The sequence below is a fragment of the Carassius auratus genome, chromosome 2, assembly GCF_003368295.1.
Source record: "Carassius auratus strain Wakin chromosome 2, ASM336829v1, whole genome shotgun sequence".
NCBI lineage: Eukaryota > Metazoa > Chordata > Actinopteri > Cypriniformes > Cyprinidae > Carassius > Carassius auratus.
The window spans coordinates 21,307,298-21,451,476 of record NC_039244.1 but is presented as its reverse complement, the minus strand read 5'-3'; the positions used below and the strand labels follow the sequence as shown (position 1 = coordinate 21,451,476).

Here is a 144,179-nt window from a genome sequence, read left to right as displayed (position 1 = left end):
CCATAACAAACTTCATATTTGCAGCTGTGCTCATTTCTACAGTCCTTGATATCTACTCTCCCTTGAACCTGAACTGAGACACTTGTTCATGAGATCATCTGCGAAGCCCCATCCCCCAATGCTTTGCATAAAGTAAACTTTATTTAACCTTTGGCTAACATTAACAATGATGCATACATTTGGTACAGTATTAATGAATCTTTGTTGACATTAATTAATACAATTTCAACTTTTTGTTAGCTCAGGTACGGTTAACATACAAAACTGTTAATTTTAATAATTTATTAGTAAATGTTGAAATTAAAATTAATTTATTCAATGCTTTAGTAGTATTGTGTATTGAATCTTTGTGCTGTATTTTCTGTTGTCAACTTTTTATGCATTTTTCATATGCTACACTTTGCCCACCCAATTTTATGTAGGCCCACCCACTTAAACATTTCTGGCCTCACCCCTGCTCTGCACGTTCAGGAGAATATGTCCTACAGGGCTTAACAAACAATCAGCTGCTTTGTTGAAATAATAAATGACTGAATGAGAACAGAGATGCCCTGCAGGATCTGACACACGTGAAAGAGAAATGGCTTTTTTTTTTTCTTTTTTTTTTACATGAATCACACAACTTATTAGATATCATCGCACAACTTATTAGATATCATAGCCATCCATTTCCCTGGCACCAGACAGACTCTGCACACACCGAGACCACGGCCATGGCAATGGATGAAGCAGGGAGTGTGATTTAGTCATTCCCTCAGCTCTGTAGGCCTGCCATGCCATGTGTGGCTGGCACTTTGTGCCCATGCTGCAATCTCCCAGTGGTCTATTGAGAGGAGGTGGTGGAGATAAGTGCAGTCACCGCTGCTGTGAGAGCAGCCAGGCCCTCAGAGCTCGGGGCACAGCTTGAGGTAAGATGGCACCAACCTGGTTCGATTCATCATGTGCTCCAATAATGGAGGCAAAACTAGGATTGTGGTGAAATTGAGGCTCTGACTGATGTCAGTGCAAATGAGAGAGCTAACTTATGTTCCCTTGATTGGATCTTGTTTAGGAGATATAACACTACTGCCTGATGATGATGTAAATCTCCCTGCTGTCTCACACTATAAAGTAGCAAATGACAGTTCTTAGTGATGTAGTGTTTAGATTTTTCCAATGTTTATCAGATATTTACATATACTGTGTGCATATATACACTTACTTTCAAAGGTTTGGTGTTAGTCATTTTTGTAAAAATCATAGCTTTTACATTTACATTAAAAAAACTTGATTAAAAGTTTTAAATAAGAAGTGTTCCAAATAAGCATATAAGAATGATTTCTAAAGGATCATGTGACACTGAAAACTTTACTAATGGCTGCTTAAAATTCAGCTTTGCCATCACAGGAGTAAATGAAAATAAAAAATAAAATAAAAAAGTCATTTAGTGGATTATCTTCGATTGCGTTGATCTGTTCCTGTAATCTCACATAGATTTGTTGATAATGAGATCGGATCTCTGGGTGGTCCATACATTCTGATATGACTACTTGTTCACATCTTGCTATATTTTTACTATCTGTACAGAATGAATGTTTGGAATTCTAAACTGCAAACACACTAAACCAAAAGATATGAACAATGATTTTGAAAACAAATGTTTTTGGGAAGTGTCTATTATGCATCTGAAACCTTTTGCACAAATGAACTATATACACAAAATACTGTTATATCCAGTTATATTCAAACTATTTCCAGAATGACCTTGAAAATACTGTAAGCCCGGTCACAATATATGTGCAAGGACACCAGAAACCGTTTGCATGTAGATAATACACATACAACATTTAAAGTGGTTATGCAGTTAGAAATTCATCCACCTAGTAGTCCCTCTGCTGCAGACACATTTAATATAAAATAACATTCATTTATGTTCTAAATAATTTATTTTAGCATTAGCACAAAATACAAGTTGCACATTTTTCTTTTTAAAGCCTGTGTAATCACTTTACTTCTTAGACCTCTATTGTAAGCGTTAATATACAGTATGCAGTTTGTTCTCTTTTTGTCTCAAACTGAGCAATGAAGTGAATTTGTCTGTGGCAATCCAACAGCACACCATATATACTGCCAGCAGTGCTTAAGTTTTGAACCGAGTACATTAAGGATGTCAGTTGGAGGCCATGCTGTATTTTTCAAATTAGTTTGCAACACACATTCAGTCCATTAGCATGGGAAACCCTAAAGCGATTCAAAGAAGGTTACCCATGATTGCTTCACTCATCTCATTAGCAAGCCAAATTATGTTTCTGGCAATGGCAAATATACGTCTGGTATCATTTCAGTGGACTTAATTTATTAGACCACTGTATCACATTTTATGTGGTAAGAACAGACATAAAATAAATAAATAAATGTAGTGTCTTTGAGGGATTATTATCTTAAGTGTGTTTTGGAAATATATGTATTGAAATTGAGCTGGCATTACTTTTCATGAAGAAAAGTGGTGGGAATCATGGAGTCACACTTAGCTGTAATCAGTTCGTTTAATCCTGAAAAAGTGAAGTCTGTTTTGTGTTATGCATAAAGGGTTGTGCAATTAACATCATTTAAGAACCCATCACCTCCTTACAGACCCTTTTTAATGTATTTTTTACAAACACTGGTTTAAGCAATTAATGTTACATAAGCAGGCATGTTTTCTTTCTTGAAGAAAGGTAGTAAGCTGTCAGTTCATATGGCAACTCACTTTTTATAGTAAATTCAATTTACTTCCATGCATTTGTTTGCTGAACCATAAATACATTATTCTTCCCACTCACTAGACGTTACATATGGAATCAAAATGGAGTTATAATGTGGCTTTTAGTCCGTGTTTGTTAGGGCTGAGTCTAATCTGTGTGCTAGTGTACTCCTAAACATTTTACTTTTAGTAGAGACGCGTCTAAAGTGCAAAGTGTTTTTCAATGAAAAGCGAGCAAAAATAGTGATGATTACTGTTTGGGGTACAATGAATTGGAGCCCCTTCCACTTAAAAACCAACTTTTTAGACAAACTAAAGTCTGTTGTCAATTCCAGATGTAACAGGAAATATGTAAACACAGGAAAGAAAACTGCATGTCAATTTCATAGGGTTATAGGCAACAATTTAATCGATGTTAGAGTATATGCTTTTTTACGTTTTGTATCGGTGATACCCTCTTCTCTCACCTTTGACGTCTTGTGCAGATCTTTTGAGTGACATTGTCATTGTTGGTTTCGCAAAAAAAAAAAAAAATTGCTTGTTAATTCATCACCCCAAAAAAACTGCTCTGATTGCATTCTGAAGGCAAGGATCATAAGGTTATATTTGTAAAAGAACAACCTGTCCTCCAGCATTTCGGCCAGTCAGTCGTGACCATTATTGTTTTTAATGAAATCTTCCCTCCACCAGTGCCTGACTTTTTATTGCATTATTGCCTCTCTCAATTCTTTTCCCTCCCAGGCTGAGCTGGCATTTTCCTCTCTCTTCAATATGCACTATTATTTCAACATTAGATGAGACGTTACTTTGTGCTGTCTCAACAGACCATCCATCTTTGCATCTGCTTCCTTTGTTTTGTTTTGGAAGAGCAACAGAACCTTCCAGAGAAGTAAAGAGGAAAATAATATTTCCCCTCTCCAAGCTGAAGTGTAGAGAGTGCACAACACATAGGAGAGGTAGTTCTGTAACACATTTTCCTCTGAATGATTAAGGGCAAAATTCAGAATATAAGAATTAGTTTCCTTTTGATTTAATGAGTTGAATTGAACATTACTCAAATAAATTGGAATATTATTAATAATAATAATAAAGTTACAGTTCAGATAAATTTAATAAGTAGCATTCTTTGTTCATTTTAATTGTTTTTCCACTCTGGTCTATGAATGTATTTAATATAAATAGATATTAGATGTATGAAGTGTTATTTTCTGTATGTTAAACTTTTTAAAGTTCTTCAAAAGGAAAGTTCATAAAAAAAAAAAAAAAAATATTGTTCTTTTAGTATTATTTCTATACTATTAAAATATTCATTGATATTTTGAATTATCTGCTATTTTTACATTCATAGATTTCATTTTAGTTATAGTTTTAAGTTTGTCATTTTGTTATGTGCTTTTTCCTTTTTTATGTTTACAAATTGTCAGATAGTAAAGGCAACATTCTAATAAATAAAATTTTTTAGTTTTCATCTAGTAGTTATATTTCATTTTATTTCAGCTTTATTTCAATTAACGAAAATTACTTTTAACACTAACAGCACTCATGTTGTATCAAACCTAGGGGTGTGACGGTTAGTATATAACCGTGAGACCGGCGGTTATAGTTGAACACCGTCATTAGAACTCTATAACCGCGAAAACCGTGTCATTAAAATATTTTTTACAAACATTTTTTATCAAAAATTATTTTCATTTTTTAGATGGGATCATAAGATGCGCAATATATCGGAAGACATGGTTTTTACCACTTAATGAAGTTTTGTAAATCGTCAGACATGATATTCACCACTTCATTAAATTTTGCTTTGTAGAAAACCTTTCTTAAAAACGAATTTCATTTTGAACAAATTTTATCTTAATTTTAATAAATGTTTAATCAACCAATTGAATGTATTTTAATAAATAAAAAGCAAATATAGCAGACAATGATAACCGTGACATGGAAGCACCAGCGCGCCGCATTCACTTGCACTGCACTGTGAACTAGAGCGCATCTCATTTTTTTTGCGGCTCGCATCAGCAAAGCATTGCATCGTCTATAGACCGCAAAACAGTCAGTCAGCTAATCAGCGGATGGCGGGCGGGTGCTGCTTTGAAATTTGCTCAAAAAACTTTGGCGGGGCTGATGAGTTTTGTGACAGATCTCCTAAACGGAGGTCTGAAATCTCTGCCCCTTTACCGATCAGAACGCGCGCTGACACTGAGTTAACCCACTATCTCCAAGATCCACCAATTGACTCTACGGCAGATCCACTAGCATGGTGGCGAGACAATATGAAACAAAATGAAACACGCTATCCGCTCCTCCAACCCCCCCCCCCCCCCCCCCCCCTGGTTATGTTATGAACCGTCACATTTGACTTGCATCATAACCGTCATCACCAATTCTGAAACCAGCACACCCCTAATCAAACCTGTATGGTTTTCTTTCCCAAGTGCAACACAAAATATATTTTTGTCAATATAATGAAAGCCAGTGGGATTCAGTGTTGTTTTGTACTCTGCTGACATTCATTTTATGAATAAAAACTGTAAAAATATAATCTTGCACAGAAGAAAGTAAGTACAAGTTTGGAACAACTTTGTGAGTAAATAATAACAGCATTTAAATTTTTGGGTGCGCTATCCCTTTAAGACTTTGTTCAGGCATCATTCAGGCCTTTTTAAGAAAGTTACACTTACTGTACTTCAGTTATAACACTTTCAGATATAATAATTAAAAAAGCTACCTATGAATGGCAGTGATTGAATAAAGATGCTGGAAACGGTGCAGTCAAAGCATGTACAGTACCAGCTAACTCTTGAAAAGTTGACCCCTTGCCCTTTTGAGAGCACCAGGTAACCTGGTTAGCTTAACTAATTAGTGTTAAGATTAAATGTCATCCCATATATTTTTATGTGACGTTAAATCAACCTGCATATTCAGTCTGATATTTGCCTGAATCAAAACACCAACTACTTTTTCTTACGGTTGATTTTGCTTCTCTCTGCTTTGTGTATGTCTGCTCTCATACCTTCATGCTCCCACACATGCCATTCACCATGAACAATAATATAATAAAATGTAGCTCATGGCTATGGAGATGGACAGCTCACATGAGCCTCAGTGCTGAAGGCTATTCACTTCATCAGAGAGTGTAAACACTCATTGGCTGTTGACATGTGAGAGCCCCAGAGATTATACTCTGTAATCTTTATCTAAAGATTCACACTCAGACAGAACAATACCTGGGGCGATTTCCTGGCTTTATAAAGTTCCTTCACCTTTTAAAACCCAGAATTGAGAATTGACTGCCCCTTTTATAAGCAAATACACACTTTCTTTATCTTTCTGAGATTTCCTTTAATAAACAAGCACACATTATTGTTCAAATTATCCTTGGATATTCTCTTTCCTGCTTTTATTGTTTTTCGTGCTCTGAGCAAACCTAAAACTCAATGTCTGCTCTTTTTCCAAATTCTGTGTGGCCTGCCTGTCAGTGATGCCAATCCAGGAAGCGGCGTTGATCGTGTTCCAACGCCTTCACGCTCCTAAATCAGTCAGTCCATTTCCACACCCCTCCCCATATTAGCCTCATTAACCACATTAGCATTCCTTTAGCTACAGTTGAGAGTGTGGTATAAGGCAAACTTGTTTATGAAACACCAGCTACAGTGTGAATGATCTTAATGACATGGTTTTCTTCTAGAAGAAGTGTGGGTGCTTCTTTGATGCCCGCGGCCCTGTCATATCGCTTGCTCTCCACACGTTGTTTTTGGCACCAATTTCTCCGCTCAGTGCTCATCATCTGTTTGCCACTCAGATTGGCATTGAGGCTTTTAAAAAGGCAGCGGAAAGGAAGGACTGCAGATGGTCGGGACACATGGTAAACGAGGCTACAGAGAGCTACAGAGAGCTGCAGCGAACGATTAATGAGAAAACATACCCATACTCTCTAGCCAGACTCTTTCATGTCTCTCTCTTTCTTTTGGTCCCTCTAACTTCTTTCCTTTTGGCTGTGCACTTTCAATGCAAAAAAGTGTCTGCTGACAAGAGAAGGGCAGATTTCCTCTTGCGTTTGCGATCCTAGTCTGACTTTCAGTATTTCTCACCAACCTCTCCTTGATCAGCACTTTTCATCTTTATTCACTTCATTAGAGGCGTCTTTTCCCCCAGGACACTGTCTCTCTCCTTTTGAGAAGCTTTTCCGATAGCTCTACGTTCCTTAATTAACCAGGCAATTAATACAGAGTAGAGAGGCCTTGATGGGAGAAAAACAGTGACAGTGATTGGGAAATGGGCCAAGAAAACCGCCTGTTATGCGGTCCGTGTAGGATTGTAATTGTGTGCACACTTTGCTTTTTTGCACCATGTGTGCATTGTCTTAGCCTAACTACGTCAGACTTCATACTTCCGCTCAATTTCAATAAACTTTTGTACTTAGTCTGAGATAGCAAACTATCTCCCAGTTTTACTCCGGCTCCAAAACAGATGACCAATCAATGAACAGAGGGCGGCCTGAGAGCCTTGATGTAGACGCTAAGAGCCCTGGAGCCCAAGACCGGTTGCCCACTGAAGCTAAGCAGGGCTGAGCCTGGTCAGTATCTGGATGGGAGACCTCCTGAGAAAACTAGGTTGCTGCTGGAAGAGGTGCTAGTGAGGCCAGCAGGGGGTGCTCACCCTGTGGTCTGTGTGGGTCCTAGCGCCCCAGTGTAGTGATGGGGACACTATACTGTCAACAAGCACCGTCCTTCGGATGAGACGTTAAACCGAGGTCCTGACTCTCTGTGGTCATTAAAAATCTCAGGATGTCTTTTGAAAAGAGTAGAGGTGTGACCTCGGCATCCTGGCTCAATTCGCCCATTGGCCTCTGGCCATCATGGCCGCCTAATAATCCCCATATCTCCTGATTGGCTTCATCACTCTGTCTCCTCTCTACCAGTAAGCTGTTGTGTGGTGGGTGTTCTGGCGCACTATGGCTGCCATCGCATCATCCAGGTGGATGCTGCACACTGGTGGTGGATGAGGAGATACCCCCTGACTATGTAAGCGCTTTGAGTGCCTAGAAAAGCGCTATATAAATGTAATGAATTATTATTATTATTATTATTATTATTATTCAGTGCCGAATTTAGGATTGTAGTTTAGATTAGGGAAATATAAAATGACAGCGGACATGGAGACACAGGATGCTATTCGCTCTGTTGTGGAGATTATTCCCGGCATTTGCCAACTGAAGCCAGAACAGGAAGAGTGTTTGTTTCACATTTTGAATAGAGGTGATGTTAAAGTTAAATGTAATGATGATTTAGTAACAAGATTCAGGAGGAGCTCGTCAGATACTTCAACACAGATGGACCACAATCAAGTAATCAATACCATAGTATAAATATCGCTGACTTACCTCTATCCATTGATGGTTTATCAGCATCCCTCCTCCACCCCATCTCCTCACTTCGAGTTCACAATATAAATAGATGGGGAAGAGGGGGTACTCTAGGTTCGGGCCATTCCCAAGCTTGGAGCCCTTCCCTGGACAGCACACCAAATATGCATACCATACCTCAACGAATTATTTTTAAGCGTGAACTCGTGAATCAACTGTTACTGATCGTTAGCGAGAAACTGGGGAGGCCAAAGTCCGGCAAGGCGATAATTGTGATTGTGAACTGCCATGTTCCCTCCGGTATTTTGCTCAATGGTTTTGTTTTCGCAGCATACCTGTGTTCACAGTGGAAGTTCGAGGCGGTTGAGCCGGCAAATAACACGCATCATAACCAAACGTTATGTGTTTGGCTTATGGGTAACATGATTTTAAACTTCAGAAAAGTGGGGAACAGGACTGTAAAATAAAGTGCTACCACTAATTTTGTATACTTGTACTTGTATAAGTACTTGTAAATGTACTTATAATACTTGTATAAGTAACTACTTACTTAAATGGGTACCTTCTACTTTAAATTATGAGCAGCAGTCCTTTAAATTCAAGACTGCCACAAAAACACTATTATTGCACTGTATTGCATTGCTTCGCTCCAGTAATTACAAAACACGTATATATATATATATATATATATATATATATATATATATAGATCACCTGAGGCAATATGAATGATCGTAAGTATAAAATACATTTCATAAATAGATAAGTCATTAGATGAGTTGATCTGAATAATGTGCCCATGGCAACAGAATTGCAACCCATGTTCATTGTTTTTTTTCATAATGGGAACATTAAGGCTCAAATGTCTTCTCTAGTGAAAAACTCTTTAAACCCCCGTTGATGTGAGCATCATTCCGTGGCAAATACGAATATGGTGACAACAAATGCTCTGAAGCTGGACTAGGAAAAGAGCTGTTATTAAAGCTTGGTGTTGTCAAAGCTGGTTGTGCTTAAAGATTTAAAAGGTCTTTGAAAGTGAAAAACCTCTCCTCCTCCAACCCGTAAAATGGGTCATTGCAATGCAGCTCTCACTTGTCGCGTTGACGCATTTGTGCGTTCCGACAACAACCCAAGATTGATATCTCTCGACCTTGCCGTGTTAGTGCTGTGCCAGGAGCTAGTTGCTGTTTTTAGTATTTTTTCAAATGAATGAGGGTGGGGGACGGAGGGGTATGGCAATGCTTGCCGCCCAGTTCCCCGGCCTCCTAATTAGGGAGTGGAGTTCTGATAACCCTGATGGATTAGTGTGGATTGAGGGGAGAGAGAGAGCAGTTGGAAAGAGCCAGATTCACATTCAGCACAAGGTCACCTCATAACACAGCACATGAATGGACAGAGCTGGAGCTGACACACTGAACAAAAGTGTGCGTGTGTGTGTGTGCGCGTGTTTTGATGATGTCAATGTCAAATTGCACCCATAAATGAAGTGTAATAGACGTTAATATATTTAAGCAAACAGTATAGACAAGAAAACTACTCACTGCAATAATTAAATTCATATTCGTTGTGCATTATTAAATATTTATTTGAATGATTACTTGGAGGGAAAAGTTAAATGAGGCTACATAGTTTTAATTACATTGTTTATATTGTTTTACATTGTGAGTTATGGTTTTAATTTAATTTGTTAGTTTTATTTCAAAGACGATGTTTAATAGTGTAGTAATAGAAGTTATTGCTAATATTGCTAAGCTTCGGTAATCAACACCGAATATTCGAAGCTTCGGAGGGAGGGGGCTGAACATACAGTATTCTTCTCTGCAATAAAGGCAGGAACCTGTGACCGTTTGCATTTATAATATGTTGAGGAGCCTTCATCCAATCGACTTCATGCGTGGTGGGTGTCTTGCTGTGGACCCAAGGGAGTGCAGTGTTGTATTTTGGTGCAATATGGACATGTTCAGAATTAATAAACGTTCAATAAACTGCAGAACAGCGCGAGCCGGAAGGGATGCGCTTCAAGCTTGCATATGCTCCGAGAACAGACACTGCACTAGTAATACAAAACGCACAGATAACGCACACAAAACACAACGATATTCAAGCACAGATGAAGATTGTTTCGCGGGGGATGCCAGGTTTTTAAAAATTAAAAATTATTACAATTTCAAAATTGAAAATTTAATGCCAACCAATCGAACGAATATTTAAATAATTGAATATTCTGGCCCAGCCCTAGGTTATACTGAACAATGGGTCTTTTGTTCTCTCCCTGTATTTTTTCTTTATCTCTTCTTTTTATTCTCCTGTTTTTTGCCTTGCAGTTGAAAATGACATACTTATCAATAAGGATTTGCATCTAAATAGGCTACAGCCGTGTGGTCCCTCTGGACTTTACTGTAAACCAATCTTGCTTGGGTCTAGGCAGAAATGGGCTCTATCATCACAATCTGTCCTGAGTGAAATGTCCCAAGAGCAGAAAGCTGAACAACACAAGTGGTCAGTTTGCATTTGATAAAGGACAAGATGTTCTCTCAAATGCTTATAATAATTCCTACCTGATTTCAACTCAAAGAAGCAGAAGTAAACAAAAAAGCTGAAATTTGTCAAAATCTTGCTTATAATTCACAGATCTCATGTCATTAATGGTAGTTTGTATATATGCCCAGATGTCTTCTTTAGAAACTATAACCTCCAGTTTTATTGGCTTCTACTAACTGGTTTCCCTCAGCTCCTACAGAGCAGGTGTAAGGGAAAGTGGGTGACAGTCTTGCAAATATTTTGCACAGAAAATGGCACAAAATTTATCATCATTCTGAACTCTAATCTGATTGGCTGGTTTCTGCTTGGCTGGCAATCACAGATTCTTGGTAACAAAAAAGTTGTTTATAGTAGCAGGTTGATGCAGTGAACGCTTTTAGAAGAGCTTGTTTCTAAATTTGCTAAAGCTTCATGCAGGGTTAGTAAGGGTTTTACTTTTTAGTCTCATTGTTAGCTTTTGTCTAGTTTTTGTATTTTGTATTTTTAGTAGTTTTTACTCTGGAGTTGTATATTTTAAGGCTGTCAAAGTAACAACACCCAACAATGCCTCATTAAAGTCTAGTATTATTGCAATTTAGTAGCATTTCCATGTTAAATGCAGGCAGGTCATTTATAGTACACAAGGTATCATAAACCAAAACTCAGATTAATTATTTTTAAGCTTTTTGTTTTTCCCTTCTGGGGCCTGAAATAGAGGAATTTGTGTCAATACTGATAATTCATATTTTGCTGAATGTGTTTTTGGGCTGGCACCTTGGCTGGTTTAGAACTGTCATGGATAAATAAAGATGACAATAAAACCACCCGTAGGTGGTGGCAAATCCCTGTTTTAATGAATGATTTATTGAATCATTTAAATCAAATGATTTATTCAAAACAGCTGATTCAATTAGAAACTATACAAGTGAATGGACCGTTGAATCACTGGCTCACATGATTCGTTCAAAAACAGATTCATTCAAGCAATGAAACACTGCGTTGCTCTGCACTGTTGTATAAAACTTGCATATTTATGTGCTGATATTCAGAAAAGTACAATGCTTGTTCAATGAATATAAAAAATAAAAACTCATACATGGGTATTTTTTATTTCATTGCTTGAATTATAAGGGCATTCTAACTGCATTCTAATGGGATTCATTGCACAGTGAACCAGCTTATTGACCCACCAACTTGCTTGTGCTTCACGCACTGTAGGGCTGTTACTGACACTCGCATACATCAGTGCTTATGAAATAGCCTGGTCGAAAAGACACATTTGTTAGGAGGTGTTCTCATTAATCAGAGTGTCCACTGCAAAATCGGCATGCTGGATCAAAGGTAATTACCAGTTATGCTAAAATTTACGAGCTCACAAATGCTCATCTATATTGAAGAGAAATTTAATTGATAAAAAAACAACAACTGAAGGGCTGTTAATAACTTAGTTTTTAATTAAACGTGGTCATCTCTTCATGGCTCCACGCTGCGCCAATGCCCAAGTAAGCATTGCATCACTTAGCCCTCTGGAGTCGATTAACACGTATACGCGTTATTAGGCATTTTCTCCTGATAACCCCAAAAATAACTTAAATTACACTTTCAGTTTTGATCGTACAGAAGAGAACAAGAGCAAAAGGCTGTTTTCACTTCTGTTTTGATGCTGAACCTCTGTGCTGGGCCATTTATGACATCGCCACGCTGCTGTCCCACAGAGGTGAATGATCCATGCCTAATTACCACTGCCACCATGACTCTGTGGTAGTGCTCCAAGGGGAGGAAAAACTAGCAGTCAGAGCAGTGCAAGAACAATTACACGCGTAGCCCAAGGGTCCTTGCAATTCTCTTTTGAAGTAAATTCAAATTTTCACTCAATTACAGGACTTGAAATGGAGAATTTGAGCATGAATGTTTGTAAGCTTGCATGTTTTTGTGCAGAAACAGACTTGATGAAGAGGCCAAACTGGATGAAAGCTTATTGGAGAACTCGCTTCCAAATAGGCCACACATGATAACTTCTGCTGTTTCGCAGAAGGCTGAGAGAATAGAAAGCAGAAATTAACTGAAAAAGGGATTTGAGACTGAAAACAGGCAAATCCAATTTGATGGCAATCATAATGCAGAATTTCTGCAAAATTAGATTTTGATTTATCTTCGAGGCATCCGTGTGGACACCAGATGACAAAAAGCGTTTGTTTCTAATTAGCGGATCATTCTGGGCGGGTTTGTTTTTGGCCTCTTACTAATAAGAGCTTAGAACATCAAATGAAAAGATGTGGCATTTTTGGTCCTTGAAGTTAATATCTTCATGGTATGATCTTATTTATTTATTTGTTTTATATTTTTGAACACTGTATGGTCATATGAATTTATTCTTGTAACCACATCTTATAATTAATCCTTAGGCAGACAGACCACATTTAGAATGAACTGCTCATCTCGAAATACCATCTGAACGGAAATGAGTCTTGTTTGCTAAACTCTGACATGTCACAGCACAACGCGTGTTTAATGCTGTATGTCCTGTTTCTGTTAGCCAGTTTATCATTTTTCCATAGCGGCGATTAGGCGGTGTGAGGGAAGGCATCCTTTTTGCTCTGATTCTGCATGTAGTGTTGTCAGTAGCGAGTGGTACAGGGGCCTGTGAGCAAGCTGATACTTTCAGCAAGTAGACACACGTCTGAACCTTTTGCAGCATGAGCAGTTCATCCTCATACACAAAACACTCCGCACTGGCTCCCTCCAGCTCACTTCTCATTAACTGGGAATCACTTCTACTCTTTTTGCATGCTGCCTGTTTTCTCCTTACATCTTTTGGGGCTGTAAGAATACATGTGGAAATCTGGGCTCAGATATTTTATTATACATTAAATTTACTTTTAAATTACATTCCCTACCAAGACCCTCACACCTGGTTCAGGGGTTACATATTCATTGTTTCCAGTTCACTAGTCCCTTTTGCAGAACTTTCCATTAAAGCTTTGTAGCTGTGGTTTATATCAGTGTTATGACTGCAAGGTGTGGATCTGAGCGTGTTTTCTCTTCACCTTGGATCGGAAGGTAGTGGGACAAATCACCTGCTGAAAGTGCTATTCCCTGAAAGCTCCAAATCTGTTCCTGCCAACGGCCTGAGATGCTGGGATAGCCTGCAGCATCCCTGCAGGACAAGAATTTTGGAAAATGGAAAGCTGGATGAATGGACCGCATCTGTATTACTACAATACTCAGTTCTGCAGTGTTTCATAACTCACAAACAAAAAAGATGAAAATCAATGAAAAGTGATGAAAAGTTTTTTAATCATTAGTAAATGCAATCTAGGATTATTTTGTTTGATTTCACACTGCTTGGGTCCGTTCACACCAGGGGCGATAACTGTAATGATAACAATAAAGATGTAGTTTTTAAAGTCATTCTAAATTTAAAAGAACAGTCCACACCACAGTTATATAATGACCCAGAGGAACAATATACAGTAGTTATCACTTTCTAACCTTTTTTTCCAGCTGGTGAATGATAGGAGCATTAGCAGCCGATCAGAATACATCTTGCTTTAAAGAGGTTCAGCATTTAAAGTGACAGACAACATAACTGCAGCATGCTTCTAATAAACAGAGCATAATCGTGAATTGGTGTGAATGCTAATATGGTTCTAGGTATCTTTATTGCTGTTGATCTTGGTGTGAACAGGCCTTTTAGTGATTCATCTTAGCGGTATTTAAGTTTTGTGAACCCTGAATTAACAATTAAACATCCTAATTATTTTTTCAATAAATGATTAAAATGTTAATATTGTATTAAACATTTAATTTATTATTCAGTAATTCATAATTAATAAGGTAAGCAGTGAGGCAGTTTATAATTAGTTGTTTTATCACATTTATATGTTTTTTAATCCCTTTTATAGTCACTGTTTTAATCACAACCGAGTAGTCTGGTCTCAGTCACTCAAAGGGTTGATCAATCGATGTAAGGATTGATGGACAGGCAGACTAATCGAAGAACAGTTCTGTAGTGCTGCTCAAAACCTGGTTCTCTGCAGTCTGATTAGTATTCTTCAGTCCCACTGTTATGAAACCGCAAAGCCTGTGAAGCTGGGCAGACTCATGCCTTGCAGGACCTCAGTTGTGACCCTGTGAATGCAGAAAGTTTGTCCTGTAGCTTTGTCTAAGAGGACGGCTGCAGAGCTCTGCGGGACTCCTGCTTCCAAATAATGGCCACATCAACACATGAAAAAAAAAAAGTGAAAATGGCAAGTCCACATTGTGCACTGCTGACTGGAGTCAGGATTTTAGTTTAAACTTTGAAGAGATGAAGAAGGTCATTACTCCAGTCTGCATGTCATGTGATCATGTGTCATGTGATCCTTCAGAAATCATTCTGATATGCTGATTTGGTGCTTAAGAAACATTTCTTATTATCAATATTGAAGTTAATTGTTTTTTTTTGGGGGGGGGGGGGGGGGGGCAATGATATAATAATAGATTTCTGAGATTCTTAATAGATTGGATTAATAATAGATTTCTTAACAGAGGAGATTAAATGCTGTTTTTTTTTTTTACTTTCTGTTTATCAAAGAATGTTCAGTATAACATCAAAAAGAGAATTACAGTTTCAACAAAAATATTAAGCAGCACAATTGTTTCCAAAATTGATAAGAAGAAGAACCGATAATCGATAGTTGAGTACCAAATCAGCATATTAAAATAACTTCTGAATGATCATGTAACACTGAAGACTGAAGTAATGGTGTAATTTCAGAACATTTTAAAATTGAAAGCAGTTATTTTAAATTGTAATAATATTTTACAATATTGCTGTTTTATTGTATTATATTTATGTATGTAAAATATGAATGGTGAGTATACAGTAAAACTGTATAAGAAAAATTTTGACTGCATTTTTATCTTTTTTTTTATCTTGCCACAATCTTATCCTCGTTGCATTTGCCCATTGTATTAAAATGTCTTTCTTTTTGCTGACATACTATTTCATAATGGGTTTTGAACATGTTATGTGCAGAGTATCGGAGAATGCTGACTGTCCAACTTGCAAGAAAAAAAAATCCTTCTTGCTCCATGCAAATTCCTGCAGATCCTTTCCACTCACATACTCTGATGTCATTGCATTCTCTGACTCTGTGTCTGTAGGTGTCATAATAGAGAAAAAATATTCCTCTGACAAGTAGATGAACAATGGCCTCAGCTGTACCGGTGTAACTTTTTCACATCTATGATCTAAACATAGCATGAACAGACACTGCAGATATGCTTATTTTAGCACGTCTCGATATATCAGATGTTGCTGATGCCTTCCAACCCTCAAATAGCAGGTCTAAGTATGGTAGCATGATCTCTTCTGTTTTTTTGTCTGTCTTTCTCAGACTTATTGACCCCGGGGTCATTGTGTTGGTGAGTGTATGAGTGTTTGATCAGATGGATAGAGAGGACTGATGTTCTGTCAAGATTCAGGATGTCTCTCTATCCCTCCAGACACTTACTTCATCGGCATCACAATTCATACCGTTTCTCTCTCCTTTATGCTGGACTGCCGGGGGCTGCAGCTTTGGTCAGCTCCTATACCATTCTTTCAGTTCTCGTTTTGGAAATAATTCTCTGATTTCTAAAAATCTCTTGTTGAGCGTAATCCAAAACTACAATTTTGTGAAGTGAAAAGCAAGCGGGAAAATGCTGAGAGAGAATAAGAAAATTAGAATATATGTGATCCATAGTATGGAGTATTTGTTCTTGAGACACTTTCTATGCCTGAATGTGAACTACAGTAATTATTCAGGATACGTCAGTAGTCTTTGATTTCTTTCATTTTTAATAGGGAATCATGGGGAGTGACTCGAATGAGAGCATTAGTCTGGTTCTATAGATATTGGGTCAATAGTTAGACAATACCTCTCTCTTAAATGTACCCTGCCAGTTTTGAAGCATGTAGATAGCTTGAGTGCCTGAATATAATGACTAGCATAATGTGCTTGCATAAAAGAACATTTCAGTATTTGTTCTCCCTCGCTCCCATTCTCTTTGTACCCTCACACATGCATACTGATTTAAATGTGTGTTTTCGAATGTGGTTTCTTTATTGGAAGCCCTTTTATGTCTTTCTGATGCATGGTTCTTTCTCAGTGTAGAGGACAAGAGAAAAAGCATGAGTCATGGAGGCCTCAGCACTCAACACACTTCTTGTGTCGTGGGATTGGTCGCATTGTGACTATATACATTTCACAATAACATCCATTGTAGAAACATACTATTTTCTTATTTGAAAATAAATAATCAGTGCCATCTTAAAACAGTTATTGATGTTGTAAACATTGCCCCTGGCTTTATATATATATATATATATATATATATATATATATTAGGGGTGTAACGGTTCACAAAATTCACGGTTCGGTTCGATACGATACACTGATGTCACGGTTCAGTTCGGTTCGGTTCGATACGTTTTAGATACAGCAAAATGTAAAAACATCTCAACTTTTCAGAATGCCGCTAGCGCACCGCGGGTCATGTGACAAGAACCAACCAATCAGCTTCATCCTTTCCCGTAACAACGTTGAGAGCTCAGCCAAGATGAAGGATCAGCTGATCATAGTTGTATATGGATTGCAATTTTGAAATAAATTTAGTAGCAGAGCTACTGCAAGCGATTTTTAGAGCTGCAAATCCATTTATCCTTCGCTGAAATTTCCGCGTCTCATGGAGAGAGCACGTCATTGTTGCTTAGCAAAGACAGACGCCTCATGAGCGCTTCTGCCCGAGCGCTTTGGAAAGGAGGAGAAAGACGCGCTTAGCGTTTTCCATGCGTTTTTAGGCACGATATGTGAACGGCCCCTAAGGCGCTCGCTCACTCAGCACGCGCTGAAGGCTCGTTGCAAAATGTCGAATGCATTTAACAGACCAGAAATATAAGATCCTAAAATAACCAACAGGTCTGGTGTTTGGGTTGGATTCCCTGTAAGCTATAGTGTCTAAATGCTGCAGGGATAGTTTGCTGCGTGCATGTTTCTCCTTTTTTTTCGTCTTTTCCCAGATAGTACTGACGCATATATCCCAGATATTCCCGCTGGTGTTTTTTATTTTTTTTATTTTTTTTTTTTATTCCCGCTGGTGTACCCTGTCATGTTGCAGATGCGACATACCGTTGTTTTTTTATCCACCACTCTCTTGCCATCACCATTATAGCTTAAAGGGAATCCAAAGTGCACCCAAACACCAGACCTGTTGGTTATTGGAGGATCTTCTCATTTCTAGTCTGTTAAACGCATTGGCTATTTTGCAACGAGCCTTCAGCGCGTACTGAGTGAGCGAGCGCCTGCTGAGTATCCTAACATAAACATATAAGTTGGTGTTTTTTTCTTCTTCGGGAGTGTCAGGGGCGTTGCCTGTTACAGTTGTTTGGGTTATTGGGCTACCTTGTTGAACGCATATCATTATATTTCTCTCTCTCTTTTTTTTTTTTTTTTCAAATATAATTAATTACTCCAACGAACCGTTCGGTATACATAATGCGTACCGCGTACCGAACCGAAAGCGTCGTACCGAACGGTTCAATACGAATACGCGTATCGTTACACCCCTAATATATATATATATATATATATATATATATATATATATATATATATATATATATATATATATAATATATAATATATAATATATTAGTGCTGGACAATGGTTACAATTTTTAATCATGATTAATCGCATTATTGTCTGCGATTAATTGCATTGTTATGCAAAAAACTAATAATGCATTCAAAAGTAGTGCATTGAGCACAAAAGTAGGGCTTTTGGGCACTTAGGCTGTTATATGAACTATATGAACAAAAGTGTAATAACATTTGGTTTGTAAGTACTTTAAACAAATAAGGTGCTTTTTACAGCAGTGTTCCTTTTGCATAATATGAGTTACAATATTTATTGTAGCCTAAATCTCAATTTATGAAATTAATGTAATTAAATAATGTATAAAACAAGCTGTTTGTCACTGCCAGGACACAACTGTTTGTTTCATCTTTACAATAATGATGCAACTTTAAATATGTGTATCTGTGATAATTCTTTGAAAGTTGCACTTAAAAAAAACACTTGACCCCAAAATCTGAGTGGGCATGTCTGGGAGTGAAATGAGAGAAATAAAGAGGATTAGATGTCTGATAGTAAATGATTAAGAATGTGCAGAGACAAAATGTAATAAAAAGGATTAAGAAAAAAAAAGAGAGCGAGAGAATGATAGAATGAAGCACCAGGCGGACTGCTTATAGCCTAAAGCTACACTCCTCTGCATCCTGCTAACCAGCCCTCTTCCAGCTCAGGACTCCGAGGTATCCGCGATACGTGCCACATCCAAACATACTCTGGCCTGGGTTGCAGCTTTCCGTTTTTCTCTGGGTGGATTAGCGTGGGAGACTAGTAATGTGTTTAAGTGTATGTGTGTTTGAGTGTGATATTGTGCGAGAGAGTAAGTGTGATTCAAGCACATAATAAGTTTCATATTGCCAAAACTCGCACGAGGAGATTTCGAAGCTTTGTGAATGCATTGCATCTGAGGAGCGGAGAAGAGGAACATCTTATCTCAGCCTGATAATACTCACTTGAGCACAGAGGGAAACTGTCAGAGAAGCAGTTACAAAGACCACGCTGGTTCTGCTTGAGTCACAGATACAGAAATATAATCAGGTGCAGGAGAGCACAGGAGGACATGTGACACATAGGAATATTCACTGAGATTCACAAATAGCAGGCCATTTGAGGACTTGTGAAGTGAGGAAATGTATTCATTTTCGCCCTTTTGCCAACTTTGTGGAGCAGTGTAGACTTATTTATAGTCAACAATAGTGATTTTACTGTAGAAACAACGTTTAATTGTGATTTTATTTATCTTCTTCTTGACACAATAACTAATAAACATAATATGCATTGTGAAATAAATTATACAGTATTAGGGCTTTGAAACATTTTTGTATTTTTTTATATTTGTATTAATCTAATTAATGACATGATGTGCTGAATAATCAATCACACATCAAATTTGGGCTTAAAATAATTACACCCCAAAAGATAAAGTCAGTGTGTTAAATGAGAAAAGCATTCAATCAACATTATAAAGTAGCTTTAGAAAGAAATATGTTAACACGATGTGGTCAGAAGCTCCATCTGAAGTGGAATTTATGTATATTTACATTTCAGAGGTGGCCTTAATTATTAAATATTAATAACTTAACATTAACCTTCATAATCCCTAATTAAAATTCATTCGTAAAAAAGAATAATTTGCACCTCCTCTGAGCTTCCTATTGGCTTACATCTCCTAGTTGTCAGATTTTTAAACTCCTCCCCTATTGTCTGTGAGTACATTACAGACAATTGCTTGTTTGAAGTCTGTAATTGTATCATCATGACAGGATTTAAAATAATTATATTCCTTAGACTGTTCAATGTGTTTCTTTTTTCTCACTATTTCTGAGGTGTTTATTTCAGCACAGCTTGCAACCCTCACAAACACCTGGTCTCCTCAGAATTTCCTGCCAGTGGGATGCAGTCATGACCTTTGAACCCAGAGAGATCTTGCACTCTAGTTCTCCCTTTGAGCGCCTGTGTGTGTCTCTGCATGTGCTCACAGTGTTAACAAGCATTTTGCCAGGTGTTTGGAAGCAGTGTGTGCTGTGAGCCTGTGTGATTTTTGCCAGGTAATTAGGGAATGATTTTTTAAACAATCATTTTTTTTTTATTCGGTTGAACAAGGATGTTTGTGCTGTTCATTTATTTCTTTGGAGGTGTTTGCATGAACAATTGTGTATGTGAGTATGTGCACAAATCAGCTTGTTAATTAAAGGATCCAAATCGTTCCTCTGCTAAATCGAATCAGCCCAGAGGTACAGAGCGAGACAGTGAATTCCTCCCATTTGGAGTTCATTTTGAGGTTGATGAGATCGTTTTTATTCCATTTTCCTACTACAGCCCCTCTGAGGGTGAAAATGTTCTCTGGTTTTCATTATTTGTTTACTGTTTTTTTCTTCTTCTCTCAATCAGTCAATTATTCATTGATTTCTAGAAAAAAAAGTATGTACTGTAAATACTAGGGGTGTAACGGTACACAAAAATCATGGTTCGGTACGTACCTCAGTTTTAAAGCCACGGTTCGGTTCATTTTCGGTACAGTAAGGGAAAGAAATGCAAACATTAAACTGCAGGTTGTTTATTACTATAAACTTTTTTTTTTAACAATTTGTTTACAATTTTTTAAACACAAACACAACATAATAAAATATAATAAAATATATAACGTTATATAATAAAAATAAAGAATAGGAAATAAAATACTGCTGCAAAGTTCTCCACTAAATAATTCTCCACTAAGTCTCAAACCAATATCACATAATAAAATATAATGAAAAATATAAATAAATAACTATGATTACAGTGCAGCATTACCAATCCCAGCTTGTAGGCCTGCTCATATTTAAAATATATACATAACTTTTCCAAAGTGTAAAGTGCAGCAACAACAGTTTCAGTTTTTAGACCTGCTCAGATTTCGTTATAGCGTTGGCCCGATCGGAATTAAGAGCAAATATCTGTTTAAATTCCGAAGGCAGCAGCGTTTGAATTACGGTCATTTTTTTTCGTAGTTGTAGTGATGTTCACACTCGCGTGAAGTTTTTTTGAAAACTTTAGAATCAGCTGCAGGGTGGGATTTGCGCTGAACGCGGAGACTTCTGCCACTTAATATGTTCGTGTAGAAACACGAAAATGTACCTTTGTTCCGCACACAAAATATTGCATTCGGTCATTCGGTGCACACGTGAACCGTACCGAAAGCCCTGTACCGAAACGGTCCAGTACGAATACACGTACCGTTACACTCCTAGTAAATACAGTAACATAATATAAACTATTGACTTCTATATTGCACTCTAACAAGACTGATATTTGCTCGTTTAAAATATATTTTTCAAAATTAGATTAGTTTATTGAGGTAGTACAATTTTTGTCTCATGCAAACCTTTTCTGCATTTTTACTTTTTTATTTATTTATTTATTATTGCTTCACACCTTCTCATTGTTAATAACAATCCTGCACTCATCCGATGTCCTTGTCCTGAAACACAGAGCAAAAGGGAAGACAAGTAGTTTTTTCAAGGCCCTGCTGGTGAAAAAGGCAAGAATAAAAGAGAAAGAAATGCAAACAACGAGAGCTTGATGCTCAACAGATCATCAGATATTAAAGGCAAAACAAGAATCTCAGCCAAGTCCCTGTCTCTCATATTAAAGACCTTGGAAACAATATTGTGTTATGTTATGATTTTATTTGTGCACAAATATGTAAAATCATAAACAGATTTACATGGAAATTATTCTCATATTCTTGGGAAGCATATGGCTGTATGCATTTAGCATATGTTATTAGCAAACACCTTTCCTGTGCTCTAACATGACACCTACAACTGTAATTATAAACATATTTTACTATATAAAGTACCAGGGCTATTCAAATAGCTTCATTTGAGGGTAGGAGCATCGGAATTTAAAGGGGGCCAAGGGGGTGGGGGGCCGGCCCAATCTCTTTCTTATAAAATGGGTTGTTGTTATTGCGTCTCTTCCTTTTCTTATTTGGCTGTGAAATAGTGTCCCCAGACAAAACAATTCAAGGCATATGTGTGACCTGCACATACTCATTCTTTGGGCTGAAAAAGATGATTGGTTGGCTAGATTAGGCCTGCGGGCAACCAATTGAATAGCTCGGCTGTATACTGTAGTTCACTGTATGCTGTGTGTGAAGTAGTATTGTAAGTCTACACAAAATATACATTGGTTTATTCACAAACAAGGGTTTTTCTTAGGGCATGTCTTAAAGTGCCCCGATTATGAATTTTTGAAAATGACTTTCATGCAGTAACAGCTTTATGTGAATGTAAACAGTCTGCAAAGTTGTAAAGCTGAAAGTGCATCATAAAGTTATTGTTTCTCAAACGGAGGTTTTAATTCTTAATCTGTTAAACGAGACATTTAAAATTCACATCCCATTTCCCCGAAGTTCACGTCATAAGTTAAATTTGCATAATTCCTGCCTACATTCTGCATGGACATCCCGCAGAAACTAGAACCTCCGTTCGTGTGGATAACGTATCGAGAAGACGATGTGGTCTGTACTGTAAAAAGTAAATATGGTTTATTTTTACATCTATAGGATGAGGCTGTGAGGAATCAGTGAATAAGAATCGTCTACGATACCATAGCAGTATAATCCCAAACTTTTGCTGTTCCCGTCATTTCACTGACGACTGCTTCTATAATGTACATGACTTTTATAATAGGCATAATAGGGGCACTTTAAAGTCACCATGAAATCAAAATGGACAGTTCTTATTTGTTTATGGAATATTGAAGTGTTGTTTATAAATGATTTATCTCTGCACACCATAATTGTGTTTTTCATGTTCTCTCGTAACCTTTGTTCAAAACCTTTAGCTTCCCCTCACAACGACATCTTTTAAAGTGGGACAATAATCCCTGTGTGACCTGCCACTCTTATGACATTGCAGAAATAGTAAATGGCAATTAGACGCTTCACTTGGATATACATTACAATAGCGAAGAATAGATGATCACAACTTCTGTTTCATGGTTTACGACTTCTGTTTCATGACAATTTCAGTAGTAAAGAAAGGCAGATTTTGTTCCTTTTGAATGTCCATAGTCTGACACATGTTGCATCAAAATTGCCTACTTCCCTACTATAAAGTTTTCTATGTGTACACAGTGGAATGTTCAAATTCACATTATTCATAAAACAGCAGGCAAAAAGTAACCAGATCCCATTTCCTGCTATTACCTGCAATTTCTGATAAGATTCTGCAGTGTGCATCCAATGGACACTTTAATATCCCTTGAGGCCACGGGAAAGGATTCGTAAATGGAAGTGAAGAGATGCAAGTCATGCTGTACCTTCTCTATTATGCGAAGTGTTGTTTAGAAGTTAGGAGACTTATAAGAAGAAAAAAAAAGCTGATGGATTTGGCATCAAGTTTATGGCATCAAGCCTTAATGAAAGAGTTTTGCAAAACTTGCAAAAAACTTGTGTTTGTGCTTTACTGCTTTAGTTTGGTGCATCTAGATGCAAGTCCTGGAAGAAAGAGTTTCTTTTATCATCTTCTGTGTTATTGCAGAACAGAACACTGTGCAATAATTTTTAAATGACTTTTTTAGTAGAGTAAACAACATGAACTAGATTTTATACAAAATAGATGAAATGTGCTTTGTGAGACTACATCTAATTTACTGAGCAGAACTGGCATGTGGTAAAAACAGTAAGAAGCCCACTCCTGTTGTTTTCACCATAACATGTTTAAAAATGAAATGTTTGTCTGTGTGAAGAAATATTTCATCTGTCCGAGACCTGTGTTTACAGCAACCTACAGCTCATCCTTCCGTTTTTCTCAAGTTCTCAGCGGTTATTGTATTGTTGACTCCAGGCATCAGGTCCAAACTAGTGGCAGTGATTCTGTGATTAATATGGCGCTACTGGGCTATGATTAGTGGCTCTGACAGCCCATGCATCTTGGCTGTGACCATCCCTCCCTCTTTCTCTCTCTCTCTCTTCTGTGTAACCTTTCCCTCTCTGCCTCTCGTCCTCAGCAGGGACCATTCCCTACAATTTATAGTCCATCAGGGCTGCTCTATCTCCAGCTTGCTTCCATGAGAGAGAGAGAGGTGCTAATGGAGCCTCGCTTTTATCACAGCCCTTGAGAGGGATGAAGTGGAGGGGGAAGGCGAAAGATGAGCATGAGAGAAAGGCGGATAGTGCCATGGCTTGCTGCAACTTTGCCGATATGAGCGTTCGAATGGAAAAGGCCCTCCAGATGCAGCGGGGGCGGCTCATCGAGTCTCATTTTGGCTCGTGCGCCGAACCGCATGCTTTCAGTCATTCACTCATGGGCTCTCACGGACCGGTGCACTCATTCACACACGTGTGCACCCGGTACCCCCCCACTGGTAAAGTTTTGTCACGCACTTCCACGGTTATCAGCTTTGAACCTTGTGGCTTTAGTATCAGTGTAATTCAGGAGTTGGGAGTTCACACCTGTCACCTGTTTCAAAGCTGATCTTTTAGACTGAGGGAATCTCTATGTAAATAATGCTCTGTTTACGCAGTGTCCAAGCCTTTTCCTTTGAAATCACCTCTGTGAAGCAGGCAGGCTGTTTTGGAAATGCAGTCAAAACAGCGAGAGGCCCTTCATAATTCTCCCCAACCCCCTCCTCCTCCTTGTTTTCTTCCGTCATGCCCATTTCCATGCAGCGCCGCAGCTGTGTGACTAACACAGTCTTTTTAAATCAAAATCAAAATAAACTCTCCTCAAAAGAGGGTGAGTGGCCTTTGCCTGTCTGGTTTTATTAGTTAGGCGAAAAATGAAGGCGAGCTTGACTGTGGTTTCCTGCGTGTGCAGGCTGCGGAGAGATTCTGCTGCTTTATTCACGCGCTGTATCAAGAAAGATGTCATGAAGTGTGAGGTTATCTAATCCCTATTGTGTGCGTGGACGCACGTGTCTGCATGTTAATGAACTCCGCTATAAGAGCAATAAAAAAGATATTAAACTGTATCAAAGAAATGCTCAAGGGAAGAAAAGAAGCCGGCATGGCAGATATCACATCCACTGATGGTTGAACTTTTATAGGTTTGGAGATCTATGTGTTCTGTGTTCTCTTTACTCAGGATAATTTGTCAAAAGCACTGATGCACAAAAATGTTTAATAATTTTTAATGTTTGTATTGTAATGTTTGTATCCAATATTAATGATTTTTATAGAATCTGTTAACTATTTTCATTTCAAATTAATTATTAATTACTTTTTTTTTTTTGAAAAAGCATATGTTGTATGAAACATTCCAAATGAGTACTAAAATCTGCAATGCTAAAATAAAATAGTATGTGAGCATATTTAACATATGCAGTCACTTTCATTTTAAGCTAGAGAATTTTACTTATTGCTGTCAAATATAGATTTAATACACAAATACATACATTTAATACATAAATATGACATTTATTATATAAATAAACAAATATTTAAAATAAAAAAATTATATTTTAAAATAAAGATTTCATATTTCATATTTTATTTTTTTATTTCAATTTGTAATTGCATCGTGAGTCCCTGAATCAAAATCCAATTCGAGTTGGTAACCATTGGTAACAATAACTAACAATGTGGTAAATAAACATTCCCACCTGAGTGGGATGTGATCTGATTAGACACCACATAAAATCATCTTTCTCATCCAGCACTGCCACTGTCCGGCAGTAGATTTTGTGTTGTACCGCTGGGCATATAAGCGAGCTGTCAGACTCATGTTGGAAAAATCCCCTCTTCATTTTCTCACAGGAAGGGCTTGTGATTTTGTGATTTCAGCTGATAGAGCTTCAGGATATGACTGTGCTCTGTTCATTTGCTATTATAACATTGCTCAATGGGTTCCAAAATTCCTAAAATGTGATTTTTTTATTTTATTTTAGTAAACAAGGATTCATTGAATTCATCAAAAGTGACCAAAAAGACATTTGTAATATTTCAAACGATTAAATGTAATAAATAAATAAATAAATAAATAAATAAATAAATAAATAAATAAATAAATAAATGTTAGTTCTGTCTGTTCATCAAAGAACCCTGAAAAAATGTTTCACGGTTTTAGCACCACAACCATTTTGAACACTGATATTTATTATATTAGAATAATTTATGAAGGATCATGTGAAGACAATGAAGAGGAACAGGAGTAATATTCATTTGTTCGTTCGTTCATTGGTTCTTCATTCAAAACCCAGATGTTCAATATGGTCTTTTGGCTTTTGGACCCCAATGTACATATCTGTATATCAACAGCCAAACTTCTTTCTATATGCCTACCAGCATTAGCTACCAGCCATTTAAAAATCCTAATTCAAACCTGCTTACCCATGAATCAACAGCTTTAGTGCATCATAAGTATGCATACTACCCACAGGTTTTTTTTTTTTTTTTTTTTTGGAAGTATTTTATGGTATAGACAGACATTTAGAGAATGAGTTGCTTTAAAGTGCCCTCGTAGTTCTCTGTGTTATGGTCTCAGCGAGGGGCTCTTTGCGAGTGATTTATTGGTCTAAAGTGCTCCTTCCTTATTCCATCCCCGTTCTTTTAAGTCAACCCATCTTCCTCTGTGCTGCACTTTGGCTTTGTTTAGCTCGGTTCCTTCACTCTATCTCCCTCACTTCTTTTAACTCCTTTAATGGCTTCCATCCATCTTCACAATATATTTCAGAAATCCCCTTTTCCCCCCTATTCTTCTCTGCCAGTCTCTTCAACGCTGTCACTCTGTGTGTGTGTTTGTATGTGTCTCACTACTGATTTGATTTGGTTGCGTGACGGTGTGTTTTGAAGCCCCTCAGGGTCGGCAGTTTTGGGTCAGGAGCCTGTGTGGGTTTCATTCCTCTCGCAATCGTGTCCAGAGTCACTCTCCCTTAAGCAGACAAACCAGATTAGAGCTGGCTTCCCTTTTCTGCCAACGCTGTAAACTGACAGTGAATTATCCTGGTTAGTTTACACGCAGAACAGTCTTACTGGATTCCAGGAGCTGGAGATGTATTTTGTTTAGACAAGTTCTCATTTCCGTGGCATAATCCCATCTACAATGCAGATGAAGTGTGTGGAAAGAAGAGGAGTGTTAGAGGGAAAGCGGGCATGACTGGACATGAGGCGAGAGGATAACTCCGGACAGCTGCTTTTAGGATTAACGCCACACTTTGAACTGACACTGGGGTGAGATGCCACATATCTGTGGGCTTCAGCTCATAGGCTGCTCTGCTGAAAAGACAAGCTTAAACCAGCCTGAGTCCAGGTCAGTTTGTGCCGGAAAAACTGTTCATCATAAAAAGAGGTTTAATTAATGGGGTTAATAAAAGCTGAGGTGAGAAAAAAAAACTGTCATATGGAGTAGAATCCCCCCCCACCCCTGTATTTTCATTTATTTTAAAGGTATTAAACAAACCTCATTGAACTCATTCAAGTATGGGTAACAAACTGGTTTTATATAAATTAAGTACCACCACCGAAATGAATTACATTTAGTTCCAAGTCGACAAGTCCTCTCTTTCTGAGAAAACCTTAGAGATTGCTGTCCATGCGCTCATTACATCACAGTTGGATTATTGCAACTCTCTCTACTATAGCATTGCCAAACACTCTATTGCTCATCTCCAATTAGTACAGAATGCTGCTGGAAAGTTCTTCTAAAGAAAACGTAAATTCGATCATGGGCTACCTGTGCATTTTAGGATTGAGTTACAAATTCTTCTCTTTGTTTTTAAATTCGTAAGCAATCTGGCACCGAGTTATTTGTCCAACCTTCTCTGTCCACACAATCCCACACAAAACCTGAGGTCTGGTGATCAGAGACTTTTGACTGTCCCCAGATCACGGCTAAAGAAAAGAGGAGACGGAGCCTTTGCGATTGCCGGGCCTAGTTTTGAATAGTAACTGTTTTGGTTTTGTTTTGCACTATTAACTTTAATAACATTTTGATCACATCAAGTTTCAAGTTTGTATTTATTTATATAGCACATTTAAAAACAGCAAGCAGTGCTGACCAACGTTTACATCCGAACGGCTCAATCTCTTTACTGTTTTTAAATCTTCTCTTAAATCCTAATTTTTTTCTTTAGCTTTTAAGTCATTGTGATATCATGTCATAAACGTTGGTCAGCCCTGCTTGCTGTTTTTAAATGTGCTATATAAATAAATACAAACTTGAAACTTGATGTGATCAAAATGTTATTAAAGTTAATAGTGCAAAACAAAACCAAAACAATTACTATTCAAAACTAGGCCAACACTAGCCCAATGGTTTTTAAATTGCATGGTTTTCCCCTCCATCATGGGTCTGCTCCTTCAAACTAACATTCCAGGGGGATGGGGGGCGAGAAAACAACCTGCGGTAACAGTGTAAAAGTAGATTTGACATCCCTTATCAGAACGGACAGTCAAATGATCAATTGCTTTACCCAAAAAGTGATGCTTAATATGATTTCCCACCTTCTAAATATTTAACAGTCATAATCAAGAGGTAACCATTCAAACCAATAGCATTTGAGTATCACATTATTGCATCATCAAACCTGCTTGCAGCGAGGGCAACAGCAGTGAGGAAATAGAGAGAGAGATTCTCAATTGTCAGTAATTATATAGACAATTGTAAGAATATAATTTGAGTACTTGAGGCAATATTAGCAATCTATAACAATCTTGTGTAATTTTTGTATTGGTTGTATTAATTTAATCAACACTGATATACCCCCCCCCCCCCCCCCCCCAAAAAAAAGCTCCATCTTAACACAATTGCAAAATCTACAGAACGTGTCCAATGCATGTAAGAATGACACGTTTGAGTCAGTTCATTGTATAGTGGATCAAGACCATATACTTGTGTCCTGTGTAGTTCTGATTATGTTATTATTATTATAAGATTATCATCATTGGCAATGGAATTGCATTACTTTCTTCCAAATATTTCTGCCTCAAAGGTACTAAAAATCAACCATTGGAACCATTGAGGAACCGGAATGGATACATTCATGATGATTCCCGGACCTAGTCTCTCGGGCACACTAGCATCCCATGCAGAAAATCAGCATCCAGAAGAGAACATATGCTCTTCTTTTCAACTGTGTGCTACTAGAAAACATGCTCACAAGAAAACACAGGCGGTGTGATGATAAACACACGACCACGACCGAAAACAATCTACTCTTTATTATCTTCCCTTCTGCCATAAACGATGTGCTATTAAGCAAATAAAAAGCTACATATTGTGAAATGTGGGATGTTTACACCTGCCCACATGCATGACTCAGTAACATAAAACAAAGCTCTGTTTTACAGCCTCTGTATTTGGCTGAGGATGTTATGTCATTTTTGTGCCTTGTTTAAATGTCCAGCATGCATAATTTGTCAAACGTCATTTGTCAGGGAAATGTTGAAAGCTAAGTGGTAGTAAATCTGTCCTTGTGTGAAGGAATCATGTCTTCAGGACATGAGACAACACCTATCTCAAGGTTCCCCGTCAAGCTTTCTTTTTTTTCCACCACCTCTTGTGAGCTGTTAAGTTTTCAAGTGGTACTGCCACTGTCAACTTGCACTGTAAAGAGGATTTTTTGTGTGCCTCTGAGTGGACCAGTGCCTCTTTCCTTCTCTCAGCTGAGAAAATCCCCCCTGTATGCCAGCCCCTCTTGGAGGACACAAAAGGAAATCCCTACCATTGTGCCCATACCAGAAACCTCCTTCTGTAAGAGCTTAGGTCTGTTCCAATCCTACCAGGCAACAGCGTTTGTCTAACAGAGATGGCTTGGGCTTGAATTCAGATGGGATATGTGGGAGAACTCAATGCAATCAAGAAATGTAGCTACTCAAGTGGCAGTTTGCTAGAGGAACATATAATTTATTGTGTTTTATGAGTCTTAAGTACACATGACACATTCAGAATGTGTTGGTAGTTGATTATAAGGCAGATATCCACTGTAAATTTGAATCAAAGGTTGTACCTTCGCTGGCAGGTGGTGCAAATTGCCCTCAATAGATAATAATAGTTTATGGCATAGCCCTTCTCACTTTTAAGTTGCTCTGCATAAAATGTCTGATAAATGAGTAGATGTACTGCAAATATAGATAACACTCCATTTGATTTGAGCATATGGAATCAAGCACACACACATACTTGCTCTTCTCACATGCAATGTTGTCATCAGATATACACTGACAATTAAATATCCTTCTTATAACTTTACACAAATTTTGTTTAGTGTTTGTTTTAAAAATGTTTATTATTAAATCACAATTACAGTATATAACACTATGAAAGCATGTTTCCACCTGAATGTTTTAACCCTAATTCCAACTTTATTGGTCCTTATCTGAAATTTATACCTCACAGTTGCAAATTTATTTCTCACAATTGCAACTTTTTTTCAGCTAATTAGATTTTATATCGTACATGTGTTTTTTACTGTGAAGTAGAGACAATCTGCATTTCAGATGGACTCTCACTGCTCCTCTTTGACGCTCTGAGAGTTTCTCTTTGTCTTTGTCTGTTTAGCTGTAGCTCACTGGTAATAGAGATGTTCAAGATGGTCAACTAGTCATCTGTCTTTTAGGTCGACTAGAGTAGATGTTTTTTTTTGCAGCAGTTCTTTAAAGAGGATTGATTTAGAAATGCAACCTCTTAGAGAGGGTTTTAGTGTGTTGTCAACATGGTCAACTTTACCTGAGGAGTTACATTTCTTTTACAGCCAAAACACAATTTGTGTAACAAATTCAACACCATCAATTATAAATTTGAGAATTACGACTTCAGATTGCCTAGTATGAGTAATGTTACCATTACTATGCATGATCCACAGGTTAATTTTTTATGAGGACTGTTATGACAGTGTTTGCAAACCCTGTTCCTCTACACATATTTTGGATGTCTCGCTTATCTGACTTACTGCGTTTGAAATAGCATACCGTCTAGTAGGTACTACTTTTGGTTTAAAAGTTACTTACGACTGTTAAAAGTGTTCTTTTTTGTATGAAAATGGATAGTATAAATAAAATCTGAACAAACGACTGTACATTGGCCGTGTTGTCACTGTCATTGGTTTTAAAACAGGTTTCACTCAGAAATGTTAGACTCATAAAAAGTATAAATTTTTCGTGATGACAAAGAACTGCAACATCATGTGAGCAAAACTATGATAAAAATGATAATCATAAACAAACTGATGTTTTGCTTGTTGTTGCCATAGTAACTTAGGCACATCACATCCCCCTTCTGGGGTGCGTTTCCCAAAACCATAGTTGCGAAATTACTCTTATTGGTTGCAATGCAATTTCCCATTGAGCTTTAGCTCATTTGCATTTAAAGAGACAGGAAAACAGCATTATTTTGCTTCTATCCAAAAAGAGGTATTTACAGCATGGAATAATAAATGTTCTGTGGTGTTTTTTGAGCTGAAACTTCAAAGACGACTTCTGTGGACACCTGATACATTTCTGTACAGGTTGTAAAACGGGACATAATACAGATAGTTCACCACTGTCGTCATTTACTACCCCCCATGAACTCCATGCATGAACTGTGTTCCAACTGACATGGTCTCTACACAGTATCATATACCTCTGTAAATAAATACAAGTTAAATTCACATGTCATACACTGTAAGGACCTTAAAATGAAACATACGCTCGCTTCGAACTGGAATCATGGTGGAATATCCTGTGATGCCCACTTTGCAGGGCACTTACAGTTGAATAGAACAAATGTCTGAAGTGATAAGAGAAACACACAAAATGTGCAGAGCGGGAGGTCTATAGGACTGGAATTGAGAGCTGCTGGTCTAAAAAACGAAAATCAGCGGTGTCCAAGACAACACTGACTTTCATCGTAAGAGCAAAAACACTCTTCAAAATGTCTTTGTGTTCAAAAGAAGAAAGAAGGTTATACAGGTTTGAAACAAGTAAATAATGACAAAATTTATTTTCCCTTTAAGACTAGTTGTTCAGACAACCCACCGACTACTCATTGAAAATATGTAGATTAAGCACATCCCTACTCGCTAAGGCAGATAAAAGGTGATGGGCATTTGGGCACAGCAGACGTCTTGTTAAGTGCAGGGAGGGAGGCAAGGAGCTGGAGCCCCAGCATCAATTTTCGTTTTCATCACCTCAAACCGCCCAGAGATTCTGAGAGCCACTGGAGCGTCCAGATCTCCCAAAGACAGAAGATGAACTAGCAGGCCCTTTTAATTTTAATCCGGAGAAGATGGAAAGTTGAGCCCTGCCCTCTCTCTTGCTCAGCCTCTGGCACCCGTGTCACTAAGGAGATCATTGTTCTCTTCACTCCTTGCTTTCATTCGAATCCCTCTCAAGTCCCCCTAAAATCCTTCATCTCTCCACCTCAATCAGTTCTCTGTGTTTCTAACAATGATTTGTAATTTAAGTGCCTTCACAAGGTTTGTAATCAAAATGGCTCTTTTCATAAGGGTTGATTGTGTCTCACACATATGGCTCATAAACAATATGGCTAATGAAAAGACCATAAGGACGCGGATTCCTTGACAAGGAAACTAAGCCCCATGAATGAATATGCCAGCTTTCTAATTACCGACAACTGACATTTCCGAGTCCCCTGGAGTGTCGAAGCCAGGCTGACAGTAGCAAATGCCAGCGCGGAGAACTTTTCGATTACAAAAGATATTCGCTTCAATGTTTGTCGAGAGTCTAATCAAACAAATTTATATTCTTGGCTGGTGACCTAAGTTGATTCACAGAATTTATTTACACAAGGGAATGAGTCATTTATATTGGCATGTGTGTAGTATTAATGACATTTATAAACCTCTGCTGTCTTTCAGTTGTTTGTGTCAGGGATTATTAATGCTAATTATGGAGAAATTTTGCTGTAAATTAGCCTGTACGCCTCCCACAGCGATGGCAGATTCAAGACAAGTCACCTGCGTATTGTCTTTGTGAATGTTTGCTCTTTGCCAGTTTGGGTTATAAAGATGTCCATGAAGGCCCGAGAGGATTTTTAAGTAATGCAGAGTAATGCAGGATGAAAAGAAGAGAGAGATGGAAATGGAATTTTTTTCAATCGTGTTTGAATGATTCAAAAATCTGAATTTGCAACCGCTATTATGTCAGTCTTCAATGTCAGATTGTTCTTATAAACTTACTGCTCAAGAAACATTTATTTTATATATTTTTTGTGGAAACCGTGATGCCCTTTTCTTTAATTTAGAAAGTTTAAAAGAGCGTTTATTTAAAAAAATAAATATTTCAAAATATTGTTAATATCTTAACTGTCACTTCTGATCAATTTAATGCATACTTACTTAATAAAGGTATTTATTTATGTTATTGACCGCAAACTTTTAAAAACATTATTACACTCTCACATTTTGGACCTGTATTATTTAGCGCCGCCAAGTTGCAAACAGATACCTTGAAATGGATGTCATAATCAGAGATAAATAGAAACTAAAACCCAGCTCACACAGTATCTTTGATATTATGCATTTTATGCACCAATTCCAATTAGATGCAATATTTGTACTTTAGCATGTCTATTTTTAGCAACAACATGGAATGACATCTGCTTAAGGAATGAGAACACCTATAGCATCCCAACTGTCAGAGACAAGCACATGCAGTTTTCAGCATGAACAGGGTTTAAGATACATTCCAAATCACACATTTTTTCGACATGTTTATCACTTTTGATAGGAAATGCTGTAATGTGAATAGAAAATGCTGTAATGAGGGGAGGCATGATTGACAAATGACACAAGCTGGTTGGTCTCAAACTCGTCACCTCTTGTTTCTTGGAGAATTTGCTGCACACCACCAGGCAACAGCAATGTATTTTTAACCACAGAAAATTGTATGAGGACTTGCTGCCACAGCCATTTTTACAATATATCGCTTTTAATGGAAACCGTGCAGGTTAGCCAAAGCAACTGAAACCACCACTGAACGTTCAAAACATTAAAACCAATTTCCCTCTTTCACCCCCTTTATTGAGGTCACCATTTTGCTCCCTCCGCACCGACTCAATACCCAGCACCCTTTTACGATGCTTTCCAGATGTCCAAGAATGACGGCACACAGTCCTAACGATCTGTTCATTCATTAATTAACTCAGGCAGTCCTCAATATGCAAACATTTTTTTAATGGCTGTGCTATTAAATAGCATGATAAAACGCTAATTTAGTCAACTGGGCCCCCTATATGAGAAGTCTCTGAAGACCTGCAAATCTCACTGCTTGCCATAGAAAAAGTTTGAGATTATGACCTCATTAATTAGCATTAAAGACGAGTGATGCAAGCATAAGAAGTGTGTCTCTGTGGACGTGTGGGATGCGGCTTGGTTGAGCTTAATGCATCTGAAAATTACCCTTCGGCCCTTACCAGAAAACTCCTTCCTGCTACTATTGGATTATGCTAGGTCATTGTGGCTAATTACTGCCTTCCTGATAGTCATTTCTGTTCCTTTTCCCAATACAGAGCCTATGTACTGGTCATTTGCACAGTGCAAGGGACATTAATTAACAATTTTCTACTAATACCCTCATTTGGCTCTAGCAGATTATTTTAGCCGGCCTGGGGTTGATCTTTGACTCTCTTGACTATGATTGAGTTGAAGTCCTTAGACTTTGTCTCAAGACAATGGCCATCACAGATCGTGTTTACCAGCCATTTGGCTAATGGGTTCTTTATTCTCTAGTGTAGTGGCCTTGAATGAGCCTTAAGAAGATTTGTTTTTCTGCTTAGATCCATTAGCTGGTCCAGCATCAGTTTTTGTTGTTTACACATGTAAACAATAACACTACGTGCTAAATCGGCACTGTAATACACGCTGCAGAATGTATTCCTGAATATTCCCGGTCTCCTCTCTCTCTTTAGTCATTCTCTGCTGGTCTCTTGGCTTTAGCACTTTCTTTTTTCTCTGGGTCCCACACGCGTGTTTCGATTATTGTTTAATTCCAATGTTATGAGCCGAATGTAATGTTACGGTGTCGACAGGTCAGAAATTAATAGCTTGTTGCGTGACACAGGGAGAGCAGTAAAATTCACCATCAATTCTGCAAGCTGTCCCCAAGTTTAATTACCGTTGGAATGCTGACTGGGATTTTCATTATAGCAGGTTGGAAAAGGGTCAAAGTAGATTTGCCAACGTTCACTTCCTCCCCCGGCAACATTTTATCAAGTGCTTGAAATGCTGGAATAATTATATATCAAGTTGAATAAATAATTGATTCTATAATAGCCCCTTTCTTGTCCTCTTGTGAGACCCGACCTGAATTTTCTACCTCCCTCACTCTGGGCTCACCTGCTTTAATTCAATTCAGGTTATTTGGATAGTGCTCACAGGCAAATGAATGAACCAAATGCAGGCTGATGCTATGATGTCTAAAATATTTTTTTTTTCTTCTAAAAAGTACTAAAAGTAAAAATATATATATATATATATTTTATAATTACATATTATTTTATATATTTGATATTTATTTTTATATATTTTTATAACACTAATTTAATTTTGTTCTTTGTTCATGATATTTTATTAATTCTTTGTTTTTAGTTTATGTGAAGCATTGTGTGAGTAAAGATACATCTTAGTACTACTACTACTAATAATTTTTATGGTATTTTAAAGCATTTTATAGTGTACATATATATATATATATGTATGTATATATATATATATATATATATATATATATATATATATATATATATATATATATATGTATATGTATATGTATATATATATGTATATGTATATGTGTGTCAGTGGTTGCATTCCTTAATGGTAAATGCATATACAATTTTGGTGTGTGTGTGTGCATTTATGCATCTGCCATTATGTTTTGTGTTTTGTTGGCTGAGCTCTTTAGTGCAGGGGAGCGGATGTAAGAAAAAAGTCCACATTGAATTAGCTTCCATCACGGAGCTCTAATGCTGTATAATGGCTGCAGACATCTCATGAGTAATAGCTCAGGGATTACAGAGTAGGGATATTGCTCTTAGTGACACCACTAACCTTATTAGAGAGAGAGGGAGTGAGAACGAGATAGTTCGATGTGAATTTGCAGTGACTGAAGCCTGGAGGGATGTATTATTATAATAGAAAGTACCTGATCCAAATTACAGTTATTTACTGTATCTTGTGTACACGATGACAGCCACATGTTTTTCCCAGCCTGTGACATTTCACACATGAAACACTCGAATAAATGTTTACCTAATGAATCAGGCCTTTATTACTTATATTAAGGGGTCATGCAAGCTGTGTAGCCTAAATGAAAGCCTTTTTGCAATCATTTTTATTCATTTTCTGCAAAATGAGAATATCAGACTGCATTAAATCAGACCTGTTTGTCCATACATCTGCATCACAAATTTGTTTGCCTTTCTGGAGCTTGAGGTAGGTGTCTTTGTATGAGTAACGCAGCTAGATAGATGCAACCTGGCTATTCATCTGTGTGTGTTCAAATAGCCACTTTCAAGTGAGAAAACAAGCTGAGATATTTGCAAGTAGTCAAAAACGTAGTTTTGTCCACGTAAGTGTGTCTGAGTTAAAGGGATAGTTCACCCAAAAATGAACATTTTATGTTTATCTGCTTACCCCAAGGCATTTAAGATGTAGTTGACTTTGTTTCTTCAGTAGAACACAAACTGAGATATTTTTAACTCTAACTGTTGCAGTTTATCCCTTTTTACCTTTGATTTTCACTACAGTGAGCGAACTGTCCTGAGCGCGTTCTCGACAGCCGGAGCCTAACACGTCTTCTTATTCTTGCTTTAGAATAAGATAAAAAGAGATAAATGGCACAAACTCATTGAAAACAAGATTGTAGTCTTTGAAAATGACACTGGCAGCTGGTTTAATCATCTGGCAATCTAAATCGGATGATTTGTTCCCTGTCTTATGCATTACGAGGACACTCTGAGCTTTTCAGGAGGACTTTTCTTTGAGACTTGACTGTGTAGATTGTCCTCCACAAGTGTGAAATGGTTTAATTTACTCTTTCATTAATTGCTTTGGTGGATCTCGAACTGAGCCACGTGAGGGGTTACTGAATAGCCAGTACTAATCTAAAACTCCATTAACTCTTGCTGAAGGAGGATTTCTGATTACATGAGGGGCAAATCGTATAAAGCTTTTCTTCTTCTTCTTCTTCTTCTTCTTCTTCTTCTGTTAATGAATTGCTTTTCATCACCCACATGAATCTTTTGTTTTTCCAACATTTCCACCATATGCCAAGGAAGTTATGCAACAATTTAGTGGATTTTTTTCATATACCATATAATAATAAATCCCCAAAATCTACTCCACTTTCATGCAACACTGCAAACGTGCAGCTGTTTTTTGTTTTCTTCTATCTGTGCTATTAGGTCATGCCTTCACATATCCTTATTCTTTATTCTTGTGATAGGATTTCACAGGTCAAACATTTTCGAATGCAGGAACTTATGTGAATAAACATACCTTACCTACCTTACCTACTGTAAACTTAATGTCCTCAGCAAGCCACACAGTTTAAGGTGTCATCGTATCATTACTTTTTTCAGTTGGTATTTTTTGTTTGTGTGTTTTTGTCCCCCTTCATTCTGCATGTATGAAAGTTTTAAAACTACATTACATCATTACATCTTAAGTGATTAGACTAAATGAATTGACTGAAAATCTGATTTTGAATTAACCTTACAGTTGTGATACTTACGAACATGGCATAGTTGTATACAGAGCGTTTAGTGAGCCAACAGCATGTAGATTTTTCTGAGAAATGTAAACACTGCTTAGGTACAAGCTGTTTAATGCACAAAGACTCTTGTGCGGATGTTTTCCTTTCACTGGCTAGGAGATTGCGTTTGTCATCCATTGATTAGCATCTTGTTTTGGTATCTGTTGTTATACAGCAGCAACTGAAAAAAAAAAACGCAGAAACAACAGAGCATGCCAGCACCAGATAAATGAGGGTGTTTCCCTGGATACGTGCCGTAGAAGACAGGGATGCTGCCATTTGAGGAATTGGACAAAAACCCATGCTTATTGGACTTGTATCGATTGCAATTATTAGCTATTCTTTGCATGAAAAGTAACTGAAAGAAAAGACTCTGACTCTGTGTTTTTATTCCTATTTAGGAGATGTTTGTTGAAACTTGGAAAAACATTTAGTTCAGAATTTAAATGATCTTTTTTTTCTGTTTCTTTTCTCTCTCTCCATTGTAGTGAATAAGCACAAACCATGGATCGAGACATCCTACCATGGTGTCATCATTGAGAACATGGACACTGTAATGCTCGACCCTCCTCTGGTCGCACTGGACAAAGACGCCCCTGTCCCTTATGCAGGTATACAACTTACCAAACTTATCACACAGTGCTATGGAATTACTCGATCCTGATTGGCCAGTCATGGCATTCAGGCATTCAGGCTGTTGTCCCTGATACCCAGTGTCTTGCACTGTGTTTGTTTCATGTCTTTCAACATCCTTTTTCTTCTCACAATCACATTATTTTAACTGGATCAATGTTTTGTGTCTATTTATCTATATATTTAAGTTATAATAAGCCCTTGTTTTGGGGTTTATTTGGTGATAATAACTGTAAATTTTCCATTCCTAATTAATGAATACTTTTTTCTGTGACTAAATGGATTATTTATGATTTTTTATTGTTTTTTTGTTGTTGTTTTTTTTACATAAGATCTTTGTCCAGTTTAGATGTAATTGAGTTATATAATAACAATTGCACTTTGCTATTTATTTTTGGAACACAGTCAATAGGAATATTAATTACTGCTATATAATATGGAATAATTATTCAGGATTGTTTTCTTAAAATTGATTTATAAATTGTATATATTATTAAAATGTGTTTTTATTAGCCGTTTTTCCAACAACTCCTTTTAAGACAATGCCTTCAATACATCCCATTAGAGAACAACCAATGGTTAATTTTGAAGCATGCAGCATGTACAGAATACAGACTTGGCAATTGAGATATTTTTAATTATATGGCAGCTTTTATGTACTTTAATCATGATTGTGATCATTTTGATTAACTTTGCAGCCTTCTTTTTCCATATCTAATCTATTCTTATGAAACTCACTAACTCACTCCAGAACATCCAGGTTTATTGTGGAATTTACAGCAGTGGATGGTAACAATGGCTTGGTTCTTCAGTAGTACTGGTTCTCTGTTCCTCTGTATGTAAGTGAGGGTGGTTGAGTGTGAGATTTTATGCGTATTGCACCATAGTGCTCATAAAAAAAGAGATTCAGTCAATGCTTTCCACTGTTATGGAGACAGATTCACCTGACCTTCAAGTTATTTTTAAGTGTGCTTCCTGCCTCTATCTCCATTGTTGTGATGACACAGAGCACTTGTATAAGTGGATCTTGTCACCCTTTCTATGAACAAGTGTTCAATAAACCGTCCGGCCTTAAAAAAATGACTCATACATTGTACGCTTTGGAGTCACGTTGGAGGAGTCAACACCTTAGACCGCCAATCACCTCTCATGGAGCAATGAATGACAGCACAGCTTTATGACTTGTGTGTTGTTTATGTAAGACAGATTCCGACCCGCTGGTTTTCAAGTGCAAGTTGTTAGGTGGAAGGATGTGGGGAGAGTGGTGGCTTGACAGATGCAAAGTAATTAAATAAAGTGATTTTGTTTACACAGAGGAATGTGTGGAAGCATTGTGACAGGTAACTCTCTACAACTCATTAAATGACAATGGCTTCAATTAATCTCCTTTCTGGCAGCCTTGGAAAAAAGCACTTTACTGGCTTTTATATATTTATTTTTGCAGCTTGCACCAGAAAGGCATGCTGTTTATTTTGCAGCTGATAAAGATTTGTTGTTCATACCTTGGGGAATCTTTCAGCCGACAATATTATATTAAATATAATGTAATTTTTTTTAAAAGTTGTCTTTGCAGCAAGTTTTTGTAATACCAAACTTTATAGTATTAGCATATTATTAATCTTGTCAGTGATTGACTGATTGATTGATTATTAACTAATTATTTTGGTGAAAGGACCGACTTTTCTCGATCCCTTTTATCCAAAATTTTGTCAATTTCTTACTGACCATGCAGTCATATTTTATATGAGATTTCAAATGCAAATAAATAAAATAATGTAAAATTATATTTTATAATAATTAAAGTGACAAAATTTGGACCTTTGGATAATGACATTATTTAGTGGGTTTTGTCCTCTTGTATTTTTGACTCTACAAATGTTTGCATCTTTCAAAGCATCATAACTGATGCCTTGTGATTTTTGTTTTCATGGCTAAATGTAAGGAATATTTCACATGTATATCAGCATATTGAGATCTGAAGGAAAATATTTTTAGGAATCCAGGATAACACTCTGATGGCTTATTTCCCTTACCACAATAAGTTGTTAGAAGACACAAAGTTCAAAAGAAATAGAAATATTTTGTAACATTATAAATGTCATATGAACAGTCACTTTTGATTTCTTTCTTTCAGAATAATGAGAAAACTATATATCCATTCTATACATAATCCACAATCTTTTTTTTTTTTTTTTTTTTTGTGGAAATTCCTGTGCACGTTACTTTGATTTATCAGTGACATATTAATGGTGGACTGCAGCTGTTGTTAAAGCATCACTGAGAAATGAGTGCTGCGCTCTGATTGGGTGACAGGTGATATTTCACTGCTTTTTCACTGGGAGCCAATGGGCACAAACGTAAAATTGCTGCCAGGGAGACTCGGAGAAAAACGGGCCCTCCGTCTCAATCCGTCATTCTCTGTAATTCTCCTCGCTCCCATTCTTTCTGTCTTTCTTTCTCTGTCCGACACACCTCTTCCACGTCAGACTGTGAGTTATGCGTGGGAGGCTTTGTCATCAATCCTGTTTTCGTCTGTTTAGAGAAAGGAATGCAGGCGTCCTTCTGGCACCACATTAATTGGGGTGTGGGAACACGACCCGGGATTGTTAAGTGCTTCGCCTCATTCTCCTTCGTCTTTTTCTCCTGCCTCGCTTACTGTCTCCCATGTATCAGCTTGCTTTGATGTAAAACAACGATGATGAGCCTCAAGTTGATGATATATGCTGAGGCAGGGATTTGTTATTTCTGGGAACAAGACTTTCCCCTGTTGAGCAGATAGCGTAGGTCTTGTAGTATGCATGGAGCATTCTCAATCAAATTACCATGAAGGATGAGCTGGAGTCAGTAGAGGAAGGCAAAAAAGAAACGCCAGCTTCATTTTGCTAATTCTTTATCTCACTCGTGGTTTCACCAGCCTCTTTCCCATTAATCTCTTCTCTCAGATGATGTACAATGCCACATTGTTCCACTGAACTTTGCCTTCCTCGCACCAGATTAGCTAACAAAACCCAAGCTAGGAAGCGGTCCAGGGAAACTATGGATGGATTGTAAATAGTGAGAATAGGAGGATGTAGTGAAAGAGAATCACAGTGCCTGCAGTTCAACTTTGCAGTTGTATTGTTTCTTTGATAGAAGGGCAACCTGCTGCAAATTGGTGGAGCACTTTGCATGTTTTGTGATTGTGTTTGGACTATTCTGTCTAAAAACAGAAATCTTATACGCGATTTTGCTATTAAATTATAATAAATAATTCCTCTCTTCTGTGTTAGAAACGGTAAAAAAGTATTTTGATCTTGTTAATGGAGTGTTGATTATGTGCTGGTCACAATCCCCTTTAAGGTGTTACAGGTTGTCATTTAAAATTAAGGGTGCTGTACATGATGCAAAAGATCACGCATGTATTTTCAGCTGAGTCTGTTTTCCACAGGGGTCACTGGCTTGATATGAATAAGAGCTGACTGGAGTGTCATGTATATCATATTTCATGACAGATAATTCAGGAGGTTCATAATAAGCATGGTAGGTTCAATTTACTTGAATGTGACCTACAGTACAATTCTACACACATTCGTAGGTAAATAAATAGCGAGGAAAGACGCTTCGTTTTTTTATGTGGGCTTTCTAAATGTTAAATGTAATTAGTTTCTACGCTTCATGTTAATTAATCTGAAATATAGATGCTTAGAAGATGCTTAATAAAGCAGATTAGGGGGTGGTTTAAGTAGGCAGCCTGAAAAAAAAAGGAAGGAAAGTGAACAGAGGAACATTTAACCAGATGCGTTTTATATAAACAACCTTGTTGGGTGATCGTATAATTGTCCTCAGACTTGAGTAATAAGAATTATTTGATGTTTTGCAGATCTAATTTGTTTTCGTTCCTGTTTGAAAGTGTTTTGTGACCTTTTTTCAAAAATATAGCTGATTTGCCCTGACAATGTAACCCTAGTAACTCAACAACCTACATTTTAGACCACAAAATGGTTCGTTTCGAGCCTGTTCACTCAAGGTTCAGCTGTTGATGAAAGTTTAAGAATTATTTTGGGTTTTGCTATGATGTGCGTGAATGAGATTGTGCCCTACATGAAGTAAATCAACAATGTGCTCTATCTCTTTCCTCCATTGGAATTACATATAGTGATCTCTAAGGGTCGAGAACCATACCTGAGGAATTTTACTAACTTATGGTTCTCTTACTAATATAGTTTCATCATAGTTTATACAGTTGTGGAGACAATTTCTGAAGTTAAATATCTGACTGCAAAAAAACATTACATTCTGAGTTTCTGTAGATACCGATCGGTTAAGGAAGCTTTTTTCCGCCGCAATGCTGTATATGCATTTTCATGTTGCTAATTTTTCCCTTTTGTTTTATTATTTTTAGTAAGGAACCAAACCGAAGCAGCTGAGCCAAGCATTGCTATGATTTCCCATGATGCTTTGTGAACACTGAAAATGCATTTTGTGTATGAGTGTAAACTATTGTTTTGCACGCATCATGTGGCCCAGTGGGATGCATCCAAAAGATGTCCCCAGGTGTTTTTCAAGACATTCACAAGCAATCTCTATTCTACCCAGGTTGTAAGCATTATATGTTGTGGAAAAGAAACCATAAGAATCATATGAACGGGTGATAATTGAAAGAATGAAAGCTGAGAGCGTTTTCATTTTGAATCCATCAATACTGTCAGGGAGGTGATGACTTCAGTTTTGCTGCCAAAATCTCTTGAAGAATGTTTGTGTTTGAAAACTGAGAAGTGTTACCAAAAACTCCAGGTGAAAGCCAAATTAGAATAACGAGAATGTGTTGGATCTGCGGGGAGCATCCCATTGTCGATTCTCTCTGCCTTTTCCCCATGCTTTCTCTTTCTAAAGTGTAGTTTACTGCATATATCTCTTGCATGGTGTGCCACCTTTGCCTCTGAGATATATTTTGAGATAGAGATATTGTTTCAATCTACCTTGGGTCTTTGTTTATGCTACCTACGAAGAATTTAAGAAGCCGACCTACCCAGAAGTAGCTAGCTTTCCCAAAGTTGACTGTTACTGTATGCTTATCAGTTTAGTTATTGAAATGTATATATATATATATATATATATATATATATATATTACATGCTAATTAAATGGTGAGTCTTTTAATAACTCAAGAATTTCATTACGGGGGTTCATATGCCACACTTAAAGTATTATCTTTGACTTGCACTTGAGAGGATTGAAATAAAGGCTTCAAAAGGTAATTAGTGATTATAACAACACATGCTTATAATACTGAATATTTAGAATTGAGATTGTAGCTAAATGCAGTATGATTTGACAGCGTTATCTGATTAGTGCCGACGGTGCCTAAAAGCAGTGGTGTCAAAAGTACTGACATTCATTACTTGAGTAGAAGTATAGATACTAGGGTTTAAAAAGACTTTTGTAGAAGTTGAAGTATCAACTCAAGCTTTTTACTCAAGTAAAAGTGTAAAAGTACTGGTTTAAAAAACTACTTAAAGTATAAAAGTAAAAGTAATGTAAATGCCATTAAGAACAAAAGCTTAGGCCGCACCACAGGGGCCTATTGTGCACTACCCCACCTCCTCAAAAAAACATTTTTCTAAAGGCCATAATGACTATAATGTTATATTAAAATGTTCATGTTGAAAAATTTGGGATGCACTAGGCTACCTGTTTCAGCCGCATATATGAAAATACAAAAATGGTGTGCACATCCCAAACATCCAATTAGGACGCAGGTGCAAGACAACTGAATGATACAGACAAATAAAGAACAAGTCTGAACACTGAAAACTACTGCTCCAGAGGAGTTTAATCAAGCAACGTTTTGACCTTCAGGTCTACATCAGCCGCATATATGCCCATTTAAAATGAACGCACTTTAGTACAATGCAAATACATTAAAGGACTAGAGATATGATGACTAGTTACCAATAACTATTGTTATGGTCCAAAAAGTCAAACTTTAGAGGCATGTCATCAATAACCTTTAATGGAATGTAAATGTACTGTACATCCAAGCTTAGCTCCAGGAATCTGCGAGGGCAATGGACAAGAACATTGGTGCAGGCTTAGTAACAATTACACTTGTATGGTTGTCTATTTACAATAAACATTATAGTGCTGTCAAAATGAATGATTAATCCAAGTGATTAATCAAAAACTAAAACTGAAAAATAAGTCATAATCCTGATACCTTCTTGATTGATAGCTTCTTGTATTCGGTACAGCTGCTATGCACCTAAACTGTGCCTGAACCGATACTTAAAAAAAAAAAAGAACCACAAAAAAAAAAAAACTATGGATAACTTTAACCTGTTAAATGTCACCCCCGTCCCGTATACGGGACGCCTACGTTGACTATACTATATTACAATCAAATCTAATCTAATCTTGACAAACTATATATCGTTGGAAAGGTCTAAGACTCCCAAATATATATTTTACCAATATTTTTTGTTAAAAATTATGTAGGAAAAGTAATAGATGAATTTATGACAAGAGTGCACCCTCAGAAATCTACATTACAAAAGGAGCTTTGACCTTTGTTTAAAAAAAAGACTTCCTCGTTGCCTTTTTCTCTATCACATTTTAGAAATCATCAGAAGTTATATATCACTTGAAAACATAAAATCTCAAAATTCATCCTTCAAAACCCATTTTAAAATCAGACATTGCATTACCATGTAAATGGTACATCAAAATCATGTTACAAAATGTTTTCAGTCATGAATTATAAAAATGTATGTTTGTATCATGCACATTCATGTCTATCTTCAAAAACGTGAGTGACAGTTAACAGGTTAAAGAACATTACAAATATTTAAAATAAATCCATAGCTTTCACCTTGGATGCTCTCATTTCCCAAGATGTGCCTCCCTTAATCTAAGGCTAATACATGTATTTCACAATCTGGGCCATTATTTAATACAAAACCACACATAATGTTTCTACTGTATCTCTGTCAATCACTCTGATATTTAAGATGAGTGCTGTCTGTTACTGTCTTTAATCCGTTCTGTGAATTACTGTATGCTCATTCTTTATAAAGTAGCAACAATTTCGTTTTTAAAATACAGTACTGTGCAAAAGTCTTATGGAAAAATTAGTATTTTCACCCCAAAAAAGGGTTTTAAGCCAGTTATTTATATCTTTTGTTGTAGTGTGTCAGTAGGAAATATCAGTTTGCCATTAATTTTAATAAAAATTTATTGCGATTTTGAATGCACAAGCAGTTTGACAACGGCAAAATGAATGTTTGGAAATGTAAACTGATATTTTATACTGACACACTACAGCAAAATATATAAATAACTGGCCGAACACCATTCTTTTAAGTGAAAATACTAACGTGTCTAAGACTTTTGAACAGTAGTGTATGTATAAAGTACGTATGATTAAATGAAGTATATTAAAAATAAGTGTAATTAAAGTATGTGTTCGTTCATATGTGTTAAGGGCTAGATTTTCGCTGGAGGAAACGGCTGTGGTGTGATGAGCGAAAACTTTACAGATGAGAAACCGACTGCTCCCTCGTTACCTTTTGTAAACTGTATTTATGACAAAGAACTGCACAGATATGGATATTCTAACAATCTATCGATAAACACATACCTTGTGTCCTCTGTTTGTTTAAGTGCGTAACGCATGCGCTGCTCCGCTCGCGGTCTGCGGATTGAAGAGCGCGCTGAAAGACGGGAGACCGGTCTGACGCCGGTTTCCAATGAAATTTAAGGGGACTGACTCTGAGGTGATCGGATACAGGTTCATACCCAACCCTACTTTAAAGAAATATATTTTTTGATAAACGAACCCAAAACTGGCTATGTCCTTGCTGGAGTGTGATTTGTGTCATGTGCAGGTGCGATGGATCGCGTACAAACCAATAGGGTGTCGGAATGGTATATGTTAATACTTCTCATCCAACCACAGTCAAATTCACTCCATCCGGATGGCGCGATTTATCTGGATAGGTTTTTTTTTTTTTTTTATGATGACAAGCCAGAATGAAAACAAGCCGAAATGAAATAGCAGTAACGAAGCTATTTTTAAAATGTAAGGAGTAGAAAGTACAGATACTTGCCTGAAAATGTAAGGAGTAGAAGTAAAAAGTCGGCTGAAAAATAATTACTCAAGTAAAGTATAGATACCCTAAATGTCTACTTAAGTACAGTAACGAAGTATTTGTACTTCGTTACTTGACACCTCTGCCTAAAAGCTTTCCTAACTCAAAAATGTCCAGCACTGTGGCCTTAGCACTGATTAAAATGACACTTCCACCTCCGTAAGAGACTGGGAATTCAGCCAGACATCATTTGCAAGCATAATTTAATAACATCTTAAGGTGTGCAGATGAGAAGGAACTAAACCATTGCTGGTTTGAGGTCTCTTTAGAGATCCCCCGGCTCTGTTTAATTAGTTCCTGACTGATGGCATGATGGTAAAGAACCTGGCATTACATTTCATTTAGCAATTTTTATAGTTTGATATTGTGGGTTTTCATTTTGGTCCCTGAAATGTGTAACTTGTTATTTGGCTGACCTGTTACTTTTGCAGAATTCATCTCACAGGAGCTCTTAGAAGCACATTAGCTGCAAACGTATTATGATGCCTTTCAAATAACAAAAGAGGTCTAGTACCTGGAGAAAGTGATCTGTTAGAATTCCCTTTCATCCCAATGGCAGTTGCTCAGCTGGTGCAGGGCTCCCTGTTATTACGCGACCTGCTTTCAGCCATCTGTGCTTATGAGGACTCTATTTTTGGCCAAAAAGGTTTTTGAGACAATCACCATTGTTTTCCCTTGCATATTTGTGCTACTTGCTGTATCATATGTCTCTTATTTGATCTTATACTTTTTCAACACATTTGTTTTGGTGGCTTGCTGTACTGCAGTGTATCACAACAACAACAAAAACTTAAGATTTTACTTTAGGTAAAACTTTAGATAATTTCTAATAGAAAATGTTCTACTCAGGTAGACATTGTCTGCTCACATTAAAGGCATGGTTAAGAACTGTGTGTGCTGTATGTAAAGAAGTATTTCTGTCATTATTAGGTGACCCTTTGAAAGACCTTTCGATTGTCTTTGATTTATTCAGATCTCTTACATCAGGTAAAAAAACATGAATGATCAGAATTTAGTTATTGCATTTTAAACCATGCAGAAATGTACTTGTCATAGCACAGTCTCTAGAAAATAAATGTGAATCTTGATTGTCATTACAATTAGTGACCTTTTTTCTGTCAGCTGTGCAGAACAGGGCTAAAAGAAATGTAGATTGATTAAAGAGCCATATAGGTCGTTTGTGCAAGCACCTTATTACGACCTATATTTATGTTTTACAGTTAAGCGTTTTAAAGTATATAAAAATAACGACAGTATCGCGTTGCATCTGTCATCATGAAATGGCGTATATCGTAGGGGTGTAACGGTACGCAAAAATCACGGTTTGTACGTACCTCGGTTTTAAAGTCACGTTCGGTTCATTTTCGGTACAGTAAGGGAAAGAAATTCAAACATTAGAACATGTTTATTACTTTAAACTTTTTTTACAATTTGTTTGTCTTTTTTTTAAACACTTTAATAAAATATAGTAATATATATATATATATATATATATATATATATATATATATATATATATATATATATATATAATAAAATATATTGACGGGAGCTACGTTTGAATTACGGTCGTTTTTTTTTCTAGTTGTAGTGATGTTCACACTCGCGTGATGCCTTTTGAAAACTTTAGAATCAGCTTTAGGGCGGGATTTGCGCTGAACGCGGAGACTTCCACCACTTAATATGTTCGTGTGGAAACGTTCGTTTTGTAAAACATAAAATGAGAATCATTTAAAAATTGCTTCTGCTTTGTTCCATTCTTTAAATAAATATATCGTGTGGCTTTAGAAGACTTGAAACACAGTGCTCAAGTCATATAGACAACTGTTTTGACATAGTGTGCATTTAGCCTGTTTGGAGCCTTGCAGTAAAAATCAACAACCATTATTGTTGCTTGGAAAAGAGCAACTCTGTCTGACACTTGATTTTATGTTTCACAGAAGAAAGAAAATAACACGAGGAAGGGAATGACATGAGAGTAAATGATGGTGTTCCTTTAATTAAAAATTGTACTCATAATTCCATTTCTGAGGACAGATTCAAGCTGCAAGCGGGAGCTTATATCATACAAGGAGCGATAACCTCCCAACTAAATGAATAAAGCAGATTTCTCTAGATTTTAAGCACCTCATACTGTGTAAAAGTTTGAATTACCAGTCCATATTCTGCAGACACTATGGAAATCCATGTTGGCTCTTCACCCTCCTTCCCCCAAAATTACATTTGCTAAAAGTGCCTGGTGCCAAGTTCTGTGATGAGAAAACTAATTTTCCTCCAGTGGAAAATGCTTTCCCTTGCACAGGGAATGATTTGAATGGAGGGGGTCTCTTGGAGAGCAAGCGTTGGGGCGTTGATCAAACCTCTCATGTTCTGGCATCACGTCTGGTTGCGATTTAGGTATGGCAGAATGGTAAAAAAAAAAAAACATTACCTTCCTCCCTTTCTTATGTGCTTCGTTTAATCTTTTTGGGCTTTCTCTTTTTGTGGAGTGAGATGGGTCTGGACATAAAGGAAGGTACTACACATCAAAGTCTGTTGTCTTCAGGGGCCACTAAGATCCAGACACTGATCCGTTCCCATGTGAGAGTCGATGAGTACAGCAGTACTTTCCACTTCCTTTCTTGTCTCAGGCCCTTTGGAGATGATTTGGCCTGAAAGGAGCTGAGATGAGGAAAGGAATGAGACTGCAGATTGGAGAGGGTCACTAGGGCTTTTTGATTGTTGGCAAAAAAGAAGAAATGATTTGGGTTTGCTGTTCAGACAGTGAGATTACACAGAACAGGAACCGAAAGTACGATTGCGCATTTCATTTGGCTTTCCTTTGGTACTTAAGGCAAACTCCTCTCTGAGGGGGGAATTCACTAAATAGCTGAACCAATTTTGCAAGCCGTATTTCAGCTCTAAATGTTATTCACTAACCACCCACAATCCAATATAACCAGACACTTTAAATCTGTACTGTTATAGAGCTCAGTTATGTGTGTTTAAATGAAATCATTGTCACTCTTTTCAGCTATTACTTCATGGGGAAACCAAGCTCATTGTGATTTTTGTAGAGTAAGGCATTCCTGAGTCAACATGTTTTGTTGTCCTGTAAAGAATTCTTACATAAACCCCAACCATTACCTAACCCTTACCACACAGATCCCTAAAATCAGATTTTGTTCCAAGACCAATATTTAAATCATATTTTTTTAAACTCTGTTCTCGATGTATCTTTCATTCTAAGCTTTCCATGCTAGTTTATGATTGCAAGCTAGTGTCTGGTAATGGTTTAGTTGGTGGAGCTTCATATAATTTTTTTTTCCAACACGGTACATTTTCTGTCAACCAGTAATTCATCAAATAATGATAAAATGGAGAAAGGAATTATAACGAGTCATATATCCATACACATTATATCGTCACACTTTTTTTATTTTCTTTCAGCATTCTCCAAAAACAAGCACTTAAAATTGGCTTGCATGAAAGCCAATGGCTTTTTATGCATGAAAGCTGATTTGCATAATTTATTTGGCGATTTCAAGTTTAGAACAATGTGCAAATAAACTGTGATATAAATATTCCCTTACAAATCTGCATGTTTCACATCACATTTTTACATTATCAGATATATTCAAGCATTTAAGCTATGAGTTTCAATCAGTATTTGAAAATGAAGAGTGGTTTACTAAAAAAGTATCTTTTGGGTCTATTTACATATATTGTTAGTCATGAGCTCTTCAAGCTTATTTGATACATAACACTGAAGTGTAAAATCCAACCATAAAAGTAAGTGGAAAGTTGTCTTTAGCAAGCGTGATGCAGATTGCACTGTGGTTCGTGTGGGAATCATGTAAAGCATATACTGTATATGACTGTCAGAGCTCAAGGTAAGCCGATTAGAAAGTCATAACCTCGAAACATCAGTAATACTTGTTAATGAGAGTAAGCTGTGTAACAATGTAAACTATAAAGGAATTTAAAAGGGATTTTATGCCTGGTAGATAATTTTAAGGCTATATGATAAAGTGGGCCTTTGGGGGTGTGGGGGGGTTATGGGGACAAGCTTATAATGAACAAGTAAAAGATGCGTATATAAAAGGTTTGCGTGGCAGATCTAATGAGACTGGAAGGCTCTGTAGTTCCTAGAAAGGTTTGGAGTTAAAAGCACACAAGGGTTGGTTGATGCAGGTAATCTGCTACCCACCGAGCTGATACCATTGTTACAAATCTTCAATCACAGTGCTCTGTGTTTGGATTGATTCAGAAAGCTTGACTTTCATCTCCTGTGGATGGAGAATAAAGAGGCAAAATCGTGTATATTTTTTCCTATGTACTTTTTTCTGTTGTCCATCATCTTTAGTGTTTGTAAAATTAGTGGGCTTTTTTTTTGTCTGTTTGTCTGTTTGCTTGCTTTTTTGTTATAGACTGACATCTGCAATCTTTTTAGGCAATAGATTGACATCTGCGTGACTCAGGAAGTCAAATGTTACGATCATGTTATGTTTTAGCTGATTTAGCTGGTTTACAAACACAAAAAATTATTTCTACTGCTTGCTTAGTTTGCTTAATTAAAATAAGCAAATTCGACACAGTTCTTCAACATATTGTCAACTAAATTTATTAAACACAAATAACTTGGCTAAAAATCTATATAAACTTATAAAACAGGGACAGAGTGAAGAAAAAGTACATACTTTGCGGCAGAAAAAATGTTGAAATCAAGTGTTGTTTGTGCTACTGTGGTAATTCTTCAGGCCTTGCGGTTTCTGCAAACAATATGCTTTACACGTCATAAGAAATTTGTTTTGCATGCTTAAATGCTATTGTTCTAATGATTTTTATTGGAAATATTGGCTTTACTGTGGCATGTCAAATGCCATTGTTGTACTTAATTTAGGTTTCTGCTACAAATTTTTTTGAAGTAGAGTTTACGTATGGCTCAATTTAATGATAAGAAAACTCATTTCAAAATGTGTTGAACCACTGTCCCCTTCTAAATCAAGTTAAGCTAAACCATTATCCAGGGTTTCTGCGGGTCTTTAAAAGGTCTTAAAAAGTCTATATTCGCCCTTTCGTAAATCTAAGCCTTAAAAAGGTCTTAAATCAGAGTAGAAGGTTTTCAGTTCATAAAGTTATGACATAAAATGTTGTGTGCACTACAAAAAAAGTGTCTTCTTCAGTAATTTTGTATTGATTTCCAATACAAATATCTAATAGAAATTAAGATACATTTTCTTGAAAAACGAAATGATGATAGTTTTCTGTATAATTGAACAAAATTAGGTTTATGCTTAAAACAAGAGCAAATATCTCTCAGTGAGGTATGCAAATGAGTTTTCCTTTTGAATTAAGTTGAATTAAGTTTTCTGAGCCTGCTGGCATACATTTCTTTCTTGTTTTAATAATAAATAATTACTTTATTTGCACTATAGACAAATTGTTTTGTTTGTATTTTTTGCAGTGTGATCAAAAGTTATTTGGAAAAAAATTAAAGTGAAAGCTATTCACGTTTTTATTTTCTTTCTTTTCTTTTTTTAAATAATGGAGATCTGTTCTGCTCCCTAGACATTTAGATTTAAAGTACATATTCAATTCAATTCAATTCAATTCAAGTTTATTTGTATAGCGCTTTTTACAATACAAATCGTTACAAAGCAACTTTACAGAAAATTATGTTTCTACAATATTTAGTAGTAGCTAGTAGTTTGTTCAAGTTTGACAGGATTTTAGAAAAAAAAAAAAAATAATAATAATACAAGACGTAGTCAGCTGGACGATGAACTATCAATATTATTAATTAATAGTTATTATATGATGCAGTCACACATGTAGCAATAATTGATGTGTTTACTGTGTCTTCTAAAGGTCTTAAAAATTCTTAAATGGACATCATAAAATCTGCAGAAGCCTTGTATTTATTTGAGTATTTCTCAAACGAAACAAAGGTTTCGGTTACAAATGAATTGTATTAATTAGTTTTAATGATTTAAAACCAGTTAAAATGCCATTTTTAATAATAAACCAGTTGTTGAAGTAAATATGTTTAATGCTAGGTTTATATAATTAAACCCTATAAATCAGTTTTCAGGATTCCAAAATTCTGCTTAAATTCCACAACATCCTGCCAGTCTTGTTGTCTTTGCTATGTGCGATTACAGAGCTGGGAGCTGATCACAGCAGAGGCTAATCACACTGTAACAGTCTGTCTGCCCGCGGCGGCATGACATGACATGCCACAGTTTCTTGCCAATATCTCTGGATGAAGTTTAGATGCATCGTTAAATTCAGCTCTGACTCGACGTTTGACTTCCAAGTTTGTAGACATGGAACATATGAGTGCAAAGCAAATAACAGCACAGGCATTCAGCCTTGAAATGGAATCCATGGTGCGTTGATGTGATGCACGAATGGAGAGTTGGCACTGTGAGAAAAGTCAAAAGAAAATTAATTGTACATACGGAAGAATACTGCTTAACCTTTCAGTCCGTAAGAATCCTCAAAGCCTCAAGTGCCACAATTCAACCAGGACGTTTTGTGTGGGCTTATGTGGATAATTCTGCCATTTTCAGCACCACAGGTGGTTCATTAACTGAATGCTGATGAGGCTACATTATAAATGCAGTATTGATTGTTGAATAACTTCTGTAGCTCCTTGTGAGCTGAATTTCTTCTGGATCAAAAGTATCTCCTTAATCAAATAATGTTCATTATCATTCTTATTGATCCTTCTCTTGAAAAGAACAGCCAATTTTGGGAAATTTACTGGCAGAAAGCAGTCCAGTTGATTTTGTTGTGTTTATTGCCAGTGTGGGCTGGAATAGGAATAAAAACTAGCAGCTCGAGGGCAGTTTGATATTGTTTTTTTATTGAGACAGTGGGTTAAGAGGTTGATAATGTATTAAGTTCCAGTTAACAACAGTGCTGCTATTGGATTGAATCCTGTCTTTTTGATCATAACTAATAATAACTTATAATCATTTCGTTTTTAGATTCAATGAATACCACTCTTTTCTGTATCTATACTCTTTGATGTGAGATATGGGTCATTTTGTTGTTTTGCAGCCATTTATCGAGAAGAAAGAGAATGTCTGTCTGTCTGTCACGTTGAATACTGGCTATTTTTTATTCGTTTTGTTAAAAGCCAGTTTACATCTGGTGAGTGTTAAATCTGTGTTAAAAAGATCTTAGCAATTCAGTACATATTGGATCACCTTTCAGTGCCGGTGATTGTTAATTTAATTGGCCAAAGCAGATACATATGTTCTATTTAAATTTAGCACATCACAAAGGTGAAGCCACAGTGGACACTTTTTGGAGAGGGGTTTTACTTATTACCAACTACTCGTATCTGACTTCAGTGCTAAGATACAGTGTTATCATGGCTCTGCAATGCTCTTAGGAGCGTGCCCTCTGATTTACTGTTCAATCTCTCTCGCTCTCTCTTCAAATAGTCTCCTTGTCTGCTTGATTCTCACTCCTAGAGCGATTATCATTCTAGCTTGCTAAATCATCACCATCGATTTCCCTCCCTCCCATTGTTGCATGGCCCCTTTGTGCAGGGAGTGATAATCCACCAGTGAAGGTTTTGCTAGATGCATCAAGTCTTCTGGAACATCTACGGTATGTCCAGTGCAGCCTCCTTGTTTCTAGCACATTAACCAAGCTACATGTTACAGATTTTCATTTAAAGACAATAGTCTGTCTCCGTCATTTGTGCAATCTCTGGAGTATCATACAGCTAAATACAGAATATTCTCTCTAGAGTATGCAAATTGATGATGATTTGTTCTTCCACTATGATAAAGTGGTACACTGACATAATCATAAGCACATCCATCCTATTTGTTGTTCAAAAGTGCTATGGATCACAATTAAAAGGCACTGAGCCCAGTAGCAATGGAATCTCTTTGTGGGATCTGGATTTGTGCATCTGTCCCAAAGAGACATAGAAACACACACAAAAAAAATAATAAAAAAATAGAGCATGTGGTGCTTTAAAAATGTGACAGAGAAACTCTGCAGTAGTAAAGGCTGAAAGACCTGTTCAAGGATAGTGCATTGACCCCAGGCATAATGCATGCAGAATGACTTAATGAAATGTGTAAGGGTGGCAGCTGAATTCAATCTGCTTGTGCTCTCCCCTTCACTGTCACCCCTTTGACTGGGTTACCATAGTCCTGACAGGCCAATTAGATTCATATTTGCATATCTCTTTCGCTCCGTTTGCCTTGTTCGCAGGAGTGTAAAATATGCTAATAAGGTGGTAGAACCTGTGTTCAGCAAGATTCAATCAGAATGCTTTTAAAGTGTGACATTCATGTGTTTCCCCTACACCTCTAACTTTGCCCGGGCACGGGCGGATTGCTGATGGAATCTGAATCCCACCAAAATAAATGGAAACACATCTCTTGTTTCATCCTTGGTTTCTTTTCTTTTTCTTTTTTCTTTGTGTGTGTGTGTTTGTGTGTGTTTGGTTGGTCTGGATGACAAAATTTGTCACAGAATTTTTCTCAAAGGCATGTCACATTCATTTAATTGTGTATAATTGAGTTGTGTACTTTTTTAAAATCATTAATTACACTGTAAAAATGTTCAAAGTTAATAAAATAAATATAATTGGAGAACCTCTTTATTATTGGAAAAATCTGTATTTCTGTTTTTTTTTAAATGTTTAATTAAATGTGTTCCATGTTACTTCGTTGTTATTAATTGTGAAATTTTGGACAGTTTTTACAGTTACTTTATAAATGACATTTTGTTTACATGACATTTACTCTTAGACAAATCAATTAACCACATTTTTTATTTCAAATTAGTGCAATAAATTCAGTTTTTTTTAGTTTGCATGCTGTCTGTAAGACTTTTTGTGTTCACTTTAAGAAAGGAAAAACTTTGAAATAAGAAAAACAATTTTTTTTAAATAAAAAAAAAATTTGATTAATGCATTCCATATGCAACACAAATTACAGATACAGTATGAATAGCCTTTATTGTCTAATGTTGATTGCAATAAATAAGGGTTGAACATAAAATAGTTATTTAGAAGAATGTTCAAGCTGATTTTCACATAGCAAAATGCTAAATTAATAAAATTTGTATTATATATTGTATAGTATTTGGGTTTGAAAATCTATACTAAGTGTCATTGATCACAGTTAACACCCACCATGGCCAATCACCATAGATCCGTGAAGATCTGGATTTGTGGAGAAAAAAAAAACTGAGCATGCTGTGGTTTAAAAGTGCCAGTGAACCTCAGCAGTTGTGCACAGTATTGTGTGACATTTAAGGAGCAGACAAGTATATTGGGAAGTCAATTTTGAGTGAAAGATTATACAGTGGTTTGGTGAGGGGAAAGACCATGGTTCAGAATTCAGGGTGGCATCCTGGATTGCTTTAATGGGAGCTGCGTTTTTTCCTTACCTCAGATGGCATTCAGGACAAATAATAATGGTAAATTGTCAAGGACTAGGTCAGAGAAACACTCTTCACAACTGTGAGTTATATGGGGGGAAGATACCAGCATGCTCTTCCATTCCCCAGGCTTTTCAAATATTCATGACCTTCTTGTAGCACTACAGAGGGCACGAAAGCAGTTCGTGGCCTCATACATAATGAAAGGGTAATGGACATTCATCATACCTTTTTTGAGACATAGTACTTTAACAGCTTTGAGTGAAATCGAAAAGCCTTGGGCGGCACGCACTGTGATTTCTTTCTTTTTTTTTTTTCACGCTTTTTTCTCCCTGTCATTTAAGCAATGTGATTTACTGATGAGCACTCGGGCCTGACATTTTTCAATAGCCGAGCTTAAAGAGTCACACGATGACTTATCAAACACTAGCAGCATGCTAAAACATCTGGTGGTAGATGACACAATGGCTGAGAACTATCATATGTAGTGTCATATTTAAGGTGCGATGAGTTTTCTGGTGATTCACACTGAATAATATCAAAGGCTATGACTGTTTGCATACAAAGCAAGATCAATTTTACCCACAACCAATCTTAGAATATTGGAAAAAATTGACACTTATGTGGGGCGAACTCTATTGGTTTTAATTCATTTGTTTCTCCTTCCTTGACAATTAGAAAGGCCAATAAGTGTCCATTCAGCTGGGAGAATTTAGACGAGGACAGGGAATAAGAATTTTCTATGTGGTTAAATCTAGTGGGCTAATTAATGCCTCTGTATATTCTTCCTCTAACGTTTGCACATGTGGACAGACAAGGTTTGGGGTCAATTACAGTGGTGTAATTATTGTAATTGGCTCATTTCTGGTCCATTAACCTTCTTTATATCACCCTTAACATTTTGTAATTTGATGTGCAGATGATCATGGGAACACACTGATGAATGATACAACAGGTCTGAGAGAGTGTATGGCCATTAATTCAGCAGGAAAACCGACTTGCTGCAAATGATGCAAGACTTCAGGTGATATAATGTCGAGATGCAAATTAAATGCATCTATAGTTCATCCAAAAATGAAGATTCTGTAATCATTTTCTCATTGCCGTGTTGTACCAAACCTATATGACTTTTTCATCTGCAGAACACAAAATGTATTTTACATTTTGTATTTTTTTATCATCTCCATAAATATCTCTTAAAATATCTCTAATGTTAATTCCATCAGATATGCATAATTGTTTTTAAGTCCTGTGTAATTTAAGCTTGTTTCAAGTTCAGCAGAGCTAAAGAGAAAATAGATGGTCTAATTAGTACTTGGATGTTCTGATTTTATCAAAATTGATACTTGGCCTTTCTGAGAACCTCCAGCATAGACAAAGTGTTCTGTTATTGTGTATAATGGAACATATCCAGAATCATAGCACTACATTCCCTGAAAACCACAAGATCAAGACTATATGTGAAATACTGCATAGTCAGAAATGTAACTTTTTAATATACTGTGGATATATTCTTCAGGGCACTGTAGTTTAGTGACGGATCTAGTACAGCAAGATCAGAGTTTATTGGTAAATGTTCCTCCTGCCCTCGAGAACACTGATTTATGAGAAAGGTTAGACCACACTATGATCTTCTAGATGTAAATATAGCAAATACTCTTCCATCACCCCAGGATCTGCCTATATAGAGTCATGTGGTTATTTTCCTCATTTGTAGCTTTGATTGAAATGATTTAATCAAGGGATGTTTCAACTGTTTCCAAAACACGTCCGTCAGCAAACTCAACTGCCAAAGTGGTCATCTCAGAAAAGGTCTTGTTTTTGTCACATGTTCTTGACTACTCCTCAGCAGTCTTCTTGTTTTTTGAGAAGGAGGTGAAAAGGCGAGGAGAGTGGATTTGACAAAGTGGTGCATTTGAAAGTCATTGTGAACGACTGACGGAGCAATGGATGAGGGTGTGGGGAGCCATCAATCAGAGTTCCACAAAATGAAGTTAGAATCAAAGCAAACGTATACTTACCGGCACTTTTTGCTTTTGAAACTCTAAATGGGTTGATTCTCTCTCAACAATACATTGTGACAAGAAAAGGCTCTTTTTTTTCCCCCAACGGGGTGAACAGCTTTTCTGGGAAAGACATTTGGTCTTTCTTCTGTGAGGACGTTGACATTTTATAGAGTGCTTTTTTCAATGGTGGTCCTTTGATGACTCTTATTGTTCCGCTCTCCCAGACGCTGGTAAAACGAAGAGCACCTTCCTCATGTCGCTCTGCAGGGTTGTTCAGTTTTTTTTTTTGCCCTGTTGTACCTCCTCACCCCCTGCACTGACTGTTATGAGTCACATGACCTTCCCCTGCCATCTTAGTAACAAGCTTCATGATTAAGAAAGGTCAAGCCATGCACGGATCAGACACTGTGCATTTCAGCTTTACTCAGTCCTAGTAATTTCGTCACCTGTGGCTCTTGGACCGACTGTGACAGCGCTGAAATGTCTTTATCATGGAGACCTTTGTAGAGTGCCGTACATCTCGCTTGTACCTCTGATATTCTTCAGAACAGCAAATTGCTTTCCAAAATTTAAAAGGGCAAATGAAAGTGAAGTACCAGCAAACTACTACTACTTTACCATGCTTGAACTTTTATTAGGGCAAACGACATTTCAGAGAACGTTTAAGATTCCATCATTTGAAAGCACCCAATGTGTCTGTCATAAAAATAGAAGGAACAATACTAAAGGCCTTCCAGCCTCATTTAAAATAATTTAAAACTTTACTTTTTTCCCAGGTTTGAAAGGTCCTGGAACAGTCAGCTTGCTGAGAGGCAACGTCCATTTATCTTGCTGGGCTGTTAAGTGTCCACGAAAGGAGACTTTGGCTGTGAGGGGGCTTGCAGAATTACTCTCCGGCCTCTCATTGCTATGCAGCGAAATGAAGCAATGCAAAGAGCGACAGCGTCATAACTCAAGACACTAGGTGTGATTATTTTCCTTGAGAATTGTAATTCAGGCTAATTCTGCTGTTTTGCCCGACGTACCATTGCATTGAAACAATCGTTGCCCCTGGAGAGAAAACAGTTGCCGTTGAGCCTCTGGAAGCCCAAGCTATATCTCTCAGACTCTCTCTCCCTCCAACTTTTATCTTGTCTTGGAGCCAGTTCTTTCACAGCTGGCACATTCTTGGCTTTTGCAATTCATGGGCTGAGCACAGAAGTGTTTAATGGTAATCAAGACAGACAGTTGCTCATTAGTAGTCGTTTCACCCAAGGCAAGTGTGGGATTCACGCCTTTAGACATAAACATCGCTGTGCACCACGGTAAAGAAAACCAACCTTCTAGCTGTTTGATGTAAGTCTATTTATACTTGTTATTGGTGTACATTTAAAAGGTCCAAATTTGGCACTTCTCACCAAATTCCCTGGATTCTAGTACAAAATCTAACACAGAACGTTGGTTACTGTAGATGTGATTTGTGTATAAAATATTTGATTAGTCTGTCATGCTGAGGGTCTGTCAGACCTTCCAGGAAAACAACATAATATTGTCCATGAGATTCGCCAGACCATATGCCTTATACAGTATGCTAATATGTAATATCATGGTGGTTAACATTTATTGTTACAGGATATACACATATTTATAATTAAATACATTTTAATAATTACTAAATTAATTGTAAAATTATTTACCCATGCGTATGTAACATTACATTGTTTCCATTTTGTTTGCCTGTTTTTAAAGTTTATCAGTGGAATGTCAGGCAGCATGTAAAGATGATAACACTTGTGTAAAGAATCTCAATGCTGGATTTACCAAAGCCACATAAACAGAAGTGCATTTCCAAGAATGCATCAACACTCTCACAAAAGTAGAGAAAATTGCTACCATGTAGGGCTGAGCGGTATATCGAGTTTGTACGATATATCAATATTTTATTAAGGACTACCGTTTATATCGATATACAGTTTGATATGAACATAATGGGGTATGAAATAAAACGTAAGGAAAAAGACGATTTTATATCTTACCTCATTAACAGACATTGTTTCTTGTTTAAAATGCAAATTGAAGAATTTTTACATATTTGTAATGGAAAACAAGACAAAAAAAAAACACATTTTATGAAGTTTGTATTTATAATACGTTATAAGGGTATTCTTGAATGCATAATGCTTTATACTTTATATATATATATATATATATATATTCATAAGAACAGTTTTCTGACACATTTGCTTTGAACGATTTTTATTATATTATCAGTTTGATTATAATTTTGATGGTACCTTTTAGACAGCTGTTGATAAATAACTCTGCAACTACATATCAACTAGTGGTCATTAGAGTATTAGTATGTCTGCTAATGTAAATACATGCTAACACTTTATTTTGATGGTCAACAAACAGATAAACTCACTATAAGTGTATTTGCAAGTATGTCAGCTTATTCTACCATGCTAGATCCTACCATTCTTGAGCATTCTAATACTCTAATGAGAGTTAGTTTGCATATAGTTGCAAAGTTGCTTATAGTTGATTGATTAATGAATTAACATTTGCTCCACAGGAAACACTCAAATAACACTCAACGTCTAATCACTCACAAGCTGTAGTAAGATACTGTGCAGATCTTAAATAAACAATGTCAAGATATGATACAGTCCATTATACTGTAAATGAAGTAGGTTTAATGTGGTGTTCAATGTGTGTTATAAATAATCATACTCTTAATAAACAACAAATATGTAAGTATTATGATGTATTATAATTGTTGTTATGATTATTCATGAGTTGATATAACATATTATATCTTTTTTATAATGCATTATGCATATAATACCTTAAGAATACCCTTATAATGTATTATAAATACGGCTTAATAGAAAGTGTTACCATATTTTTTTGCAGTGTGATCAGATGCTCTTCTGGATCAGAGTTCACTTTAAATTGTCATTTGTTTATTGACCTAGGTGCAGAATAGGAAAGATTTCAAGTTTTTCTTTTTTTTTTCTTTCTATAAGTGTAGAACTTTATTTCCAGATTTAAATTGCATTTTGAATCCCACATTTTCAGCGTGCCCTTGGATTCATGCTAGTGTGACTGAGGATGCAAAACAAGCTGCCAAGCTACTAGTATCAGCCTGTAGAAGTAAACACCATTGGCTTGAAAAAAGCAGTTATGTACAGAACAGTTTTCAAAACTAGACAGGGATGTCTTCCCAGCCCTCTTTCTTCCTGACCCCTCCTACTTCTTCCCTTGTGCTTCACTCAGCGCCGCATCCTCCTCAGGGGAGACAGGGAGTTCTATTTTAGGCCTTGATGTTTTGCTCTCTCACGTCCCCTCATGGCTCAATTTCCTTACTCTCTGCATTTTGAAAAGCACTAGTGCTCTATGAGTCCTTCTTTATTATTGATAAACAAGCAGGGGTTTGCTGTAAGAAGCCATCTTCACCAGACCTGTCACAGGGAGTTAGAATGTGTGTGTGTGTGTGTGTGTGTGTTTATGGGTGTTAGATAGTGTGAAAAACTATTTTCTGACTGACTAAATGTACCACTGGCATCATACAGCTACAGCCTGCAGAATAAATGTGTTAAAGCTAAACCAGAATACACATGCCCATGATAGACTATTGTGATTCTTTCATCAACTTTTAGTGCTGCATACAGAGCAGGAAATGAGAAAGTGTTCTTTTTTTATAACAATATCATTATGTATAATCCCACGCTTAATTAAAAAGTCTAACTGAAGACCACATTGATGTGGGAAATGTATGATGGTTTGCCATATAATTACTTTTTTCTCATTTGATTTTATGGACAGTGCAACTAGGAAAGATTAATAACTAGCAGATTTTTGTTCAGCAGTTCATCGAAACTGATGGGAAGAGAAGCAAAAATGGGGGCACAGAAAAAATACTTCGAAACTTGGCTTGTTCAGAAAGAGCCAGAGGGCTGAGACACTGCCTGGTTCCATGTTCAGTCAGATTTAGTATTTTAGTCTTGTAATCTTATCATTGTAGGAAACCCTGAGTAGATAGTGAGGGTGTGTGAGTGAGTGAGTGCGTGTTTGTGTGCGAAAAATGTCATATATCATTCCAAAATAATAATAAAAAAAAAAAAAAAAAAAAAAAAAATATATATATATATATATATATATATATATATATATATATATATATATATATATATATATATATATATATATATACTGTATAAATTCCAATTTGCTGATTTTGTGCTCAAGAGACATTTCTTATTATCGAAGAATCCTGAAAAAAATGTGTTTTATTATTATGATTTATAAATATTTTTGATTAAAGTATAATGTAAAAATTTAATTTTATTCAATTAAATACATATTTTCATTATACTTGGCGTTGATTTTTTTTTTTTACTGTAATTAAATGATATTATTATTTAAACCAGCATAAATAAATGGCAATCCAACTAGTCCAATCATTATTTATAATAACTAATAAATAATCTGCAAATTAAAACACATATGTTTTTTATTTTATTTGTTTGTTTGTTTGTTTCAATGAACAAACAAATTGTTTATTACATGAATTAATGAGATAAACATTTCATGACTTTAGTGAAAAGGCCCTCTTTTTGGTCATGTACGGAAAACAAACTAAAGGTCTCACCCTGTTCTCTCTCAATACGTGTTGTACTGACCGATCAGTCTTTCTCCCTCTGAAGAGAAGAGAGGAGAAGGTAGAGAAAAAGTTGATATTCCTACACAACTCCCTTAGGACTTGACATTAAAAGCTATTTGCTGGGCAAAACTAGATAAGAGAGACAAAAGAAAATCACAGCACCAATGCCGAGACTGAGAAAGAACACAGACCTGCTTTCGTCTTTCCATTTAATGCTGTCATTAATATGCTGCCAATTTGACGTGTCCTGATAATCCCCCATGGTTCTATTCTCAACACTGCGTGGGAAGGATGCTATTGTTCACAAGAGTCACCGGCCCAGGTGAGTTTTAGGTGCCTTTTACCAGCTCCACGTGTGCAATGATGAGAAGGCCACACAATGAAACCGCTATCTGTTTTCAAACAGGAAGCAGGCAGTCTACATGGTGATACATTTTACTAACTTGTACCACCTGCCAGATTACACAAAAGGCATGGAGGGGCCTTGCAATCTCAATATACACATCAAGAACTTGTGTAACATGTTGCTGCATGTTTAATACAGGAAAAAAAAGCAGTGATTAATATGCACAGGAACTTAATTATTCTCCTTTTGTTTTGCAATAAACACAAAGTCCTCTTAACATAACAAATTAATTGTGCCATTAAACAAGGTGCAGATAAGGCCTAGATTGAATAGCATTGGCGTGCACGTTTCTAGTGGATTAGTGTTAGTGTTATTGTTTTTGGTTATTTAAAAATGATGCTGTCCATTAGTAGAGCCTGGATCGAAACTATTGTTAAACACTGCAGAAGTGTTCACAAATTCTCTAATTAGTCATCTGTTTATTTAGATGGACTGTAATTGTGGACCATTGCACTGAGAAAGCAAATGTTATCCCATCACCAGGGCATCTGTTTGTTTATTGAATGTGACTTCCACTTCATTGTCTGTAATTGTGTTAAAATTCTCCCCAGCGGTGGTGGCTTATTTCTCACCAGCTGTATATCAACCCGACGGAGGAGAAATTATGCTGTTAATGATTTTGTAACTGTCAGGTTTTTGTGGTGGGCAGATCTGCTAAGTGGAAAGGGAAACAGTGGTCACGCTGTTGCCAGTGTGTCTCTTAGGTGAGGTTCTTCTCTTCCTGTGGGACACTGGGTTGCCATCTGCTTCCACCTCGGAACTTCATCCTCTATTCAATTCTTAAAAACAAGCCAATTTAAATATACAGCCATTGAATACTGGGTTTAAAAAAAATAAATCACTTTTAATAGAAAATAAATAAATATTGTAGTAGCTTAAATGTTTATTATTTGTTTTAACTACTTAAAAAAAAAAGATATACTAAGTGTATATACTACTATAGATATTTTAATAAATTAAATGTTCAATATTATGATGATGATGATTTAAATAATTATTTAAAAAATATCTGTAGATTATATATTTATATAGATAGATAGATATCCATCCATACATACATATATAATATATACATTTAAATGTTTGTTTATTTATTTAATGTTTTGGTACCTAGAAACAGATAAAAAAATTTTTACAGGCCAGGTCTTTAAACAAGTATAACATAATTCTGTTTTGGTATTTCTTTGTTTTTTAAACAACAATCTTTATGTAATTCTTAAGTGGAGGTCACATTAGACTATAAAATTATTTTGTAATACTATCCTTATTATGTACATGAGCATTAATATAATACACTCCAGAGCTTCAATTTTTAAATAGAGTATCATTTTGCTCTACTTTAGTCTAGAAAACAGTACTTCAGAAATCAAAATTTTGTAATTAACTCTTATACAGTGATTTGTGTATGTTTTAATATTCATAACACAATTCAGTTCTTTTGTGTCAGCTGATCTTGCATTTATGACCTCTTGTGGGTGAAACAATGGTACTCTATAAGATGCTGTTACATGGAGATAGCAGTGTTTGTGTGTGTGTGTGTGTTGGCTGTTGTAGCACACCAATAACCATAGGCCATAATTACATAGCAAAATATAAACATAGAAAAAAAGGCTCCACAGCTATTGTTTCATTTTAATTGCTACAGTGCTTTGAATTGTTCTATTAAGTGCGGACCCTGGCATGATGGAAATAATGGTTTAATCAGGGGCCATTTCCACCTCATCAAGAGAAATAAACCATTGGCAGTGGTCCAGTGATGTAGTCCCAGACTTTCATAGCTCAAGGCCTTTCTTAGTGTGTACACACGATAATTGAAGAGATGGATAAAGGGAAGACAGGGAAGAGTAACTGATCTCTGAGGTGGTTTCTGTTGTCTGATTTGAAAGCATAGGGCAGCAAAACATTGAAATTCAGAAGTTGGCACTTGCTATGTGGTTTGTCTGGCTTGATCAAGCTCCTCAGAGCTAGTTGTTTCTTGTCCTTGTCTCATCACTATGCTGTGGTGTCTTCCCCGTCTGCTTTGAATCTGACAGAGGTCATGGTCTTACCACCCGTAACATTCAGGCCTGGAGACTGTTGACATTGCCCCTTATGTTCATGTAACAGTGTGTTCCAGACTCTGACACTTTTGTGAATATATACAAGTTTAGAAATAGAGTTTTATTATCTTGAAGGGCTGGTTCATCCAAAAATGAAAATTTAAAATAAAAGTCATGTAGTCGACTCGTTCAAAGTCTGTGTGACTTTCTTTCTCCAGTGGAACACAAAAGAAAATATGTAAAAAAAGTTTAAAAGAAAATATGTAAAAAAAACTTTAAAATAAAGTGAAATAAAAGTTGTTAAGAATTGTATGTTTTTACTGTATAATTGCTCAAATAAATACAACTGTAACAAGGAGTCAGAGGCGTTCGGATCCATGTGCAGAATTTTATTAAGAGAATGGTCATACAGGTAGAAATCAGGAAACACAATCCAAGATCAGACACGGGAAAAACAAACACAAGGGAAAACGCTCGGAAATGCTAGACAGGCTAAACAAGACTTCGCAGTGAGTGAGAGTGATTGTGCTGCTTTTATGTGTGTGTAAATGAGGTGCAGGTGTGGCAAGGAAATGGGCTGGTGAATGAGGTGTAGGTGTGGCAAGGTGATTGTGATGCAATGACTCATGGGGAATGTAGTTCGGGTGTGGTGCAAAAGTATGAGAGGTGCTAGTGTCCAAGTGACATCTGGTGGTTGATGGGTGGAATGGTCCTGAGTGGAGTGCCCTCTACTGAAGTTCATGGGCACTCCATCTAATGATCGTGACAACAACGTTGGAGCGCAACTTCGCTCACAACCTGAAAAAAACCCAAATATTTGACTGAATAAATATATTAAAGAATTTTCATTTTTGGGTGATCTATCCCTTTAATGTCAATGGTATGAATATGACTTTTAAATGTTGATATGATTTCTTACTCTCTTTCTCTGAAATATTTCAACAGTTCATAGATGTTCAGTGATTCACAAATAAAAGGCCTGGGTAATTCATCTGGCATTTGAGAGCAAATAATATCAAAGACAAAACCAAAGGGAAGGTCACCTTTTAGAATAGGTGTTCACTTTTTAAAGGTGTTGGCATGATAACATTAATATTTATTTAATTGGTATAAGCTTTATGGTCCATCTGCAAGATATTGAATTTATTTGTGGTGGGTATTTAAGCATCTTTCATTTCAAAATCTTGTTGCTGTGGTGACTAGGGCTTTGTTTGTTGGTCGATTTACTGAAATGTGGGAAAGTGAGAGTGCTTACATGCATATGTTTTGAGATCAGAGCCTATGTTTGGAGGTCTCTAAACCACATTTTAGCAAGTTCCCTGATTAAGTACCATCGAACTGGAATCATAAGAGAGCTCAATAATGGATAGGGGGGACTATTTGGTCACAGAGCGAGATTCAAAACACCTGTTAGGACAAAGTACATCAGCAAGGGTAATATTAGATTGTATTAGATTGAATTAGCTTGCACAAAGCAAGCTATGTGCAAATGCAATTGTAATTCAGAGTGTGGAAGTAGAGTATTTTTTATTTAGTAGCAAAGGTCAGGGATGATAATGATGATGGCGATGGTAAGTCTGAGCTCAGAAGGAGGTCAGCTTTGAAGCAGTGACACCATTTGAATGAGGTTCGTCTGAACAGAAAATCAGAGTTTGTTCCACTGTTCATGGGAAAACATGGTTTTTGCACAGATATGGGGAAGCTATCAGAATTTGCAACTAGTTTGTTGTGGGAAGTTGGAAATCATTCACTAACATGCAACTAACATCTGGAGCACCATGACCAAATCTGTGCTTCCCAACATTGACATTTGAACCTTCAGACTTAAGTCTCCCAAGATGCTCACCGGCAACCCGATATAATTTCCTAACATGTTAAAGTTCCAAATATGTGCTTCTTGTCAAAGAAGTAAAGTTCTATCAAAAAGGGAAATTCCGTCATCATTTACTTCATGTCACTCCAAACTTAACTTGCCCTATTCTGCAGAACACAAAAGTAGATGAATGAATGAATGTCAATTTATCATGATTACCTTTCACCGATCATTTTCCAAGTGTATACATATTTAAATTGCGAATGCACTATATTTTCATACCAAATCAGATATTTGCAGATAATAGTTCTTACTTTTTCTTATCATTTTCATCATACTCTATATTGTAATGTTGTGATACCTTCTTTGTTTTTATTTTATGTAGTGTTTTAGATTTAGAAGTATTATCTAATTATTTTCTGTGGGGTTGTTGGTTATTGGATTATCTGCGATGGCCACAATGTTAATATTACTGCATCCATATATATATGCAATGTTTACAGTCACATTTTGGCAGCCACCATGATTTTGCTGTATTAAAGCTCTGTTTGTTTTCTATCAAACCCACCCACACGCTCTTCTGTTTGGCTGTGATGTGTGATTTATTTTGTTGCATCTTGTCGTGTCGTGTCTGGTGTGGACAGACAAATAGCTTGTTGCTGTAATCTTAATGCGTACTGTCTAGTTTGGACACAGTGTTAAAGTGACTCATGATGTGCCATTGTATTGTATTTCCCCAAACAGATATTTCTTAAATGATCCACTTGTTTTCAGAAGATAGACATTTTTTAAACTCCAAAAACTTGGATCAATTTAGTGGCCAGTAGAACATCCACCTCCATGTTTTAGCAGCTAAATAAAAAAATCCCACGTTTTCATGGGTTTTAGCAGAGTTCACAGGGCATGAAGAGAAAGTTGTGTTTTGGCTAAGAAGAGGGTGACTGGTTAAAATAGACTTGTTTTATTGGCTGGCAGGTCTCTCGCAACTCTTGGCACACACTGATGGCTGTTTGATCTTTCGAGTGGAACAGGCTGACATTGTGTTGTCACTGGGAAAGATAATGTCTAGGGAAGCGAGAATGGACAATGTAACCGTTTTAAATTGACTCACCCACTTCAAAATAAAAACACAGAGGTAAACATGAGTCACTAAAGCAGAACATGCTTGTGATTATGGTGCAAATGTGGTTCTGTTGTTTTAACGCTCTGAGTTTGACTTCCATTACCCAGCTTAACTGTTTATGTGCACCTCTAAGCTGCTTTTTTGGGTTTAGTCTTAAAAAAATGTTCAGAGGGATTAACTGATACTGCAGTGAGACATTTATCACAGGGCTGTGTTAAGACAAGCATTAAGCATAAAAAATCCGGGCTGGAATGATATCATAAAGTCTGCATATTATGAGTGCAAGGCTTACACTCGGACTTGATGCAGTTAATAGTAGTGCGGCTAGCATCCCATTTCCAATTACTTCGGAAAATAAGGAGGGGAATTTTCTAACCAGTCATTACATTTAAGTAAATGATGTTTTACACAACATGATTATTTCCCCTTAGGGGTCAATAAAGTCTTATTTATCCCTCGTTCTCAAACCAGTTCAGCGCAGAGTAGCATAGGGATGAGCACACAGCAAAGCTTTATCACCTGTGGGAATTAAACGTTTACTTCAGAAATTATTTTACCTACTTTTCAGTCAGTGAGGGTTTCAGGCCTGTTGATTTGTTGTATTTTTCATCAGCGGTGCCCTAGGGTTGAGTACCGAAACTCGGTGCCAATATGGCACTGGTACCTAAGAAACCGGTATGCACCGAACCAAATAAGAACGCAGATTTTGGTGCCTCATTTCGGTGCCTCTTAAACGCCTGAGCGATCGATTGAAATATTTGTCCTGGTTCTCTGAAATGTACACAAGAAGCACAGGCGTCGCTAGGCTTTTTTAGCGGGGGTATAGCATTTATTTCCATAAACTGTACACAAATTCGCGATCGCCTCAGAGCCAGTCCGCTTAAATTTCATCTGAAAACGGCGTCAGACCGGGCTCTTCTCCGTCTTTCAGCGCGTTCTTCAATCCGCAGGCCGTGGCGGAGCAGCGCGAGTGGACTCAAACAGAAACAGAGGACACAAGGTGTGTGTTTATCAATAGATTGTTAGAATATCTGTATCTGTGCAGTTCTATATCATAAATACAGTTTACAAAAGGTCACGAGGGAGCAATCGGTTTCTCATCTACTGTAAAGTTTTCGCTTGTCACCGCTCATCACACCACAGCTGTTTCCTCCAGCGAAAGTCTAATAATATAATTATACGTACTTTATACATACACTACTGTACAAAAGTCTTAGTCTTAGGCAGTCTGTTGTCAGACTGCTTATGCATTCAAAAATACAATTATTATTAAAATTAAAGGCAAAATGAATGTTGGAAATGTAAACTGATATTTCCTCCTGACACACTACAGCAGAAAATATAAATAACTGGCTTAAAACCCTTTTTGGGGTGAAAATACTAATGTGCCTAAGATTGTACTTTACAAGCGACATTGTTGCTACTTTATAAAGAATGACCATACAGTCATTCACAGAATTGATTAAAGACAGACAGCACTCATTTTAACTAAATATAAGAGGTTTATTTTTTTTTATTTTTTATGGATGCTGTTTAGCCCAAAATATTTTTATGACATATATCAAAGTTTAGTACTTTAACATAGCGGTATAATGGTTTCACCCCACACCATTATAAATGTCAACGTCAAATGTCAAACTAGTACCCACTTAAACACATTGAACATTTAAATTAGCCTTCACAACTAGTTGTGCACTGTTTATTGTAGTTCTTCTCAGCTGAAAACCTGTGGGGTAGCTCAGTCAAGCTATGGCTTTACTTTTTGAATAATTAAATGGAGAGGACTAAGATCATCTAGAATGGGAGGTGGAGAAGCAAACAAACCTGACGGCCCAAGGGCCTAAATCTCTATTTATAGTCTTTGCTCTCCTGCCTCCATTCTGTTCTTCACACACTGTAAATCAATGAGATAAGCACTCTGGACTCTGGCTGTACACTGCTTCTTTTGCTGATACACTCTACTTCTTGCAAACTCACAGTCTCAACACCTTTCTCATTTTCTCTGGCTTTCTGAGGGATGAGAGAGTGTCACATTGACTTTCTGTGCACCACACTTTACTGTTGACTGAACTGCTGGGAACTGGACATCATAGGGATAGCTCATCGAAAGCTGAATATTTTGTTGTTATGGACACTTTTTTTTCTTTATAAAATATCCTAATTTGTGTTCTCAGACCATAAAAATGAATCAATGCATTATTATCCAGAATTTTAAAATAATTCTTATTATTAGTATTATTGGCTCAATATATTTTTTTTCTGTCACATCATGTACAAATGTATTATTAATGTTTTTTTTTTTTTTTTTTGCTATACTATATTTATTTCATCAATATCATTCATATAATAATTTTGTAAATATTTCAATAATAATACTGCAAATTGTCTCTCCAATTACATTTATGTCAGCATATTTTTGAAAGTAATTATGAATCATTCCAAATGAATCAAATTGGATGATTGCATGGATGTTAAAGAGCATTAATTCATTCTCTACAGGCTTTTTAAATGTCACGTTCTTAGCAATATGAGTTAACAACTGCTTCATCAGCTAGACAAGCACCAAACCAGCACTTAGTAAAGATTCAAACCTATATAACTTAAAAGGAACATAATCGATGAGTGTGAAACTTGTCCTTGGTTGGGGAGCACCATGTCTGATTAATTCTGTGACCCCTTTTTAAGCTATAATGAAAGTAAGTACAGCATTGTCAATTAGACATTGTATTTCCTAAGAGCCTTGCAACAAAACCCAAGGAATCCGTTTTATCCATTCGGTGCCTCTCTGTGCTTTCAGTAATTTAGAGGCTGAACAACAAAAGGTTGTTTTACTTGTTTTTGAAAGCACAGTTTGCTACATAAATTATTATGGTGAAACTTTATGAGATCAATTAAGATAATTACATCCCTTCATTACCAAAGCTTCAGGAAAATTATGAATTTTCTTCACATCACTCTATGTTTTGTTCTCTTGATTATTAAGGCAGGAGTAAAAAATGGCCATAGCGAGCCAATGTTTATTAGCCAAAGGATCAAATGGATGACTTTGCTATCGCCCTGAATGCAATGAGGTATTCTTTTATCATAATGAAAAAGCCTTTAGGAGTGCACTGAATCCTCCAGTGTTGCTTTATAATAGGCACCTTTGGGATTCGTAGTGTGTCGTAAACATTAGGTCAACTTTCCACCAAGACATTTCTTGTCAAAGAAAGAAAGATTCATTTTGCCAGGCCATTTCACTGGCTACTCTTTCCCCTCTGAATGTCAAATGCAAGCACTCCTCCCAAATGTTCAGCCATATGTGCTCTCTTACATGACATTCTCTGCTAAATGACCTTTGCTAGAGCTTACATTGATACTGTATGAATTGGACTGAACAGTAAATGTGAGATTCTCTTTAAGTTTTTCTCTATGTCCTTTGTTTTAGGATCAAGGTTTTTAGCCAGAGATACATGATCCAAAATGTATATATTAAAATGACATTTATTCATTCAACAACTACTTTTTATATATGTATAGGGGGTGCTTTTTTGCTCTGTTTATCAGAAAACCTCAATCAATTATATTAGATCTGTCAAATGATCCATATAATTACATTTTGCCGAAAGAAGCATGGTATTTCATTCTTTCATTCTGTGCTGTTCAGCCTTCATCTTTCTGTGTGTATGTCAATGGATTTCGATCAAAGCGGCTTGTGTGCTGTAAATCAATGTTAAACTATGTGGATATGCCAGCACTAAAAATGACTAATGATTTGATGTGCACTGGTCCATCCTCAGGCTCACTTCACACACTTGATAGGGCCATTACCCCATTCAGACATAGATATATGGACACTTAGGGCTTGGAGAGAGATGAAAGAGGTGAACGGCATTGGAGAGAAGTGAAGGAGGAAAGAGTGGCTCTCAACAACACCTCAACCACATATGCATGGCGAGGAGCATTATTGAGTGAGCATGTGTGTCTGTGTGTGAGTTTAATAGAAAGAGAGGACAGAGAATGAAAGGGGTGGGGTGGCAGAGAGAAAATCATTAGCAAAGAATGTAATCCAGAGAGTAATTAAAAAAAGGGAAGATGGGGCCGGCCAAGTGTATCTCTAAAGAGTCGGATGAATCAAGGCTTTGACTATTGATGGTTTGTGTGAACAGGGTTTTAATCAACCCCAACCCATATCAGCTCATGCTATAAGTAGATGAAAATATATCAAAAAGCTAATATGAATATTCAGTATGTTGGGAAAGTATGAGTGTACATTCCTTATGTCTTGAATAGGGTTCATTGTTCCAAAAACAACATTTAGTGAAGAACAGATATGTGTGTGTGTGTGTGTGTGTGTGTGTGTGTGTGTGTGATAATATTGAGTCACTCTATTATTGCCAAATAAACCCACACATAGTGATAAAGACCCTGACACAAAACTTCTAAGTGTTGCTGTATCATTCTGAAGGAGTTTATTTTGCCACATTGACTGTTTTGTTACTTAAAATATTAACTAAATACATGGATATAAATCATTGATTTAAATTGAAGTGTTTTTATTATCCTAAAAGAAAGGGATCATCATGATGTAAATGAAACGTCTCTGGATACGCATGCAATGATGGTTCCCCCGAGAGGGAACGAGACGCTGCATGCTTTAATGGACATTTTGGGAATGACCGCCAGCAGGACCTGTGTCTGAATCGTGGTGATAAGCTCAGATGTATAAGAGGGTGCCTGCCCAACATGTCACTGACTTGGTTGTCTGAAGGAGATGTTACCTGCTTGACAAAAGGGGTGGCTAGGTTTGTTCTTTTTTTTTTTTTTTTTACAACAAAACCCTCCCAATTGTTACCTAAAGCTATTCCAAACTCACTGCTTTTCAAGGGGGGGCCCTGGTAAAAATCATGTTCCAGGTGCTGAAATACACGTTATTAGGGTCTCTTCAATCCGCGGCAACAGGGATGAAGTAGCCCATGAACCACGGACTTGGCAACACTGTGACGGATACAAAGGACATGAGCACTGTCGCAATGTGACCACAACAGCTTGACGTTGTCTAATTTGGCACAGTCTCCAGTAAGGCTTTCCTTTGTGTATACATATCCTTACAAGTATAATTTTAGCTGTAGTAATGTAAAGTTTTATATTTATTGTCACCCTCCTACCGTTAGATGAAATTTACGCCCCTGCCCACAACCTTCGGGTTTCAAGTCTGACTCGCTAACCCAAATTATTACAGTTCAAATTATTTTATAAATGTACAGTATATGTACTGACAGTGATTTTACTGAAAGCGAGTGGAAGACATCCATTTTGAGAGCTTTAAGAATCGTCTTTTGGGGATCTGACCATGCCAACGTCAATGAACAGTTGAATTTTAAGAAAATGTGCAGAAATGCAGTAAAACGCAGGGCCTAGCAATGGGAGTGGCAACAGTAAAGCTCACATTTCCCTCCAGGCTACAGCAGCTGTTATTAACCAACAGTGCAGCATCCTGGCAACCTTCAGCAGTTACATTTCCATGCAAAATTCTGTTTCTTTATGTGGAGCATTGTGCTTAGTCTTGTTTGACCTTGAAGTTGATGAGCAAAGCTTTATAATGTGTATTGAGTAAAGTAAGTAGATAATGATTGAACAGATGCTTGGCTGGATGTGTCTGTTTTCATACAAGCTAACAAGGCTGAACTTCAAAACCAGACTCACACAGATCTCACTGAAGATGAATTTACTGGGAATATTGATTTGAACTACTCAAAGGTGAGGATTTCGATGTTGCCAGCAGTTCTGTCATGAAATACTAAAAATCCAGTTTGAGCTATTAATTGAGATTCTTATTAGGCCTGACTGTGTGTTTACACAAATAATCATCAAAGTGTAATCCGTCTTGCTTTTTGACCTGGTGACTTTTCTGTACCACTGTGCCACCTGAAAGTTTGGTTTTAGTTGCCTCAATATAAAAAATAGCATCTGTGATAATGGCGAAGAACTGCAGCCAGCTGTCGCATGACTCAGCCATTATAATCTCCAATCCGTCTCTGGCTGAGTCCCATACAACACATCAAATTTGTGCTCCTTCCAAATTTGAAACAGGGAAATGAATTGGTTTACAAGATGGAGGTCATCCAGGTCTCTGGAGTTTACCACTCATGCTCCTTGTAAACCACCCCACTACAAATGCATTTCTACAGTAAGCAGTACAGATATTACATGGATGATTTCATTCATTAATCTCAAATTGGTTTACCCAGAACTCCCTTCTTTACACTCCCAGAGCTGATGTGAGGTGGTATTAAAAACATGCTACATCTGTCGGCCCCGATTTAATACTTCCTTTAACACTTTCAAAGGGGAACTCCAAAGAGTTTAGACTCGGCGGAGCTCGGCACATGATTACAGACCTCTGTGCTGGTGGAGCAGGAGGAGATGCTGCTGTTTTCAAGTTGTCATCTAGAGACATGATGTAAATAAGCTCACGGTTTCCCTCCATCATTACCCTGTACATGTACATCTGCATTGCAATCACTTCCTGTGCTGTGCGGTTTGACCCTTTTGCTCTTTCTCCAGTTGAATCTGGAAAATGCATTTGCAGCAGCAGAGCGGAAAATGGGTTTACCCGAGACTCCCATGCACTCCCAAGTGGAATTATTATTATTTTATTTTTTTCTGTGCATATGCATTGTGATCATTGTTATTCTAATATAATGTTCTTTCCCGTTTGTGTTACGACTCATCTCATATAGTCCCCAAAATGATAGCAGAACTGCAAATCTCATATCTGTATGTGCTGCTGGCCACTTTATGTTTGATTTCTGCCGCCGTCCTGCTCCATTGTGCTACACGTTTAATTTTGATAAAGCATCGTGGGGCTTATAGAAAGGGGAAATTTAAACGGCAAGTCTCTACAGGAACAGGGACTGTGGAGAGTAAATTGTTATTTCAGCACTGAGGGAGTAGAGAGATTTTCGAGCAGAGAATCAGATCTGCTTGAAAAGAAGAGGAAAAAAGAAAATGAAAAAAAAAAAGAAATTGATAGAGAATGGAAAGGTGAGAGAAAAGTTAGCCTTATCTGTCCGCAGCAGCAGGCTTGAGCACACAGCGTAACGGCACGTCGTTGTTTGCTCCAGAGACCTGCCGGGGTTTAAGTGATATCAGCTGTCTCAGGGTCAGCGTTCCGGTGCTTTTTTTGTGGTCATTTTCTAAATCCCTAAATGAGTCGGTACGGCCAGATAGAAGCACTGCCAAGAAAGGACCAGTGAACAGATACAGTGGCAAGACAATGTCTTTTCTTGTGGTCTCAAAGTTGTTGTGGTGTCAACAGATTGTGCGTCAACATTATCTGTGATTGTGTGGCAGAACTGCACTGCGGGTGACTACACTGCAGTATGTAGAAGAAATTGTTTGCAAGGCTACAGCAAAATTTAAAGTGAAGTGAACACAGTCTAAAATGACACAGTCTAATGTCAGTAATCAGCCTCCAACTTCAGCAAATATCACAATTCAAGTGTAAATGTATATTAGGATTAGCAACCCTTAAAACAAATACTGAAGTATTACCATAAAATATACCATAGACAGTCATCCCTTACAAAAATAAAATATCTGTGATAGCATCAGATGCCATGGTACCATGGCTGTGAAATTCATTTAGTTTTATTTATTTACATTTCATTTATTTATTTATTTATTTTTAAAAATCAATTTAATAACCACAAAATATACTACCAACCCTTAAAAAAAATAAAATAAAAAAAAACCTGTACCATGATAAAGTGATAATATCTGTTGCAAGTATAATGATACCATCGCAGTGAAGTTATTTTCTTTTACAAAAAATAGCATAGCATAACCACAAAATATACTCTAAACAGCTCCACTATACAAAAATACTATACGTGTATAGTATATATAATGGTATTAGTTTGGTATTATAATACTTTGATACCATGCTAATGAAATTAATGTACCTTGATTTGATTTGAATATTTTATGCCATGTAGTAGGACATAGTAATTCAAATTTGAATGTATATAACGAACTAATTATTGCTAATTTGAAAGAAATTGATTGCTTACAATTAGTATGGCTTGGTGAAAAGACATCTTGTCACTATTATTTTTTGTCTGTAGTGCATTTTATTGTAACAATTTCTTCTCAGGTGGGGTGGGCTGCTTGAGAACGAGAGCGAGGCTATCGGTACACACAGTCATTACCACATTCAAAACACTGTACTTGAGCACTCTGCTTTCTTGCACAATGTGATTCCAGCCCTGCGATGAGGCAATTACACGAGCAGACAGTTATTCTTCCTCTCGCAGCACGAATAGATTCAGTTCTAACGGCACACCGTGTCCTGTATATTACTGTTCCAGGGTTGGGGGGCCCGGCCTGCTGGGTGAAAGTTATAGCAATGATAGCTTGTAGAGATGCAGGTGGAAAAAGAAAGTAATTTGTGTGTTTTCGCAGCTGCTCATTCTGCCTCCTGTGTCTTGTTTCTTTCAGGAGAGATCTGTGCATTTAAGATTCATGGGCTGGAGGCCCCATTTGAAGCTGAGGTTTTGAACAGGACATCTGGTGAAGGGGTGCTGAGGGCCCGGGGTCCCATAGACTGTGAGCAGCAGAAGGAATACACCTTCATCATCCAGGCCTACGACTGTGGAGCCACCCCAAGTGGAGCCAACTGGAAAAAGAGCCACAAGTAAGTAGAAAGACTTTGGTTGATCCTGTGTGGTGTAGTTTAGTCCAGAAGTCCACTGATGGTCTGTGAAGGATCTGCAAGTTGATTGAATGTTGTTGTTTTTTTTATGGTGTTGTTTTTGTTTTTGTAAAAATTACATGAGAAGAAGTACCCAGGTTTAATTTGACTAATTAGCTAATGACAGTGATTTTAACTGTTTAAAGGAAATTAAAGGTTTCACTTACATAACTCGCAGTTGTGCATTAGTTAACACTCTGATTATTTTGATTAATAAATTGATTAAAGAAGCAGTCCAGTTAAATTACTAAAAACATTCAGAGCAAATCAGCAGTCAAGCTAAATTAAGGATTGGGGACTCAAGACTCGTAAAAAAAATGACGTTCGGGGTGTTATGTGGTCCACAATTTTTGTTTAACTCTTGAAGTGTTAGGTCACCTGGGAAATTTTGGTCTAGTGGTTCAAGCACTGTTGGTCATTTGGGATAACATCCACATTTTTATTACTGCAAGTCTTTCTCCTCAAATGGTTTTGATCTTCAAATTTGCATTTGAGCCCATGTGAAAAAGTAGCATAATTTACATATGATTTACAGTTTATTTTAATAAATATTAAACATTCAATTCAATTGTGCATTATAGCTGACACTTAGATGAACAATTACAGTTGTTTTTATGAATGTAAGTCATTCTCTTCAAATGCTACTGACGTTAGAAAAGTGTATAACAATATCACATGTAACTTTAGAGACGGTCTCTAAATTTGAGGCTCTCGTTTTTTTTTTTTTTACTTTCTTTAGTTTTCTTTTCTCTGCGCCGGATTGCTGATGTCCTATACCTGGGCATAGATGTCTATCGATCAATTATGAACATTCAGCCACAAACATGAGGTGTGAGCGGTCGCGAGCGCGGATGGGAGAATGGCGCAGGGTTTTTTTTTTTTTTAGCAACTGGGATGGTGCCCCCTCTGGGAGTTGGTGCCCTACACAGACTGCATACTCTGCGTATAGGGAGCGGCGGTACTGATTCTTTTGCTCTCTCTCTTTCCCTGGTTCCTTTTTCTCTCTCTGTTCCTGGTGACACTCCAGGATATGAGTTGGCTACAGACACACATACACACTCATGTGCTTACACACATTTCTACACACCCAGCCCTGGCTGGCCCTGCATTGATGACCCATCAAGATGTTTACAAAGTTGCCGGAAACTCCGTACGTGCCCGACAATCTCTCATACAATAGCAGCTCGCTGCAGCTGTAACACAGCTCTGATGAAGTGCAGGAGAGAGCCATGCTTGAGGCACCCACTGCTGTGAGAGAGAGAGATGAAGAAGTGCTTTTGATTTCACAGCTTGGGTCGTTCTGATGAATGTCTCTTGACACTGTGATGCTGAGGGGTGTGTGCGAATGCGTGCATGCAAGAGAGATCACCAAGTACAGGATCTCAGTGGGATAATCTAAATGCATTTCCCATTAACTTAATGTCTTTATTTAGGAAGATGTACGAAAACACATGAATTTATGTTTCTGTCAAGCAAGGTCACCAGTGGTTTGACTGAACGGCAGACACTTTGCTGGACTTCTTTAAGATTTTATGTGAGCTCCGTGTACCACACTGCAACTGTCTCAGCTCTTTTTCAGGCTAGTTACCATATAATTATTTGGGGTTGGAAAGGAGTGACATGTCCATTTTATTTAGTTTTTACATTTATTTTCAATATGCTGATGCCTATTGTTTCGACACGTAATGGCAAAAGCAGATGATCACAGTTCTTCAAGAGGAAGAGAACCACTCCATGTACAATAAATCAATTTAATAGACAATGAACATGACAGCAATCTTCATTTCATGTTTGATGTGATCAATTTCTTTAAAAAAATGATTTAAATGAATAAGATTACAACATGGGTTATGCATATGTATACAGTATGTACAGCATAATTGCATTTGTGTAGTTTGACTAATTTCAACAATTCTCGAGTTAAATCTTATTAACTGCATCCTTTGTCTACATTCATTTGTTTTTCAGTGTGAATGGTCAGATTCATTCTGAATGAAATGCATTACTTAGCAATGTTTGTATTTGCAGACATATTGCAGGCAAAGCTTCATCTGTGTGTGTGTCGGTTTGCTGAATGCAGCTTGATAAACAACAGCTTAATGTTTGATGAGTAATTTCATTGTGATGAAACATCAGGTAGGTAAACCAAGCCGTCTATTCTGCCTGCTGCACGACAGAGTAGTCTTGTTATCAAGTAAACATATTAAAAATCCTTTACCAGGACATTTTTGCAGCAATTTTTAGCAATTTATTGGTGGGTTTTGATTAGTTTTCCACTTTTTTTCTTTGGTAATTTCCCCAGACATGGTACAGACTGTTTTTTCTTTCATGTGACACACATTTCTTTTTTTCTTCGCAATGTAAATGTATACAGTCAGTCCAGCCTTGTGTGGTTTCAGTACAGTGCTCAGAGATGAACTTCTTTCTGTCTTCATTAATTTCTCTAAGGTGTAAAGCTATTTGCAATTTAGTCGCACAGTTCAGAGGTGTAATATCTGTGTGTCTCAGGTCTGTTGGCACCTCTGTTCTATAAAATGAATAAACTCTTCTGTTCCTCACCCTGATTGGTTGTTCTCTGTCTGTCCCTCTGGTTCTGTTGCAGGGCGGTGGTTCATATCCAGGTGGATGATGTAAATGAGTTCTCCCCAGTGTTCAGGGAGCCTTTATACCATGCCACTGTTACTGAGGGCAAGATCTATGACAGCATTCTGCAAGTTGAGGCCTGGGATCAGGATTGCTCTCCGCAGTACAGCCAAATCTGCAACTATGAGATCGTTACACAGGATACACCTTTTGCTATTGATCGAAATGGTAAGTCTTAGATTCAGGCATGTGTGAAAGAACACAGAAGTTGCATGTACTGTAAAGTGTCAAAATCAGATGAAGTATAGACTTCATGTAGTATCTTTCCAGAAGTACATACAATAATTATAATAATGGTCAACTTTAAATATGTTTTAGTGAATTGTGTTGATGTCTTTATTTTTCCGTTTGATTTTTATTTTACATTTTTTCCTCAGACAAAATTACGTGTCAATTAAGCTTTACAGCATACTAGATTCAGGTAAACAGAAATGTATACACTCATGGTGTTAAAAAGTATGCATTAATATTATAATATTGTTTTTGATCAAGTAAATACAGTCTTGATGAGCGTAAAAGCCTTTCAATTATTATTATTGTTTTTTGTTTTTTTTTGCATTGAATAGAGTGAATGTTGAACAAGTTCACAGTTCATTAGCAATGGTTATAATTAAATATAATTATATTTACTTTATATTTAAAGAAAACTAGATCCGCTCTATTAATATATCTTTTATTTTAGACCTTCAAAGTAAAGAGCAAGACATAAAATTATGTTTCTTTATGTTTGTTTGATTTTGTTCCTTTAACACGTTTTTTTTGGGTAGGAGTACATGTATTTACTTTCAATATTATTTGTTACAAAATCTCCAAAATATTACTTGAGTAGTCATTTAGTTAATATTTTAATTTTTTATTACTAGAGTAGTCATTGTATGAATAGTGTGAAAGTGATCAAGACAAACCAATCATTTTCTCACTTTTGCACTTCACCTGTGAATTCTCTCTTGGGTGAAGATGATTGAATTTGATTTGTTTTAGCTTCCGTTTTCTGTGTTCATCATTCACAAGTGCAGAATTGATGTCTTATTTGGTTATCGATGAATGCATGAGTGAATTAAACGGCTCATTGGTCAGCTGGACAGTCAATGTTTGACACTTCTGGACATGTCAGAGATGACTCTGAGGTGCTGGAGCGACCGGGGCTCACGGATCACATCGCCACGCTGCCACAGATCAGACACCCGTCTCTCCGCTGTGGCTGTCTGCCTCCCTCTCATGTTCTCTGTAGGGATGTCAGCTGTCTCGAAGAGCAGCGGTCTCTTTTAGGGGCTCACGTCGAACTTAGAGCTCCTGTCTCATTCACTTCCTCTTGCCGCTTTGGGCCCTGCCAGTGTCTGCAGTGTGACTGGCATTGACATTGTTTGGTTAGTGCCAAGTGAGCACTGAGTGATGCATGGGCCACCCGAGTGGATTTTGTTCTGAGGGCTTTTGGCTCCATCATTTACTGTGGATCAGAGGGCAGAGTGAGTTATTAAATACAACAGGCCCACTGGCACTGTGTTCTCTGGTCCAGAAAGAAGACGAGGAAGAGGAGGAGTTGTAAAGAATGAGATCAGGAGAAAGAAGGGAGAACTGCAGAGGGAATGCTAAATAGTTTGAGTACAGAAACACTAACTAATTACGACAAATAATTACGTTAGGTAGGAGGAAGAAAGGTTGGTTTGTGTTGGTGGCGGTACCACATGATGCATTTTGAAACCTGAGGTAATTTACTAAAGATCTTCTGCGAGATTTCAAAACCCTTGATAGTTTTTGTGCACCAAAGAACTACGAGCGGAAAATATTTCTGAGCATAGAGTCTGTGCGAATGAAACGAGACACAAAGAGGCAATATTTGACTCAGGCATTTTATTTGAATGGAATTTGTTGCGAGAAAAGGAGAGTGATAGATAGGAATAGGAAGATAGACAGAAATAATAAAAACAGAGGAAAAAAACGTGAGATGGGAATGTGAGAAATAAGAGATATCAGGGGGTTTTAGATTGAATTTTTCACCATCAGCAGCATATAAATGCTGGAGGTCATTAAATGTGTGCTCTTTGTTCTTTATGCTTTTGTTCTGAGAGAACATAAATTCAAACACACGCTGAGGCACATGCTTAAAGTTTCAATCTGAAGTGTCATGCCTATTCAAACTGAGTCACGCGCCCCCTCAGATTGTGAATGCAACTTTCAAAATATTCTAAATTCATTTAGATAAAGAAAAGTGTGGCAGAATTCACTTGTCTAAACTGTCTAAATCATTCCAATCTAATTGTACATTTCCCATATTATCTGCTTTAAACTGAAAATTCTATTAGCAACCCACATTACTTTTTTTTCTTTTTTCTTTTCTCTGTGGAACACAAAAGAAGACATTTCAAAGTATGTTTAAACAATTTTTGCCTCTACAATAAAAGTTAATGGGGTTCAAAACAACATTGGACCCCATTAACTTTCAATGTATGGACAAAAACATTGAGGGATATTTCAAAATATTACTTTTGTTCCTCAAAAAAGAGCCATAAAAGTTTATAATGACATAAGAGTGAGTAATTGCAGTTTTCATTTTTCATTTTTAAGTTTTGGGTAAACTACTATATAGCTTTAAGATGCTAAATGCATGGTGCTGTATGCTTGGTTTATGCAAAAATAGATATTAATACATGAATTCAATAACATATCAAAAGAAGGGATTTGAACCTAGAAATTACACAGTTTAATACTTGTAATTTAGAGGCAGGGTTAGCACTGCTTTTTACAGCTGCTTTTTGCAGTTGACAACCAATCATGTGCCTCATATTCACATGCCTTTGGACATTTCACAGTAACAAGGCTCATTGTATAAACATCATTGTATAAACAACTTTGTCATTTCATCATTTGAGAGCAAACAATTGTCCATTCAACTGACACCACACATATGCAAATAAAAACATTGACCCAGGGTTTAGACATGTACAGCATGAAACATCAGTTCATGAATGCCCAGGATAAATTTTTAACCTTGGGTAAATGATGAGCAGTGTGAAACTTGAAGCAAGATAACCATGGATTCGGTTTAACCAGGGTTTAGAATGACCCAGGGATAACTATTTTAAGTATGAAAAGCCCTCAAGCGAGCCAGGACAGCCATTTGTGACCTCTAAAAAACAAAAACAAAAAAAACCTTACCCCCTGATTTGAACTGCACATAAAACCTTAGGCAAGTTAAGGCTCTCACACACTAGCATTCACCGTCTCACCCTCTTTGTCTTAAATGCTGTTGTTATACTCTTGGTTTTATCTGTGCTGCACAGACAGAGGCCCATTGATAACTCCCTGGAGGATAACTGTTCCTTTTAAAACTTCCCTTCTCTTAATCACGCCGCCTCACATAGCTGCCGTGATCAGCTCTAACATCTGTCTTATACACACATTCACACCCCTCCACCTTCCTCCCACGTACCTGTGTTTGTTGAAGTATGGCTTTTCAAGCCACACTTTAGCGGATTGGTGCAGACTTGGTCTGGGAGCCCAGAGCGACTGACCTCTATTCCTCATTGCTGTCTCCTTGACAGCACGGCTGGTCTCATTGAAATGCAGCCAGCAGGTAAAAATAACCACAGGCCCATGGACGTGTGAGAGCATCAAATCACTAGCTGCTAGTTCAGCCTCACACGAACTCTGTCACCAAGGAGTGCATTTGGACTCATCGCCATACACCAAACATCAACCTCAAAGCCGTCTGTAGCAACTGTGGGCACTAAATGCTAAATTATACACATCAGCCTGGTGACAAAAAGCACTCATTACTCAAATGACAGGTAGCTGGTAGAGAATCCATGTCATTATGGTTCTTTAACCTGGAGCTCTGCAGGTGTACACTCTGTGGTTTACTGACTTTATTCAACCAACAGAGTCAGTCTGGCACTTCTTGAGCTGCTGACCAGGAAGAATACTCATCGCAAAAAAAAAACCTTTAGAGCATGGTCTGGCTTTTCGCCAAAGGTTAGAAAGTGAGAATGTACCTTTAATTCTTGGCTGATAAAAACATATTAATTCTTGGCTTGACTCATAAAACAGTGTCAGATCTGAACATCTTGTCTGTGCAGAAGTCCATGTTGGTAATAATTGACTATGCTATATGTGTCTTGATTAAAAGAAAGTGCATCGCACTTAGTGGAAGCAGAACCAGCTTCCAAGGATATATAGCATGTTTGTTACTCTACAGCATCACGTGATCTAAAACATAGTGTTTTAATAAAAAGCTGATCAAGAGTTGATCGAGACTAAAGTGAGACTAAAGACTGGAGAAATGGCGGCTGAAAATGCAGCTTTGCCATAAATGGGAGTAAATTACATTTAATATATTTTGAATTGCAATAATATTACACAATATTATATTTAATTGTATATTTTTTGATCAAATAAATGCAGCCTTGGAGAGCATAAGACTTTTAAAACGTTAGACAATAATACAGAGCCCAATCTTTAGAATATTAGTGTAGAGCAGTTTTCATTGATTTTTAATCAGTGCCCATAAAAATTGGAATCCTTTGTAGAAAAGGTGGATCAAATTTGCAGTGACACCAGAAAAACAAATCCCATTGGATTTCTCTGTTGAAGAACATTCAAAGTTCATATTCTACTTTTGTAGTTTTTTAGCCATACGTCCCACCTACATTATTATATTATTAGCCATAAATGCAGATAATAAACCATTATAAAGCTTTGTGAAATGCAAAATATAGAGATTAGATGTAAATGTCTTATTAATTGTCTTTATTAATTAGATGTAATTGTCTTGCAGATATAATCTGTAATTGCTGAAACAGGGACACTTAGACTGTTTAAATTACTTTTGTGATTGAAAACATTTGGCCCGAAACATTGTAAGGGAGCTTAATTATTGATTTAAAAGCATATGTTGGTGTAGTATCTGTCTGGCAGCCGCAACAATTACAAATTACTCTACACATTCAACTTAGTGTGCCTTTAATTTTATTTGCCAATAGTCTCACACATAATGGGTTTGTTTTTCTCTCTTACATTTATTTTTCTCTCCAGGCAACATCAGGAACACTGAGCGACTAAGCTATGACAAACAGCAGCACTACAAAATCATGGTGACCGCTTACGACTGTGGCCAGAAAAGGGCGATGGAGAGTGTCTCAGTTCACATCGACGTCAAACCAGTGTGCAAGCCTGGCTGGCAAGGTCAGTGGATACTTTACATGTTACCTCAATTTTTTATTTTTGCTACTATTTTGTATAAGTAATGTAGATGCTTATTGCAATTCCTTGCAAATTCAGTGTGTGTATGAAAAACAAGAGAGAGATTTGAAATGATCATGCAGCAGTACCAACTACCTTAGAAATGAATGGGAATGCTAACAGATCACTTTATACAGGAGTTATTGACTTTCTTTAGTTCTTTCAAGGCCACGTCAGTTAATTGCATTTTCATTTGCATGTGTAATTTATGTTGGGGCGTTCCTAGAAAATGGTAATATTCTAGAAGAGGTGCCACTGTGAAATACAAAAGTGAATGGCTACAAACTTAACACGCAAATTCTGTCATCATTTAGTCAATAAAATCGTTTTAAATCTGCATGACTTCTTTCTTCTGCAGAACACAAAAGCAGATATTTTGAAGAATGTGTCATCTGCTTTTGGCCAGACAACGTCACTATTTCTCATAACATTCCAAAAAGAATTTTTGTGGATGTCAGAATTTTTGGTGACTTAAATTGCAAACTCAATTTTCTGTCCCTGCCTTATGTGCACCCACTACCTCCATCCACAAAATGGTCAGTATTGTGACTCAAGGGAGTAGTCTGTTCTCAGTGACCTCTGTGAGCCCTTGTTCTGTTCTCCTCTCATCTGTGGCATACACTGTTAGTGGTCTTAACTAGACAGATCGATATCTGTGGACTCCCTCTTCTCACAGGGATTGCACAGCAGCTTCAGCCTACAGCTCGTCCACACACACTCACGCGGACCTCTCTGAAAGAGCCCGGCATTGCTTTAATATCTTATGCCTACGTGACAAGACCAACCGATGCATTTTACATATGCTGTGGTAATGGATTTGTTCTAAACAGTCAGTAGGCAGAGCTTTCAACATCATTAAATTGGAGAAAAAGACAATGCAGCTTTTTCACAGTTTACCTTCTTTCACACATTGATTGAGGCAGATGAATTCAATTCACAGGCTTCAGTTGATCCATTAAAAAGCGGATGTCAGGGGCTGGAGAGACAGACTCCTAATCACTGTCATCTAAAATTGTTTAGAGCTTGAAAAGAGGGGAGAAAAGCTTTCATTCTCTCTTCAGCCAGGATGAGTTAGACAAACCCAAGTCCTTCTGAGAAGAAACAATGTAGCTAATTCAATCGTGACGAGTCAAACTTTGTAAAACATTCGGCAGCTGTTTGTGTATAGCATGCACAAATTAAATAAATCTCAAGACTTTGCATTATAGGAATATTTTTACAAAATTGAAAATTTATCCTCATATTGTTCCAAACCTATATGACTATAATGTGGAACATGATTAAAGAAGATGTCAAGAATTTTTGTAACCAGGGGTTGTCAAATTCTTAAAAGCAACATTTGATTAATTTAAATATCTTTTATAAAATTATTTTATACATTTACTCGTCCATTCTAATTGATTATTTTTTAATACTTGTATGGAGAAATAGCATGAAAAATTGCTTTTTGTTCCACTGAATAAAATTAAAGGAACTGTTCACCCCCAAAAATGCAAAATGTAGCATCTCTTGCTCACCAGTAGATTTTCAATATAGATTTTAGATTTTCAGAAAATATTCATTTTTGGGTGAATTATTTTATTTAATCGTGGTTTAAAGGGTGAGTTAATGAGCTCTAGAATTTATTTATTTATAATTTGTGTGTGAACTCTCCCTTTAACACAGATCGTCTCTATTTTGCCATTTGAACTTTATCCCAGGTGTTGTAACACAGCTTGTGGCTGTATTTTGTCTTCCTTCCTTCACACTTTTCAAAGTGACAGCACAGAGAGTGTGACATAGTATCCCGATTTAACAAATTAAAGGGACTTTTTTCTGAAGAAAATTTGGAATGAGGTGACATGTATTTAAATTAGTTTTTATCTGTAGAGAGGTACACAGCTCTCTAAGCCAAGAAGAGACTTATTCTATGAAAGGACACCTTCCAGTCTAAGCAAGCTAAAATGTTAGACTTGAGCGTATTAGCCACAAATCTTGTAAATCCTCAACTCTTTTTTTTTTATGCATATTTACAATTGCTTTTTCTAGCACTGCTAGTTTGTCCCAGGCTCACTGCTATTTCTGAGGCGCAGGTATCACCTAAAGCATGATAGGGCCTTAAGATGTGTCGACAGTTGCTGGCAGGCTCCCACGCCCAGAGAATAAGCAGTCATTGGCTGAGAGATTGCATGGCCTGTGTTGTCAGTGTGATTCATAAGAAGTGAGGTGAAAGTGAGGACTGAGTGACGATCATGACAGGCACCACAGAGGTGAAGGCCGAGGATTTCTGGTTGTAGCGCTTCCCGCTTGCATAAGCATGTAATTGGGCAGCCTCTCTTTGTCTCTGGTCAAATCCCGTCTGTCAACACTGATCCCTCCATCTCTCTGTCCATCGGGCCGTCTTGCTGAGCTATCCACTAAGAGTGACAGATCTCTCATTGAGTGCGGAACCCATAGAAAACTGGCACTGCCAATCAGGCATACACTACGCTGTGATATTTAAGATACAGGGGAAGTACAAGTTGTTAAGATGAAATGTGATGTAGATTGTCATAATAAACTTTATTATTATTATTTCATTATTTTCCATTAATTTATTTTTATTTATTTGTGTGTGTGTGTGTGTGTGTGTGTGCATTAAGTAAATGTGGTCAGTTCTTATTTTATGTTGACTTTTAAGGTCAATATTTTGTCATTTCATATTCATCATGTTCAGTCTATTTTACAGTGAATAAAATGACATGCAGTTCGCTTCCAAGATTATTTAGAAATGATTTTTGGCATTATCAGTATAAATCCTTATAAATTCTTGCCATAAACATATGAAATCAACATGCATTTATCAGAAATTATTTTTCTTTTGAGGAATAGTTATATTAGCTTAATTTGGTCCTTTTTAACACAAAATCATCACAAAATGATGATTATTTCTACAGATATTGTACTAAACACCACTTTTAAAGCATTTCCAGACTTTTGAAAGGCAATGTCATTTACAAATGATAATGTGGAAAATAGCAAAACAAATGTCATACTATACTGTAACATGGTTTCACTAAGAGCTTTTTTTAATAAAAATTGTTTAATTAATTGTTTAATATATTATCAGATAGAAATCTTTGGTTCTTGAAGTTTTTTGATTTGTAGAGGCACATGTTTGAATCTCATATGCTGATCTTTTCTGCTTTTTTTTCTCTCTCTCTCTCTAATAGTTTCCTGTCACTCTCCACTACACTCCCTGATTAGATTTCAAAAAGCACAAACATAAAATCAGAAGAACCCCATAAATATACAAATGCACCACTTCCAGTCACTTAATTAGCATTACATTCATCCGTGAGCATCACAAGAGTGTCTTATGATGACAATGCGACAAAAATGAGATGGGTTTCCTGGCAAACTCATTTCCTGTCCACCTGTCATGTAGCCCTTTTCTGCACCACATCACCCCAAATTCCCCATTATTTTTCCATGCGTATCCAAGTCTGTTCTTATTACTTTAGCAATTCCGGTGGCAAAATCAGTCCCTGCGCTGCTCTGCAGCGGCTTTTTGGTGTCTTTGGCATTTACAAATAAGCAATGAATGTTTAATGTGGCAGTTAATGTTAATCGTCACCCCGAGGTCTTGAAATGGTCTTTCTATTGAACAGAATGTGTCTGGCCTCTGGCTTTGGTGTGTTTGGATAATCGAGGGAATTATTCACTCTCCAGGGAGTAGATGAGTCATTACGGAGCGCACACACAACGTTGTTTTGATGCCATGCATTCGAAAGCACTTTATTCCGTAGTCCTGTTGCACATGCTTCCAATAATTGTGATGCCAGATTAAGAGAAGACCCACTGCTGTTTTAGATTTTGTGTGTGTGTGTGTGTGTGTGTGTGTTTGTTTGTTTGTTTTCCTGCATATATTGTGTTTTGAGGTGAGCTGTAAAACTTCTCTGCTCAGTTTATCTGGGGCAGAACGGCTATCTTAGGTATTAATGAGGAGCTTTTTTAAGACCTTTTCCTCAAAAAGAGGTAGAGATGGAGGCCTGTGGTACTGTACTGTCGCACCATTTTATCCACAGTAGTGCCAATGAATAATGTAATCAGATATTCAGTTAGGGAAACGGGTTGAGGGAATATCTCTCAGCTGAGGTGAATACAAAGCACTCAGTTCTCTGAATTGTACAGAAAGAGTCGATAAAGGCCTACAAGGAAGAGTGACATGTTTTATCTGTAGGGTTTTTCTTACTCTAAGCTTCATGTTTTATAAAGCACACAAGACAAGAGTAATGTAACATGCATGAACACATGCTAAAACACATAGTGATGTGCCAGCCTGGACCAGACGGTTAATGTCAGTAAAAAAAATAATTCCAGATGGATTCCTTTTTCCTTTGACCTTGCTGTTTGCTTTCATCATGATTGGTCTTACCTCTTCATGTGTGTACTGAAAGATAAAAAGGATACAGCTCAGATGTAAATCTGATATGTGGCGACAACAGATGCTATAGTGAAAGCAGAACTCTGATATGAAAGCAAATAGTCAAAGTTGCATGTCAAAGAGATAGTGATGTTAAAGTCTGTTGAAGCATGATGGAAAGAAGTTGTGAAATTAATAATAAAGGTGGGAAGAGAAATATTATAACAGAGACTAAGTTCAGTAAATACAGAGTATTTAAAATTATTGTATATTTGTAATAATAATAATAATTAAGCAATAAACATTTAACCAAATATATAGTTACAAATACATAAATAAACCATATTGTATGATTCATTAGACTAATAGTGAGCTGTTTAAATCTGTAGTACCTGAGAAATTAGCATTTGCATTTACTTATCATATTTATATGTATAGATGTTTTTATATTTATATTTCTAGATAGACACAGATTTTAGATCTGTAACTCTGTAACTCTCCGGTTTTTCTCCTAGGATGGAACAAGCGTGTGGATTATGAACCTGGAACAGGCAGCAAGCAGCTCTTTTCCAAGATGCACCTGGAGACCTGTGATGGCCCTTTATCTTCAGTGCGGGCCATGGTGGAACTACAGACCAGCCATATTGGGAAGGGCTGTGACAGAGAGACCTATTCTGAGAAGTCTCTGCAAAAGCTCTGCGGTAAAAACAACTCAAGCAAAAATCTTTTATCAGTCAGTCCAGGTGTAACAAGGAGTCAGAAACGGTCGGATCCATATGCAGAGGTTTATTAAAGATGAATGAAACTGCATAATGTTAAATGTAATTTTAGCAAATCACATAATGAATGTCCACTTGACATACAATAGATTATAATGCTGTGATGTCCAAATGCACTTGCAGTTTTAATGTTGATTTTTAATTTATTTTGACTACATAGTATAGAATTGTAATATCTGCGATTTATCAGTTAGGAGTCATAACATTAAAATAATAATTGTTCTCTATATGGGAATTTTTTTTTTTTTATATCAGTTCATTCCTGCAATTCACCTAACCATATCTCAAGATTTTATTCCAAATATTGCATGTTCAACACACTTTTCAATGGGTCATAAAAAATGTTCAGCTATCTCAATAAATCAGTCATTTTAATCTGATGAAAGACTCTTTGAAACTGATGCATTATGAAGTCAGAGCCACTCTGGCACATGATTGTGGAGTGATTAAAGCTCTGACTGATTTGTGAAGCATTAAGTGTGTTGATCTTTTTACCGTCTTGGCTCTCTCTCAGTAATAGTAACTTCCCTTGTTGATGTCAGTTATTTGTTTTCCATCCACTTTGTGCAGTTAACAGAAATCAGTGTTTATTGTTTATTTTTGAAAGTGTTTCTGAAACAGACATCAAAGTTCCCAACTAAATATGATTTTTTTTAGAAGCACACCCAAATTATATAGACAGATGTATGTTTTATGGAAAACACAAAGTCCCAATGTGTAACCATTAGTGTGCAACCTTGAAATGCTGACAGTTTATTCTGGACTGGACATTTGATGACAAGAGCCGCCAGTGAGGCTCATGTAGGGCTAGAAATTGCTTGCGTAATGTAATCTCATTGACCTGTACCTTTATGGTATTTCTGGAAATGGAAGGGCTCAGACGCTCACTTAGAGTCTGGTGGTGAATTTATTGTCCAATATCGATTGGCAGAAATAAATATTGCATAGCTTAAAAGCAGCATCGCTGCCATATTCTCTCCCGCTTCTGTCTCTCTTTGGGCCTGTTGAGAAGAGAGTGATGTGGAGCTGTGGAATGAGAACACGTTGCTCTGACATCGCTGCTGCTCATCGCTCATTCTGTCCCTCTGTACTGGCCGTCCTGTCAACCCTGAGTAAGAAAAAAAGATTCAGTATCCTCCAGTACTCCCGAATAAAACATGCAGAGAGAGGCATGGGAGCGTGGGAGGGAGGGAGGACGACAGGAGGCTAATCAAAGATTGATAGGTGGCGCTGCTCTTGCATATTTAGGACATCCATGCTAGACTTGTCCTCAAAACGAGTATGAACACAATTAGTTATATCTCAAATTTCTTTTTTAAAGGGATAGTTCATATATTCATAACATATGCTTCCTAACTGATGAGGAAGCCATGATCACCCTAGCTTACCATGCCAGAGTGTTGCTAGGCCACATCCAACAGCTATGACTTATATGAGATGCTTGCTTTCAGAAATATATTTCAGTCAGGGTTGAAAGGTAGAATGTAACTTGCTTTTCATCTCTAATTTGATTTGAAGTGTGCTGTATGCACAGTATATTCGAATGCCAGGGCAACTAACATGATTTTAACTCTTTATGACAGACAGCTTGTAATTTTTCATCGCTGCCTCTTGCCGTAACCTGAACTAACCTCTGTGCTTTTATCTCCGCAGGAGCAGCCTCGGGCAGCACAGACCTTCTCCCGGCGCCTAGCGCATCCACCAATTGGACGGCTTCCTTGTTGACAGACAACGGCCGAGACAGTGACCTCATCTTCAGATTTGATGGACGACAGGCAGCCAATATCCCAGAGTGGGTCGTGCCACAGAACCTGACCGATCAGTTTACCATAGCAACATGGATGAAGCACGGGCCAAGTCCTGGACTGAGAGCCGAGAAGGAGACATTGCTGTGTAATTCTGATAAAACTGGTGAGCTATGGTGACTCAGTAGACATGTGTTAAACCTTTAAGAGGGACAGAGTCTCTCTCTCTCTCTCTCTCTCTCTCTCTCTCTCTCTCTCTCTCTCTCTCTATATATATATATATATATATATATATATTAGGGATGCACGATATTGGATTTTGGCCGATATTCGATATGCCGATATTTTCTAAATAATTTTGGCCGATGCCGATACCGATATCGATATATATACAAATATATACTGATATATTTAAACTTTAATTTTACTGAAGAGAAATCCATGTATCTCTTCTGTACTGATTCTACCATCAATTTATTATTTTACAAATGTAGACAGACATTCACATCTGAAAAACAGGTCAATTATTTCACTTGGAGAATATCGGTTTGGCTCATCGGCAGAATTATTCATATCGGCCGATACCGATAATTGTCATTTTAAGCTTTTATCGGCCGATACCGATGTTGTGCCGATATTATCGTGCATCCCTAATATATATATATATATATACTCAGTTTTTTAGTAAATAGTGCTAAGACATTTAAGATTATGTCTACACTTTCCTCATCTGGTGATCAAACCACAATTGAAAATTGAAAAAAGTTGTATCAGTACCAGACGATGGCCAGCAGCATTAGGGAGAGAGATTAAGACTATGGATTGGATCTGGATTAAAGAGTGTTTCAGAACACAATTCTCTGAGGTTAAAGGGAAACTCTTGTCAGGAAGAAATGCAGCGTGACTGTCAGCAGCCAGTTCTCTGGGACCGAGTGGCTCTGATGGGGGCCAAATGCTTGGCAGGGCTCTTTGAGTTCATTGATCCCAGGAGTCATGTTGAGTGGGTGTGAGACTTAATCAATTCAACATGCACTAAAGGCAGTCGCACGAGAGACATCGGGCAGCGCCGCAGAGGCAGCGGTGAGGTGAGTGGAGAGGGGCGCCATGTGGAGGAGACGTGGCAGCCACTTTGATCAATGAGAGGTTTCGGAGAAAGCCTGAAAGCAGTCTAGTCTTGCTCAGAGTGAGACACGTGATGGAGAGTGAAACGTGTTGGTAACACAGAAGAAAGCGCTTTAACACGAGTCTCAGATTGAATGGTAGCTCTCTCAAGCGCATCCTGTTTGGACTTAGCATTGTTTTAAGATGACACTTAGTTTGTAATGAAGGTAAAAGAAAAGAAAAAACAGGTAATACCATCTTAAAGTCAAAAAGGTTTTTTGCTGGTAGGTAGTTGTCACCATCTTAGCCAAGGTGGTTAACCAGCTCTAACAGCCCGACAAAAAAATGACATTTTGGCTGATACCATTAACCAGATAGCTACTGTATATAAAAAATTAATAATAATATAAATAAATAAACTGAAATTGCTTTGAACGGAAATTGCTTTGTATGTTACATACTGTATCATATATAATTAGTATAATAAGTATAATTTGATTTAGAAAAATAAATCAAATAATCTTATTATTATCAATGTTGTGCTAAACACTTTTTTTTAGGATTATCTGATGAACAGAAAGTTCAAAATAACAGCATTAATTAAAAAAAAAAAAAAAAAAAAAAAAAACTTGTAATTATGTTAGACTTGTATATGATTTGTCAATTCATTCATTCTTTCAAAGAGTAAAAAGTGCACATTTTCAGATAGTTTTTAGATTCATTCCTGACTGGAATGATTTCCTTTAGAGTTTCTGCAGAACCACATTATCTCTTCAGTTCTCTCCGTGTCAGATCTCCTTTTTTGTAGCGTAATTTTTATGACTCAGACTTGTATAACAGTCTGGAGTTTTTCTAACATGACTGTGCAGTTCAGACAAGCTCTCGGAGCGAGGCATGGAAATCTATAAATGTACAGTTAATCTTTAGACAACATGACATTCTAGCTTTGACAACCATTGTGAGTGATTTGTAGAAAAGTTATTTTACAAAAAACATATCACTTATATGCCCTGTCTGGCATAATCTTTTTTACGCATTTACAGTAAGGCTTTTTCTGTGTTTTCTTTTTGCAGAGATGAACAGGCATCATTACTCTCTGTACGTCCATAATTGCCGGCTGGTGTTTCTTCTGAGGCGAGACTTTATTCAGCTGGACTCCTTCAGGCCGGCAGAGTTCCACTGGAGACTGGAGCAGGTGAGGAGCCCCCGGGGCACCTGTCAGACATGCACGTCAACATCACAACCAGCCCTCTGATAAACAGGACAGAAAAAATTCCACACAGATTGGGCTCCATTTATAGTAATCATATGTGAAGTGAAGTTTGCTCTGTATAATTTTCAATTACCTTTTTTTGAATTATTCATTATCCACGTGATTTTTCCATTGCGACGAGTGATCTGTCTCTGGTAAAATGATTATTATCAGAAGGACAAATTGGAAAGCCCACATAAAGACAGAACACACGTTTACTCTCCCAGTGCCTATTCGGCTCATTATACAGCTTGTTTGTGTTTGGAAAAACCTTAATTTTCTAAAATTTTCAGCATTGCCCTTGGCTAATGTTGAGTGCAGACTAATCTTTTGATTGAGAACATGAAATGGGCTTTATATTTGTGTAACCGTGCCTCTCAGTGCTTGCCAAGGGGAACGGAGAGCCCAGGTGAGACATGTGTAATCAGTATAAAAAGCTCTCTACAGCAATGACCTCTTGCAGGGAACATGATGATAGTCTTTTGCCCACACCAGTCCTTAACAGCAAATTACATGCACATACACATTCTCACATCCAAGACGCGCACTAGCATACGTAAGTGCAACATCTCTGATCTTTCTGAGCTGCTGTTAATGTATGCGTATCTATTGAGTAAACACCCCATATATATGTCGTTGAAAGACTTTTTTGTCCTTTTCACATGCACAGAACAGGTCGTTGGCTAAGAGGACTTTTGATCAATAGTCTAGATCAATTACTGTAAGTAGGTCTCTTGAGTCCAGAAACTTGTGTGCGCCACATTTTTTTTTACAGACGTTTTGATTAGCCAAACTATGATGTGTGAAATTTGGCCGCGAGAGTAATATTACATTTCATTTCTGACTGTAGCAGTTGTCCACCGTAGTGGTGAAAGATCTGCACTTGTAGCCGAAAGCTCACACATTTGAGTCCCTCATAGGACGAGACGTGAGCTTTGGTTGTTGTGCCCTTGAGCGAGACACTTAACCTCAGGTCACTCGAGGAGAATTGATCCTGTAAAGGGGTGTTCACACAGACAGCGATTTGCAGTGACAAAGCAATGGGAAGTCATTGATTTTTTGCTGCCATTGGAGGCAACACAAACAACAAAGACTCTTAGAGATACTGAAATTCAACATTATCCAAATATTCTGTGATGTGTTTTGCCTCGTTACAGTTTAGCTGTTAATTGCTACCAAAAGAAAAGCTACTTGGCAACCCTATATATATATATATATATATACATATATATATATATATATATATATATATATATATATATATATATATATATATATATATACATATATATATATATATATATATATATATATATATATATATATATATATATATATAGATAGATAGATAGATAGATAGATAGATAGATAGATAGATAGATAGATAGATAGATAGATCTATAACATATTGACCAATAACATATTGATCAATTTTCCTTCCAATATCTCTCTGATACCTATATACACTGCAGTTTAGGTTTTTGTTCTGTATGTTATTTATTTATTCATTTTTAGTAATTTTTTTTGAAACCAGTAATTTTATTCAACATTAAATTAATCAAAATTGATAGTGAAGATGTTTATAATGTAAAAAAAAAAAGAAGAAAAAGACCTGAAAAAAAGATTCACTGTTTCAACAAAATATTAAGCATTACATAGATAGATAATAAATAGACATGTTTCTTGAACACCAAATCAGAATATTATGATTTGTGAAGGATCATGTGACATTAAAGACTAGATTAATTACAGGAATAAATTACATTTTAAAATACAGTTAAATAGACCGTTATTTTAAATTGCAATAGGGATGCTCCGATTGATTTCTTTGGGGAGATCAGTGGTCTCTATAGAGACTGACATGAGAGGTTTGGCATGACATGTAGTGGCATCATCTCAATCTCTTTCTTGCGCAGGTAAAATAATTATAATGCTGAAGCTGAGGTACAATTCATATTCCTTTATTAAATAACTTACAAAGTCATTTGAAAACTTTATGTATTCCACAAACAGCATGTGAGTGAATCACCGCACGCTCTCTCTTTTTCCTTCTAAAAATGTGCGAATGGCTTCTATCATCACATCGCATCTGCACTATAAGTGAGCTGCACAGTTGACACAGGAATTGTCACTTCCAGAATCAAGGCAGTGTCGCATCGTCACTAAAGTTTTTGAATTTGCATTTCCTTTTAAGTCTTGCCAGTGTTTAAACCATTCAGTACTCGCACTCTCCTAGAGACAGTGCACTCATGCACACTCGAAGCACACACACATAAGGCCGCCACGCATACAGCTCACAAAATCAGGCTTGTGCTGTGTGTGAGCTACTGTGCAGCAATTGTAAAAATCTTAAAAACAAAAATGCACTGCATGATCAAATAATTAGGTGAGATGATTGTTTATTTTTGAAAAATATCAACAGCAACAAAAAAGCCCCCTTCCAATCCTCAAATTAAAAAAAAAAATACCTTCCACAGGAGTCACCTAAGACGGGAATTCCCCCATTTGCGAAAAAAGGAAATTCAGGCCATGCTTAATGATAAAAAGAAGGCTTCAAAAAGATTGATTAATTAATAATTGATCATCTCCAAAAGAAACCTGATAGGAGCACCCTTTAATTGTAATAATATTTCACAATATTCCTGTTTTACTGTATTTACAAAAGCATAATATAACAAACTCATGTGCATTCCTAGTTTTTAGATATTTTAAGTATATAGTCATAATTTGTGTGTGTTTTTAACCAGCATATAATTATTCCAGAGAGGCTTAGAAGCCATGTTGGCTGCAATTCTTGTGACAACAAACAATAAGCTCAGTCTGACGAGTGGTTCTGCCTCAGTGATCTTGACGGCTAAACTTAGTTTGTTACAGGTCAGTGGGAAAATGAGCTCCTTTCAGAACTTCAGCTCCTTTCCTTTGGTCAGGCAGAGCCCAGCCAGGTGACGAGGAACACAGGTAAACAATATTAGGTCAGTCGAAAGGCTGCCATAAAACAATGTCAGCTGCAGCTACAATCCTGTCAACATCCACCACATGAAACTGCAGAGAAAAAAAGGCTCCACACAGCTGTTGGTTTGTGTTTTGCCGATATGCTGTGATATTCTCTCTGTCTTTTTTTGTACATTTATCTTTCGTGACCACTTTGTTGATTTTTGTAGGGAAGAGGATTTCTTTGCATCTGATATCTGCTTGCAAATGAAAGCGTGTGAAAATGGAGAGAGTGTGAGAGAAGGTGTGAATGTGCTCGTTTACACTTCAGTGCGTTTTCTCTCTTCCTGTTTTCCCTGCCATGTACCAGCATGGTTTGATAATGGTGTCTCTCCAGCTTGGAGGCAGTAAACAGAATATGCTTGCCTTGATCTCAGAGCACAGCACAACTCTGTTCCCGGCATAAGACACATCTGTTTTTCTTTCTTTTCTCTCTACCCTCCCTCTGACTACTTGCCACTGATACCTAAACAACAATATTCTGTTGTAAATGGCACCATAGTTTGGCTTTTAACTTTAATCCCAACAAACAAAGTTTTGACTCTTCTGCATAGTGTCTCGTCCAATTTTCAGCTTGGTTGGGCCAAGTGCAGCCTATTTAGCTAGGAAAAAACTGAAAAAGTGACCAGTGTGGTGGTGGTGTTGTTGATTTGTGACATTTAGGGGTCGGTTGTACTGCACTGCAGTATTGTAGATAATTGTATTCTGCAAGGATGCATAATGCTACATATAAATGCAGGGTTTCCAAAATGCATCATAGAAAAGTTTCTTGAGCACAAAATCAGAATGTGAGAAAGTAAGAAATTCAGATTACTTAAGGCGCTTTTGTCAGCTGAGTAGAAGGATGTGAATATGTTTGTGTCAGTCAGGCCCTGTTGACAAGTCTGTAAGGAAGTAAGGAAGATGCTGTGGTATTTCTGTCACTATGTGCTGATCTAAGGCACCTGTGGAAGATTTGATTGACGCTGCCATCTCCACCCCAGCCTGCGGCAATGTGAGTGTCATGTTCTATTAAGCACCCAACACTGATCTATTAAAATAGCTTTGTGGTGATAGCACGGCAGACACAGTTTAGGTTGGAGAGTGAGAGAGAGAGAGAAAAGACTGGGTGTTGGCTGTTGGGCATCTAATCCAAATGCTGCTCTTTGCAGTCTCATCAGCACTCTGAGAGGACACTCAATGGCTTCCGCTGCAACTCCATTTAGCCCTATCGATTTTGCAATCTTCCTCACACCTGCCTCTTTAGCTTTTTTCTCCCCTCTTTTCGTTGAGATGGAAAGAATGATGGAGAGGGAGGGAGTGATGCCAAGTGAGAGGAGGGAAAAACTTGATTGGGGGTTATTCTGAACTATTTGTCTTTTTTATTGCTCACTTACGAACTTTGTTCCTCTTTGTCTCTCCATTTCTACTAGCATGGATTAGAGGTTTTCAGTCTAATGGATACTAGATTATTGTTGTTTAAAGGAATAGTTAAACTAAAAAAAAAATATGTGTTGTCATATGTCTTTTTCCAAACCTGTATTCTGTCATTAGGAAAAAATTTTTAAAAAATAAATCTTTTTTCCATCTACAGTGAGATCTGTACAGCTTAAAAAGCACCAAAAGCACTATACAATTATTTAGATGTAGTTCATATGATTTCATGAGGTATGTGTGAGGAACAGATCAACATTTAAAAGGGTTTGTCCACCTAAAAACGAAGATTCTGTCATTTATTCACCATCACATCATTCCAAATCTGTATGACTTTCTTTTTTCTGTGAAACACCAAAGGATGCATTTAAAAATGAACTGTCTGTCTGTCTGTCTGTGTGTGTGTGTGTGTGTGTGACATATCAGGACACAACTCTGTATAATGACATGGGTATATCCCATGTCTCCATTTTTTAAAACGCTTATAAATCATACAGAAATAGTTTTTTTTTCTTTTTTTGAGAAAGTAAAAATGCACAAAGTTTCCTGTGAGGGTTAGGTGTAGGGTTGGTGTAGGGCCATAGAATATACAGTTTGTACAGTATAAAAACCATTACGCCCATGGGATGTCCCCATTTTTCACAAAAACAAACGTGTGTGTGTGTGTGTGTGTGTGTTTCCATATTGTTTTCACTGTTTTGATATGTCAGGCCAAAACAAAGGTCATTGCTGGCCAACACTGGGTTAGTGGTGAATAATTATTTAAATTTTGCTATGGTTTCTCACACCTCTTTTATGGGTTCATGAAACATGCAACAATATGATGCAAACATTATCATATTGCCTCTTTAAGCTGTTTTTTTTTTTTGTTTTTTTTTTTTGTTCTTGCATCACAAACTTACTGTATCTGTTCCAAAGTAAAATAACAGCAGGTTTGAAAGAATTAATAATAGAAATACATTTTTGGATAAACTTTGGATTTTGAGAAACTTTGGAATAATGGTTTTGATCTGATCCCCAATCCCCTGTGGCAGTGCACAAAGTTCATCTGGTGTTTTAAGCAAGGGCATGGCTTTATCTATTAAAAGGAGCAATGCACTCACCGTTTCTTTGAATTAAAGCTATACGTTTTTTTATATAATTTTTTTCTACAATGGTCATTAAACAGACACATGGACTGATGAGCTCTCGACAGATCTATGAAAACATTGGTTAAGATGTAAGGCAGATCATCCTTTAATGGTTCTTTAAACACTGACCTTAATCGATATTCAAAGATTTGTTTGCATCGACCCTTCTGCTCATTGATCGGAGGTGTGTGTGCATGTACCGAGGGTCCATGCGAAGCCCACCTCGAACAATCAGTACTAGCTTGGAAAAGGCATGTCTTTTATCCCTGTCTCACTCAGATCATCGACCTGCACCTCTGCGGCAGAAAATACACTCCGTCCTGTCAATATTACATTTATTGTATGCTTATCAACTCACAATTACACGCACCACATCTGTGGCTTCCATCTGCGATGCGCTTAAGACGCTGTATTGTTTTGTGTTAGATGGATTGTGTTCCATGCATGATCACTTACTTGCTTTAATGAATACATGAAGACTTATAATGAGATCTCACATAGGAGAGTGTGCAGCTTATCGAATGCTGTAAAACTTAAACTATAGACAAATAGATGAGTCCCACTGGTGCTTAAAGCTAATATAAACCAGGGAGGAAACATGTATCATTTGATATTTCAGTTACTTACACAGATTTACAGCAAATACACACAAGTATTGTCATGTTTTGCAAAGCCATGTCATAATTTTAAAATATATTTAAAAATAAAGAACAGGTTAAAAAAATGAATTCATTTTAGTAGCAGCTGGTGCACGGAAAGTCGATGGATAATTATTGTTTTTTTTTTACTATAATGTTCCATCCAAAGGCTGTAGGCATTATGAAAGCTCCAATATGTTATGACAGATCGCAAATTGTCTGTATCAGCAAGCATCCTGCTTTCCACCAATGTTTCAATTATTAGCCATTTGTTTGCAGAGTTCCTTCCATTTGATAGTTCTTTTGTAAGAAGTAGTCAGGCCTCCGGGTGGAGAAATATCGCATTCATTGATTGAAAGCCTACAGTCATGGCCAAAAGTATTGGCAGTGACATAAATTTGGGATTTTTCAAGATGTGCTGCTTAAGCTGTTGTGGTGTTCATTCACATTGTTTCTACAAGTATTGGCAGTGACATAATCTAGAAACAATGTGACTGAACCCCACAACAGCTTAAGCAGCAAATCTGGCAAATTTATGTCACTACCAGTACTTTTTGACTATAATAATAAAGTATCAGACTCAAATTGAGGCTTCTGCATTGAACAGTAATCTGTGCTTCATTAAAATCGAATTGTTCATGTAGTATTTGCCATAAACTTCTGATGTTCACTGATTTATATGGACATATTCACTAATGAACAGAACATTTCTGTTATGGATGTTACTTGAATGAACAGCACCATATAAAATTATGTATTAAATATATCTAAACATACATAAAATATGTAATCTATATTTTATTTTGTATTATTTTAGATACATATACTGTACATACATATATGCCTTTTCATTTGCATTCTGCATCATATTTTAGAGGATTATGTGTTCTGTGCCGTCTCAAAGCAAATCGCCATACTTATTGTATATGGCCGCAAAAACACAATGGTGAGATAAATGAAACTCGACACAATGTGAAACGCTTTCTATTAGCATTTAAATGGATTGAAATGTCATTCATGTCTGTACATGTTCTTATTATGCATATACTGTAAATAATAGTGGAAGGAGCGCGGGAATCAGTAGAGTCAGAAAAGTTGCAAAACTATTGTGTTTTCTATTGGCTCTGAGCCTGTATTAGCATTCATGTTCTTTTCATGCCTTGCCATAAAAAAAGCTAAAAAAAAACTATTGTGATGTACCCGAAGGCTGATTTGTGCTGTGAAATAATCACAAGCCTCTGAATAATGCATCTCTGCAGCTTTATTTCCACATTAGCAGAACAAAATTAGCTGGTCCATCAGCACCAGGCACCACTGCCTCCTTTTATGAACATACACCTTTCCACAACTTTTCACCAAAAGCCGCTCATGTGAGTGATAGAGATAGTGAGGGAGAACTTAAAAACCAAATCAGTTTACACCTGATTTTCATCTACAAATTTTCTCCTTTTGCTCCTTTTTTTATTTTTGACATTCCAAATATAACAGCATCAAAATATTCAGCGTCTGATATTCTCTTTCGTGAGTGGAGGGAGGTGTTCCCTCTTTTCTCTTTCCCTCCTACTGTGTTTTGCTTCAAAGTATATGTTGTACTCTGCTCCACAAGGAATATTTCACCTAGACCTCTTGAGACACAAAAAGAATACCAATTCTCTTTTGGCAGCTTCTGATGCACATGTTGAATCTTTCCACACATGTGTTGCTTTTGGAAGTTGAAGGGATTGCTTTGCAATTTTGGTTGACTGAGTGCTGCTTCAAGCCCTCATTCAGGAACAAGGCTGTTTCCCTGCCTCTGAAACTCTTTCTGGCCCACATCGGTCCCAGTGCCATGCCAGTGTAATGGATTTGCATCAATAATGCAGGAGTGATTGGAAAAAAAATTCATGCCGAAAGGTTGCATGTACATTTTAGGAGAAAATATAGGGAGTGATAGATGTAGCGTGCATAGATTTGCGTATGGCTTCAGAAGGCACGATGGAGGAACCAGGGTTTGAATTGGTGCACAAGTAGATATTAAAGTGTGCACATTTTGATGAACTGATGCTGAACTCTACGGCCCCATCAGTCTCAGGCTGAATGGTGAGTCAGAGTCGCTCCTCTATTCCTCTGATGATTTTCAGTGAGTTATTTTCCTGGCTTTCAACCCCACACTTTCGATTACCCCCATCCATTCCTAGCCTCCTCCTCTTCCTTGCTCTAGCCTTTCACACTCCCCGTCCCTCTCTTGAAAAGCGTGCAAAGCACATCAGATCTGGAGGTGTCAAATGAACATCTACATTCACAATGCGAGCCTTAGAGCTCAGTTCCATCGGATCAAAAAAAAAATTGTATAGCTGTTCACATTTGTTGTTTTAAATGTGGCTAATATCAGATTTCCAGTGTGACCAGACCATGGTTCTGAACTTATTTACAAGTGCAAAATAACAATACATACAGGCTTTACAGGTTTTCACAACAAAATCTGTCCAATTGCTTCTCAAACTAGTCCAAAACTAGGGGGTGGGGGTAATTATTTGCGTTAGTGGGGTCGCTTTAACCCACAGAGTTGAAAAAACAACCCACGGCAAAAACTTTATATATAAAATGTGTAGAGTTTGTGTGGAATACTTATGGGGGAGGGAATGTGGGGAAGTTGTCGCCTAGTGGTTAGAGAGTTTGTGGTTAGAGAGTTTGACTCCTAACCCTAAGGTTGTGGATTCGAGTCTCAACAGTACAGTACAGAGTACAGTACAGAGACCCATTTCAGAAATGTGCGTGGTGCTGTTGGAATAAAAACAAGCATTGACTAGAGTGGCCGCAATCAGCTTCAGTGGCCGTGTCACAGTCACACTGCACTGTAGACGTGTGTAGTGTAAATTGTCTAAGCATTAGTGGTGGGGAAAGCCCCTTATAGTGGAGAGCAGCCACGTGTGAAGTGTTTCTTAGAGGTTAAAGTACATTGCAGAATTATCACAAAACTTTTTACATGTGCCATGTGACTTGTAAATGTGAGGAATAAAAACGATTCCATTGCAGTTTTTGCGAGTTATTCCTTTTTCGCATTGCCTGAAAATCACCTCATGCGAGCATAAAAACTTTTGGTTGCACTTTATTTTACAGTACGTGTACTAAATGTACTTACAGTGTATTTATCTAAGAAAGTTCTGGTAATAAAAGGTAACTACATGGAGTAGGGTTAGGTTTAGGGTTAGGTTCAGGGTTAGTACCTAGTTATTACATAGTTATTGTAATTACTATAATAAGTGCATAGTATGTACATGAGGAACATGACTGTAAAATAAAGTGCTACCAAAATTTTAGCAGATATATGGACATTTTTGCAAAATTGATATGTTTCCGTTAGGCGTGTTTTCAATTCTCTATTTCAATTTGCGCAATTTGAAGGCTAATGGAAACCTGCCTACTATCATGAGAAAAACTGATCTGAGTCACAAATGAGCAAAACATTTTTTTGGGGGGGGACACATTTACTTACAGTGTGAACATAGCCTTTGATAAAACAGCTGGTGTCTGAGGTCAACAGCAGTATTTCTGCGATGCGAAAATGGCTCAGACTTAAACTCACATTAGAAATAAAAGCTAAAATGGCACAGGGTTGGGAATAAAAAAGCTTTCTGAGAGACTGGGATGATGCAGAGACTTTGAAGTCTCTGAAAAGGTTGCACGAAGCCATCGGCAACCAGCCTACATGTTTTACGCACATCAACACTCTTTGATTTCTCTTTTTGTGTTTGAAAAAATGCGCAGGAGAACAACAACTGCTTATTATGATGTTTCATAATTGAAAGCTGGAGTTTGAATTTGTTCTTTCACTGTAGAATGAGCTCAAATTTTCCTTCAGAGACTGTCTCTGTGTCCAACAGTATTGAATTTCTAAACAGGCATGTGCCTTTGAGACGGTCCCAAGCTCATTAGCTGAGTATTTTATTGTCTCATTATGTTGTTTATGAGATTAAAAAATGCACAAAGAAGTGCATACGCAAACACGCACTCGTGCAACTTGCTCAAAGTTTCTCCCTCACACATGCCCCCTAGGGAAAGACACACAGACCCGAGTGTGTCATTATTGACATACTAATGAGTTAGCAGCCGTGTGGCAAACTGCAGGGCTGCCAATGCTCACTACTGTGCGGGGAGAATATCTACTTTTTTATTAAACAGCCCAGTGGGAGACTCACTACTTTCACACCCACAGCAAGCAACCTAACTGACAGCCTTTAGATGTCAACATGTCAAAATGTGCATTCAAGTGCAATGAAATAGTTTTCTTTAAAATCTCTCTGCATGTGTCAGTTACCGAAAGTACCATGAAATGAATGTGCTTTTTGTCAATGGTGCAGTGTTAATGGTCAGTCTATTTTTTTCACAAGCACAATGCCAATGACATGTATATGAACATGCAATTTTATGTATATTAATCTTTAGCTTACATAAAATTACCATGGTATGGCTGTAATTATTTGGGTATGTACTATGATAGTCGCATGGTATTTTTTGACGTGTCATGCTAATATAATTGCATGATCATTTAACCATAAAAACGGTATGTGAATGTGAATAAAAATGTTTCATGTTTTACATGTTTCATGATAATTCCATCATAGCGCTTACAAAAATGAATCATGGAACTAGTATGGTATATTTTACATGTTACCATGGTAATTCCAGGATATTTTGGACATATACCATGGTATTCTTAAAAAGTACGATTGAGTACTATAAAAATGGTGCGTATAAGTACAATAGTATTACTATCTGATTTGTACTGACTTTGAAACCTTGTACTGTAAATACCTTGATATACACACCCAAAATGTACCCGAAAATACCACGGTGCTACCATAGTATTTTGGTACATATGCAATGGTAATTGGCTGCAAATAGATTCATTTACACAGTGTAGGCTCCAAATTGGGAAGCTTAGGAGAGGTCACTCTTTAGTTGACTTTTTTCCCCGGAGGGCACAGTCTAATTCCTGCTCTAATTACTCACTCTGTCAGCCTGTAATTTATAGTCACCTTCCAGAGCACCGCAGGCCCGTCGCCACCTCTGTTAGCATGCCTGCCACCGAACAAACAACATCCGCAAAATACATTCACCACTACACACAGCAAGATCTGTCGGATTTCAGTCAAAACACTTGTGTCTTAATTGTAATCGAATGCTGCCACACTGGTCACCGTATTTTCCATGAGTGATGTGTTTGTGTGATTGGCTCTTTAGGTCTGTGTTTGTGGTGCTTAGCTGTATTCATTTTTTAATTGTGGCCACGGCATGAATAAATTCACTTGATAAACAACGTATAAACATAGACTTGCAATCTTGCTCCAAACGGCCTATAATGAATACTGAGAAAGTCATAGAGACACCATGAAGGACGTGCCTGCGGCGTTTTTCAGTTTTGGTGGAGGATCAGGATATATATATATATATATATTTATTTATTTATTTATTTATTTATTTATTTATTTTTTCTTCTTTTAATTATCATTACATTTATGTGTTTAAATCAATGCTGTCCTCATAACTAAGATCCTTATTGTTTTTGTACTGGATAAATAGTAATTTTAAGACAGATTTTAGAGATTGCCCCCTAAATTTTAGTTGAGATTTTATTGGCTTTTAGTGTAGCAAACTTCTGTTTTAAATTATGAATGGCTCCTGTTCACTTATTTAATTTTGTGCAGTTATATTTGTTTCTTTTAGTTTAAGTTTATAAAACTGCTGTATACGTAGCTCACAATTGTATAGTGATTTAAGAACAAATCCAACACAAAGCATTTTCCACTTGTTTTTTTGTTACTTTCTCTTTCCACAAACTCTCTCTCCTCACTGCAGCTGATAATTTGTGTTTGCTCTGAGCAAAGCCACAGTCAGACCCTCCGTCCACACATACATCAGAAGCCACTTACACGGTACAGCCAATACCACGGCCCACTGCAGATCCTCATACCTGCTCTGCTGGATCAGTCACTGATCTCTCTCGTATCATTTCGGCCAAAGAACTGTCATTGGAATGTGTCACTGCAATCAGCTAATTGCAGTGTTTGTCGTCTTCTCTTCACAGCGGACCGGCCACCGAGCCTAGACTTTCATTTGAAAGTGGATGCTTTAAAGTGTCTCTTTCATTGACTTTCTCAGTAAGAGGTGCACGGTTTAATTGAATTCTATAGGGATGTCCAAGTCAGGTATGAGCGTCTGGCTGAGCTCCTTCTGTCCAGGTGAATAATGGCTGTGAGAGAGTGTCAGTGCACAGGTGTCCTGAAGATCTCCTTATGCTTCCAATAGTAGCGTTCCTGGTTTCTGAAGATGAGTAGGCAGGTGTGTGGATAACAGTGCCAAGCATGTGCTAGTCGGCACAGCATCAAACTTCCCTAATCAATTACCCAGAGTGTCCTTTGTTAACTTGCATGAAGGTGATGGGAATAGCAGATACAGTACTACTATCTGAAGATCTTTCCCAACCTTGCACACTATGAGCTTTATCTCCGTCTAATGAATTCTAATCGATTATGAGATGTGTATCTACACCTCCAAGAAAAAAGGGAGGAGAGAAAAAGCACTTCTTCACTTGTGTTTTTGCCATTCTGTATATAGAACAAATCCTTCTTTCCACAAGGCCTTTTGAGAGAGCAGATGATGGAACAGATAAAGCAGCTCCTAAAATTAGCTTAATCTACTGTTCAATCGAGGAAATAATGAAACCTTAAATTGCACCTCCCATTTCAGCTCACAGTTATAGAGTCCCTGGACTCCTTGATTAAATGCCACCTCCGAAAAGTTTTCTGTGGTAGCTATTTATTCTTTCCAAATTTCTTGTCCGACTCTCTTCTTTTGGAGAAAGACATGGAGGCGTTCCAGGAGCAGGGAGAGAGAGTTATTTATGCTGTGTGAGTGTTAGTTAGAGACAGACATGGGTGATATTGCAAAGACATAATAAATTGTAATATATTACATCATTTTGACAATATACAAGATGTCTTGATGTTTATTTTCCCTGAAAATATAAATATATTATAGTTTACATATATATATATATATATATATATATATATATATATATATATATATATATATAGAAAGAAGTTTCTTCTGCTCATCAAGCCTGCATTTATTTGATCAAAAATACAGAAAAAAATGTAGCCTAATATTGTGATATATTATTACAATTTTAAATAATTGTTTTTAAATTTATTATACTTTAAATTAGCATTTCAGTATTTTTTTTTCTTTCTTTCTATTTTTTATTAAATCAATACTTTTATTCAGCAAGGATGTGTTAAATTGATAAAAAGTGATAGTAAAGAAAATATATTATTAGAATATATATTATTAGAATTTTTTTATTATTTTGAATAAATGCAGTTCTTTTTAACCTTTTATTCAACAAATATATTAGACAGCAGTTGTTTCCAACACTCATAATAAATCAGAATATTAGAATGATTTCTAAATGATCATGTGATAGACTGGATGTTACATGTGACACTGAAGGCTGGAGTAATGATGCTGAAAATTCAGCTTTGCATCGCAGGAATAAATAATTTTTTTAAGTATATTCAAATAGAAAACTATTATTTTAAGTTGTAATAATATGAGCAGAAGAAAGTTCTTTCAAAATCATTAACAATAGTAATGTTTCCAAACTTTTGGTCTGTACTGTATACACACACACACACACACACACCTCACCCAACCCTAGTTAGAGAGCAGCATCTCAGTGTATTGCAAGCTTTATCTGAGCAGCAGCACAAGCCTGCAAACACAATGCATTAATGTTGAATGAGGAACAGGCCTGTACCTCCACAGCATGTGAGGCACTTCTCTCCCCCAGCCAACATGACACAATGATGCTTGCATATGTAGAAAGAGACGTATAGTTCTAGGTGTTATTTGTGTTGCAGCTCTCGCTTATTATCACAACTTTATTTGTTTGCTCTGAAGGTTGTGGATGCAGTTTGTTGACAAGGGGACATATAAAAAATGTTAAGAGCAAAAAAACGCAAAGAGCAAGTGATGGATGGATGGGGGCGGAGGAGGAGGCCCAATGTAAGCGTGTTTTAATCCTTGGCGGCGTGTGCCTTTGTGTGCTGAAACAGCCAAAATCATCTCCTGTCAGACCAAGATTAATGCTCCATGTGTGTGTTTCATTAGCAGCAATGCATGCACATGCTCACACAGCGCTGTTTTCTGTTCGTTCCTCTTCAGACATGTAATAACGATGAGAATGGACAAAGACTGCAGAGCTTGACATGCCATCAGCTCTGTTATAAATGGCAGTCAAAAGCATGATCAGTCTGTTTAGAATAGAGATGGGATACGGTGGATGGCCAACAACTGAAGTTTGTGATGTTAATTCATTTGAGATTTCTTTGTTTTTAATTATTATGTATGATGTCTCAGTTTTTTTTTTCAGCAGCTCTTTAAACTTTGTCAGAGACCCCAAATATAAAATATGAATAAATTAAATGTTTTTTTTTTTTATTGTATATGTTTAAGTTTGTTTTTGCTGTATGTTATTAGAATAGATTCATATAATTTGAAGTTAAAATGTAAGGTTTGTTGTGAAATTAGTTTTCACAATGAAAAAAATAATAATGTAACACTTTTGGGAATTAATTAGTTTGTTCGTTCAGTGGGTTATTCATTCATTCATTCCAGATTGAAAATATATGTAAACTATTGAATTATTTAGATATAAAATATTTAATTTAAGACTTAAATCATATATAAAATCTGATAAATAATAAATCATTTTTCCACACGTTAACATGTTTCTGTGAACAAATTTCATTATTCTGTTCATAGCTAGTACCAAGAACTACTTATGACATTTATATTTATTTTTCACAAACATAAAAACCAACCCTTTTGGGAAAGTTTATATTTATTATTATTATTATTATTTTATTTATCCAATTTAAAGCACCACTGCAGGATCCACATTGCTATTTTAAAAGTATTATTTTAAAATAGCAATGTGGATGCAGCAATTTTCTTTATAATACTTCTGACTGTTGTGGTTTTGTTTTCATTGACACCACAACAATTGTTTGACTTATAAAAATGTGTCTTGTTCTGGTCCATTCTGTTGAGCTTAATTTAGGTTTTTGTTTTATATATTTATTTGAAAACAAAAATTCATTTTTTGTTAGTGGCCCCTAAGAAACAAATGTCTGACATGTAGCTTTGCACATTCTTAGTTAAGTTTAGACATGTATGTAGAGGCAGAAGGGAAGTTCAGTGTTGTATTAACTGGTTGATACATATGGAAGTGCCCAGCTCCAAAAAGTTGATGAACAGTTTTCCATATTTGTAATCTACATATTTTGCTTATGCTTTTTGCACACAATTACATTGCAGTTAACAAGCTTCAAGTGTTGTTCACATGTTTACACACTGCAGGCTATTCGTTGTCATATTCTGAACTGAAGCCAGGTTTTTAGAGAGCCGTTTTTGAGCTGTTTAATTAACCAGCTCTAATGCTGCTTTTTCATGCCTCACTGACACTGGACATTGACTTAGGCTTTCTAAATTGCATGAGCTTTTTTTTTTTTTTTTTTTTTCTGGATTTTTTTGAAGAGTCTTTTTTCTTCTTCTTCTTCTTTAATGGGATGGCAATACATAATTACAATCTTTGCTGTGTTTTTGAGAATTATATTATACTATATTATATTATATTATATTATATTATATTATATTATATTATATTATATTATATTATATTATATTATATTATATTATATTATATTATATTATATTATATTATATTATATTATATTATATTCATAGTAGCTACTGAATTTACAGTTTTATTTCATAATATCCCAGAATGCCTCTCATGGACCTGTATTTCAATTTCAAGGGCCCAAATCAAAATGTGTGTGTCTGTGTATCTGTGTCATGTTTGAAACATTGAAAAGGACAGAAAAAGGTTAGACTGATAGAGTGATATTGCTGCAGAAAGAGAGGAAAAATATAGAGGTTTTTGAAGAGTCCAGTGAGATGGAGCTAAAGAGAATATCTATTCTAGAAAAGGAGAGATAAGAGAAAGAGTATAGGAATCGAGGTGTGGAGTGAGATCTGTCCCCAGAGGCAGTGGTTAGATGGAGAGAAAGAGGTTGTCTCTGGAGACCTGGACTCTTCCTCCATTAACTCCCCTCTGCAGAAGCTCAGCATCATCCACCCAGACAGCTGCAGTTCCATATGGTGCTCTCCATGACCGCATGTGGAGTATGAAAAAGCATGTTTACTGCACTATACTGGCAAATTATCATTATAACATTACCGGTTCTCTGATAATCACCATTCATTTACTGTTAATGTAATAGGGTGTCAGGAGTTAATCTTAATTAAATTAATATTTAATTGTTTTTTCGAAGTTTCATCTTTCTTATCACACTGTGCTTTCAGCACTGTTGAACAAAATGTCTAAAGAAATAAAAAAAAATGTATAGTTTTTAACTATATCTTGATAATCTTAACAATTTGGCTCTAAAAAAAAAAAAAAAAAAAAAAACAAAGTCATGGCTGGCTGGGCGAGTTTTTTTGTATCGTTTATATACTATTATGCTATTTATTCATATTTGTAATAAATTTTCTTTTATTGAGTGGTTTACATTTTAGAAATTTTGTTAGAAATTTGTGATTTTTATAAATATTTATATTTTGCTTAAATTATTTTTAGTTGTTTTTAACTTTATCTTGACAATGTGACACTGATGAAAAAAAACATATATTCAAATTCTGCAACTATTAAAACAATAATGTATTGTGTGTCAGTTGCCTGTTATGACCAATCTATCAGTATTCCTGTTTGCTATAAGCCTGAAACTCTGTTGGATTATGTTTCTTTAAAAAAGATTCTGTTATGTAAAATGCTTCCTTTTAAAAAATACAACTTCTTGTAGCAGCTTAGCAGTTAGCACAACACATGTGGAGCCGTGGTGTTCAAATTTGGCTGGTGTAACCAGTTCTCCTTCCCCCATCTTCTCACTAGCAGTTCCTGTCCTCTCCTTTATTTATTCCCACAAATAAAGTGGCTAAAGGTCAAAATAATATATTTTTTTGGCACTGTGGCTTTTAAAGTTTGAAAGAGTGAGGCAATTACCGTTTTTTCCAGACTATAAGTCACACTTTTTTTCATAGTTTGGCTGGTCCTGCGACTTTTAGTCAGGTGCGCCTTATTTTATCAAAATTATTTGACATGAACCGAGAGAAATGAACCAAGAGAAGTCGCAAGTCGCATCAGTCCAAAAATACGTCATGAGGAGGAAAAAAACATATATAAGTCGCACTGGACTATAAGTCTCATTTATTTAGAACCAAGCACCAAGAGAAAACATTACTGTCTACAGCCGTGAGAGGGCGCTCTATGCTGCTCAGTGCTCCTGTAGTCTACACTGAACAGCATAGAGCGCCCTCTCGCGGCTCTAGATGGTAATGTTTGCTCTTGGTGCTTGGTTCTAAATAAATGAGACTTTTAGTCCAGTGCGACTCATTTATGTTTTTTTCCTCCTCACGACTTATTTTTGGACTGATGCGACTTATACTCAGGTGCTACTTATAGTCCGAAAAATACGGTAAATGCAGCTGGGATCTTTAAGCCTGTTTCACCATTCTCTCAGAGTAGCAGAAGGCAGTCTATCCTCAACATTTATATATTTTTTCTAATAGGTTTGCTTTTAGTCCTTTCTTTATCAATGCCTGTAGTTATTAACTATGACTTTATAAATGCTATAAAAAAATAAAGTGTAGAATAACTTTAAATGGCTGTGATTGGTTTGCTTTGATATGTTAAAGTGGTCTGATGTTTTTCATACTCATAAATCTTTGTCCCTGTAATTAGCGTCTGATCATAATTATACTTAATTAATTTAATAGGACAGATGACAAATGATGAATAGTACAGCTAATGGTGGCAAATTAAGTTACATTTCCGTTTCATTAAGGGCACATGAACGTGAACTGAAAACCTAAACCTAAGCGCAGATATCATTCAGATAAGAACTCAAACCTGATGAAAATAGCGGCATTGTTTCCCTGTAGTTTGTAGTTTAGACTGTTTTGCTGTGAATTTTAACTTTGAGGTTTGTTTGTTTAAGATATTTGTTTTGTTTTGTTTTTGTTTTTTGTTTTGTTTTGTTCAATAGTTGGTTAGAGGTTGGTTCATTTAGGGTATAATTTGTTTTGTTTTGTTTTGTTTTGTTTTGTTTTGTTTGTTTTGCAGTGTGCCCAACCATGAGCAGTGGATTTTTAAGATGAAGTAAAAAAATACATAAAAAATAAACCATTAAGGTTTAGGACTAGTTCTCTTTATCAGTTTCTTATACGTAAAAAAAAAAATAATTCAGTCTTTTAAGAAGGGAATCCTTTTGGGGTCAAGTTGACCTCAAATCATATTAATTATAAGTCAACTGATTGGTCAAGTAGAGATTTTTAATTAATGTTGTTTTGCCCTTGTAACTACATTTACACTTGTTCTATTTCTCATCTCCAGATCTGTGATAAAGAGTGGCATTACTACGTCATCAACGTGGAGTTTCCTTCAGTGACGCTCTTCGTAGACGGAGTGACATATGAACCCTACCTAGTGACGGATGACTGGCCTATCCACCCCTCTGAGATCGATGTACAGCTAACCGTAGGTGCCTGCTGGCAAGGTGAGACCATGAAGGAGCTGTTGTTTTGATTATCCTTTTGAAAAGATGATCGATAAAATGAAATGGTGGCATAACTGTGGTTTGGACGACCAAGATATAGGAGGTGATGAATCAGCATCCACCAGTTTTGAAATGTGATCAGATAGCTTCAGACTTCAGAGAGGGTGTGACTAAGAGATATCTACATTATTGATATGACAGCGTGAGCATGGCAGAGGTGGTTCGAATACCAAGAGAGAGGCAATGTGTTTGGCCTCAGGCTACCCGGATTCCTCATTTAATCAAAGAGACTCAGGCGTGAAAACATCAAAAAAGAAACACGGCCTGTCAATTTCAGCCCTTTTGAAATGGAGCTAATGATCGCATTTGAATGGAGAAACTGTCCTTAACCTCGCTTTCATGAGCTAAATAATTAAACAAGCCTCTGAGAGAATAGAGTCACGGCTAAGTCATTGTTTTAGGTGACAAAGTCTTAAGTTCCGAGTCTTAAGCACTGTTTTGCATTTCTTTTCATCTGTGCTGATTGCGGATTATTCTTTCTTTTCACTGGCTTTGATTTGGGAATTTTATATATATATATATATATATATATATATATATATATATATATATATATATATATAGAAGAGGTCCAGATATTAAGGATTAAGAAACCCTGAATGGGGAAAAGTTCACTTGCCATTACATCCCAATGAAGCTGGTCTAAGCTCCACTAAACCGCAACTGATAACTTTTCAAGCCATTAGCGGACAAGATTGCTTCTCACACCCTGTCCATTTTCACTCCATGCAATCAACAATGTAGGAACAAACCACCTCATAATGGAAAGCAGGGATGGTATTTGTTCAGGACAAATTGAGATCCTTGTCATCTTTGGAATAAAAATGGATTCGGTGGCCATTGTCTTGACGAGACATCAAATAGGATTATCAGCTTTTTTTCTTATCATCACATTACATGATCCACTACAGGGCTCGACATTAACGGTTGTCCGCTTGTCTGGGACAAGTGGATTTTGCGAAGGGACAAGTGAAAAATAATTTTACTTGCCCGACCGGACAAGTAACCTGATCAAAATTGTAATAACAAAACAATAACTAGGGTTGAATTTGTTCATGCACCTTAAAATATTTATTTTATTTCAGATTCTTATTTAAAGATTTATCATAATAGGCTGTATCGGAAGAAAACTGGTAGTTCTATGTGAAATCACACATTTGAGCTCTCCAATAGTCAAAATGGCATAATCATAACACCCCACGAATATTCGACTGTGAGATTGGTAGTCAAATCAGGCTCCTCGAATCGAAGCATCGAATCGTTCACTATTCACATTATGGATCGTTTTTTCTCCATTTCGCTAACAAAAACAGTTCTAAGCATAGCCATAGCATAACAGTCACGCATGTCCGTGCAAAACACAACAGACTTTCACTACTAAATGATTCATTTTTGAATGAGTCAATGATCAATGATTCAGTGAGCCATTTATAAAAATGTTTACTTGCTTCATTTATTTAATGAATCATTTACATTTATGCATTTAGCAGATGCTTTTATCCAAAGCGACTTACATTGCATTCAGGCTAACAAGTTTCTCCTTACGTGTTCACTGGGATTTGAATCCCCAACCTTGCGCTTGCTAACGCAATGCTCTACCACTCGAGCTACAGGAACATCAGCCATTTGAACGAATCGGTTGAATCAATGATTCACTCATTAAGAAAGTGACTTGCCACCACCTACTGGTGGTTTAATTTCATATTTAAAAGTATCATTGCATTTTTCCAACATTTCATATTTGTATGTCAAAAAAGTAAAAACATACATCTAATAACATTATTTATGCATTTGGACACATGGAGTTTGGTGATACTGATTTCATTGAAATAGTAACAACCATACAGTGTCTTACTATTCTAAGCAAATGTATTGAAAAAATTTAAGAATTCGATGTAAATGGAGATATGTACATTTTAATCAGTTTAGAAAAATATTGTCCTTCATAAAGTAAAAAAGTGTAACAGCAATCAATTTAAGGCAAATATCAAAAATATGCTGATTAAAGTAATACCTGATAGAGCATCTAATGAGACCGCTTCAGAATAAATTACATTTGTGAAAAAAATAAATAAAAATAAAATCATGTAAAAGCTTAATGTCAAGCCCTGCACTATGTAACTTATATGAGTTTAATGTTTAAAACTAAATTTCTACACTGTTCAAAAGTACTGCATTATAAAATGTTTTTTTAGGCTGGATTTATTTGATCATAAATACAATCAAACCCCATAATAATTGATATATTATTTTAATTATAATTAACTTTTTATAATTAATTAAGTTACAAAATGTTCTGTTTTAATATATTTCAAATGTAATTTATTCCTGTGATGGCAAATCTGAATTTTCAGCAGCGATCAGTCCAGTCTTCTATGCCGCATGATCATTTTGAAATCATTATAATATGCTAATTTATTATTGTTATTATTGGTTGTTATGCTTTTTGAACCATTGGGAACAGTGAAAGTGTATTTTTCAGGATTCTTTCATGAACAGAAAATTCAAAAGAACAGCATTTATTAAGTGTTAAAGCAAAAAAAAAAGTGTACATTCTGTCATCGTTTGTTAAGAAAGAAATGCGCATAAAAGTATCCTTGTAAAAATGATCACATTCCTTTTTCCATAAAGAATAAAACAAAGAAAACATGTTTTTAAAAGACTGCTCTAAAATAAGCATGTATAAAGGAAGATAAATAAGGCCTTTACTGAGCTGCTTCTTCTCAGTAACATTTGACTATTTTGGATAATAATGAGAAATCAGATGTGCTAATCTAAACGTAAGGTCATGACCATGCCTTTTCCACAGGGCTCGGGATATGTTCTGCTTGTTATTGTCTGCCATGCAGCTAATGATCGATACCGATGTGACATGACAGCTCTTATATGCCATGCGAGGACCGCAGTCTCATTAGTGCTTTTGTCCTTTAGAGGGAGCACGAACGAGAATGCAAATGTTCCTTTGCTGTTTCATCTGTGGAATAACATTTAATTGATAACATCTGTCAACTAAATAATTTAAAAAGAGAAGCAATTAAGCATTGGAAGCACAGACCCTCATATTGAGGCTTTTAGGTTTGACAGTATCTTCTGCATCTGGAGATATTAGACTCCCCAAATCTGCCAGCTCATCAGTCAGGGATGTATGGGAGGGAAAACAGCGGGTGTTATCGGCAACAGTTATTGGCCTTACTCTAACTCCCTAACATTTTTTATCAAGGTGTCTATTAAGCAGGTCAGCATGAGCATCTATTTTTTGAATTAATTAAAATATGCTGTCACTGAGGAAAGAATGAAAAAAGACATATCACCATGTGGTATGCAAGTAAATGCAGGACAGTAGACCATTAGTAATTAAGTATGCAACTATTACATGATGTCCTCACAATCGGTTAGATTATGACTTCGATTTGACTTGGTTCTATCCATCAGTTGTTGATTGGATGGAGGCAGATCCGAATGTGAGCTTGCAGATTGGTTGTGAGAAAGGGTCGGGTTTAAAGCTGAAGTAGGTAACTTTTGTAAAAATGAATTTGTGAAACATGTCATTATGTCCTGACAGTAGAATATGAGATGGATAATCCGTGAAAAAATCAAGCTCCTCTGGCTCCTCCCAGTGGTCCTATTGCCATTTGCAGAAATTCATCCTCTCCCAGTAAGAAACAACCAATCAGAGCTGCGGTCCGTAACTTTTTTTGTGTTCAAGATTTACAAAATGTATATGATAAGCGGGTACACCATGAATCCATTTTCCAAACCGTGTTTTTAGCCTGTCCTGAATCATTAGGGTACATCTATAATAAGTGTTTATATTCGGACTATTTTAGATTGCTTCGGGGGTACCGCAGTGGAGTAACCCAGTACCGTTGTGATTCTTCATTGACATAAACAGAGAGAAGTAGTTCCGGCTACGATGTTCTTCCGCAAGACGCAAGCAGTTCTGTTAATTAACCGCTGGAGCGTCAAAAGTTACCGACTGCAGCTTTAAGAAGATTAAATGATCGGAGATGTCTGGCATATGTCACACTTAAGGATGAAATGATCTATGAAAACTTTAAATAAAATCTACTTAAATGTTTAGAGCTGGATTATTTGCATACATTTGTATTTAAGACGAAAATACAATATTTGAGGAATATCAGTGCAATTCTCAATTTCAAAATGTAAATAATAATAAAACATTTATATAAAATGGTATATAGAATATATTAATGAAATGATTTCTTGTTTTATACTTTTGATAAACTGCAGAATCACATTGCAGACAGCAAAGACTACATTTTTTTTTTTTAACCTAGCAGATTTCAGCAGATTAGGTGTTTTTCAAGTTTTGACACACTTACACACAGAGTGTCACTTAGCTTCCAGATATCTTTTGCTTTTGTACAGTATTTTTTGTTGCCAGTGACTTCAAGTATGTGTGTGCATGATTTGTAATGTGTTTACAGGAGGAGAGGTGACCACTCCAAGGTTCACACAGTATTTCCGGGGAAGCCTCTCTGGCTTGACTATCCGACCTGGGAAGATCGCAACTCAGAAGGTGATCTCCTGCCTACAGGCTTGCAAGGAAGGCCTGGACATCAGCTCACTCGAGAGTCTGGGAAAAGGCATAAAGGTACATGCAAACACACATACACATGTGCAAAGCCTATCATTGGAAAAATGATAAGCATTCCATTCTTTGTCCATCTCTTTAATATTGACAGAATACATTAGAGATTACTTCGATGTCAGTCATTCCAAGCCATCATTTATTAATCTATATGTAAATGTGTTGACTTGTTAATTAGCTTCTTTGCTTTTAGTTTTTTTTTCCCCCCTCTTTCTCAATTATGAAAATTGGCTCTTTCTCACACTCTCTTGATCCCTCTCAGTTCCACTTCAACCCGGCTCAGTCAGTGCTGGTCATGGAGGCTGATGACCTGGAGAGCATCAACACAGCTATGACAAAAGTGTCCTACATCAACTCTCGGCAGTTTCCCACTCCCGGTCTGCGCAAACTCCACATAACAACTACAGTCCAGTGAGTACCGCACCAAACATAAAAAACACCCCATCACAGCATCGGCTCATAAAGACTTTAATAGATTGATAACTCTGCAGTGAAATTTCTCTACAGGATGAATACTAAGCATAGGAGTAAATATTCCAGCGAATGATTAAGTATAATTAGCTTGCATCTTAGGGGCTCATTTAAAGTGTTGAGTGCTTTGAATGTATGATGACCATTTTATTTATTCATTCATCTCGCAAGTGATGTTAATAAAAGTAATGCTAGATGTTTATGAGTGAAGGATGAGCAGCAGCAGAAGGCTTTCTGCAGAGCTAAGGGATGAGCCTGGAGGGTTGCCATGGTTACCGATAACATCTGTCTTACACTGCATGACTCTCAAGTACCTGTATGCAATCTGGCTCTTCCTTTAACTCATATCCATATATCCCCCAAAAAACTTACCCCAGCAAAACTGAGTAGAGGTGAAAAGGAAATAGAAGAGTTTCTTTCTCATAGGAGTCAAAAGTGTGGACCTACTGAAAAGTACAGCTTAAACCAGGGATGCATGATTTATTGTATTTGAAGGATCATGATTTCTGCTTCTCTTGATTAATTAACCATGATTGTCTGCTGGTTATTTCCTAAATAACCTAAAACTCTGTTTACAATGGATTATGTATTCCACAATGTCCATGATAAGAAAAAAAAGGTTTGAATATAGGGAAAAAAAAAAGAAAAAAAAAAATGGTAACAATTTAGTATAGGGTCCAATTCACACTAATAACTAGTTGCTTATTAGCATGCCTATTATTAACATATTAGCTGTTTATTAGTGCTTATAAAGTACATATAATGCATGACATTGATAATCCTACCCAATACCCTGAACTTAACAACTACCTTATAAACTATTAATAAGCAGCAAATAAGGAGTTAATTCCGTCAAAAGTCATAGTTAAGGGTAGGGATGCACGATATTGGATTTTGGCCGATATTCGATATGCCGATATTTTCAAAATAATTTTGGCCGATGCCGATACCGATATCGATATATATACAAATATATACTGATATATTTAAACTTTAATTTTACTGAAGAGAAATCCATGTATCTCTTCTGTACTGATTCTACCATAAATTTATTATTTTACAAATGTAGACAGACATTCACATCTGAAAAACAGGTCAATTATTTCACTTGGAGAATATCGGTTTGGCTCATAGGCAGAAATATTCATATCGGCCGATACCGATAATGGTCATTTTAAGCTTTTATCGGCCGATACCGATATTGTGCCGATATTATCGTGCATCCCTAGTTAAGGGTTAGTTAATAGTGAGAATTGGACCCTAAAATAAAGTGTGACAAAAAACAAGTGATAAAAAAACACTTTAGTTCAATTTTTATAACTCTCACTACTGTGAACCTTACGGAGGATACAATCACCCTCGGGTATGACTCACTTCCTCCTTCCTTCCGCTGTTAATTGAAATAATCCACTCCAGTAAAGCAAAGTTAAAGTAAACTGAAAAGATGCACTGCCACAAGTTAAGAGCAAAGCAACTTGTTATTTTCATCAGCCTGTAGTGTTCTGGCAGTGCTCTTGAGGCCTGCTGGTGGTGATGACTGTAGTGAGACCTGCTGAAGAGAACATGAAAGGCCATGATGGAATAAAATCTGCTGTGTCAGAGAGCCGGCCTCCGCAGTACAGCACAACACAATTAACTGTCACACAGCACAGGTCAGAGAGTGAAAACACAGCTCTGCACAATACTTAGCTTAAAGGAAATCACACAAAATGAGTATTCGTCATTTATTGTTCCAAACCTGTATGACTGACTTTCTTGAGTGGAAAAGGATTTAATGAGCACAGCGTCCTATGTATAGTGACCACAGCGGATACACTTTTATTTTTGTGAAAAGAGCTGACTTTGGGTTTCATATAAAGCTATATTGATTTGAAACAGCATGAGGGTGAGTAAATAATGACATTATTTTTATTTTTTATTTTTGTGTGAACTACCACAACATAATACAGGATATTGTAGAATAACACTGAACTGTTACTGCACAGCAGAGCAGGACTTCCAGCTGATAATGTGACATCTCACGCAAAGTGATCATTTACTGAGACTTTACAGGGTTGCATTCTGTCTTATTTTTATGGTGATCTTACATTCTTTTCTATCTTTTATCTCTTTTCTCTTACTATATATCTCTTTTGTCTTATCGCCACCATCCTCTCACACAGTAAAATCCACCGAGGCTTTACTATCAAGCACTTCAGTTCAATAATTGGGGAAGATGATGGTTCGATGCTTCTTGTTTATTGATCATCACCTGGAATCCCTTTCATGCACAGAATTGATTTATTCTGTAGATATCACACTCCTCTTATAAAAAAAAAATTGTGATTCAAGCTGGGGATTTTAATGGCTACAATAGCACAGTTGTTGAGCTGGATAGCTTTTTTACAACTTATATATATATATATATATGGTTTCGGTTGCAGCATACAGGAGAGAGATCTAAACTGATAATTAAAGGGGACATTTGATGCCCATTTTCCACAAGTTGCTATGGTTCTTTAGGGTCTTTATAAAATAACTGCAACATACTTTGGTTAAAATTCCTCAGTGGTCCTTTTCACCTTGTCAAAAACAGCTCTGTTCACAGAGACCCGTTTCTGTTTTAAATGCTAATGAGCACCCCTGCTCACTCCACCCCTCTGTTCTGTTGCAATTTGCAAAAAATCCTAAAAAATATAAAGTGTGAGACTCCTTCTGGAGGTGCAGCTGGATCCTTGAGGTCTAACATTTTAGCAAAACCTGTCTTGAATTGTCTTGAAAAAAACCAGTCTGGAGTAAAATGATTTGCACAGACAAACAAGTTTAGGTGCATTCGGTGGTGCATTAACATCAAAAATAAAACGAATCCACTGCGTCCTCAGTGGCTCTGATGTCGGGCGAATATGAAAACTCTTATGTCCACTTTTACATTCAACTACGATACACCTGCATTGCTTGTGAGACATTTGTTGTACTACAGATATTGTTGTCACTACAGCTGCCAGCAGGAGCGGAAATATTCATATAGATGCTCTTCTTTTGAACTTTCTATTTATCCAAGAATCCTAAACATCAATATCATGGTTTCCACAAAACTGTTAACCATTTTCAACATTGATACTAAAAAGAAATGTTTCCTCACTACCAAACAAGCATATTATGATGATTTCTAAAGGATCATGTGACACTGAAGACTGGAGTAATGGCTGTTAAAAAATTCAGCTCCGTCATCTCAGAAATAAATGTTAAGATACATTGCAATAGAAAACAATTATTACACTTTTACCATATTTTTTTTATTTTAAAAAATTAAATAAAAATGCATCACCTCTGAAACTGCTAGCCAAATTCCAGAGGTTTTGTGGTTGTCCTTTTCTCTTTAGAGACACTTATTTGATTGTCAAGGGTGAAAGAATCGTGTCCTCTGACAGCAGTCTAATGAAACCTATTGGATCCAATCCAATAAGCTGATACATATCCACTTTACATTGGAGAAAGTGAGAGCGGGAGAGAATGAAAAGAAGAAAGAGGCTTCCACACTTGTCTAGTGTGCACTGGTGAAGAGGATTGCCTAAATAAGAACAGACTTCCCCGGTCGATAGTGGAGTGAGCCATAGCTCTTGTAATAGCGATAGTCTGGCTTAGACCAGCTCCCAATATCCTTGAATCAGCCCTGTAAATAAAGCCAGTTTGTTGGCCTTTTTCACAAAGCCTTTTTAATGAGTGAGTGTGCTGTGTGACTGTTTTCTTTTAGTATGTAGCTCAAGTCGCCTGAAGGGAGCCACTTTAACACATCACAAACTTTACACCGTCCTTTTTACTGCAGTCATTAGATGTAATTGTTTTGTTGGTTCCACACAATTTTGTCCTCCCCTTCTTCCTTCCCATTCAAGGCCATTCTCTGTGGCAACTTGAGGGAAAGCGTGTAGGTGAGCCGCACGGAGAAATTACCTCCGGGAGATAGCGCACCATCGCTCGAGCACAACTAAGCATCACTCCACCCGAGATGGTGGCAGGAAGCGCATTGTTGTCAGGAACAAATTGATATTTCTTAAATGGCAGGCGAGTGTATTAATGAATTAGTAAACCAAAGAGTGCTCTTTAGGGCTCACCTTTGAAAAAGAGTAATTACTGGATGCTTCATGAGAAAAGGAGGCCTGTTAATCCTAAGACATTTTATTTCCCCTTTCTCCTTGCATACTAGCTGTAATGAAGCTGGAGAGGTCTGTGTGCGAGTCTGTTGCAGTCCATGCTTCAGCACCTTAGTCTTAATCAACACTGCTTCTGACTGCCATACCAACCTCTTCAGCTGGCATCAGGAGGGGGTGGCACCAAACTGAGCACACTGCTCATGTTCTCGCAAATATATTTCGCCAACTCGTTACTTTAAAACAAACTATGTTTCGGCATCATTAATTGGTCCCATGATGGATTTCACCTGTGAGGTGTGATTGTGCTTGAAGGTGACAATGACAGTCTGAAACAAAAGTTAGATACTATTGTCATCAACTGTCCAGACACTCACTTGAAATAGAGACTTTGTGAGTGTGAGTGCACTTTTATGGGCTCTTATTCAAAGTGAAATACAGACTATATTTTGGGAAGCAAGAGTGTTTAATATGTTGCAGGGGAGGGGGGTTATATATATATATATATATATATTAGTATTATTATTATTGTAATTATTCCTTGATATTTATTGTATTCTTTATGAATATTGTATGTGAGCCTCAGCAATGTAATTTACATAATTATTTGTTAATCATAGGCTTAGGGGGAAACACACACACACACACACACACACACATTTTCATATTTTTAACAAAAGGAAGCCAAAATGACCTGTATGCATTTGCCTAGTTTGCCTAATTTTTATCTTATTTGATTCCTTAATTTAAATTTTAATTGCTTTCATTTTAATACATTTTCCATTTACTACTTAAAATGTTGGTTTGTGCTGACAAAATATTATCCTTGTAAAAAGGTTTAAGTATTTACCATGTATTTCCCAATTTGCCTGCTCAGTTTTATCTTTATTTTATGTCATTATTCAGAAGTTTGGACACATCTAGATGATGATGAAATGTTTCTGATGATGAAAATCAGAATGAGTAGGCGTGTCCAAAACATTTTACTAGTTCTGGTCTCGTTCCCTCATAAATATGGGTAAAATCTGTCAAAAACCATTGTTGGGGTTAAATTAGACTTAAAGCAATTTCCACAATGGTGTAGACAGGACAGAAGCTGATGTTTTGAACACGACTTATCCAATCAGAGCTGAAACTCTGTTCTAAAATAGTTATTTCCATGTCAGTCTGTGGCCTTATGCGTCAGTTCTGCACCTCCAGTGTTACACTGAAAAAGTCACTTGTTTCCTTCCTATCTATTTTGCAACTTGTAGGTGTTTTGGTGAAGATACGTGCATCTCCATTCCAGACATCAGAGCGATGGTGATGGTGCTGCCGCCCAGTGAACCTCGGATCACCATTGCTGGAGTGGAGCGGCTGGTTTGGCCCGTGGCTCAGCTCCGAGCCCCTGTCGGGGTGGCTCTGTTCAAGGACATACACATCATTAGTACCGTCACCAAGACCGACGCCACCCTCAACACAGGTGATAGATGACTCTCTTTCACAGCTCAGATATTAACATAATCTCACTGCTTTGCATTCATCTATTTCAGAGGTGCCAGCATTGCACATTTTGCCCGTAATGTAATCATGTAAACGTTTTAGAATATTTACTGAATTTGCTTCCCACGGATTCCTCCCAGCGTCTTTTTTTTTAAATAAAGATTTAGTCTGTTATTATCAAGATTATAAATGCCTGCTGCTGGTTATTACACTGACACTGACCTTAAGTCAATTGTTTTTTATTAGTGTCCTTTTTCATTTAAAGTTCAACAAAAGTGTCCGGCTTCTTTTATCGAATGCAGAGCCAGGGGTAGTGAAACAATAAATCATCGAAATAAAATTCATACACAATCAATAGCTGTTTGTGGATCCGGCAGGAGGTCATATATATATATATATATATATATATATATATATATATATATATATTCGCTATTGTGTAACTGTGTGTGTGTGTGTTCGTGTAGCCTGGAGGCCTGGTGTGCTGGAGTTGATGCATAACCTGGATTATTGTGATGTGCTGGTGATCGGAGAGGAGCTGGACCCTCAGCGGGAAAGCCTGGAGATCCACCACAGCTCTCTCTTGGGCAAACATCTGGATGCCACCAACTCTACCTCAGGCATCTCCATCTACGGTATCGACCACATGTCTCGATCTACTATACAGCCATCTGCTTCTAGTGTCCAGTGTTTCTCATAATGTCTTTTTCACTCGACTTAACCATGAGCCTTTCATTTATTGTTTATCTACAGCTTATGACTTTCTATCTTACACGAGTTCTACATGTAGAACATATTTAAATCTAGATCTTTAATGTATCTGTAGATGTTCACTTCTGCAACCTTGTGTTTATGCAGTCAATCCAAAAATGAGAAATCTGTCATAATTTACACATCTGTGGAACACAAAGGGAGATGTGTTGAAGCATGTGACAGTGAATGGGGACCATTCCAACATAACAAAAAAAACAAACAAACAATAAAAGCAATAAAAGATCTCCGTTTGACGTGTGTCATACAGGTCTTCTGAAGCCAAAGCAAAGATTAGTGTGAGGAACAGACTGACATTTAAACCATTATTCACTGAGAATCTTTTTACTATCTGTATCCAATTTAACAGTGACTCTTATACTGACATTTACATATTATGTGAATTACATTTCTATCTGTTTTCAACTACGCAAAGCTATGTTAAGGCTTTAGATGATTTGTTATACATTTCTGTTCAAAACTTTGGAGACAGTAAGATTTTTATGTTTTTGAAAGCAGTCAGTTATACTCATCAGGCTGCATTTATTTAATCAAAAAGAACAATATTGTGAAATATTATTGCATTTTTAAATAACTGTTATATATTTGAATACGTTTTAGCGTAATCAATCAAGTGTAATTTATTCCTGTGATGGCAAAGCTGAATTTTCAGCAATCGTTACTCTCGTCTTCAATGTCATATGATCCTTTAGAAATTAATTTTAATATGCTGATTTGGTGCTCAAGAAACATTTCTTTTTATTATTATTAATGCTGAAAATACTTTTTTTTTTTTTTGGAAACTGAGAAACAATATTTCAGGATTCTTTGATTAATAAAAAATAATTTACATTTATCTTTGGCAATTAAAAGTATTACGTTTCTGTTTAAAAAAATAAATAAATTACTGACCCGACAATTTTGAACAGTAGTGTATACAATGAATCTTGTGCCTTTAACCCAGATCCTCCTCAAAACTCTTGAACAGATCGCTGCCTCTATCAATCATAGTGTACATTTGACTTTTTGCAAGCACATTCAAATCATGATGACATTTCATAAAGTGGCTGGAGAGTTATTAGAGAAGGACTAAGACCTCCTACTGGTTCAGGGACTCCATGTTGAGTGTCTCCCAGGCCTCTGTAGCTCTTTTGTCTGAGTAAACGGAGTTCCTGACACTGGTCTTTCTTTGGTCTCAGGTGTGGACTCCATGGTGCATTATGAACAGGCCATCAGGCAGGTGAGGTACCGTAACTGGAAGCCTGGCGCTCTGTCTGAGAGAAGGTTCCGGCTCAGTTGCTCTGAACTGAATGGACGCTACACAAGCAATGAGTTCAACTTGGAGGTCAGAGACTGCCTTCATACTCGGCATGGCTTCTTATTCTTTTTTTATCATTCACTTCTTTCAGCTTTTTGCACTTTTGGACTTAGTACTTAAAAGTTAGCTGTGCACTTCTGACTCTTGATTTCTGATTAAGAACTGTCAAATACGACAGAAAAAGACCGTTTGATTGACATATAAAGTGATCAACCACAGTTTTTGTTTTTTAAAATGGTAGCCTGATTAAATAATGGCTCGTCAGTCTTTCTGAATGACTGTACAGATTACTCCATGTAATTTAAGGGAAATTGGTCTGCATCAGTGGGAACACTCGAGACCAAGCTACCATGACACAGTACTGCAAAAAATTAAGTGCAGTGTAAAATATCCTATAATTCACATATTTAAATCTCTGTGCTTCAAATGGGAGTTTTTATCACTATACTGTAGTTATACTTTAATAAATACAGTATTGAATAGGATCATTATTAGATTTTCAGTTGTATTATATTTTTGTATTTTTATATTATTGTGTTATTATATTAATCATTAATTCATTATATTTTTATTTTTATAATATTTAATATTTATATTTTACATTTTATATCATAAAACAGCTCACAAATGTACAGGTCACTTTGTGATCAGTCCCTATGTAAGCATAATTTGTTTATTTATTTATTTTAATTAGGATGCAGCAAAGCTTTGCTGAAATCTCTTGCCTTGGCCGTAGTGTTATGGATTCAAAACAATGTGATTTTCATTCTCCCTGTTGTCTCTCTGAACTACTTTCTGTTTGTCCCGCCTCTCAGATTGGAATAGTGCACAGCTCAGAGGCCATGGAGCATGTCAATCACATGGCCGTCCAATCCCAGTTCATGAGACCTGTGCATCATCCACTGGTGGTTCATACTGTCAACTCTGATCACATCTCAGGTAAAGTCAGCCATGATGCCTTTTCCAGTTCACCCAATCCTGGACATGCAGTCATTTTACCCTGTATGATGCTATTGTGTTGAAAATGAAATTAAGTTGATTTATCTTTTGAATAATGTTGTTCCTTTGTTAAACCATCTAACTGAATTGTGAAAAAGTGGCTTTAAGAGGACAATCAATGTGTTACAAAAACTATTAATGGGAGATTATATCTTACAAAAAAAGCAAATATTCACACACATGCATGTACGAAACCCGCAGACAGATGACAAGTCTCTTTAGACTGTACTGTTGGTTTTAAGAAGCTTGGGAAATTAAACTTAATCTACCAGCTCACGCACACACCAGGGACACCAGCGATCTCCCCAAGGGTGCACAGAACACAGCTGACTGCAGTGAGATGGAGCATTCTGCTCTCTGGACCGAAGAAAAAAGAGGTAAAGAGAAGATGGGGTGCAAGACATGCTGCTTTAGGAGAGACATGGAAAAACAGCAGGTGGCACTGTGACCTCACCCTCCCAATCCTGCTCTTGCTGACTGCAAGGTCTCAGTAAACGACACTGTTCTTAAAGTGAACTGTGTGAAACTATCCTCCGCTGTTATCACGGCTAAATAAGCTTCACTTCGGCCACCTAGTACAGACCTCCCTTAGGAATACTCTAAATGACAGTAATCCAGGATTCTATTGATTTTTATATGGCTGTGTGAGTCATAACATTACTATGAATATACATAATTGTGGGATAGAGAGACTAGAGCAATAAGGCTAAGTTCACACTACAGGACTTAATAACTTAATAAAAAGGGAAAATATGCCTCTAACACGGAAAGGATGTTGGTATTCTTGCTTGTATGAAACTCTTGCTGCAACAGTATGGTATAATACAGTGATCAGTAAATAATTACATTGTTATTATTAATCACAATAACAATTTAAATGGTTTGTATCAACTTAATTAAATAATAATAGAATTCAGCTGCTTTTAACATGTTTTATCAAATATGGATATGGAATTATAAAATATGGAATTATAAAATCCCCTTTGTACAGTAACATGCCACAACTTCAAATAAATAAACAATCAAATAAAATAAATGTGTGTGTCTTCACCCACGTGTCATTAGGTACCCCTCCTGCTGCGACTGTGGTCATTGTAATGTGCATTGCCACCCTGGTGGTCATTGTGGTCTTGGGCATCTACCGCATCCACATCACCCACCAGGACGGTTCAAAAGAGGATGAAGAGGGAAGAAAAGATCCAGAGATGGACTGGGATGACTCCAATCTGAACATCACTGTTAATCCCATGGAGGTCAGTATGTGCCTCGTTGGTAAAGACCAGTGTTGGGGAAACTGCTGTGAAACTCTAGGAAACTCAGTCCTGGAGATCCACAGTCCTGCAGATTTTTGCTCCAACCCTGATAAAGACTCACCTGCCTGTAGCTTTCTAGTAACCCTTAGACCTTAATTAGCTTGTTCAGGTGTGTTTTAGTAGGGTTGGAGCAAAACTGTGCAGGACTGTGGCTCTCCAGGACCGATGTTGGCCACACCTGCTCACAAGTCGTGAGTTTTGAATGTTTGTGTTGTAGAGTTAAAAAAACATAATTTTTCTTCTTATCACACAAAAAATATATATTGTGAAGAATGTTAGTAACCAAACAGTTCACAGTAGCCAAATGCTTTCAAAACCAATGGCTACCATCAGCTATTGGCCCTTTAGAAGATCTTCTTTTGGGTTCATCAGAGGAAAGAAGCTCATGCAGGTTTGGAACAACTTGAGGGTGTATAAATGATGCCAGAATTTTCCATTTTGGATGAACTATTCTTTTAACAATAACAACACTGCTGAAGTTTTGTTTCATCATGAAGATGGTCTATAAAGCATCATTCTGTTGTTGGTTGTAGAGCATTGATGGGGCTCAGATCGCTGAGGAGGTGAGGGAGGAGGAGCCAGAGGAAGATGAAGATGAAGAGGAAGATGAACTGGCAGGGGAGCTCTCTAGTGCTGAATATGAGGACAGTGATGAAGAGGAGGCTAGCATTCACAAGGGAAGAGTGAAAGGAAAACTGGAGTGGGACCCATCTACGTTACCCTATTAAAATACACAGACACACACACACACACACACACACATGTGTATACACGTTCACACAAGCAGGATTCACATGCAGACATAGACTTATGCACACACACATACAGACATACACATGTATACATAAAACACTCGCATTTTAGTTGTGACACATCAGCCTGATTTTGACTCCTTCCAACACCCACAAAAAGCATCCTGTAACGCCATCAGCTGGTCAATATTGGGAATCGCACCCTTCAGTCCTGCAAAGCCTGTATGTACTTCAATAGTATAAGCTGCAGTGTCTCAACAGATTCACAAAAAGGAAAGATAATTAGACACAATGCAATTATTTGTGAATCAACACCTCTGGGATGTTTTTATTTTATTTCTGTTCACTTTTTTTGTCTGTTGATTAATCAGATTATAGTCTAACATCATGCTGCTTTCTCCCTTTCGGAAACACTAAACTAATATTCGACAGTGCGGCTATGCCTTCAGCATTTGTTGTCTTCAGAGTAACACTGAATATTGCATTGATCTGCAATAGTAAATACCCCAAAGTTGTTTTTTGCAATGAAAATATAGAATGATGATATTTTCTTCATTTGAAATCTAGCGGATAGGTTTTTTATTTTAGATCCTGCGAGAGATTTTGAGACGGTTCTGTTTCAACAAAAGTTATATAGTAAAGAAATAACATTTAAAAAATCAGTTGTTTTTTTGGGGGGGAAGGGGGGGGGGGTTCTCTGTGGTAAAATAGGAGGAAGCGTGTCTGTACATTTTTATATGCCTGTCTTCTGTAAATAGGGAACTGTAGAGTAGTTGAATGGTGACTCAGATTTCTCACGTCCTCCTGCATCCCTCACACAGCCTGTCTGTGTCCACACTTGCTTGCTGAAGAGGAAGTTTTCAAGTTTCCTTCTCCTCTGTCTGTCTGTCTGTGTTATCTCTCTTTCATTGTTCATGGTGTCCTCACCTCAACTGCGGATGGGTTCTCCCTCACTTCACCTCAGATAGATTTGTCTGAGTCTCTGTAGACAAATACACTTTTAAACTATTAAAGGAAAGCAAATAGAAGACAATTGTTCAATGGTTTTAGCCTGGAGCTATTTTGGTGTATTGTGAAGGTTTTTACTAACCTCCCCACAGTGTACAGTTCAGAAATGAAATAGACATGTAAGGAAACTACTGACAAATACAATATCTTTGTGAAAACGGAGGCTTTTGACAGTGTTTTGTTTTCTTATAGGAGAGAAGTTTATGTAAAACCAGGGCAACTGTTGATGATATTTACACCCACCCCCACTTGACATGCATTTATGAATATGTGCATTGAGTTTCATGTATTGTCTGTTGCAGTGGTTAGGATTTCTCATGCCACTGGATAAAATGTGCTTGTGATGTCAGCCTTGTGAGACATCCCGTTCCCCCTCCGTCCACCTTCCACAACTTTCAGTCCTAAATTTCGCTGGTCCTTTTCACCATGTGTTATAGAACAGAAAAAAAAGAAACTTTTAAGAAGATTGACCCTGTAAAATCATGTAAGACTATTCTTTTGTATACGTTTCTCTCCTTTTGTTTTGTAAAGTGTTTTTGTTTAACTTCTTTGATGGTCACTGCAGCACTTTCTGTACATTGACCAATAAAGACTTTCCTTAGAATGCGTGAAGGTGTCTCTTTCCCAGGGGCGTCAGACTGGGGGGGGAGTAAAGGGTACCGAGTACCCAGGGCCCGAGGCGGAGGGGGGGCTTAGAAGTCAGCTTTCTATACATACATATACATGCACTATCATTTGTAAAGCATTTATTTACAAATAAAAAAAAGTTCCTGTGAAAAACTAAACTTGTTTGGCACTGGTTTGGTATATAAAAAAATTCATTTTCATGCTGTGCAGGGCTCCACCAACCCTCTCAAATCAACGTAAATGGTACGACCCGCAGTTCAGGTGCTTCTGCTGCGGACCTGCGGTGAATCAGTTAATGAGACAGGAGCTGGAGTTAGGAAGGAGTTAGGAAGACAGGGGAAGAGTCATGTCTTTCCTTAAGAAAGGAAAATCAGGGGCTCAAAAAGGAAAAGAAGATTAAAGAGAGGAAGGCAAATGGGGGCAAGCAGAGCTCCAAATGCTTCATCGAGCACTGTCATTGTTTTAACATCAATATCTACTCTTGGAGGAGTTCTACCCAGAGTCAGAAGTATATTTCCTGTATATTTCCCTCCATTGTCAAAATTTAACACCTGCGAAAACACAGATCGTTAGCGCCTATTTTAGCTACCGAATTGTTATGCAAATGAGCTCACGCACGTTCTTACATTAAGTACAGGATTGTTCTCAGTTTAATGCACATCTTAATGATTTAAAATGACTTATTTTAAAACGTAATTCAAAGACTGAATGTCTAGTTTGGTGGTTCGTGTACCCTGTGATTCCATAGTCTGCATTTATTTTAAACAGACAAATAATCAGCAATTAACTTGTACTTAGACTACACTTGAAAAAAGGTATTGTGACAATAAATTATATTTTAGCAACCATTTGAAGCCATATATTTCAGACCCTGCAGCAGCAGGCCCCTCATCATGGCCAGATGAAAGCAGTGACAGTGAGGTTTATGTGACAGTGAGACTCACTTAGTAATTAGTAATTAAGTGTTAAGAGGAAATAAGCAAAATAGGGATAGTTCACCCAAAAATGAAAATTGTCATCATTTACTCTCCCTCAAGTTGTTCCAAACCTCTATGATTTCCTTTCTTCTCTTAAACACAAAAGAAGATATTTTAAAGAAGGTTGGTAATTAAACAGTTACTGGTCCCCATTGACTTCCATAGTATTTTCCTACTATGGAAGTCAATGGGGTCCATCAGTCGTTTGGTTACCGACTTTCTTCAAAATATCCCACCCATTGGTATCACTATGGTATTTGGTACGGGGGCCCAGCAAGATTGTTTGTACCCAGGGCCCAAAATTTGGTGCTACGCCCCTGCTCTTTCCTATTCCAATGATAAGTATTCTACTGTTGTGTACAGTTTGAGGACAAAACTGCTTATATATTAAAACATATTATATGTTATATGTTATTTGTTCACAGATGAAGACAGAAAGCCTTAAAAGAAGAGTCGGTACATCCAGTCATTATGTTTATAGACTGTGTCATCAAATTACTTGTCAAGTTTGTTGATTTACTTTGTCTAAATCTCTCTTTTTCCTTTTTCTACATGCAAATTAGTTAACAACAAAGCATGAAAATTGAGAATCTAATGTGTCAGTTTAATTTATTAAGGTAACATAAAAAAAGGACAATAACAAATGTTCAATTATTTGTGTAAAATGCGTATACAGTAGTGATATTTCGAGAATATTTAAAATGGTCAGAGGTACGCAAATTACAAATAAAAATTTGCTATTGTACACCAAAATGTGTTGTAAAATATCCACAGAGGGCTGTTAACCATGCCATTGAATAATAGTATTATATACAAATGTGAAGGATACACTGGCTAATTACAAAAAAGAAGCAAACTGTAAGAAGCACAAATTAAGTTTGTTAAAGCTTTTATAAGACCATTAAAGAGAAAAAAGTAATTGGCCACAAAATGAAGTGTGGTCATTTTCATTATCAAAGACCCATGTATTTTCCCGGAGGCGCATGTAGACGTGATCTCCTTCCGCTAGAGTCAAAGAGATTGAATTAGATCCTGTTTCAAAGCGGTCACCTAGAGGATGATTGTAAACTGTTATCATCTGTTGTCCATTTTTTAAGAGTCTTAGACCCATAGCTTTAGATGAGCGGTTATGTCCAGAGAAAGTGAAGAAATAGACTCCTTTAACAGGTGCTGTGAAGATTCCTGTAACGTACACAACAAATAACAATAAGGTTGTTATGCTCGTGTAATTACACTGATTGTTTTGATCAAGCGTAGTTTTCAGATTGTGATGTAAAACTCAGTGTTCAGACTCCGTATAAAGAACACATACCAGTGGTTGGATTGTAAGCTCGTCCTTCATTTACGAAGACATCTTTGTAAACAAGAGTTATCTCGGTGTTAAAAGGTCCGAGGTTACGTATGGGTCCAAGTGTGGCAGCAAATGCCACCTTATATTCTGTGTGAATCAGAGATCATATTTTACAAAAAAAAGAAAAGAAAAAAATCATGCAAACTACTGTATTATATTACAATTAGATGCACATTATATTTCAATTATTTCCATTGGTTATGCAGCAGTTTATACAGTTTGTTATAAGATGTTTATGCCGATGGTAAACGATAAACTGAATTACAATAAGCATGTGTTCCAAAATTACTTGGCATTCATCTGCCATACTTATGATCAACAGTAGGGCGGTGAAATGTGTTGAATAATAATAATAATAATAACAGATGCCTATCTATAGTATGTCTATGCCTATATATCTATAGTCATTTTTATGCACAGATTTTTTTCTTTTCAGTTTGTGAATGAGAACGGACAAGAAGGTACCTCTTCTCTTGAGCTGCTCCAGCTGCTCCTCAGTGACCTGCAGTCTGTTCCTCAGAGACCTCACAGTGGACCTCAGCTCTGCCAGCTCAGAGTAGATCCCTGAGAGAAAGTGTTGCTCAAACTCACCAGAGGCCGAAAGAGCACTTCTTTCCTCTGCATCCAAATGCTCAGTCCCCTCAGCCAGCACCTCTCTCTCTTTCTGTGGGACCTCAGACATAGAGGCAGAGCTGAACAGAAGCAGCAACAGATACAGAATGGTGCGGGACATCTTTAACTTAAATAAGATTCTGCAGTCACACCACTCGAAAACTTTCCTATGCTTTTCCTATACTGGCTACTTCCTTCCTACTACTCCTGATATATCCCTGGTGGGTTGATGTTTAACTCATGACACATTTTATGAGGAAATAAAGAAAATATTTGTCAGTACTTATTGCAGATAATCACGTGTAAAATGTGGTTAATCTATTAGCAAAACAGTTTATGTTCATATGGAATATGTATACTGATGGATCAACATATCAGTTCATATTTTTGACTTACAGAAGATAGGCTATATGCAATATACTTTATGTATTTTATTAAACAAAAAGATTAAAAGAAATCGAACTAGTTATTAGGTAAAACGTGTCACACGTGCAGAAAAATAACGAAAGTCCAAAGATCATCAGAATGTTTTACTGTAAATCATTCTGATGATCTTTGGACTTTGTTATTTTTCTGCAAGTGTGACATGTAGATAATAAAAGACATACACTATAATAATTAACAGTAGTACAAACAAGGGGGAAGTAAATATTTAAAGCCAATGTAATACACATTTCTAATACAAACAGAATAAGCTGTGAGTGACACCATTTGTAAATAATTTTAACAAGGTTTTTTTTTGCTTCCCTTACAAAAAAGAAGTTTATTCAAGTGTGCTATTAGTATACTTATTTTAAACTAAAAATAGGAAAGTATGCTTTATGTACTCCTCAGAAATATACTTAAAATTACATTTAAGTATACTTGACTTAGCCTATACCTACAAAAAAGTCTATTTCTAGAATCCGTGTTTTCATTATTATATGGTAGAGGATGCTAGTACACATCTTCTGCACAGGATTTCCAGAAAAAAAAAAATTCAAGTGAAGAAGAAAAAAAGAAACACCAAATACAAGCACATGTAACACAATCATCTAGCATGAAAGAGCATCAAAACTGTAATGTTATGGAATAAAATGTTGACCGATGAAGACCTAATAATTACTGTCAAGCTTTGGGGTGTTGATCGACATTTTGATTATCATTCTGAATCCAATTCATAGATTTTTTTCAGCTTTTTGTTAAAAAAAAATTTATTTCTTTATTTTTTATGAAACACATTAACGTGTTTTAAAGAAAGAATGCATGAAGCTAGAATAAAATGTTTTTGTTTACAAGCAGAAACCCTGTTCTTCCTTTGGATGTTTTGGTATGTTTTCAGACATTCATATAACAAAATATATACAAATTAAAACCTAAATAGGAACATAGTAGTATACTTAAAGTATGATGAAGTTCACTTAAAGAAAACTTATGCGTATACTTGCAGCATAAAACTACTACTAGTAGTTTACTGAGACTATACTTCAAGTGTACAAAGTATTTAATTAGTAAACTATTAGTATACATATAAGTTCACGTTTAGTATAATTGAAGTACAAACTACAAACAAAGAAGTAAACTAGTTGTGTACTCAAAGTTTGCTACTGTTATACTTAAATGATACTTTAAAGTATACTTTTATATACTAGAAAGTGGGCCAATTTAGTCCCAAGGAGTATTGAAACAGTGCACTTACAAGTATACTACTAGAACACTGATATATGTATACTTGCTACTTGAAGTATACTACTTTTTTTGTAAGGTTTCTCATGGAGCTCTTTAAATAAAAAAGGTGCTGTCACACCAACCATGCCCTATGATCTCCACCAGACTCTGACTTGTCACAAATCAATAGTACTATAACGTATTTTAAGATATGTCAGTGCAAGTGGGGACAACCAACCAAATTCAGTATGGGAGTCACATATACACAAGATACATGCAAGTTTCTCCTTATGGAATTAATAAAGTAACTCTGTCTGACGATGAAAATTATCATTTCAAATTATTTAAAAAGACAAAATTATTTAATACAAAGATGCAGGTTTAATATTTAAAGCCATGTAAAACCTCATGGGATAGTAAAGTGTTCATCAGATATACCCTCAAAATCTGGTTGGAAGTAGTAAGTCATCTGGATACTTTTTGTGGCTCTCCAGGAACGATGTTGGCCACACCTGCTCTAAGTCGTGATTTTTTAATGTATGTGTTGTACAGTTAAAAAAGCATAATTTTTCTTCTGAACACACAACAAATATAGATTGTGAAGAATGTTAGTAACCAAACAGTTCACAGTAGCCAAATGCTTTCAAAGTCAATGGCTACCATCAGCTATTGGCTCTTTAAAAGATCTTTTTGAATGAACTATTCTTTTAACAATAACAACACTGCTAAAGTTTTGTTTCATCATGAAGATGGTCTATAAAGCATCATTCTGTTGTTGGTTGTAGAGCATTGATGGGGCTCAGATCACTGAGGAGGTGAGGGAGGAGGAGCCAGAGGAAGATGAAGATGAAGAGGAAGATGAACTGGCAGGAGAGCTCTCTAGTGCTGAGTATGAGGACAGTGATGAAGAGGAGGCTAGCATTCACAAGGGAAGAGTGAAAGGAAAGCTGGAGTGGGACCCATCTACGTTACCCTATTAAAATACACACACATACACACACACATGTGCATACATGTACACACAAGCAGGATTCACATGCAGACATAGACTTATGCACACACACATACAGACGTACACATGTATACATAAAACACTCGCATTTAATGCCCTCTCACACACCTACAGAAGCCAGATTTTTTGCCTGAAAAAGTTGTGACACATCAGCCTGACTCCTTCCAACACCCACAAAAAGCATCCTGTAACGCCATCAGCTGGTCAATATTGGGAATCGCACCCTTCAGTCCTGCAAAGCCTGTATGTACTTCAATAGTATAAGCTGCAGTGTTTCAATAGATTCACAAAAAGGAAAGATAATTAGACACAATGCAATTATTTGTGAATCAACACCTCTGGGATGTTTTTATTTTATTTCCGTTCACTTTTTTTGTCTGTTGATTAATCAGATTATAGTCTAACATCATGCTGCTTTCTCCCTTTCGGAAACACTAAACTAATATTTGACAGTGCGGCTATGCCTTCAGCATTTGTTGTCTTCAGAGTAACACTGAATATTGCATTGATTTGCGATAGTAAATACCCCAAAGTTGTTTTTTGCAATGAAAATATATAATGATGATATTTTCTTCATTTGAAATCTAGCGGATAGGTTTTTTATTTTAGATCCTCCGAGAGATTTTGAGACGGTTCTGTTTCAACAAAAGTTATATAGTAAAGAAATAACATCAAAAAATCGGGGGGTTGGGGGGGGGTTCTCTTTGGTAAAATAAGAGGAAGCGTGTCTGTACATTTTTATATGCCTGTCTTCTGTAAATAGGGAACTGTAGAGTAGTTGAATGGTGACTCAGATTTCTCACGTCCTCCTGCATCCCTCACACAGTCTGTCTGTGTCCACACTTGCTTGCTGAAGAGGAAGTTTCCTTCTCCTCTGTCTGTCTGTCTGTGTTATCTCTCTTTCATTGTTCATGGTGTCCTCACCTCAACTGCGGATGGGTTCTCCCTCACTTCACCTCAGATACGTTTGTCCGAGTCTCTGTAGACAAATACACTTTTAAACTATTAAAGGAAAGAGAATAGAAGAAAATTGTTCAACGGTTCTAGTCTGGTGCTATTTTGGTGTATTGTGAAGGTTTTTACTAACCTCCCCACAGTCAACAGTTCAATTAAATCTTTCAGAAAAAAAAATGAAATAGACATGTAAGTAAACTACTGACAAATGCAAAATCTTTGAAAACGGAGGCTTTTGACAGTGTTTTGTTTTCTTATAGAAGTTTATGTAAAACCAGGGCAACTGTTGATGATATGTGCATTTATGAATATGTGCATTGAGTTTCATGTATTGTCTGTTGCAGTGGTTAGGATTTCTCATGCCACTGGATAAAATGTGCTTGTGATGTCAGCCTTGTGAGACATCCCGTTCCCCCTCCGTCCACCTTCCACAACTTTCAGTCCTAAATTTCGCTGGTCCTTTTCACCATGTGTTATAGAACAGAAAAACAAGAAACTTTTAAGAAGATTGACCCTGTAAAATCATGTAAGACTATTCTTTTGTATATGTTTCTCTCCTTTTGTTTTGTAAAGGGTTTTTGTTTAACTTCTTTGATGGTCACTGCAGCACTTTCTGTACATTGACCAATAAAGACTTTCCTTAGAATGCGTGAAGGTGTCTCTTTCCTATTCAAATGCTAAATATTCTATTTACTTTCTCTAAATCCTTTTAAATGTGTTTGTAAAACCTTTTTCTAAATGCAAATCACTCAACAACCAAGCATGACAATTGCACTTTTTTAATTACAAAAAAGAAGCAAACTGTAAGAAGCACAAATTAAGTTTGTTAAAGCTTTTATAAGACCATTAAAGAGAAAAAAGTAATTGGCCACAAAATGAAGTGTGGCCATTTTCATTATCAAAGACTCACGAATTTTCCCGGAGGCGCATGTAGACGTGATCTCCTTCCTTTACAGTCAAAAAGACTGAATTAGATCCTGAATCATAGCAATCACCTAGAGGATGATTTTAAAACAGTTATCATCTGTTGTCCATTTTTTAAGAGGCTTAGACCCATAGCTTTAGATGAGCGGTTATGTCCAAAGAAAGTGAAGAAATAGACTCCTTTAAAGGTGCTGTGAAGATTCCTGCAACGTACACAACAAATAACAATAAGGTTTTTATGCTCATGTAATTACACTGTTTGTTTTGATAAAACATAGTTTCAGAGTGTATTTTAAAACACTGATACAGTCTCAGTATAAAGAACACAAATCAGTGGTTGGATTGTATGACTCCTTTCGCATATTCTTTGGCCAAAAAGTACAATATTTATTAGTAAATGGATACATTAGATTTATTCAACAGTTTTCCAACATATGACACTCAACAGAAGCAATTGAGACACATTCTCATTTAAGATTAAAGTTTTTTATAATATGATGTAAAACCACTACAGAGCAGTAAATGCATCTCAACTTAAACACTATTCTCTGCACATCAACATCATCTAAACCATGCTGTAAAGAAAATAACAACATGAAAAACCACAACATGCTATAAATGTGATTTATAAACATTTTATCCTTTCACACTTAGTGGAGCTATCAGAATATTTCACGGTTTGGTCGTTAGCACTTCTGAGCTGTATTAAACAGCTGGCACCAAAATGCTCTAGACATGCCACTGTATCTTTCCTGATACATATTTCCTTATTATTTATCATGCATCTTTGGTGGCAAATGTTGTGACAGCACTGTAAATGTTGTGCAAGTCTATTCTCAAACTCTCCACGCAGCATTTTTTTTTTTTTTTTTTAAAGTATTGCACAAATTGTGCTGGATTTTCGTAAGTAAAAGCATTGCTATATTTATATTTATATAAGGCTCTTTACCAAATGAAGTGCTGTTAAAATGATGTAACAGTACTAGAAAGCCAATGCACTTGGTAATTGGGATTTTTTTTAATTCCCTTTTTTTAATAATAATAATAATAATAGTAATAATAATAAAATAGTGGGTCACTCAGTAAATATTTAAAACCTTTTATTTTGGTGTTCATCCTTATGTTTGACTAAGTTCAAAAACATAAAACAAAAAATAAACATCAAATTTTTAATCTAGTGAAGCATGATTGTGTTGATCTTAACTGTACTTGTGTCTGACTCCTTGCAAAAGAGCAATTATTGTTTGTGAAATATGCTCGTGCGCTTACAAAAGAGTATTCCACAAACAATGCTCACTCTTTTGCAAGCGTTCAATTGCAGGTACAGCTGAGATCATTCATTTTTAGTTAGGCCTAAACCTACAAACTATTAAAAAAATATTGCACAGATAATGCTCGCCCCAATGCTCTTTCACAGATAAAGTGTTGCTATCCTATTTCAAGGTGTGTGAGACCCATACCATTGAATCATCAATATATCCGAAAAGCCACTGGAACTGATGAAATCTTGGTTTGTGTTCTAAAAATCTGCCATGATCAACTGAACACTGCTTTCTATCCAAACTAATGCCAACTCACCAGAGACCAAAACAGCCTATTTGTCTGTATATATTGCAGATAATCATGCGCAAAACGTGGTTCATTTATTAGCAAAACAGATTATGTCCATAGGGAATATGTATATTGATGGATCTAAATATTTGCTTTGGATAAAAGCGTCTGCTAAATCATTAAATGTAAAAAAAGGATTGAATATCAGTACATCTAAGACTTACAGAAGATATGCTATATGCAATATACTGTATGCATTTTATTAAACAAAAGTTTAAAAGAAATCAAGCTAGTTATTTGGTAAAACGTGATTTAACATTCTGATGGTCTTTGAACTTTCGTTATTTTTCTGCACGTGACGTTTTACCCAATAACTAGTTTGATTTATTTTCATCTTTTTGTTTAATAAAAGGCATACAGTATAATAATTTACAGTAGTACAAAGTTAATATTTAAAGCCAATGAAATACAAATTTCCAATACAAACAGTATAAGCTGGGAGTGACACCATTTGTAAAAAATTATCAGCTTCTCATGGAACTCTTTAATTAAAATATGTGCTGTCACACCAACCATGCCCTATGATCACCAGCAGACTCTGAGTTGGGACAAATCAATAGTACTAACGTATTTTAAGATATGTCATTGCAAGTGTGGGCAACCGACTAATTTCAGTATGGAAGTCACATACACACAAAATACATGCACTTTCTCCTTATGGAATTAATAAATTAGCTCTGTCTGATGATGAGAAGGATCATTTCAAATTATTTAAAAAGACAAAATGATTTAATACAATTTAAAATTTAAAGCCACGTAAAGCCTCATGGGATAGTAAAGTGTTCATCAGATGCACCCTCAAAATCTGGTTGGAAGTAGTAAGTCATCTGGATACTTTTTGCCTTCTGTTATGTGAATGCTGTGAATTCAAACATACTCTTTTGACATACAGTTTTCACCTGCTATAAAGTATTGAAGCATGTGATTTCAGATGCAGCAGATCTGTGTTGCCTCATTAATCTGCTGCGCTGCAGTGACCAGAAAACACTCCAGACAATGCCTTTGATATGCTTTATTCATGGTCGGGAGTATCTCACACAGAGAAACCCATTAGCAAAAATATTACAACAGTTTATATAGGATAGAGACATGAGCAAAGAGCAATGTAGCAATTTATGATTAGGCCTATATAATCTTTTTTCTCAGAAATTCCCCTCCTCTATCACTAGGCAGAAGTGAATTTAGAAATTTGCATATGAGAACATACCATAATAAAATATTAGTCTTGCAAGCAAAAGAACGTTGGTTATGACTTTGTGCTTCATGAATTTAGTAAGATTGTCAAAGAGGGAAAAGTAAATGCCCAACAAATGAATTGAGTTGATTTCCATTATCAAAGACCCATGAATTCTCACGGAGACGCATATAGACATTATCTCCTTTCTCTAGAGTCAGAGAGATTGAATCAGCGCTTGATTCATAGCGGTCACCAAGAGGATTACTGTAAACCATTAACATTTGTTGTCCATTTTTAAAGAGTGCTAAATTCAGAACTTTAGATGAGCGGTTATGTACAGAAAAACTGAAGAAATAGGCCCCTTTTACAGGTGCAGTGAAGATACCTGTAACAAAAATGAACAGTGATGTTTTATATAATTAAACTGTTTATTTATTTATTTTTTTTACAAAATGTATAGTTGTCAGTGTGAAACATTGGTTCAGTATAAGAACACCCACCAGTGTTTGGGTTGTAAGCTCTGCCCTCATTCACAAAGACATTACTGTAAACCAGGGTGACTGAAGTGTTGAAGGGTCCAAAGGTACCTATTGATCCAAGTGTGGCACCAAATGCCACTTTATATTCTGTGAATCAGATCACATTTTGTTAAAAAATAACCATAAACAATAATCACAACAAACCAAATTGTAATGTATATTATATTCTTATTATTCCTACTGCTGGCTGGTTAATGTTATGCTAATGTTATGGTTTCTGAATACACTTTTAAAATTCTTTGGAATATTACAAGTATTGACTGACAGAAATGATGAGAACAGGAAGATGTTACCGTTTCTCCTGAGCTGTTTCAGCTGTTCCTCAGTGGCCTGTAGTTTATACTTCAGATTACTCACGGTAGATTTCAGCTCTTCCAGCTCAGAGTGGATGCCTTTATGGATGTAGGGCCGAGCTGAAACAGCACGTCTTTTTTCCACCTTTAATTGCTCAGTCCCTTCAGCATCTCTTTTTTCCACCTTTAATTCCTCAGTCGCTTCAGCATCTCTTTTTTCCACCTTTAATTCCTCAGTCGCTTCAGCATCTCTTTTTTCCACCTTTAATTCCTCAGTCGCTTCAGCATCTCTTTTTTCCACCTTTAATTCCTCAGTCCCTTCAGCTTGTCTTTTTTCCACCTTTAATTCCTCAGTCGCTTCAGCATCTCTTTTTTCCACCTTTAATTCCTCAGTCCCTTCAGCTTGTCTTTTTTCCACCTTTAATTCCTCAGTCGCTTCAGCATCTCTTTTTTCCACCTTTAAATCTTCAGTCCCTTCAGCTTGTCTTTTTTCCACCTTTAATTCATCAGTCCCTTCAGCTTGTCTTTTTTCCACCTTTAAATCCTCAGTCGCTTCAGCATCTCTTTTTTCCACCTTTAATTCCTCAGTCGCTTCAGCATCTCTTTTTTCCACCTTTAAATCTTCAGTCCCTTCAGCTTGTCTTTTTTCCACCTTTAATTCATCAGTCCCTTCAGCTCGTCTTTTTTCCACCTTTAAATCCTCAGTCGCTTCAGCTTCTCTTTTTTCCACCTTTAATTCCTCAGTCGCTTCAGCATCTCTTTTTTCCACCTTTAATTCCTCAGTCGCTTCAGCATCTCTTTTTTCCACCTTTAAATCCTTAGTCCCTTCAGCTTGTCTTTTTTCCACCTTTAATTCATCAGTCCCTTCAGCTTGTCTTTTTTCCACCTTTAAATCCTCAGTCGCTTCAGCATCTCTTTTTTCCACCTTTAAATCCTCAGTCGCTTCAGCATCTCTTTTTTCCACCTTTAAATCCTCAGTCGCTTCAGCTTCTCTTTTTTCCACCTTTAAATTCTCAGTCCCTTCAGCTTGTCTTTTTTCCACCTTTAATTCCTCAGTCCCTTCAGCTCGTCTTTTTTCCACCTTTAATTCCTCAGTCGCTTCAGCATCTCTTTTTTCCACCTTTAATTCCTCAGTCGCTTCAGCATCTCTTTTTTCCACCTTTAAATCCTCAGTCCCTTCAGCTTGTCTTTTTTCCACCTTTAATTCATCAGTCCCTTCAGCTCGTCTTTTTTCCACCTTTAATTCCTCAGTCGCTTCAGCGTCTCTTTTTTCCACCTTTAAATCCTCAGTCCCTTCAGCGTCTCTTTTTTCCACCTTTAAATCCTCAGTCCCTTCAGCGTCTCTTTTTTCCACCTTTAATTGCTCGGTCCCTTCAGCTTGTCTTTTTTCCACCTTTAATTGCTCGGTCCCTTCAGCCTCCACTTCATTCCCTTCCAGCTGGACCTCAGCAATGCAGTCACAGCTGAGCAGGAGAAGCAGCAGCGCATACAGAATCTTGTGGGGCATCTTTACCTTAATGCTTTGGTCTTTAGCACTTCTGGGCTATATTAAACAGGAGGATACAAGTGTAGCTGGCACCAAATATAAAATACTCTAGACATGCCCCTGCATCTTTCCTGATACATATTTCCTTATTATTTATCATGCATCTTTGGTGGCAAATGTTGTGACAGCACTGTAAATGTTGTGCAAGTCTATTCACAAACTCTCCACGTAGCATTTTTTATTTTTTAAAGCACAAATTGTGCTCAATTTTCATAAGTCAAACCATTGCTATATTTAATTGAAGGCTCTTTACCAAATAAAGTGTTATTAAAATGTTGTTATAGTAACCTAATATCATTGCTAGAAAGCCAATGCACTTGGTAATTTGGATTTTTTAAATATACTATTTTATTTCATCATTACAATCCCTTTTCCCTAACTACACTACACTGTGTGGTAAAATATCCACAGAGGCCTGTGCATTTCATGCCATTGACTAATATTATTATATACAAATGTGGAGGATACACTGGCTAATGACAGAAAAAGAAGCAAACTGCAAGAAGCACAAATTAAGTTTGTTAAAGCTTTTATAAGACCATTAAAGAGAAAAAAGTAACTGGCCACAAAATGAAGTGTGGTCATTTTTCATTATCAAAGACTCACAAATTTTCCCGGAGGCGCATGTAGACGTGATCTCCTTCCTTTACAGTCAAAAAGACTGAATTAGATCCTGAATCATAGCAATCACCTAGAGGATGATTTTAAAACAGTTATCATCTGTTGTCCATTTTTTAAGAGTCTTAGACCCATAGCTTTAGATGAGCGGATATGTCCAAAGAAAGTGAAGAAATAGACTCCTTTAAAGGTGCTGTGAAGATTCCTGTAACGTACACAACAAATAACAATAAGGTTTTTATGCTCATGTAATTACACTGTTTGTTTTGATAAAACATAGTTTTCAGAGTGTATTATAAAACACTGATACAGTCTCAGTATAAAGAACACATACCAGTGGTTGGATTTGAATCTCGTCCTTCATTTACGAACACATCTTTGTAAACAAGAGTTATCTCGGTGTTTAAAGGTCCGAGGTTACCTATGCAAGCAGAAAACTTACCAGCTGATGCCGATATTTGAAAAATGCCAAATATCGGCCAATATATCGACATTGGAGATTTATTGTTCAACCACTAGTCTAAAAGAGTACAGTCTGCCAAAATTGGATGTTAT

At 36.7% G+C, this 144,179-nt stretch overlaps 2 protein-coding genes across 2 annotated transcripts; one reads left to right on the top strand and one right to left on the bottom strand.

Moving 5' to 3' along the window:
* Positions 1-38,436: 38,436 nt before the first annotated feature.
* Positions 38,437-130,342, top strand: LOC113120445 (calsyntenin-2-like). Its single transcript, XM_026290259.1, has 16 exons — positions 38,437-38,555; positions 76,616-76,811; positions 79,471-79,679; positions 84,543-84,692; positions 89,649-89,834; positions 91,566-91,823; positions 93,832-93,953; positions 112,682-112,844; positions 117,353-117,519; positions 117,779-117,927; positions 123,368-123,576; positions 124,064-124,231; positions 125,546-125,691; positions 126,480-126,603; positions 127,729-127,916; positions 128,510-130,342. Exons 1-16 carry the CDS (start codon positions 38,489-38,491, stop codon positions 128,702-128,704), a joined length of 2,697 nt encoding a protein of 898 aa, XP_026146044.1. The 5' UTR covers positions 38,437-38,488; the 3' UTR covers positions 128,705-130,342.
* A 10,106-nt stretch (positions 130,343-140,448) lies between these two features.
* Positions 140,449-143,078, bottom strand: LOC113120437 (sodium/potassium/calcium exchanger 1-like). Its single transcript, XM_026290247.1, has 3 exons — positions 141,461-143,078; positions 141,129-141,254; positions 140,449-141,013 (listed from the first exon to the last, which is right to left on the bottom strand). Exons 1-3 carry the CDS (start codon positions 142,965-142,967, stop codon positions 140,733-140,735), a joined length of 1,914 nt encoding a protein of 637 aa, XP_026146032.1. The 5' UTR covers positions 142,968-143,078; the 3' UTR covers positions 140,449-140,732.
* Between the last annotated feature and the right edge of the window lie 1,101 nt (positions 143,079-144,179).

What these genes read in the sequence shown, in the direction of transcription:
- LOC113120445 (XM_026290259.1), top strand. Translation starts at nt 38,489, where the DNA reads ATGGACACTGTAATGCTCGACCCTCCTCTGGTCGCACTGGACAAAGAC. An exon ending in CAACTCTGATCACATCTCAG is followed by an intron (nt 126,604 to 127,728) that starts GTAAAGTCAGCC and finishes ACGTGTCATTAG; the next exon opens with GTACCCCTCCTGCTGCGACT. An exon ending in TCACTGTTAATCCCATGGAG is followed by an intron (nt 127,917 to 128,509) that starts GTCAGTATGTGC and finishes TGTTGGTTGTAG; the next exon opens with AGCATTGATGGGGCTCAGAT.
- LOC113120437 (XM_026290247.1), bottom strand. Translation starts at nt 142,967, where the DNA reads ATGCCCCACAAGATTCTGTATGCGCTGCTGCTTCTCCTGCTCAGCTGT. An exon ending in GAAACAGCTCAGGAGAAACG is followed by an intron (nt 141,255 to 141,460) that starts GTAACATCTTCC and finishes TCTGATTCACAG; the next exon opens with AATATAAAGTGGCATTTGGT. An exon ending in AGCTTACAACCCAAACACTG is followed by an intron (nt 141,014 to 141,128) that starts GTGGGTGTTCTT and finishes TTTTTGTTACAG; the next exon opens with GTATCTTCACTGCACCTGTA.